We start from the raw sequence: 135,656 nt of genomic DNA on the forward strand, positions 1-135,656 counted from the left end.
GTTTCAGCTAGTGTTTTTTGTTTGTTTGTTTATGGGGGACGGAGGCTCACTCTTGTCCAGGCTGGAGTGCAGTGGTGTGATCTCGGCTCACTGCAACCTCTGCCTCCCAGGTTCAATATTCTCCTGCCTCAGCCTCCCAAATAGTTGGGATTACAGGCGCCCACCACCATGCCCAGCTAATTTTCATATTTTCTGTAGAGATGGAGTTACCTCATCTTGGCCGGGTTGGTTTTGAACTCCTGGCCTCAGGTGATCCACTGGCCTCGGCTTCCCAAAGTATGGGGATTACAGGCATGAGCCACCGTGCCTGGGCTGTTCCGGCTAGCCTTCAGTCTGGTCCAGGCTCTTAGCCCCATCTCAGGAGTCTAGTCCTGACTCCTACCTCAAAACAACTGGATGTGGCAGGGTTTGCGGTGGCTCACACCTGTAATCTCAGCACTTCGGGAGGCCGAGGCAAGCAGATCACCTGAGGTCAGGAGTTTGTGACCAGCCTGGCCAACATGGCGAACATGGTGAAACCCTATCGCTACTAAAAATACAAAAATTAGCTGGGCGTGGTGGCGGGTGTCTGTAATCTCAGCTACTTTGGAGACTGGGGCACGAGAATCACTTGAATCCAGGAGGCGGAGGTTGTAGTGAGCCGAGATCGCACCACTGCACTCCAGCCTAGATGACAGAGCAAGACTCTGTCTCAAAAAATAAAACAATCAAAAAAAAAAAAAAAAAAGAGTGGATGGTGGGTGATGATGCAGAGAGGTTTAGGAGGGCAGGTTTTAGGTGAGACCTCCCTCACTGACTCTTCTCACTGACTTCTTCATCAGACACCCTCTTTCCTGCCTTCCCACACACATACCGCTAAGACCATCTTCCCCAAGGTCACGATAGGATGCTGTGTCCCTGGATCTAATGCAGCCACCCACTTCTTATCTCACACAGCCTCCAGGCCAGCCCAGGACACTGGAGACTACTCCCACCTTCCCAAAGCCTTTGTTCCCTTGTTTGCTTGATTTCCTCCCTCTCTGGAAACTCAGAGCCTCCTCTTTCTCCTCCATTCCCTCCCAGGGCCACATTCTCAACCCCGTGTCTCACTTTCCATGGAGCTTCCATTTCTATCACTGGCACACCTATATTCCCAGTCTAGGTTTGTCTGTTTGTTTTGAGTCAGAGTCTCGCTCTGTCCCCCAGGCTGGAGTGCAATGGCGCAATCTCGGCTCACTGCAACCTCCGTCTCCCGGGTTCAAGTGATTCTCCTGCCTCAGCCTCCCGAGTAGCTGGGACTACAGGCACCCACCACCATGCCCAGCTCATTTTTTGTATTTTTAGTAGAGACGAGGTTTCACCATGTTAGCCAGGATGGTCTCAAACTCCTGACCTCAAGTGATCCGCCCACCTTGGTCTCTCAAAGTGCTGGGATTACAGGCGTGAGCCACGGCGCCCAGCCCACCATTATAGTATCATACAGAGTAGTTTCATTCCCCTAAACATCCTCTGTGTTCCACCTACTCATCCATCCTCCCTCTTAACCCTTAGTAACCACTGAACTTTACTATCTTCATAGTTTGGCCTTTTTCAGAATGTCATAGAGTTGGAGAAGCACACGATAAGCAGTCCTTTCAGATGGACTGTGTTTTCCATTTGGCCACATGCACCTAAGTTTCTTCGATGTCTTTTCACAGCTGTAGAGCTTTTTTTTTCTTGCTCTGTCACCCAGGCTGGAGTGCAGTGACATGATCTTGGCTCACAGCAACCTCTGCCTCCCAGGTTCAAGTGATTCTCGTGCCTCAGCCTCCCCAGTAGCTGGGATTACAGGCCTGTGCCACCAGGCCCGGTTAATTTTTTGTTTTTGTTTTTGAGGCGGAGTCTCGCTCTGTCGCCCAGGCTGGAGTGCAGTGGCGTGATCTCCACTCACTGCAAGCTCTGCCTCCCCTGTTCACGCCATTCTCCTGCCTCAGCCTCCTGAGTAGCTGGGACTACAGGCGCCCGCCACCACGCCCGGTTAATTTGTGTGTGTGTGTGTGTGTGTGTGTGTGTGTGTTTTGAGACGGAGTCTCGCTCTGTCGCCCAGGCTGGAGTGCAGTGGTGTGATCTCCACTCACTGCAAGCTCTGCTTCCCTGGTTCACGCCATTCTCCTGCCTCAGCCTCCCCAGTAGCTGGGACTACAGGCACCCGCCACCGTGCCCGGCTAATTTTTTTTTTTTTTTAGTAGAGACGGGGTTTCACCGTGTTAGCCAGGATGGTCTCCATCTCCTGACCTCCTGGTGATCAGACGGGCGGCTGTCTCGGCGTGTGTGTGTTTTTAATAGAGATGGGGTTTTACCATGTTGGCCAGAGTGGCCTTGAACTCCAGGCCTCAAGTGATCTGCCCGCCTTGGCCTCCCAAAGTCCTGGGATTACACGTGTGAGCCACCGCGCCCGGCCTTTTTTGTTTTTTGTTTTAAAGAGAGATAGGGTCTCGCTGTGTCACCCAGGCTGGAATGCGGTGGCGCGATCACAGCTCCCTCCTCTCACTGCTCTGGGGATCTTGTGGATTGGTGGAGGCACCTGGGCCAGCATTCATCACATGGTAAAGATGACACATTTCTGGCCTCCTTGATGGCCCTCTGGGATGTGAAACTCAACCCGACCAAGACGAAACTCATCTTCCCCACCCAGCCTGGCCCCTCATCTCCTGTCCCCATCTCAGCATGCAGCACCACCATCTACCTGCTTGCGAAAGGCACAGATCTGGGCATCTTCCAAGGCTCCACCCTCCCTCTCCTGGCCGCCTGTTCCCATCCACTACAAGCCCTGCCAATTCCATCTCCCAACACATTCTGCACCCGTGCGTGCTTCCTGGCCCCAAAGCCACACCCTGGGGCTGACCTCGTTAGCGGAGCCTCTGTGGTCTACCCGAAATTGTCTTAGAACCACCAGGTCCCCCAAAGGCCACCTGAAGCCCACAGATGTGCAAGTTCTCAGGTTTGATTTTGTCACCCGTATGTACGCGGTTTTCTTTTTCTTTCTTTCTTTTTCTTTTTCTTCTTTTTTTTTATTTTTTTTATTTTTTTTGAGATAGAGTCTTGCTGTGTCGCCCAGGCTGCAATGCAGTGGCACGATCTCGGCTCACCGCAACCTCCGCCTCCCAGGTTCAAGCGATTCTCCTGCCTCAGCCTCCCGAGTAGCTGGGATTATAGGTGTGCACCACCATGCCCAGCTTACTTCTTTTTTATATCCTTGGTAGAGATGGGGTTCACCATGTTGGCCAGGCTGGTCTCGAACTCTTGACCTCAAGTGATCCACCTGCTTCGGCCCCCCAAAGGGCTGGGATTACAGGAGTAAGCCACTGTGCCCAGCCTGTGCATGGTTTTCAAGGGGACAATGATTCAGCCTGCTGGGGGACGTTTGGCAATGCATGGAGCTGGAGAGGGCTGCTACTGGCATCTGGTAGGTAGAGACCAAGGGTGCTGCTAAACGTTATGCAATGCACAGGACGGCCCCTGCAGCAAAGAGTTATCCAAATATTCTACATTTTGATAGTGCCATGATCCAGAAACCCCATACTGGAACTACTCAAAGTGTGAACCGCAGCCTGCAGCTGGTCCCAAGCTGTTGATTTTCCATTTAGATGAGAGAGTCCAAAAAAAAAAAAAAAACTTTCAGAACTTTTATTTTTATTTATGTTTTTTGAGGTGGAGTCTCACTCTGCTTCTCAGGCTCGAGTGCTGTGGCACAATCTTGGCTCACTGCAACCTCCGCCTCCCAGGTTCAAGCGATTCTCCTGCCTCAACCTCCAGAATAGCTTGCTCCACCACGCCTGGCTAATCTTTATGTTTTTAATAGAGACAGGGTTTCAACATGTTGCCCATGCTGGTCGTCTCGAACTCCTGACCCCAGGTGATCTGCCTGCCTCGGCCTTCCAGAGTGCTGGGGTTACAGGCATGAGCCACTGTGCCCCGGCCAGCTTTTAGAATCTTTAAAGGCTGGGTACGGTGGCTCACGCCTGTGATCCCAGGACTTTGGGAGGCCGAGGCAGGAGGATCACTGGAGCCCAGGAGTTCTAGTGCAGCCTGGGCAACATAGCGAGACCCCAACTCTGCAAAATAAAAAATAAATTAGCCAGATGTGGTGGCACATGCTTGTGGTCCCAGCTACTTGGAAGGCTGAGGTGGGAGGATCGCTTGAGCCTGGGAGGTCCAGGCTGCAGTGAACCAGGATCACACCACTGCACTCCAGCCTGGGCGACAGAGTGAAACCCTATCTCAATCAATCAATAAATACATAGAATCATTATAGTGATTTGACATAGTAATTTTGTGACAGCTGGGCTCATGTTCTGCATGCCTTTTAAATTCCTTCCTGTATTAATAGACTTTTTTATTTTATTATTATTATTTTTTATTTTTTAATTTTCATTTTCTTTTTTCCTTTTTTTTTTTTTTTTTTTTTTTTTTTGAGACGGAGTTTCGCTCTTGTTGTCCAGGCTGGAGTGCAATGGGCGATCTCGGCTCACCGCAACCTCTGCCTCCCAGGTTCAAACAATTCTCCCGCCTCAGCCTCCCGAGTAGCTGGGATTACAGGCATGTGACAACATGCCCGGCTAACTTTGTATTTTTATTAGAGATGGGGTTTCTCCATGTTGGTCAGGCTGGTCTCAAACTCTCAACCTCAGGTGATCCGCCTGCCTTGGCCTCCCAAAGTGCTGGGATTACAGGCGTGAGCCACCGCACCTGGCCTTTTATTTTCATTTTCTTGGAGACAGGGTCTCACTCTGTTGCCCAGGATGGAGTTCAGTGGTGTGATCACAGCTCACTGCAGCCTCCAACTCCTGGGCTCAAGTGACCCTCTCACCTCAGTCTCCTGAGTGGCTGGGACTACAGGCTTGTGCCACCTTGCCCAGCTAATAGACTTTTTAAAGAGCAGTGTTAAATTTTCAGAAAAATCAAGTAGATGGTACAGAGAGTTCGAGTACACTCATTCTCCCCCAACACATACATGATATAATTTCCCCTTTTATTACCATCTTACACTGATATGGCACATTTGATACAATGAATGAAGCAATTTTTTTTTTTTTTTTTTTTTTTTTTTAGACAGAGTATCGCTCTGCTGCCCACACTGGAGTGGAGGGATGCAATCTCAGCTCACTGCAACGTCTGCCTCCCAGGAATGAACCAATATTGATACATTTTTAGTAACTAAAGTCTATTCTTCATTCAGTTTCTTCAGCGTTCCCTTAATGTCCTTTTTCTGTCCCAGGATCCTATGCAAGATTTCTTATTTATTTATTTATGACAGAGTCTCACTCTGTCACCCAGGCTGGAGTGCAATGGCATGATCTTGGCTCCCTGCAACCTCCGCCTCCCAGGTTCAAGCAATTCTCCAGCCTTAGCCTCTCAGTTCCTGAGAAACTGTCCCAGTTGAATGGAAGGAGATGATTAAATGTCATGTGAGGCTGGGCGCGGTGGCTCACGCCTGTAATCCCAGCACTTTGGGAGGCCGAGACAGGCAGATCACTTGAGGTCAGGAGTTCAAGACCAGCCTGGCCAACATGATGAAACCCCGTCTCTACTAAAAAGACAAAAATTAGCCAGGCGTGGTGGGGGACGCCTGTAATCCCAGCTACTCAGGAGGCTGAGGCAGGAGAATCACTTGAATCCAAGATGCGGAGGTTGCAGCGAGCCCAGATCTCGCCATAGCACTGCAGCCTGGGTTACAGAATGAGACTTTGTCTCAAAAAAAAAAAAAAAAAACAAAAAAAGAAAGAAAAAAAGAAATAGCCAGGTGTGGTGGCACCTGCCTGTAGTCCCACCTACTCAGGAGGCTGAGATGGGAGGATTGCTTGAGCCTAGGAGGTGGAGGCTGCGGTGAGCTGTGATCGCACCACTGCACTCCAGCCGTGGTGGGATTAAAAAAAAAAAAAAAAAGTACATACTAACAACACAGTTTCTGACTGTCAAGGTTGTCTTTGACCATCGGCTGGAGTAGTGTGTTAGGTTTCTCCACTGTATCCCTGTTTTTACTCTTTCCTCCTTCTATACTGTGCTCTTTGGAAGCAAGGCACCCTGTGTGGCTTACACCTAAGGACTGGAGAGTTACGTTCCACTCCTTGAGAGTGAATCTACATGAATTATTTGAAATTCTTCTGCAGGGGAAGAAGTCCCTCATCCCCTATTATGAAATTATGTGCTCTTTTTTTTTTTTTTTTTGAGACAGGGTCTTGCTCTGTTGCCCAGGCTGCAGTGCACTTATGCAAACACGGCTCACTGCAGCCCCAACCTTCCAGTCTCAAGCAGTCCTCCCACCTCAGCCTCCTGAATAGCTGAGATTACAGGTGTGCACTGCCACACCCAGCTAATTTCTTTAATTTGTTTTATTTGTAGTAGAGATGGGGTTTCGCTGTGTTGTCCAGGCTGGTCTGGAACTCCTGGCCTCAAGTGATCCTCCCGCCTCGGCCTCTCAAACTGCTGGGATTGCAGATGTGAGCCACCAGGCCTGGCCTGCTCATTTCTTGACATCAGTATGGACTCTCAAATATTCATTTTATACTTCGGATTCTGTACTTCGGTCATTTTTTGTTTTTTTGGACAGGGTCTCTGTCTGTCATCCAGGCTGGAGTACAATGGTGCAGTCATAGCTCACTGCAGTCTCAAACTCCTGGGCTCAAAGGATCCTCCTGCCTCAACCTCCCAAGCAGCTGGGACCACAGGCATGCACCACCATACCTGGCTAATTTTTAAACTTTTTATTTTTCAGCCTGGGCAATGTGAAACTCCATCTCTACTAAAAATACAAAAACTTAGCCGGGCGTGGTGGCGCACTCCTGCACTTCCAGCTACTCGGGAGGCTGAGGCACGAGAATCATGTGAACACGTGAGGCAGAGGTTACAATGAGTTGAAGTCTTGCCACCACACCCGCACATCAGGCTGGGTAACAGAGTGAGACTCCATCTCAAAAAAAAAAAAAAAAAAAAAATGGGACCGTGTGCGGTGGCTCACGCCTGTAATCCCAGCACTTTGGGAGACTGAGGTGGGCGGATCACCTAAGGTCAGGAGTTCAAGACCAGCCTGGCCAAAATGATGAAACCCCGTTTCTACTAAAACTACAAAAATTAGCCATGCATGGTGGCGTGCGCCTGCACTCCCAGCTACTCGGGAGGCTGAGGCACAAAAATTGCTTGAACGTGGGACGCGGAGGTTGCAGTGAGCTGAGATCGTGCCACTGCACTCTAGCCTGGGTGACAGAGTGAGACTCCATCTCAAAAAAAAAAAAAAAAAGAAGAAGAAGAAGTGGTCCTTCACCAGGGAGAGTTTGGACAGCAACAAAACACCCTCCAGCATCTCCTTGCATTGCTCCTGGCTGCATGCCAGGAATAGTGACCTTCCTTGAGTACCAGCTTGGTCCTTCCCCAGGGCCTCTGTCCTTACCATTTGCTCTGCCCGGAATGCTCTTCCCCCATCTGCTTCTTTTCATCGTCCCATTCCCTGCCCTACCTCTCCTTCCTCCTGGAAGAAGCTTGCCCCGACAACTGCCCTAGCAAAAGCAGCTCCCACCCTCACTATCGCTAGCCATTTTGCTAGACTGTGTGATTGTCCCAATATTTTATTCCTAGGTGAAATGATCCCTTCCTTCCTTCCTTCCTTCCTTCCTTCCTTCCTTCCTTCCTTCCTTCCTTCCTTCCTTCCTTCCTTCCTTCCTTCCTTCCTTCCTTCCTTCCTTCCTTCCTCTCTCTCTCTCTCTCTTTCTTTCTTAGACGGAGTCTCGCTCTTTCGCCCAGGCTGAGTCCAGCGGCATGAACTTGGCTCACTGCAACCTCCGCCTCCCAGGTTCAAGTGATTCTCTTGCCTCAGCTCCCGAGTAGCTGGGACTATAGGCACGCACCACCCCGCCTGGCTAATTTTTGTTTTTTGTTTGTGTGTGTGTGCGTGTGTGTGTGTGTGTGTGTGTGTGTGTGGAGACAGGATCCCACTGTGTTGCCCAGGTTGTTGTCAAACTCCTGGGCTCAAGCGATCCTCCCACCTCAGCCTCCCAAAATGCCGAGATTGCAGGCATGTGCCACCGTGCCCAGCCAATGTTGTTCTTAAAAATTATTTTGAGGCTGGGCACGGTGGCTGGGCACTGTGGCTCACACCTGTAATCCAGGCACTTTGGGAAGCCAAGGTGGAAGGATCGCTTGAGGCCACTTGTCTGAAATCAGCCTGGGTAACATAGCCAGATCCATCTCTACAAAATAGCTTTTAAATTAGTAGGGTGTGGTGGTGCACACCTGTAGTCCTAGCTACTCAGGAGGCTGAGACAGGAGGATCGCTTGAGCCTATGAGTTCCAGCCTACAGTGAGCTATGATTGCGCCACTGCACTCCTGCCTGGGCAACAGAGCGAGACCCTATTTCTACAAATATATATATATATAAAACATATATATACATATATAACACATATTTACATATATATAACATATTTACATATATATACACACACACATATATATATATAAATAATTCTTTTGAAATATTTTGGACACGTCTCCCTGAGGTACCTGGGGAGTGCTGATAATAAACACCATACCGGCCGGGCGCAGTGGCTCACACCTGTAATCCCAGCACTTTGGGAGGCCGAGGTGAGCAAAGCACTTTAGGTCAGGAGTTCGAGACCAACCTGGACAACATGATGAAACCCCATCTGTACTACAAAAACAAAAATTAGCCAGGCGAGTTGGCAGGTGCCTGTAATCCCAGCCACTCGGAAGGTGGCACAATCTCAGCTCACTGCAACCTCTGTCTACCGGGCTCAAATGATCCTCCTGCTTTAGCCTCCCAAGTAGCTGGGATTACAGGTGCCCGGCACCACACCCAGTTAATTTTTGTACTTTTAGTAGAGACGGGGTTTCGCCATGTTGCCCAGGCTGGTCTTGAACACCTGACCTCAAGTAATCCACCCACCTCGGCCTCCCAAAATACTGGGATTACAGGCATGAGCCACTGTGCCCATCCTGAAGGTCGCAGACGTTGAGAGAAGGGTGAACCAGCCTCGCAGTGGAAGGGCTGCAAAGTGGTTCAGCTGGTGGACCCTAGATTCGACTCAAAGCCTCCTTCCATTTGCCTTGGTGTATGACTCAGGTTTTCCATCTGTAAAATGGGTACAATCCTCATTATGCTGGTGTTGGCATGAGGATTAATGAGATGATGTCGGGCATATAGCACACTCAGAAATTGTCATCTATGAGTCCGATCCCTGAAATGCACACACAGGCAGAACTTTGCAGATGATTTTATGGGGTTTCATATACTCCCCCAAACCAAATCCTGAACTCCTGACTTATAAATCCTCTAAGTCATCCCCACCCCCAGCTTAATAACCAGGCTCTGTCTAATGAGTTAGGAGGCGTGAGAGCCCAAAGAGCTCCAGGTGTGGGAGGAGGCGGGAGGCTGGAGGGGGGCTCAGGGAGGGGCCGCCCCATGGGCACAGGGCAGCCAGTGTGTCTGAGGCTGCCTGGGCCATAGGAACAGGCCCCCAGGGGCAGGTGGGATCTCGATTCCAGCCGGCAGTGTGTGGGTGGGGCAGTCTAGACCAGCCAGGCTTTCCAGTCCGCCCAGTGTGGGGGTTGGGCCAGTGGAGGCCCCTGGAGGCAGGGGCAGGAGCACTCGACCTGTACCGACACCTCTGGACCTGGACGGTCCCCAACCCATCCTTCCTAAGCTGCAGCCCCCTCCCGGGATGGGAAGCTGAACCTGTGCGTCCACCCCACTTCTCCCCGGATTGTGTGTGAGCAAGTTGCATTTGCCGCCTTTGCTGGGTTTGTCCTTGGGGTCCACAGAGGTCCTGGGAACCATCCCAGGGAAAGCAGACCCGTGTGGGAGCCGGCAGGACACGCCAAGCTCATAGAGGGGTGGGGCATGGCGGGAGCACCCTTTCCTGCTGGAAATGCTTCCCCGGGTCGGGAGCCCCAGGTCTCCAGATGGGGAAACTGAGGTCCAGTGGGGAAAGGACCTTGTTTAGGTCCTTCGAGGGGACTGGGACAGGAGCGGGGGCATGTGTCATCCATACTAGCACCTGTGCTCACACACATAGACACTGGCCCCTTTATGCACCCACACCCACTCCTGCACGGGCATATCCAGACAGGAGCGCCCACGCCCCAGCTCCCCTCCCTTGGCACACCCACCCCCATGCCTGCTCACAGGCTCCGGACCTTGAGACCCACGCCCCAAACATACATGTGCAACGCAAGTCAGGGGGGCCCTGCAATTTCTCGGGCCACCATCTGGGGTCAGGGTCTTGGGGACCGGCATGCTACAGCATCTTTCCATTTCATAGCATTTTTTTTTTTTTTTTTGTTTTTGAGACAGAGTTTTGCTCTTGTTGCCCAGGCTGGAGTGCAATGGTGAGATCTTGGCTCACTGCAACCTCCACCTCCCAGGTTCAAGCAATTCTCCAGCCTCAGCCTCCTGAATAGCTGGGATTACAGGCATGTGCCACCACGTCCGGCTAATTTTGTGTTTTTAATGGAGATGGGGTTTCTCAATGTTGGTCAGGCTGGTCTGGAACTCCGGACCTCAGGTGATCCACTGGCCTTGGCCTCTCAAAGTGCTGGTTTTTTGTTTTTTTTTTTTTTTTTTTTTTTTTTTTGAGGCGGAGTCTCGCTCTGTCGCCCGGACTGGAGTGCAGTGGCCGGATCTCAGCTCACTGCAAGCTCCGCCTCCCGGGTTTACGCCATTCTCCTGCCTCAGCCTCCCGAGGAGCTGGGACTACAGGCGCCCGCCACCTCGCCCGGCTAGTTTTTGTATTTTTAGTAGAGACGAGGTTTCACCGTGTTAGCCAGGATGGTCTCGATCTCCTGACCTCGTGATCCGCCCGTCTCGGCCTCCCAAAGTGCTGGGATTACAGGCTTGAGCCACCGCGCCCGGCCTTTTGTTTTTTTTTTTAAGACGGAGTTTCGCTCTTGTTGCCCAGGCTGGAGTGCAGTGGTGCGATCTCAGCTCACCACAACCTCTGCCTCCTGGTTTCCACCAATTCTCCTGCCTCAGCCTCCCAAGTAGCTGGGATTACAGGCGCCCGCCACCACCTCTGGCTAATTTCTTTTTTTGTATTTTTGGTAGAGATGGCTTTCTCCATGTTGGTCAGGCTGGTCTTGAACTCCGGACCTCAGGTGATCTGCCCACATTGGCCTTTCAAAGTGCTGGGATTACAGACATGAGCCACTGGGTCCAGCCGTTTTTTGTTTTTTTTTTGTTTTTTTTTTTTTTTTGAGACGGAGTCTCGCTCTGTCGTCCAGGCTGGAGTGCAGTGGCCAGATCTCAGCTCACTGCAAGCTCCGCCTCCTGGGTTCACGCCATTCTCCTGCCTCAGCCTCCCGAGTAGCTGAGACTACAGGCGCCCGCCACCTCGCCCGGCTAGTTTTTTTGTATTTTTAGTAGAGACGGGGTTTCACCGGGTTAGCCAGGATGGTCTCGATCTCCTGACCTCGTGATCCTCCCGTCTCAGCCTCCCAAAGTGCTGGGATTACAGGCTTGAGCCACCGCGCCCGGCCTTTTTTTGTTTTTTGAGATGGAGTCCTGCTCTTCCACCCAGGCTGGAGTGCAGTGGCGCAATCTCAGCTCACTGCAACCTCTGCCTCCTGGGTTCAAGCAATTCTCTTGCCTCAGCTTGGATCACAGGCGCCCGCTACCACACCCAGGTATCTTTGTATTTTTAGTAGAGGTGGGGGGTTACACAATGTTGGCCAGGCTGGTCTCGAACTCCTGACCTCAGGTGATCCCCCTGCCTCGGCCTCACAAAGTGCTAAGGTTACAGGCATGAGCCACTGCGCCTGGCCTGTATGTTATCTTTTTACATATCACTTTCTGAGTGCATTTGTGTGCATGAAGCTGACATTTACATCTGTGTGAATTTGTGAATATTGTGTTAGTCTGTGAGCATTTTCTCTCATTCAAAAGGTGACAAGGTGCATGTGTGTGTGTGTGTGTGTGTGTGTGTTTTCTGAAAGTAACACACTTTTCTTTCCAGGCCTGGAAAGAACGAACTCACACAAACACTTGTGTGTTCACAATTACATGCAGCTAAGAGGAATGCAGGGGATATTTTGACAAAAATACAATAGAGGGCCAAGCACAGTGGTTCATGCCTGTAATCCCAGCACTTTGGGAGGCCAAAGCAGGAGGAGCTCTTGAGCCCAGGAGTTTGAGATCAGCCTGGGAGATATAAGGAGATCCCATCTCTACACAAAATAAAAAATTAGCCAGGCATGGTGGCTGCAGTGAGCCGTGCGTGATTGTGCCGCTGCACTCAAAAGCCTGGGGTTACAGAGTGAGATCCTATCCAAAACAGCAACAACAACAGCAGCAAACAATGGAACACAAAAGCAAATGTTAAAATATTAAAAACATCTGGCCGGGAGCGGTGGCTCACACCTGTAATCCCAGCACTTTCGGAGGCTGAGGCGGGCAGATCACCTGAGGTCAGGGGATCGAGACCATCCTGGCTAACACAATAAAACCCCATCTCTAATAAAAATTCAAAATATTAACCGGGCATGGCAGTGGGTGCCTGTAGTCCCAGGTACTTGGGAGGCTGAGGCAGGAGACTGGTGTGAACCGGGGAGACGGAGCTTGCAGTAAGCTGAGATCACGCCACTGTACTCCAGCCTGGGCGACAGAGCGAGACTCCGTCTCAAAAAAAGAAACAAACTCCACAAATCAGTGCTTAGACTTTACAAATAAACACACAATCGCACTTCTGTACAAACACTTGTACTCAACACGTTCACACACACCTCCATACTGACAGACACAATCAGATTCATACACAAAAATGCATTCGGTCACACAAATATGCAATTCCTAGATAAATATGCACATTTGAACTTTCACAAAAGCAGTCAGAAACGGGCATTCTTTATTTTTATTTATTTATTTTTTTATGTGACTGAGTCTTGCTCTGTCACCCATGTTAGGGTACAGTGGTGCAATCCTAGCTCACTGCAACCTCTGCCTCCTGGGTTCAAGCGATTCTCCTGCCTCAGCCTCCCAAGTAGCTGCAATTACAGGTGCAGGCAACTACTCCTGGCTAACTTTTGCATTTTTAGTAGAGACAGGGTTTCACCATGTTGGCCAGGCTGGTCTTGAACTCCTGACCTCAGGTGATCCACCCACCTCGGCCTCCCAAAGCACTGGGATTATAGGCGTGAGCCTCTGCACCCGGCAGAAACAGGCATTCTTGCACACTTATACCTGCTTTTATGGTTACACAATGTGTCACAGGCACCCACCATGTGTTCAAATCCACAAAGATACTCACATGTAAACATACATATATGCACAAAAATATAGTCAGGAACTGCTCATCATAGATCACACATCCATGTGCATACAGCCAGATTCACATACTCAAATACAAACCCACTTAGACACACATCCTCATCTCCACACAGAGCCTTCTCCCAGCACACACTGCCGATACCAGAAGAACACACGAAGACACTTGCAAATACACCCAGTACAGCTACGCGAGGACACTCATAGACACAAATAGCCACACCCTGCAGAAATATACGTACTTTTTTTTTTTTTTTTTTTTTTTTTTTTTTTGAGACAGAGTCTCACTCTGTTGCCCAAGCTGGAGTGCAGTGGCGCGATCTCACCCTCTGCTCCCTGGTTCAAGCGATTCTCCCGCCTCAGCCTCCCGAGTACTTGGGATTACCGGCATACACCACTATGCCCGGCTAAATTTTTCTTTTTTTTTTTTTTGAGACGGAGTCTCGCTGTGTCGCCCAGTCTGGAGTGCAGTGGCACAATCTCGGCTCACAGCAAGCTCCGCCTCCCGGGTTCACACCATTCTCCTGCCTCAGCCTCCCGAGTAGCTGGGGCTACAGGCGCCCACCCCCAGGCCCGGCTAATTTTTTGTATTTTTAGTAGAGACAGGGTTTCACTGCGTTAGCCCAGATGGTCTCGATATCCTGACCTCGTGATCTGCCCGCCTCAGCCTCCCAAAGTGCTGGGATTACAGGCGTGAGCCACCGCTTGGCCTGAAATACATACACTCTTAATGTCTCTCCATACTCCTGCATTGACAGAGACATCAATAACACCCTCATACAACACAGTACGTTTAGATGCAGAGACAGACATACTTACATGCACTCCAACAACAGACACACAATTGGGCGCGGTGACTCATGCCTGTAATCCCAGCACTTTGGGAGGCTGAGGTGGGTGGATCACCTGAGGTCAGGAGTTTGAGACCAGCCTGGCCAACATGGTGAAACCCCGTCTCTACTAAAAATACAAAAATTAGCCGGGAGTGGTGGCCCACACCCATAATCCCAGTTAATCGGGAGGCTGAGGCAGGAGAATCGCTTGAGTCCTGGAGGCAGAGGTTGCAGTGAGCCGAGATAGTGCCACTGCACTCCAGCCTGGGTGACAGAGTGAGACCTTGCCTCAAAATAATAATAATAATAATAATAATAATAATAACAATAAAACAGACACACACACACTCGTCACTTCCATCCTCAGGATACACACATCTATATAATACAGATCCTTGTACACACAACAAATTAAACACACACTTACACGTGCCCAGATACATACTCCAGAAACACACACCCCTAGACACCCCCCAGTACACTTGGTCACCACCCAAATGCATTCAGAGATACACGCACAGATACGAAGACACACATATTCTTGTGTCTTCACCAACATAATCAGTAACAGGTGCACCCAATCACACGCTGCCTGCGGGCCCGGCGTTTATTGCAAGCACGTGCAGGAGCTCCTATGCCTAAGGGTAGACACGGGCTGGCACACACAGAGGGTCCCTAATCCTTTCCAATGCGCCAGGCGCGAGCGCGCACACACACACACGCGCGCGCACACACACACACTCAGTCCTCTGCAAGCTCCCTCCACCATCGCCACAGTCCAGGCCCCCCCACCACCCACCCCTGCTGCTCCGTGCACCCTGCAGTGAGAGGTCCGGGCGGGGCGCAGGGGCGCGTCAGGGTCCGGGTCCGGGTTCGGGGGCGGGGCGCACCTGGGCTCCTCCCCGGGGCGGGCCCGACGCAGCGTCGCCAGCGCAAGCGGCCGCACCTGGCTCAGCAGCAGCAGCGGCGGCGGCGGCGACGGCGGCAGCGGCAGAGGCAGCAGCAGCGGGCCCGGCCGGGGGCGCGAGCGCGGCGCAGCCCAGCCCAGCCCAGTCCGAGCGCGGACCCGGCGCCCGCAGCCCCGGCGCCGCCATGGTGGAGGCGGCGCCCCCCGGGCCCGGGCCGCTGCGGAGGACCTTCCTGGTGCCCGAGATTAAGTCGCTGGACCAGTACGATTTCTCGCGGGCCAAGGCGGCGGCCAGCCTGGCGTGGGTGCTGCGGGCCGCGTTCGGGGGCGCAGGTACCGGGGCTCGGGCGACCGGGGTGGGGGGCGGCGGGCCGGGCGCGGCAGGTGCGGGGGGGGCGGGGCGCCGGGCCGGGAAGGCCGGGGGCCGTGGGAACAATAGCGCCGGCCGCCGGGGGTCCCCGAGCTCTGGCCCCTGCCGCGCCGGGGCCTCCGAGCTTCCTGCTCGGCCCGGGCGGTGGACTTTGCCCCGCCGGCTGCGGGAGCGCGGTGGGGGTGGGGCCGGCGGCCCAGCTCCGCGCGGGGGTCCCCGGCGTCCAAGCCTCCAGGTGAGCCAGGCGGGGTCTGCGGGCGAGCCGGGTAGGGTCTCCCCGTGCAGACCTCTCGTTCCCGCCTCCCGCACCCCCGGGGCCTTCCCTTGCACGCCTTCTTCTCTTTTACACAAATCACGCCCCTGCGAGGATCTCCGCCTCGGTCTCTCCCCCCTCCACACACCCTGGAGACCCAGACCCCGGCCTCGCTGGGCGGTCCCAAGTGCTCCGGTCTCCACCACTGCACGACCCCCAGGCCCGGACACACACCCCGCGTCGGCCCTGGCCGCGGTGCGGGCGGCGACCGTGGAGCTCTGGGAACCCCCTCTTTCGCCTCCATAGCCCCCTCCAGCGCCTGGCAGCTGTGACTTATGGCCCCATTTTACTGGGGAGGTTGGCGAGCCCAGCCGAAGGGAAATGGCTAGTCCAAGATCGCCCGGGGTGGGCCCCCCCCCCCCCGGCTGGGCTGCGGGGCCTTCTCCCATTAGAGCAGATCCTTCACTCCCTCCCCCAGGCCCGCTTGCCTGAGAACCCGAGCCACCCGAATGGGGAGGATGCTGTAATCCCGGGTCCCCGGGATTAGAGGCCCTGGACACACTCAGTCCCGGCTTTGGGCGGCTTCACAACCCCAGGCCAGAGCTGGGAGTCAGGGCCTGGCCTTGGAGAAGACAGGGGTTAATTAAGGTCTGGGCCTTCCAGCGGGGAGCCGTGGGGGGGACACCCTTTTCTCCCACTGGTTCTGCCCACTGGTGTTGGCACAGCCCATCCCCCCTCTCCCTGGCCTTCCCAGATCAACCTGTTCTGGGTGTGGGTCTCGGTGACAGCTGTCCGTCCGTCTCCTGGTTCCGCCCCAGCCTGTCCCTCTTTCTCCCAGACTCTCTCTCTGCCTGCTCTTTTCCATGCATGCATGGCCCACTCTGGGGTCTACCTGCCTGCAGATATTTGCTTGAGGAAGAAAGATTGGGGATTGGACAGCCAGGACAGCCCCAGCCCCAGCCCCAGCTCCTCACTCGCAAGGTTGGGAGGCTGTAGAGAACTCAACGTGGAGAGTCAGAATTGAATGTGAATCCCAGCTGCACCAGAATGCGAATTATTCCAATTATCTGAGCTTCTGTTTCCCCTTCTGTAAAAGAAGGCGTTCGTTGACTGATTTATCCATTCTGCAAGTGTTTGAGGAGCAGGGGCACTTACTATGTATAGAGCACTGCTCCGGTGATGGAGACCCCAGTTACCTGTTTGCAAGGTTGCTGGGAGGCTAAAAAGCCATAGTGACCACAGAATCCTTCACGTGGCATGGGGCGCGCGATACATGCGAAACAGATGCTCGCTGCTGGTATGATTGGTGTATTTTGATGAATAATATTAACGTTATCCATTATCCCCTGGCCAGGAATCAGAGTAGAAATTATCCCATTTTGAAGAAAACAAAGCGAACTTCTGATGAGGGGTGTTGGTGAGCTCCCAGTGCCCTGAGTCACCCAGTTCTGTTCTTGTTGACCCAGCTTCCTCTGCTGTGTGACACATGGCAGTGGCTGCCTCTACCCTGAGGGTCAAGTTCAATCTGTTCCCTGTTCAACTCCCCTAAAAAGAGGAGGGGGGCTGAAGGAAATGGGAGCAGAGTTCTACAAGATTCATGAGCTCTGGGGACTCTTGACGGTACCATGCCTATCAGGTGCCGGGCTGGGCGCTCAGGTTGTAGAGGAGATGGCAGGGGATGGATACGGGGCGGAGGGAGATGGGCAGGAAACCAGATCATAGGGAAGCTGGCCAGCAGGGCTTGGGGGAGGCAATTCTTGAAATCTTCCAGGGAGGGAAGAGATCCCACAGGAGGAAAGATTTGAGTCTGGAAGGATGCATGGAAGTTAGACACGGAGAAGAGACGTGTGGGCAAAGGCTTAGAGTGTGGACCGGCAGGGAGTTCTCAGAGAAGATGTAGGTCCCCGGGGTGGCAGTGGGAGATAAGGGAGGCTGGTGAGACTGAGGACGGCCCTTCAGGTCCCTGGTTGTGGATCCAAGGGTACTGGGGAGCCACAGACGGTGTAAGGAACTGACAAGTTCAGGTATGCAGTGGCCCTGTGAGAACAGTGATGGCTCAGAGGAAGGCATAGTTCTGGTAAATCCCAGGCACAGGTGTGAGAAGGCTGTGCAGAAATAAAAGTGGAACACAAGCTTGGAGATTAGATAAGAAAGAGTTCCAAGCTTGGCCAACATGGTGAAACCCTGTCTCTACTAAAAATACAAAAAATTAGCCAGATGTGATGGTGCACGCCTGTAGTCTCAGCTACTTGGGAGGCTGAGGCAGGAGAATCCTTGAACCTGGGAGGCGGAGGTTGCAGTGAGCTGAGATCACACCACTGCACTCCAGCCTGGGTGAAAGAGTGAGACTCTGTCTCAAAAAAAAAAAAAAAAAAAAAAGAAAAGAAAAAATGAAAAAAAGGGTTCCATGTTAAACACATTTGGGAAACACCACATGCAGTTCCTTATGCCTTCAGAACAGCTGTGTGATGTGTGAGGGAAACTTGAGTTCATGTTGGATGTTTTTATCCTGGACACGTTATCTCAACTCTCTAGGCCTTGGTTTTCTCATCTGTATAAGGGGTATAATAATAAGTGTTGTAAGGATTAAATGACTGGATGCAGGGAAGGTCATGGTATAAATAACTGGTTGGGTGTGGTGGCATGCGCTTGTAGTCCCAGCTAGTCAGGAGGCTGAGGCAGGAGGATCGCTTGAGCCCAGGAGTTCCAGGGTACAGTGAGCTATGATCATGCCACTGCACTCCAAGCTGGGCAACAGAGTGAGACCCTGTCTCAATCTTCCATCCACCCACCCACTCACTCACTCACTCATCCACCCACCCACTCACTCATCCACCCACCCACTCACTCATCCACCCACCCACTCACTCATCCACCCACCCACCCACCCACTCACTCATCCACCCACCTACCCATTCTCCCACCCACCCACCCACCCACCCATCCACCCAGCCATCCATCCATCCACCCACCCACCCAGCCACCTACCTCCCCATCCACCCACCTACCTCCCCATCCACCCATCCATCCATCACCAGCCATCCACCCACCTACCCACCCACCCATCCACCCACCTACCCACCCACCCATCTACCCACCTACCTCCCCATCCACCCACCTACCTCCCCATCCACCCATCCATCCATCACCAGCCATCCACCCACCTACCCACCCACCCACCCATCCACCCACCCACCCATCCACCCACCCATCCACCCACCTACCTCCCCATCCACCCACACATCCATCCATCCTAGCTATGTTGTAGACTTGTGCTATTCAGTATGGTGACCACCAGCCAGATGTGGCTTCTGAGTCACTTAAATGTGGTCAGTCTGAACCAAGATGCGCTGTAAATGTAAAATATACTCAGGGTTCCAAAGACTTGGTACAAAAACAAACAACAAAAACCAGTGTAAAATATCTTATTAATAATATTTTTATGTTGATTACATGTTAAAATAAGAATTGGATATGTCTTGGGTCAATATATTACTACATTCTTATTGTTTCTACATATGTAATGTGGCTACTAGAAAACTTGACGGCTTATGTGGGCTCACATTATATGCATTATATTTCTCTTTTTTTTCTTTTTGAGACAGTGTCTTGCTCTGTGGCCCAGGCTGGAGTGCAGTGGCACGATCTCGGTTCACCACAGCCACCACCTCCTGGGTTCAAGTGATTCTCATGCCTCAGCCTCCTGAGTAGCTGGGATTACAGGCATGCACCACCACGCCCCGCTAATTTTTGTATTTTTAGTAGAGATGGAGTTTCACCATGTTGGCCAGGCTGGGCACATTGTATTTCTGTCAGACAGCAGTGTTCTGCTGTAAATAATGCTCAGTAAACATTTTAGCCAGGTGTGGTAGCACATGCCTGTAGTCCCAGCTGCTCGGGAGGCTGAGGCGGGAGGGTCCCTTGAACTCAGGAGTTCAAGACCAGCCTGAGCAACATAGTGAGACACCCAGCTCTAAAATAAAATAAATGAATAAATAAAATAAAAAGAAAGTGGGGCCAGGTGTAGTGGCTCATGTCTGTAATCCCAGCACTTTGGGTGGGTCACTTGAGGTCAGGGTTCGAGACCAGCCTGGACAACATGGTGAAACCCCATCTCTACTAAAAAATAGGAAAATTAACTGGGCGTGGTGGCGCACACCTGTAGTCCCAGCTACTTGGGAGGCTGAAGCAGGAGAATCACTTGAACTTGGGAAGCAGAGGTCTCAGCGAGCTGAGATGGCACCGCTGCACTCCAGCCTGGGTGACAGAGCGAGACTGTCTCAAACAAAAAAAAAAGAAAAAGAAAAAGAAAATAAGTTTGTAGTATAAGGAAGTGGTTCTCAAATGGTGATGATTTTGACACTTAATTGACATTTGGCAGTGTCTGGCAATATTTTTGGTTGTCATTACTTGGGAGAAATGTACTGCTGATGTCTAGTAAGTAGAGACCAGAGATTTTGCTAAATGTCTTACAGTGTACGGTACAGGACAGTGTCCCCTGAATACAAAGAACTTTCCAGCCCCAAGTACCAGTGATACAAAGGTGGAAGAACATCTGTCTATAATAAGTGCCTGATAAATGTCAGTGTAGCCCTGGCTCAAGGTTTTGGTGTGTGTTTGTTTTTCATCTTAAAGGCCCTGAGAAGTCCTGTAGGAAACGAACACGTGTGATTTTGCTGGTGGGAGCAAGATGTGCCCAGGGCTGGGGCGGTAGAGAGGAGGGTTTGGATTTGGGAGATGTCAGGAGGTTGAAAGCCAAGGATGCATTAAATGTGGGGTGAGGGCGTAAAGAAAGGGAGGGAGGGTGATTTCTCACTGCTTTGGGGGCGGGGAGGAGGGGAGGTGTGGGTGAGATGTTGAGAGTTGTGGGAGATGCCCAGGGCACAGTGGGGGGCTCATGGTTGGGGCTGCCGCAGTTGCAGTCCTCAGGTGGCCCTGGAAGCTGTCGCGGGGTAGGGTGGCCTGGGGTGGGGGTGGGGCCCGTCCATTTACAAGGAGACGCCTGTGGGAGGAAGGGTTCTGGAAGAAGGAGGCGCTGGGCACAGAGCCCAGGCGAGATATGGGCCCACAGATACGCTTCGGAGGTCCCTGCTGGCCTTGGGGAGGCTGGAAGCCATGAGGGCAACACCAAGCTCAGGGAAATTGAGGGAGAGTTGGAGTGGGGCTGGGAGGGCAGGGAGGAAGTGAGCCTGAAATACCTCTTCTTTCAAGGAGCCAAGATAAGAGGGGCAAAAAGAAGACCCAAGTCTGTATGCAGGTGGCGCGTTAAGTGGGACGGTCCAGTGTGGTTTTAGAAGGTGGGAAGGGAGCCAGGACAAGGAGGGACGGAAGGCAGCCAAGAGTGCCTGGGTCCTCAACGGGTGGAGGAGTCACGTTCAAGTATGTTCTGAAGCACTAGAACCACCCCCCTTGCCCTCTTCCTTTATTTTCTTTCTTTCTTTCTTTTTTTTTTTTGAGAGTCTTGCTCTGTCACCCAGGCTGGAGTGCCTGGTGGCGTGATCTCGGCTGGCTGCAACCTCTGCCTCCCAGGTTTAAGTGATTCTCCTGCCTCAGCTTCTCGAGTAGCTGGGATTATAGGCATGTGCCACCACGCCCAGCTCATTTTTGTATTTTTAGTAGAGATGGGGTTTCACCATGTTGACAAGGCTGGTCTTGAACTCCCAACCTCAAAAGATCTGCCCACCTTGTTTTCCCAAAGTGATGGGATTACAGGCGTGAGCCACTGCACCTGGCCCCCACTCCGTTCTTTCAAACACACACACAGAACCCCAATATACAAAACAAGGCTGGGCACAGTGGCTGACCCCTACAATCCCAGCACTTTGGGAAGCCGAGGCAGGTGGATCACTTGAGGCCAGGAAATTCGAGACCAGCCTGAGCAACATCATGAGACTTCCATCTTTACAAAAAATTTAAAAATTGGCTGGGTGTGGTGGCGTGCGCCTGCGGTCCCAGCTACTCAGGAGGCTGAGGCAGGGAGGACCCCTTGAGCCTGGGAGTTCCAGGTTGTAGTGAGCCATGATCGTGCCACTGCACTCCAGCAAAAACTCAAACAAACAGAGAAAGCTGTGCAGGCTGGGCGTGGTGGCTTACGCCTGTAATCCCAGCACTTTGGCAGGCCGAGGTGAGCAGATCGCTTGAGGCCAGAAGTTCAAGACCAGTCTGGCCGAAATGGTGAAACCCTGTCTCTACAACATACAAAAATTAGCCCAGTATGGCAGCATCGCACCTGTAATCCCAGCTACTCGGGAGGCTGAGGCAGGAGAATCATTCAAACCCGGGAGGCAGAGGTTGCTGCGAGCCAAGATTGCGCCACTGCACTCCAGCCTGGGCGACAGAGAGACTCTTATCTCCAAAAAAACAACATAAAAGCTGTGCAGATTAGAACAAGAGCTGGACAGGTTTCCTGCTGTTGATTTCAGTCATCTCTTCCCTGACCCCTGCCAGGCCTTCCTGGCTTTCTCCTCACCACTCTTGGTCCTGTGTGGATTTCTGCCCCCAGGCCACCGTCCACTTGGGACTTCCTCACGCCTCTTCCCACTGTCCTATTTAGGGACCTTAGGCTGTCTCTATGATGTGACTTCACCGTCTCCCTAAGCCCCAGCCTTTCACATAATCTGCCTCAAGCATGTCCTCAAAGCCCCTCACATTCAATTTCACCCCTTCACCTCCCATTCCTCCTGCATCCCACCTCAGTCATTACCCCTCTGTTCCATCTTCCCCCTCAGACCCAGCAAGGCCCCGGCCACCTCCCTCTCTGTCCCTTGCCTCCTCCCTTCAATCACCAGGTTTACATCACTCAACTCTCTTGATGTGCCCACCTCCCCTGCTCACCCGTGTGCCGCCCCACTCATCCCACCCTACCTGCAAGCTGAGAGAGGGCGTCCAGTTTGCTGGGTCTAACCTCAGTCCTGGCGTTGAAGAGCTATTTGGCCTGGGGCAAGGGACTTTCCTTCTCTGTGCCTCTGTTTCCTCCTTTGTAACATGAGAGTTGCCAGTTGGGCCCTGGCTGCCTCCTAGCATTGACGTAAGGCTCAGTGAGTCTACACTGGCAAGTGCAGGAAGGCTCTTAGGATTGCGGATGTTATTGTCTTTCCTGGGACCTACAAGAGCCAGTCCAACTGGCCTGGGATTGGGGGTAGCCTCCCCTCCTTTCCACTCTAAGTGCCCATCAGCTCCCTGAGGCACCCTGTTCTCTCCCACCTCCTGGGCTTTGCATCTGCAGGCCCCTCTGCCTACAACACCATCACCCCTTCCTCCAGCAAACTCCTGCACATCTGTACTCTCCTTCCAGATCCCCTCTCTCCCTTCCCAATGCCTTCCCCCCGGTCCAGACCCACTCTTAATCCGGGCCATGTGGTCTGTGTGTGTGTGTGTATGTTGTATCTGGTGACCCTGACACCCGTGTTTCCTCTCTATGCCCCCACAGAGCACGTGCCCCCGGAGCTGTGGGAGCCCTTCTATACCGACCAGTATGCGCAGGAGCATGTGAAGCCCCCGGTGACACGGCTGCTGCTCTCAGCCGAGCTCTACTGCAGAGCCTGGCGCCAGGCGCTGCCACAGCTTGAAACACCCCCCAACCCCTCTGCATTGCTGGCGCTGCTGGCGCGGAGGGGCACAGTGCCTGCTTTGCCCGAGCGCCCGGTGCGCGAGGCCGACCTGAGGCACCAGCCCATTCTCATGGTAGGCCCCGCCACTGCCTGTTAGACGATGCCTACCATGCTCGTCTCCTTCCCCCAAGCTCCTCCCACTAGTACTGGCTCCTCCTTTCAAGCTTTGTCCATTAAGCCTAGTTCCTCCCATCAGGCTTGGCTCCTCCCCTCAAGCGCTATCTATTAAGCCTAGCTCCTCCTACCAGTCTTAGTGTCTTGCCTTAAGCTCTGTCAATCAAACCTAGCTCCTCCTATCACTCGGCGCCTTCCCTTAAGCTCTGTCCATCAAACCTAGCTCCTCCTACCAGTCCTGGCTCCTCCCCTCAAGCGCTGTTCATTAAGCCTAGCTCTTCCTCCCAGCCCTGGCTCCTCCTCTCAAGATCTTCCCATCAAGCCTGGCCCCTCCCATCAAACCCAGCTCCCCAAAAAGGCGCCACTCTGGCCCTTGAGGATTTGTGTACACAGTCCACCCTATCCTAAGGCCTAGCATCTGACCTCAAAGTCCCGCCCATTGTGCGTGGCTTCTCTAGGACCCCATTTCTAGTTCCTTACCTTAAGGCCCCACCCATGAACCACTGGCCCCGCCCCCTCAAGCCCCACCCCCCCCATCAAGTTCTTTCCATCTCTAGGTTCTTCCTTTTCCCAGGCCTTTGGGGGCCAAGGTGTGCCTCCTGCAGCTTTCGGGTCTCACCCTCTAGCCCTTGCCCCCACAGGGAGCCCACCTAGCTGTCATTGATGCCCTCATGGCTGCCTTTGCCTTCGAGTGGACAAAGACCCTGCCAGGTCCCTTGGCCCTGACCAGCTTGGAGCACAAGCTGCTTTTCTGGGTGGACACGGTAGGTGGGGTTGGGCCCGGGGTGGGTTCAGGGACCAGCATCGTCCAGTGGCCAGACCACTGACCACCCCCCTGCCCTCCAGACTGTCCGGCGGCTGCAGGAGAAGACAGAGCAGGAAGCGGCCCAGCGAGCCTCTCCAGCAGCCCCTGCAGACGGGGCGGCCCAGGCGCAGCCTTCGGTGAGGCCAGGGCATAGAACCATCGGAAGGATGGGGGACCGGAGATCTGGGAGGGCTGGGCGGGGCTGTGCTTCCCGGCCACTCCTGAAGTGGGGAGGGGGCTAGAGGTGACACACTCTCTCTTTCTTCTCCCTTCTCTCAATCTCTCGTGCCCCGCCCGTCCCCTGTGCCGGTACCCGCTGCCCTCCTCTCTGCCTCTCTGGCCTCAGTGCCCTACGCGCTGGTACTGGAAGCTGGTTCCTGTAAGTGGGGCTGTCTGTCCGCCCCGTCTGCCTGCCCTGCTTGTAGCTCTGTCTGTCTGTATGTCTGTTTCCGCCTGCCTGTCTGCACGCCCTCTCATACCTCCCCAAGCTGTGAGCAAAGGAAGTTGGACCCCAGTCCTGGGAGACAGAAACCCTCTGTGCACCAAGCGAAGGGTAGAATCTGGGCCATTAACTGAGAGGGCGGCCCCCTCCCCAGTGAACTGATGGGTGGGGACGAACTTCCCCTCCCATTATTCAGAAGGGCAAACACTCCCCGTTCCCATTAATGAAGAGGGTGGGACCCCCTGAACCTGTCCCCCTTAACCGAGGTGGGGAGACCGCAAAAATTTCTGAAGGGGGGACCTGCAGCCCATCACAAACGTGGATCCTGACCCTAGCAGGCAGGGCACCCTCTAGCCAAGAGGAAGACCCTCCAGTGCAGAAGATAGAATAACCTTCCTGAGATCCCCAGCTTCCCTAGAGAAAAATCCCAGCTTTGAGAAGGAGGAGGAGGCCCATCCCTGAAGCTAGAGGTTGAAATTTCTCTCTTCCCTGAATGAGCTGTGTGACCTTGCAGAAGTATCTAAACCTCTCTGTGCTTCATATAAATTACTCCCATAGTAGATAAACAAGGAGGAAGTGGGGGAGGTTTTGGGCTGGCTGACATCCCCACCTTTGCTCACTCCTTCCCCCAACCCTGGGGCCTGGGTTGGGAGGTTCCCTTCCTGCCTACCCGCTTCCTCCGCATCCTCTCCCCAAGCTGGGGGCCTGGGTCTTTTGTGGGAGGAGGATTCCCCGCATAAGAAGGGATCCCTACTCTGTGGGGTCCCTTGGGGCTGGGAGGAGCTGGGGTTTGCAAAGCCGGCCAGAGCAGTCAGGGAGCTGGACGGCCGGGGCTCAGGGCCAGGGCCAGGGCTACCCCCTCCCCCCCAAGGTGGGCTTGGGGGCCCAGCAGGTCAGCATCCCTCCGCCTTGCTGATGGCTGCTCCTCTCCCCCCAGCACGCAATTGCCTTCTGTTTGAAGGAGTCGGGGAGCAAACCCCCCATGGTAATGTATCCCCCGCCCCGGGGTCCCAGGAGTCCCTGTCCCCAGCCCCCGCTGCTGGCCTGGCTGCTCGAAGACATCTCCTCTGCCTCTTGCTGCTGCCCCTCCCCTGCTCCAGGCTGGCCCTCCAACTCTTGTCTCTGGGACCCCCAGCTTCCCGCCCCCTCATGGCGGAAACCCCAGGCCTCCCCGCCCAGCCTGCATGACCGCTGACCCGGGGGGCCAGCCTGGCCACTCACCTGACCTGGCTCCCATCTGCAGATCCGATACCGCAAGGACCGTGTGGTGGCGCGACGTGCCCCCTGCTTCCCGACGGTGACCAGCCTCCAGGACCTGGCCAGTGGGGCCGCACTGGCCGCCACCATCCACTGCTATTGTCCCCAGCTGCTTCGACTTGAGGGTGAGTAAATGGACGTGGACCAGATCTTGTGCGGGGAAGCTGGACATCCTAAGTCCCAGCCCCCAGGCCCTCCATCCCCAGGTCCGAGAGACCAGTAACGATGCAGTGGTCATGAGGGCAGCTTCCGGAATTGGCAGACCTGAGTTTGTGTCTCTCTCTTCCCCGATTAGTTGTGTGACCTCACGCAAGTGTATAAACCTCTCTGTGCTTCCACGAATTCATTCCTGCAGCAGATGAAACGTATGGAGTGTGGACTGTGTGCCAGACCTTGTTGTAGGCACTGGGGATCCAGCCAGAATAGAGACATACTCCCGACCTCATAGACGGCTCTAGCTGGGGGAGAAAGATACTAAGTTTATCCAGAAGTACTTTTTTTTTTTTGAGACTGAGTCTTGCTGTGTTGCCCAGGCTGGAGTGTAATGGCATGATCTTGGCTCACTGCAACCTCCACCTCCCAGGTTCAAGCCATTCTCCTGCCTCAGCCTCCCGAGTAGCTGGGACTACAACCACATGTCACCACGCCCAGCTAATTTTTGTATTTTTAGTAGAGACAGCTTTCACCATATTGGCCAGGCTGGTCTCGAATTCCTGACCTCAAGTGATCTGCTCGCCTTGGCCTCCCTAAGTGCTGGGATTACGAGCGTGGACCACTGCACCCGGCCCAGAAGTAGTTTTTGGATGTTGGGTACTCCTAAAAGCAATGGGTGGTCAGAAAAAGCTTTTTTTAAAAAAAAAAACAAACTTTTTTTCTTTTTATTAAAAAAAAAAATTATAGGGCTGGGTGTGGTGGCTCATGGCTGTAATCCCAGCAGTTTGGGAGGCTGAGGCAGGTGGATCACGAGGTCCCGAGTTCAAAACCAGCCTGGTCAGGATGGTGAAACCCTGTCTTTACTAAAAATACAAAAATTAGCCAGGCGCGGTGGCAGATGTCTGTAATCCCAGCTACTCAGGAGGCTGAGGCAGGAGAATCGCTTGAAAATAGGAAGTGGAGGTTGCAGTGAGCCAAGACCGCGCCATTACACTCCAGCCTGGGCGACAGAGCGAGACTCCATCTCAAAAAAAAAATTATGTAATAGAGATGGGGTCTTGCTATGTTGCCCACGCTGGTCTTGAACTCCTGGACTCAAACATCCTCCCGCCTCAGCATCCCAAAGTGCTACGATTACAGGCATGAGCCACCACACCTGGCCCGGAAAAGCTTTTTGATCTAGGGAGCCCTGAGCTTGTTCCTGCAACTAGACGGTCCCAGCTGGGGGTGATGGGAGACAGTGACAGATCATTAGGCATTCGATTCTCATAAGGAGGGTGCAGCCTAGATCCCTCGCATGCGGGGTTCCAATACTGTTCGCTCTCCTGTGAAAATCGGCCGCTGCTGATCTGATGGAGGCGGGGCTCAGATGGGCCTGCAAATAATGGGGAGCGGCTGTAAATACACTCACTGCGGCTCACCTGCTGTATGGTCCAGTTCCTAACAGGCCACGCCCCGGGGGTTAAGGACCCCTGGCCTAAGGATGGTCTATCATAGAATTCACCTCGGCCGGGCGCGGTGGCTCACACCTGTAATCCCAGCACTTTGGGAGGCCAAGACGGGCAGATCACGAGGTCAAGAGATTGAGACCATCCTGGCTAACACGGTGAAACCCCATCTCTACTAAAACTATAAAAAATTAGCCTGGTGTGGTGGCACACTCCTGCAATCCCAGCTACTCGGGAGGCTGAGGCAGGAGAATCACTTGAACATGAGAGGTGGAGGTTGCAGTGAGCCGGGATTGCGCCACTGCACTACAGCCTGGGTGACACAGCAAGACTCAGTCTCAAAAAAAAAAAAGCAAAAAAATTCACCTCTCAAATGGCACCTGGCAGAAGCTGGGCTCATAGGAGGTCTTCGTGTGGGGGCTGCTGGTCCCTGGCTTCCCTGGGGCCCCCGTCCTCCTCCTCATAGAGTCAGGGACCCACTCCTCCTGTCCCCACAGAGGTCTGCTTGAAGGACCCGATGTCTGTGGCGGACAGCCTGTACAACCTCCAGCTGGTGCAGGATTTCTGTGCCTCCCGCCTTCCTCGTGGCTGCCCCCTGTCCCTTGAGGACTTGCTGTACGTCCCACCACCGCTCAAGGTAAGGCCATCCTGGGGCCTCCTGGGCTGAGACAGGCATCTGGGGCCGGGGGTATCCCGTCTGCTGACCCAGCCTCCCACCTCCAGGTCAACTTGGTGGTGCTGCTGGCTGAGTTGTTCATGTGTTTTGAGGTGCTCAAGCCCGACTTCGTGCAAGTGAAGGACTTGCCCGAGGGTCACGGTGAGGCCCTGGGGGCCTGGGGGCCGGGTGGGGGGTGGGTGGGAGAGCCAAACCCCACCTGACCTTCTTCTGTGTACCACAGCTGCCTCCCCCCGGGGCACTGAGGCCTCCCCACCTCAGAACAACAGCGGCAGTAGGTACGGTCTTCACACCGGGCGAATCTCTGGCATGTGGGTGGGCGGCGCCATGTCTGCCCTGCTGGGCACTGGGACGCAGCTGGGCGACGCTGATGTCTACCCCCTGGGGAGAGGCGGAGGAGGAGGTGGGGGTCCTGAGGCTGAAATACGTCTCTCTGTACAGTTCTCCTGTCTTCAACTTCCGCCACCCGCTCCTGTCATCTGGTGGCCCCCAGTCCCCACTCCGAGGATCCACAGGTGAGGAGGGGGTAGGTGGCTTCTGTCCTGGGGGACCCCCCCATCCACAGACTGCTCCAGTGGGCCTCATGTTGTTTCCTCGTGAGCCTTCCAGTAGCCCCTCCATCAGGTGCCCCTTGGGCATCCCAAGGTGACCCCCAGAATCGCCTCCCCAGTGGCCCCACAGTACCCCGTAGTGACAGTAAATGGCCCCGGGTATCTGTTTCTGGAAACCTCTGGTTTCACTAGACCACATGATGAGCCATCAGTGACTCATCCAGTGACCTTGCAGAGGTTGTCCCCAGATGCTGGCTGACCCCACTCAGGGTCCCCATAGTAACCACTCATCGCCTACCCCAGGCTCCCTGAAGTCTTCCCCATCCATGTCCCATATGGAGGCCCTGGGCAAGGCCTGGAACCGGCAGCTCAGGTGAGTGCACCTCATGGGCCAGGGTAGGGGGTGGAGCAGGCTAGGGCGGGGTGGGGCCGAGGCTGGTCCCACGGGCTGACCCCTCCCTCCGGCCGCCCAGCCGTCCCCTCTCCCAGGCTGTGTCATTCAGCACCCCCTTTGGCCTGGACAGCGACGTGGATGTCGTCATGGGTGACCCTGTGCTTCTCCGCTCTGTGAGCTCGGACAGCCTGGGCCCCCCGCGTCCCGCGCCGGCCAGGACCCCCACCCAGCCACCCCCGGAGCCTGGTGACCTGCCCACCATCGAGGAGGCTCTGCAGATCATCCACAGTGCCGAGCCCCGGCTCCTCCCAGATGGGGCGGCCGACGGCAGCTTCTACCTCCACTCCCCTGAGGGGCCCTCCAAGCCATCCCTGGCCTCCCCCTACCTGCCCGAGGGGACCTCCAAACCACTCTCCGACAGGCCCACCAAAGCACCGGTGTACATGCCACACCCCGAGACCCCCTCAAAGCCATCTCCCTGTCTGGTGGGGGAGGCATCGAAACTGCCAGCCCCATCCGAGGGGTCCCCGAAGGCGGTGGCTTCGTCCCCAGCAGCCACCAACTCCGAGGTGAAAATGACCAGCTTTGCGGAACGCAAGAAACAGCTGGTGAAAGCAGAGGCTGAGGCCGGAGTGGGGTCCCCCATGTCCACTCAGGCCCCGCCGGAGGCCCTGAGCTCGGAGATGAGTGAGCTTGGCGCCCGGCTGGAGGAGAAACGCAGAGCCATTGAGGCTCAGAAGCGACGGATTGAGGCCATCTTTGCCAAGCACCGTCAGCGGCTGGGCAAAAGCGCCTTCTTGCAGGTGCAGCCGCGGGAGGCCTCCGGGGAGGCAGAGGTGGAGGCCGAGACAGGCCCAGTCCCTGGTGGGGAGCGGCCGGCGGGTGAGGGCCAGGGTGAGCCAACCTCACGGCCCAAGGCAGTGACCTTCTCGCCAGACCTGGGCCCGGTGCCCCCTGAGGGGCTGGGGGAATACAATCGAGCGGTCAGCAAGCTGAGTGCTGCCTTGAGCTCACTGCAGCGGGATATGCAGAGGCTCACGGACCAGCAGCAGCGGCTTCTGGCCCCGTCGGAGGCCCCCGGACCTGCCCCACCACCCGCTGCGTGGATCATACCTGGCCCCACAACAGGGCCCAAAGCTGCATCCCCTAGCCCCGCCCGGCGGGTCCCAGCCACCCGGCGCAGCCCTGGGCCTGGGCCCAGCCAGTCACCCCGCAGCCCGAAACACACGCGGCCGGCGGAGCTGCGGCTGGCACCCTTGACCAGGGTGCTCACGCCACCCCACGATGTAGACAGCCTCCCCCACCTGCGCAAGTTCTCGCCGAGCCAGGTGCCTGTACAGACGCGCTCTTCCATCCTCCTGGCAGAGGAGACGCCCCCCGAGGAGCCGACTGCCCGGCCAGGCCTCATCGAGATCCCTTTGGGCAGCCTGGCAGATCCCGCTGCCGAGGATGAGGGAGACGGGAGCCCCGCTGGTGCTGAGGATTCCTTGGAGGAGGAGGCGTCTTCAGAGGGGGAGCCCCGGGCGGGGCTGGGGTTCTTCTACAAGGTGAGTCCCCGAGCAGGTGGCTGGAGGGTCCTGGGCCTGGGGCAGGGGTGGGGGGGTGTGGACAGACGCATTGTTGGATGAATAGGGCTTTACTGGAGGATGGGTGGGTGGCTGGGGGATGGATGGGCAACCAGGTGTGAGTGGACAGAAGAGGTGTGAGTGGCTGGGTGAGGCCTCCATGGGTGTAGGGAGAGGGACATTTGCACGGTGGGGGCCAGGTGGGGTAACAGGGGCCTCAGATGGGATTTGCTCTTGTTTGTTGCGTAAGGACTTCCACAAGGGGCTGTAGGGGTGCAGTGGGGTGAGAGGTCCTCCCTCTGTGGCTTGAGTGAGGCCCTCAGGTATGTTTGGGGGTGAGGGGTTTCCAGTGGGGGCTGGCCCAGTCATATCCCTCCCAAACAAGGTATGGGTGGCAGAACAAGGGGGATAGATGGATGTGGGGAGTGGTGGAGAAACAGGGAGGAGTGATGGATAGACAGATGGATGAGTGGCTGGTTGCATGGGTGGGTGATGGACAGATGGATGGACAAGACCAGGATCTTCAGGGCATCTTCTTGCTCATCCTCTCTTTCACCCCCTCACCCCCAGCATGCTCCTTTCCTGGCCCTTCCCTATGTCCACTGTCTCTCCATTCCCATGGCTCTCCCAGCTGGGGCCACCACCGTGTCTCATCTGGACACCTAGGATCACCCTCCGACTGGCCTCTGCTGCCCACCTCCATCCCGGGCCATTTTCCACTGAGAAGTGGACTGCTCCCCTTACCCTTGCTTTTAGAATGAAAGTCCTCCCCAGGGCTTTAGGCTATGCTCATTTTTTTTTATTTTTTATTTTTTGTTTTTTGAGCCGCAATCTTGCTCTGCGGCCCAGGCTGGAGTGCAATGGCGTGATCATGGCTCAATCCAACCTCCACCTCCTGGGTTCAAGTGATTCTCCTGTCCCAGCCTCCTGAGTAGCTGAGACTACAAGACTATGCCACCACACCCAGCTAACTTTTGTATTTTTAGTAGGGACAGGGTTTTGCCATGTTGGCCAGGCTGGTCTCAAACTCGTGACCTCAGGTGATCCACCCGCCTTGGCCTCCCAAAGTGCTGGGATTACAGGTGTGAGCCACTGCACCTGGCCTGTGCTCACTTCTGACTTAGTCCTGCGCCACTGTCCTCAGCTCTGTATCCCAGCCACACTGGCCCCCCTGTACTTCCGTGCCCCCCAGTAGGTTTGTTCCAGCCTCAGGGCCTCGGCACTAGCTGTCGCCTCTGCCTGGAATGCGCTGCTCTGTACCCCTGTATGCCTGCCTAGTTAAGTTCTGATCATTCTACAGGGTAGTTCCTCTGGGAAGCCTTCCTGGGTGTCCAAAGGCCAGGCCAGGGTCCTCCCGCAGTGTAGAGTGTCTGCCCAACACGAGCTTTTGCTGGCACTCATTGCTGTTTGCTGCCTTTGTCTTCCCCGTTGGGTTAAGCACTGTGTATGTGAGCAGCACCCAGTGTACCCCATCCCTGTATGTGTCCCAGTACTTAGTGTGGCTGTGCATACAGTAGGCACCAACTAAGTGCATTTAGAACAGTGATGAAAACGAAAGCACAGGTGGGTGGCGGGCAGCCTGGGTGGATGGAAGATGGGCCTCCAGCCATGCTGGGGGAGGGGGTGGCTAGCTAGACTCGGCATCTGTCCCCAGGATGAAGACAAGCCTGAGGATGAGATGGCCCAAAAGCGGGCCAGCCTGCTGGAGCGGCAGCAGCGGCGAGTGGAGGAGGCGCGGCGGCGCAAGCAGTGGCAGGAGGCGGAGAAGGAACAGCGGAGGGAGGAGGCCGCGAGGTGAGACCGGACCTGCCCTGGACGGCCGCTCCTTGGCCTGTCTACCACTATGGACCCTGTGAGTGGTTCTGATGCCCATTCCCTGTGATCTGCAGGCTGGCCCAAGAGGAGGCCCCCGGCCCAGCCCCGCCTGTGTCCGCAGTCCCCGTAGCCCCGATGGCGACCCCAGCCCCTGCTGCCCGGGCAGCCGACGAGGAGGTGGGTCCCCGGAAGGGGGACTTCACGCGGCAGGAGTACGAGCGCCGGGCCCAGCTAAAGCTCATGGACGACCTCGATAAGGTGCTGCGGCCCCGGGCTGCGGGGTCCGGGGGCCCAGGTCGGGGCGGGCGGAGGGGCCCCCGGCCTCGCTCTGGCTGCTGTGACGACTCGGCCCTGGCACGAAGCCCAGCCCGCGGCCTGCTGGGTGAGGACCCTTGGGAGATGGGGCCTGCCCAGTGCCCTTTCTGGGGCCGACTGGGTGAGGCTCCCCGTGGGTAAGGGGGGAGGGGGAGGGAGATGTAAGCAGGGGTGCAGGGAGGGGATGGGTGTGTGGGGTGACAGGGGGCCTCTGGGTGTCTTTTGGGTAAAGACTTCCATCGGGGGCTGGGCGCAGTGGCTCACGCCTGTAATCCTAGCACTTTGGGAGGCTGAGGCGGGTGGATCACAAGTCAGGAGTTCAAGACCAGCCTGGCCAACATGGTGAAACCCCATCTCTATTAAAAATACAAAAATTAGCCGGGCATGGTGGCGCGCCTGTAGTCCCAGCTACTCGGGCGACAGAGGCAGGAGAATCGCTTGAGCCTGGGAGGCAGAGGTTGCGGTGAGCCAAGATTGCACCACTGCACTCCAGCCTGGGCAACAGAGCGAGATTCCGCCTCAAAAAAAAAAAAAAAAGACTTCCATAGGGATGTGGGGTACAGTGGGGTGAGGGGTCTGTCTTCTGTGGCTTAATGGATAAGAACCTTTGGGAATATGTTTGGGGTGAGGTGTTGCCAGTAGGGGCTGGCCCAGTGCTGCTCCCCACCAACTGCTGGACAGAGCATCCTCCCTCATAGGGGGGCCCTCCATAGGGGGGCTGCAGAGGGCCGACGGGTCTTGGGCAGGGCTGACTCCTCCTGTGCTCCCCCCACAGCCTGCTGGACCGCGTGTTGTGGAGGGCAGGGGGCTTCTGGTGGGCACTGACCTGCACTCTCTGTCCCCAGGCTCTCGGCTGAGCAAAATCTATTCCCAGTCCACCCTGTCACTGTCCACTGTGGCTAACGAGACCCACAATAACCTTGGGGTGAAGAGGCCCACGTCTCGGTGAGTTCAGCCTGCACGGGGGCGGAGGGGGGAGGTCATGTGCTGGGTGGCCTCGCAGCGCCTGGGAGGTGTGCAGGCATCTGAGTGAACCTAGAGGGCGGTATGGCTCCAGTGTATGGATATGCCATGAAGAGATGGAGGGACGCCTGTGGGCACGTGTGCATGGGGGATAGTCTGTACCTGGCAGACAGGACCCAAGCGTGTGCCTCGGTGCCCGAGTGCCAGGTGTTCCTGAGGGAGGAGGACAGGATGGGGCGCTGCATGGACTTGGGAGGGTATGCAGTGTATACCGCCTCCTCTGTGGTGTGTGGGGCCCACCTTTTCTTTTTCTTTTTGTTTTTTGTTTTTTTGAGAGGAAGCCTCACTCTGTTGCCCAGGCTGGAGTGCAGTGGCGCAATCTTGGCTCACTGCAACTTCTGCCTCCTGGGTGCAAGCGATTCTTGTGCCTCAGCCTCCCGAGTAGCTGGGGTTACCTGTGCCTGTAGAGATGGGGTTACACCTTGTTGGCCAGGCTGGCCTCGAACTCCTGACCTCAACTGATCTGCCCGCCTTGGCCTCCCAAAGTGCTGGGATTACAGGCGTGAGCCACCGCGCCCAGCCGTGGTCCTTCTTTTCCTTGGTCCCTCTGCACATCAGGAAGCTTCCCATCTCTGACCCCACCTCCATCCCATCCTTTCCCCACTGCAGGGCTCCCTCCCCGTCAGGTCTCATGTCCCCAAGCCGCCTGCCTGGAAGCCGTGAACGGGACTGGGAAAATGGCAGCAATGCCTCCTCCCCAGCGTCAGTGCCCGAGTACACAGGTAAGCGGGGGCGCTGGGTGATGTGGGGAGCAACAGGCACCCTCCTCCACGGCCCCTGCTCATTCCTCCTGTCCCCCGCCACCTCCCGCCCCGCCCCCTGCCTCACCCTCTAGGTCCACGGCTGTACAAGGAGCCCAGCGCCAAGTCTAACAAGTTCATCATCCACAACGCCCTGTCACACTGCTGCCTGGCGGGCAAGGTGAACGAACCGCAGAAGAACCGCATTCTGGAGGTGAGCCCGCCCACACGTGGGAGTTGGGGGCTGGTGGGTGGATAGGTGGCCTGGTGGTGGGTGGGTAGGTGGCCTGGCTTGGCCGGCTGACCATTTCCGGCACTCCTGCCCAGGAAATCGAGAAAAGCAAGGCCAACCACTTCCTGATCCTCTTTCGCGACTCGAGCTGCCAGTTCCGGGCACTCTACACGCTGTCGGGGGAGACAGAGGAGCTGTCGCGGCTGGCGGGTTACGGGCCCCGGACCGTCACGCCCGCCATGGTCGAAGGCATCTACAAGTACAACTCGGACCGCAAGCGCTTCACCCAGATCCCCGCCAAGACCATGTCCATGAGCGTCGATGCCTTCACCATCCAGGGACACCTCTGGCAGGGCAAGAAACCCACCACTCCCAAGAAGGGCGGCAGCACCCCCAAATAGCCCCACCCAGGCAGTCCACGGTCCGGGCCCTGTGTGCTGTGGCCGCCGCCCCCCCGGAGGACAGTCAGTCGGTATTCCTGGGTCCTGTCTGTCCCCAGCCGTGTCTGGGTGGGGCTGGAGTCTCCACCCTCTGACTTTGAGTCCAGTCCTGCTGTGGGGGCTGAGCTGGGAGGTTCAGGGACTCAGGGCTCAGCTCAGTCCCCTTGTCTGTCCTCCCCCACTTCTTGAATAAAATAATTTAAAGAGAAGTTGAGCCTTGTCCCCTCCGAGGCTGGCCAGGGTCCCACACTCCCTGGCTATGTTTTCAGTCTCCTGTTCTTTCTTGAACCCACTCGTGTCTTCAACCCCCATAATCCCCTAATGCAGCTTCAGCCAGGGTCTGAGGGCCCCGCCTTCCTGCCATCACCCCTAGCCCCCAAGCAGGGCTGTTTCGAAGCTGCCCTCTTAACTGATCTCTCGGGCTCCAGGCTTCCGACTGGCCCTGCAGCCTCGGCCACCCCCGCTTGCTGGATTTTCCTGTGTGGCTGTTGTTACTGGCCCTAACCAGTGTTTGGCCTGGGGCCAACTTCTAACTTGATCTTGTCTACTCTGGCCAGCCTGGTGTTTTCAGGCCGGGCATCTACCTCTGGGCCAGCGATTCCGGGTTTGAGAGCTGACAATCCGGTTGCCCCCTTGGCATTGCCTGGGTGTCTCAGATGCAAGGCCTGCCCTGCAACCCAGGCTGGCACTGGCTTCCCAGCTGCCGCCCAGTTCTACGCAGCTCGGCCCTCCCCTCCTGTCTGTCTTCTCTCCAGCCCTGTCACCTCCCCGCAAAGTCCAAGCCAATGGCCTGGGCCTCCCCATGTCCCCAGCTGCCTCCTGCCCACACAGCAGCCTGTGTAACCCGTTCAAAGCACAAATCTGATTATATCCCTTGATGCTTAAAACCCCTTAATAGCCTAGAGTCCACTAATGGCTTCCCAGGCTTAGGACTAAGGACCACGCCCTGGTCCTGGGCTGTGCACGAGGTCTGGCACCCAGCCCCCCTCCAGCCACAGAAGCGCCTTACTAATCAGTTCCCAGAGCTGGGCCAGAGCCTGCCTGACTCCAAGACTCGAGGGCAAGGGCCAGTCCCTGGTGGGGAGCAGACAGCGGGTGCCACCCCAGGGAGGGGGTAGTTGCCTGGGGCCACACAAGGGCTCTGAGAGGCAGGGGCTAGCAAGACCTGGGCAGTCGGGTCGGATTGCCCTTCCCAGGCTGCAGAGGCTCAAGGAAGTTTCCGGGCAGGACCCACTCCAAGGCCCCAGGCAGCGGAGGGACTGGCCTCTCGAGTCCAGAACTGGCTCTGCGGGGTGAGGCCGGGAGGTGTCTGGCCTAGGGCCCAGCAGCCGCCCCACCTCCCACAGCAGCCAATCCGCGCCCAGGGCCAGGCACTCCTGAGCTGCCCTCCCTCGGGCACCTGGGCGGCAGGAAGGAGGCTCAGACCACTATGTACAAACGTGGCTGTATTGGGGAGGGGATGGGGAGGGGATGGGGAGGGGATGGGGAGGGGAGAGGGGAGACGGGGGAGGGACGGGTCAGTCTTCCTTCAGGCTCCCAAACACGGCGGCTGGCACGCTCTGCTGCTCCAGCCGAACCTCTGTGGGGAAGGCGGGAGCCAGTCACCCTCCTGGCGGTGGCCTGTCCCCGGAGGCCCGCCCTGGCCCTGCCCCCATCCCCATCCCCGCCAGGCCCTCACCGTTGGGCTCCAGGTCCATCTCATCCTCGTCCTCGTCCTCGCCCAGTTGGATCTCCTCAGGGTTGACCTGCTGTGCCAGCTCCGCCAGCTCCTCCCGGGAGGCGTCACTCCTGGGGACAGGCCAAGCTGCCTCAGTTCCCCACCCTGGGCCCCCTCGGGACCTGTCCCACTCCTGTCCCATCCCAGGATCCGCCCTCACCTCACGAACAGGATCTTGCTCTGGGCACGCGGGGGCTGGTCACGCTCCGCCTCAGCCGCCAGCTGCTCTGCCCGCTGTTCCAGCAGCTTCATGTCGTCCATGCCGCTCTGCCCGGGAGCCAGGTCAGACACTAGGGGGCGGGAGCAGGGTGTCAGCACCACAGGGGCCCCTCCCACACATCAGATGCCGCACTGTCCCAGTCCCCCAGGTGATGGCCCAGCCCTCAAGGAGGTTCCCTTTAGGACCTGAGGCTCCAGACCCAGAAAGCCCAGGTCAGGCCGGGCTGAGATGCCCTGGATCAGGGACCCAGCCAGCCGGGGTGGCTCACCGGTGCCTGTGGCACTGCCCGAGACCTTGAGCATCTGCGAGGCCATGAAGTTGACCTGCGTGTTGTACGTGGCCTGCACGCTGCGCCGGATGCGCAGCATCTCCTTGATGGTGTCCTCGTTGCCATGCCGGACCTCGAAGTCCTTCCACGTCTGCCAGAATGCGCCGGTCGTCTGTGTGGGGGGCAGGGCAGGGCAGGGCAGGGCAGGGCAGGGGTGGGTGTGTGGACCCGTGAGGTGGCTGACTCTGCCGCACCCCCAACCCTGATGCCTGTCCCTCCCCAGCCCCCAGCCCTACCCGGGGGTCACAGATCTGGGAGCAGAAGCTGTAGATGGCCCTGGCACGGTCGATCTCCCCGAGCTTGCACTCCATGTCTGCAAACCGCAGGCACATCTCACGCGCATGCTCGTCCGACAGCACCTGGACACCGGGGTTGGGGAGGCCGGGAGTGAGGCCAGGGTAAGTCAGGGCTCCCAACACACCATGGGCATCCCTGTGCTTCCAGAAGGCTCCTCCCCAGCCCCTCCCACCTGCCTGGACCCCTTCCATCTGCTCAGGGACCTCCGGCCCTGGCCCGGACTCCCGCAGTGGGTACCTCAATGGCCTTCTGGTAGATGCCACGGGTGTGCGTGACCCCATAGATCTCGGCCGCCCGCTTGATGTAGATGTTGAACATGTCATACTGCTGGGCGGGCTCCACGGCCCTGGTGGCACGCTCGTACACGGCCATGGCATGCCGGGCCAGGCCCCACTCCTCCTCCAGCTGTGCGTACAGCAGGTATAAGGCTGGGCAGGGCAGAGGGGAGAGGGAAGCACAGTCAGCTAGGACCAGTCAGAAACCCAGCCTGCCTGCCCCCCCATGCCGTCTGCCCGCCTCACTCTTGGCATATTTTGGGGGACAGCCATCCAGAGCCTGTTCAAACAGGTCTCGCGCCCGCTCCAGCTTGCGGCCCCCATAGCGGGCAATGAATTTGGTCAGGTAGGTGCTCCAGATGTCGGACACGTTGGGCCACTTGAACAGCGAGATGCCGCGCTCGTACGCCTGTTACCAGAGGGACAGTCATACATAAGAGTCTGTAGGCAGAGACCACCAGGCACCCGGGATGTCCTTGGGTGACGTCTGTAGGGAGCCCGCTGGGGTCTCCCTCGGGGCCCTTCCCTGTCCCTAATGGCAGTTGTTGGGGTCTGTCCTCTGCACTGTCTCCCTCTGCAAGAACCCCAAGAACAGGGGTGCAATGGGACCTGCTAAGCAGTCTGACCCCATAGGAGGTGACGTGATGGGGGATGGGTGAAGGTAGGTGGCTCCCCAGTTCCGCTGATACTGGCTGCCCATCCCCAGGGAGAAGGCTACACACCGCCCCCCCCCCCAGGCAGAGGGGCAGGCAGCAGCACGCATGTGCATGTACGACCTTCCCATTTGTGTATCTGTATAATGCCCACACGATCCATAGAAACACACACAAACATGACTGCTCCGGCCGCGGGACAGGGCCTTGCCATGGAGACACGCAACACAGCCCATGGACCCCACAAGCCATCTCCTGAGCAGCGGGGCAGGTACAGCCCGCACACGCTGGCACCAACAGCCTCCCCACGAGTCACGGGTACACACGGAAGCAAAACTCCGTGCCTGCTGTGGAATGAACTGTGCCCCGCCACAACATTCGTATGCTGAAATCTTAACCCCCAGTACCTCAGAAGGTAGATTCGTTTGAAGATGAGATCATTAAGTTAAACTGAGGTCGTGAGGGGTTGCCTAATCCATTATGACTGATGTCCTTTTAAGAAGAGGAAATTTCGGCCAGGCGTGGTGGCTCAAGCCTGTAATCCCAGCACTTTGGGAGGCCGAGACGGGCGGATCACGAGGTCAGGAGATCGAGACCATCCTGGCTAACACGGTGAAACCCCGTCTCTACTAAAAAAAAAAAAAATACAAAAAACTAGCTGGGCGGCAAGGTGGCGGGCGCCTGTAGTCCCAGCTACTCGGGAGGCTGAGGCAGGAGAATGGTGTGAACCCGGGATACGCCCGGGATACGGAGCTTGCAGTGAGCTGAGATCTGGCCACTGCACTCCAGCCCGGGCGACAGAGCGAGACTCCGTCTCAAAAAAAAAAAAAAAAAAAAAAAAAAAAAAAAAAAGGAGGAAATTTCGAAAGTGACACACACAAAGAGAAGGCCACACAAAGACACAGGGAGAAGGTGGCTGTCTATAAGCTAAGGAGAGAGGCCTCGGGAGGGACCAGCCCTGCCCACGCCTCCATCCTGGACTTCCAGCCTCCAGGACAGGGAGAAGCTCAATCTCTGTTGTTTAAATCACCCAGTCTGTATACTGTGTCACACAAGCCCCAGTGGACTTGTAAGGTGCCGAGGCTCCCTGGGGCAGGGGACACCACCATCAGGGGCCTCCGGGTCTGCCCCAGGCCCTCACCTTGAAGCTCTCCTCAAAGTACTTGTGCTCCTCCAGGAACATGGCATAGTTGATGACAATCTGGGGTGTCGCGATGCGCAGGTCTAGGATGCGGTCATACACGGCTTTGGTGGACTATGGGGGCGGGGATGGGGACAGGTCAGAGCTGGTTCTGGAGCTGAATCCGGGGCCCCGTCCCTCCCCAGCCACAGGTGGCTCACCTGGAAGGTGCCGAGGCTCTCCTCCAGGTCGGCGAGCATGGACCAGACCTTCAGCGACTTGTACACGCGGTTCTGCACGGGCTCGGAGCCATCAAAGTACTCGGCCCGGCGGGCAGGCAGCGCCGTGGCCTTCTGCAGGGCCAGACAGCGGCCGAGGAGGCGCTCAGGGGCTGTCCCAGGCCCCGGCCGTATAACCTGCAGCCCCCACCCCACAACCTGGGCCTGTTCTTACTCGCAGCAGCCGCAAGGCCTCATCGTAGTTCTCGTGTCGGAGCTCCAACTCCCCGCACTGACACCACACGCTTGCCAGGTCATCCACCTGCTTGAAGTTCACCTTGGTGGCCTTCTCCAGGATGACACGGGCCTGCAAGGGCAGGCAGAGGCCAGGCTGAGACCCTGCCCGCCTGGACAGCCCCCATCATCAAGGGTCAGAAAGGCGACCATGCTCACAAACGTACAGGCACAAACATACACGCATACACACAGGCACACACATGCGTGCACACACATGCATGCACCCAAACATGCACACATGCACACATCCATGAACACACACGCACACATATATGAGCACACACATGCATGCACACATACATGAACACACAGGCACACACAGCAGGGTGCTCACATCGTCCAGCTGCCCGTTGTCCTCATAAAACTTGGCAAACGCCACCCACAGAGTGTGGGGCTTGCCTGTGGCCTTGAAGGGGTCCACTGTCTGCACAGCCTCTGTGTAGGTGTTGATGATCTGGAGACAGGAGAGAGGAGGTCATATGGGACTCAGGACCCTGCAGATGAGTGTCGGGGCAGAGCTGTGGTTCTGAGGGGGGAGCCTGGAGGGTGCTGTGGCCCCTGTCAGGAGAGGCCAGGAAGGAAATGTGGCCCCTGCCAAGGGTCGGGACCAAGAGAGAGCTGTGGTCCCCCAAGGGGCAGGGTCAGGAGAGCTGTGGCCCTAATGGGCAGGGCTGGGAGAGAGCAGTGGCGCTCCAAGGGGTGGGGCTAGGAGGGAGCTGTGGCTCTGAGGGGCGGGGCTAGAGCAGGACAAGAACCCCAAGAACATGGGTGGAATGGGACCTACTAAGCACAGTCAGGCCCCTAGGAGGTGACATTACGGGTGAAGGTGGGTGGCTCCCCAGTTCTGCAGGAAACTGGCCCTCGGGGGAGGACCAGGGCAGGCTTCACGCACCTCCCGGGGGCGGCCCTGGTGCAGGGCGACACGCTTGTGCCACTCGTGCACGTGGTGTGGGTTTTGGCGCAGCAAGACGCTGTTGAGCAGCAGGGGCCGTCGGCTGATGAGCTGCTCGAAGCGGGCCAGGCGCAGCTCCAGGTCCACATCATCTGGGAGCCGTGAGGGGAGTTCGTGAGGGACCGAGACCCAGGATGCAGGGCCCTGAATGCCGCCGCCTCTGCTCCCTGCCCTCACTCCGCTCCAGCCCCCAGCCAAGTGCTCTGGGCCCTAGACACTCAGCTTGGGTGTCCACCTGAGCCCCACCCCCAGCCCCAGGTACTGCAGATACCCCCTCCTACCCGCACGGTTCCCCTAGCCCTCCTGCCCTGCCAGGCTCTGGCCAAGGCCTGAGATATGTCCCCATTCCTGGCTCCTCCAGGACCCCCACACCCCCTGCATTCACCCAGCCTCCTTCCCTGCTGGCCCCCAGCTGAGCCTCCTGGGGCTGCCCCACCTGAGATATGCCCCGCCCCCACCCACTGATGTCCACTCAGCTCTCTCCCCACCAGCCAGGGGCCCCAGAGGCTCACCCTCCTCCTCGCGCCCCAGCTCTGAGGCGGTCTCCATCTTTGCAGCGATCATGCTCTCCTCGAACTGGGCATAGCTGTCAAACACCTGTGTGAAGTCCCGCACGGTCATCACCGTCCGGATGGCCTCCTCGTACACATCCCGAGCCTGTGGGGACCCAGGGAAGGGGAGGTGAAAGGAAAGTGACGCAGGGGACAGGCAGCAGCACTCTTAGCACCAGCCCCAATCTGGAACCCCTGGGGCCTTCCGGGGGCCCATCCAGCACCTCTGGGCAGTGATCCCAGGACAGAGTGTCAGTAGAGGCCTCTCACCCCCAACCTGCCCTGCACTGCCAGGGTGATCTTGGGAGCTTCAGGACCTCCTTAGTAAACCAGGTGACTGCTCTTTGTGCACAGTGACCTCAGGCTCAACTGACACACGTGTGTGAAGCACTTGGCACCCAATAGGTGGCCAAAACCCCCCAGCGCCTATGGGTCCACCCTGCAGGGACCCTGGCCTCAGCTCATCCTCCGAGGGCTCAGACTTTGCTCCAAAGTGCCCCTCTCACTTGCCTGACCCTCTTTCCCTGGCCTGCCTGTCCCCCACCTGGCTCACCCACCCCACCTCAGGCCCACTCTCTACCCAGCCCTGACGGGTCTCGCCCTGCTGCCTCCAGCAGCCTTGGCCTCCACGTGCCCCTAGAAGGGGCGCTGGGAAGCACATGCCGTCCACACCCCACTGGCAGCTCCCCTAGTCAGCAGCACGGCCAGCCCGTTTGGCTTTCGAGGCTCCCACCCTATCTTCCCCGGGTTCCTGTGCCTCCCTGCTCTCGGCTCCAGCCCCCTCTGTGCCCACCTGCCCCTAGACCGTCCCCTGAGCTTGCCACTCCACCGCCTACCAAGAGCCATAGTCACCTAACCCCCAAGGGAGTGGCCCTCACACCACGTACCTCCTCAGTGCTGTGCCTGCGTCACTGTGCTGATTGGTGACAGGCAGTAACTGTCACCCTGATTTTACAAATGAGGACACCCAGCCTTAGTGGGGCCAAGGCCACACAGCCAGGGGGTGTACCCTGAACGCAAGTGTGGCTGACTCCAAGTTTGGTGGGCTTGTGGGCAGGAGTGTCTCCCTCCCCTCACCAGGATGGCAATCGTGTGCAGGGACATGCATGTCTGTCACAAATGGCACTTTTTTTTTTTTTTTTTTTTTTGAGATGGAATCTCGCTCTGCCACCCAGGCTGGAGTGCAGTGGCGTGATCTCGGCTTACTGCAACCTCCACCTCCCAAGTTCAAGCGATTCTCCTGCCTCAGCCTCCCGAGTAGCTGAGATTATAGGTGCCTGCCACCATATGTGACCAATTTTTGTATTTTTAGTAGAGATGGGGTTTCGCCATATTGGCCAGGCTGGTCTTGAAGCACTGACCTCAAGTGATCCTACTGCCTTGGCCTCCCCAAGTGCTGGGATGACAGGCGTGAGCCACCGCGCCCAGCCATAAATGGCGCATGTTTTCTGCCTGTGCACGTGTCAACATGTATCCCCAAGTGTCGGAGGGAGACCCCGCCCCGATCCCAGAGCCCCGTGTGCCAGCGTGCACCTTCTCGAAGTGGCCGCTGCGGATGTAGTAGTCGGCGAGCGAACACCAGAGCTTGCCCAGCTGGTCGGTGAAGCGGGTGAGGCCCCCGCGGATGATGGCGTCCACATTGAGGGACTGTACCTTGTCCGGGTTCTGGGAGATGAGGTCGCACAGCTCGTGCCATAGCTGCAGGGCATGGGGCAGCGGGGGGAGAGTCTCAGGCTCAGTCACTGAGGGGGGTGGCCCTCCCACCCACTCGGCTCCCGGCAGGCCCACCTGGTAGTTGGACTTGCCGGCCTTAGACACAAAACGCTCGTCGTTCACCACAGTGGCCAGGCGCTGTGCGGCCTCATCCAGCCGGTCACTTGACTTGAGGTACTCAATGTACTCCTCTGCACTCTCGGGACTCAGCTGGGGACCGACCCACCCTTCAGGCAGTCAGTGGGGCGGCAGGGCTATACCCACCTCCCGATTCAGTGGCCTTGGGGTGCCCCCTACCCATTTACAACTGTCTTGGGCAAAAGCAAGCCCTGTCAAACCAGCCTCAGTCCCACTGGTCCAGCCCGGTTCCTACTGGTCTAGCCTTGGCCCCGCTGGGTTAGGCTCAACCCCCTATGGGTCCTGCCTGGGCTCCACTGGTCCAGCCTCAGTCCTGACTAGACCAGCCGCGGACCTTTTGGGTTAGCCTTGACCTGCAAGGGCACAGCCTTGACTGCAGTGGTCCAGTCTCAGCCCCAAAGGTCCAGCCTTGATCCTTTTGGGTTAGAATTGACCCCCAACCCACAATGGATCCAGCCTTGGCTCCACTGGTCCAGCCTCAGTCCTGACTGGTCTAGCCTTGGCCCCTTTGGGTCAGCCTTGATCCCATGGGTCCAGCCTTGACTACTACAGTGTCCAGCCTGGGCCCCATGGGTCTAGCCTCAGTCCTGACTGGTCCAGCTTATAATCCAAATGTCACAGAACAGATGCTGTAAGTTTGAGCAAACCATGCCCCACTCCCGCCCAGCTGATGCTTCCACTCTCCACCCTGCCTGCTTCTCCCCAGCTCCTATTCCTGGCCCTCATCATGGCTGTGGTTTTACTCTAGTTCATGCCATCAGCTCACATACATCCGTCTTCCTAGTTAGACTAAAAGCTCTGTGCAGGCAGAGAGTGTCTTAGCCACACTGTCTTCAGCACCCATCTCTATACCTAATATGAAACCAGTGTGGGCAAACTATTTGGAAAATAAAGACATGAATCACAGACAAGACATATGCATCTCCTGGTGCCTCTTCCCACACAGTCTGCTGGGTGACATCCCACACGGAGCTGGTGTCATACTGAGGCAGTTTCTGGAAACTAACCTGGGGAACCAGCATACCTGCTGGGCTCACCTTGAGGAAGCGCCGATAGCCTCGCACAGCTGTCTCCGGCAGTGGGTGTGAGCGCAGGAAGCGCAGATACAGGGGCCAAATTCGAGAGTGCTGCGTGATGGGCAGTGCCCGGAGGGCACGGTCGAAGGTGCGGCGGGTGTGTGTGACGCGCCCCTGGTCCATGAGGAACTGGCAGTAATCTAGCCACAGACGGGGCATCTGGGGGTGTGGGGAGAGGCGGCTGGGGCTAAGCCACGGACTCCATGGCCTAGCCACAGACACTCGATGTCCTGTGGCTGAGTCACACCTGGGGCCTCCACATAAATGCAGCAAGACCCAGAAACCCCCAGCTCCAGGACTGAGTCCAGCCCAACTTCCCATGCACAGAAGCAACAGGATTCCAAGTCCCCATCCTTAACATGCTGAGCCCAGCCCCTGTCCCTACCCGACTCACCACCATGGACTGAGCCCCACCTCCCGATTTATCCCCTCGCCTAGCCCCAAACCTTGTGCATGAACACAAAGGCCCTCTCGTGACAGTTGTTGACATCTTCGTAGGCGGGGTCGGTCACACAGCGATGCTTCACCTGTGCCCGACGTGCCTTCAGGTATCGGTACCAGAGTTTGTAGCTGGGGAACAGGAGGGGACAGATGCTGATCGGTCAGCTTTATGGACCCCCTCAGAACCATCTGCCCTGCCCCTGTTGGCAAATGTGGGTGTGGGAGGGGTGACATGTCTCAGCAATGACAGGGACAGACTGGGACATCAGAGGAGGTGTGCTGACCCATCAAGGGATGTACAGGTCAGTGATGGAACACGAAGCAATCACCTGGGACCTACTTGGCAGTTTTGTTATAACTGGACCAAGTGGGGTGGGGGCTGGTGAGCAGGGCAGCTGGAGCCATTCTCACCTGCAAGGTAGCAGCTTGAGTGCCCGCTCATATAGCTGATTGAGCCTGGGCTTTGGGGCGCCCTGTTTGAACTCGATGTAGCGAAGCCAGCATTTGACAGAGAACTGGTTCCGCATGATTTCCTCCTCATAGGGGAGGTCCTCTTCCTCCTGCCAGGGCCAGGGAATGGGAAGAAGAGGGGCCAACCCTCAGAGCCTCTGTGCAGCACCACCCCACTACTGGGGCTCAGGTCCAAACTCTGGACTTTTACCCAAATCCCACCACCCACCAAGGAAGTCAGGTCACCAGATGCCCAGACACCAAGACACTGGCCCAGAACTTTACCCCTCAGAATTCAACTACCCAAAATCAAACCCAAATCATCAGACTTCTCAGTCATTAGGGCTCTGGGCCAGGCATGAGTCCACATCACCACTCGCTTTCTGCCCCAGATGGTCAGACTCCTTAGCTACCAAGGCCCTGGCCCAGATGCCAGGCCTCTGTCCTGGACACCAGACCCCACTTCTTCAAAACATGCCTCTTCCTAGACACCAGGCCTTTGGGCCCTCAGGCTCCCACTGTCACCATCTGACCCATCTCCACTCCAGGCCCAGACGACCAGATCTTCACCCCAGCCACCAGGGCTCTCAGGTCCAGATTCCAAGCCACTGGCCCCACCCCCAGAATCCCACTAGCCAGCATCTAGCTCAACTCTGCCCCAGAAGTTAAAAGCTAGGCCTTTATCTCATAAGAGCAGTTATACACCAGAAGCCAAGCCTTTAACTCTGCACACCAAGAATCTGGTGAAGATGTCACGCCTCTACTTCAGACAATAAGCATTTCATTGGCCACTGCCTGACAAGCCTCACATCACCAGGGTTCTTCTAGCCTGGCCATCACCCCCAGAAACTGTCATGCCGCAGTCCAGGCCTAGAGACCGCTATACAGAAAACCAAGGCTTCATCCCAGAAACCGGAGCCCTGGCCTCATAATCACGCCTTTACTTCAGACACCTGTCTTCACCTCTCAAGTTTCAGTTACGCGATCTCCTTGCTCTCCCATTCCCTGCACGCCCCCATTTCCGCCCCTGGCTCGGGAGGCTAGATGCTTTCCTTCGACAGTAGTTTTCTACTCAGACCCTAAGACACAACACCGTATTTTTTACTCCTGGCCAGTTAGGGTGGACATCACGATCCGGTCTCTGGCCCGTTAGGGTCCCCAACCCTTGGCCTGGCAATTTTGGTCTAAATCCCCTTGGCGACCCGGCCCCGATCCCCTGCGGCGTCCAGGTCCCAATACCCCAACGCAGGCCACCCCTGGCTCCTCTGTGGACTCACGAAGACAAGGTCCGGCCGCTCGGGCCGCGAGAGTCGCGCCATCACCACCATTTTTCTGGATGCCCACGTACAGGCGAGAGTCGCGCTCTTATGACGTCTACCACTGACGGCCCGCCCCTCCGGGCCAGACCCGTTTTCTATTGGTTAAATCTTTTTGACGGACAGGCTCACGTTACTGACTTCGTTTCGAAGACGCCAGCGACCGGAAGCAAAATAGAGGCGCCCGAAGATACGTCATCAGGATACACATTGGCCAATCAGCTTCAGCAATGGAGGGTGCAAAACACCAATGAGCTTCTGTCTTGCTGGAGGGTCGGCTTTAGGCGGAAGTTGCTTTGTTGACCGGGAGAAACGAGATGGGGGTGAAGCTGGAGATATTTCGGGTCAGTGGACACAGGAGTGGATTGGGAGGCTGGGCAGGGGATCTTCCTGTATCTGAAGATGAGGCTGGAAATGGGGGGACTTAAAAGAAAGAGGGTGCTCCAAGGAGAAAGCTCTTAAGATTTGAGAGGGACCTTTCTGGTTGGAAATCCAGGAGAGGGGACGCTGGGTTGGGGGGTTCTCAGATTTGGGCATCTGGGTTTGGGGGCTGTGAGAGGGCTGGTCCGAGGAAAGACCTCACAGGGGGGATTAGCTGAGAAGGAGGCTCTAAAGAAGGAAGACTTAAGATCCTGGGGGAGCTCTCGGGCTTGTGGTGGGTGGGTGTCTATGATAGGGAGACTCCTAGACTTCGAGAAGTGGAGTTGAAGAGTGACGCCTCCTGGGTTTGGGTTTGGGGGTGCTCCCGGAATCTTAAGTGGAGATGAGTAATGAGGTCTCGAGGAGATGCTTTTGATTGTAGCTGGGGCCTCTGTATGTCTGTCTGTCTTTGAGAGGAAGACTCCAGCTAAGGGGGACTTTCAGGAATGAAGCCTCCTGAATTATAGGAGTTAGGTTTTAGGATGCGAGGTTTCTGTACCCTTGGTGGGAGTTCTGGGGTTCTTGGGTCCGCCCTAACGAGGCGCTTCTGGACTCTGCAGTAGGATGGGTCCCCCAGGCTCTGAGGAGCCTCTGCACATTGCTTGGGGGAAGGGGGGCGGTCACCTCACCCACCCTCTGCCATTCCAGATGATAATCTACCTCACTTTCCCTGTGGCTATGTTCTGGGTTTCCAATCAGGCCGAGTGGTTTGAGGACCACGTCATACAGCGCAAGGTGGGCATAAGAGGAGTGTATGAGGGTTCATTCCAGGGGTGGGAGACGGTGTGGGGCACCAATCTGCTGGGGACCAATGTCTGCCTCCCATGAGCTGACCCCACCCTGGTGTGGGGCTCTGGAGGCTCTTGGCTTGTGTCCCAGTTGTGACTTTTCCTTACAGAGGGAGCTGTGGCCACCTGAGAAGGTAAGTGATCTACTCTTCTTCCTGCCAGAGGGATGGAGGAGGCTGGATTCTTGTATCCGGGATGGGTTTCAGATGAAAATTTTAGGCCAGGTGCAGTGGCTCATGGCTGTAATCCCAGGGCATGGGAGGCCGAGGTGGGTGGATCACTTGAGGCCAGGAGTTCAAGACCAGCCTGGCCAACATGGCGAAACCCCATGTCTACAAAAATACAAAATTTAGCCGGGTGTAATGGCAGGCGCCTATAATTCCAGCTGCTCGGGAGACTGAGGCAGGAGAATCACCTGAACCCTAGAGGCAGAGGTTGCAGTGAGCCCAAGATCGCGCCACTGCACTCCAGCCTGGGCAATAGAGCGAGACTTCATCTCAAAAAGGAACGTTTTACTCTCAGTCATGAGTAAGGACCCAAGAGAAGAGGAGTAGATGGTTTCCTTATTGCCTTCTCCTGGAAGAGTGAAGCGGATCCCCCTTGGATCCCTTTGTCATTGGCGGGGAGCTTCCAATGAAGACACTGAAACCTGAAGCCGTGGTCTGGGGCAGGGTGGTGGGAGAGTGGTAGAGGGGTCCTGGCTCGGCGCTGAGGTGTGTGCCCCTCCCCACTTCCTGTCCCACCCACTTCTCCACCTGTAGCTTCAAGAGATAGAAGAATTCAAAGAGAGGATACGGAAGCGGCGGGAGGAGAAGCTTCTTCGCGACGCCCGGCAGAACTCCTGAGGCCTCCAAGTGGGAGTCCTGGCCCCTCCCCTGATGAAATATACGCATACTCAGTTCCTTGTTACTCATGGAAGTGTTTTATTCTTTTATCAGTTTTTGGGGGCCGAGTAAGGCCCAGGATGCCTCAGGCCCTCAGGGGGCTTGTGTCGGGGGCTGGGGGCTGCTGTTCCGACGGAAGCCGAGAGCGGTCGGGTCCTGAGGGGTGAGCAGGGGTTGGGGACTGAGGGTCCCAGCTCGTTTCTGCGCTCCGTCCTGTGGATGAAGAGGGGTCAGCCAGGGGGAGGGCTTAAGGGCAGTGCCGGCCAGAGGTGGTGAATGTTGGAGAGAGGGTGCGGGTGGGCACCATGTCCCACCTCATTCTGAGCACTGGTCTATGTTTACTTTCAATATCTGCCATTTAGGGTGGCATTTGAGCGTGAGGTGGCAGGTCTTGGGACCCTTGCTGGGGTCCTGATCAGAACCCAAGCTTTGTGTATGTGTGAAGTCAACACATGTGAGTATGCGAATGTGTATATATATATATATATCCTATGCGTGAGCTCACGTGCCCTCCTCCCTGAGGTATCTTCCTAGGAGGGGGTCCTGTTTTCTCCCTTTGGCCTCCCCAGAACCTTTAGACTTGGGGGCAGGAGCCACAAGTTCCAGCCATGGGTCTGACACTAGCATGGCCCCTATATAACCTTGGGCCCCTCTAGCCGCTGTCTGGGCCTTGGTCCTCCCATCTGAAGTCAGGGCAGCGGATGGACAGAGGTGGGGCAGGCCCTGTTCCCTCCCGGCTGGGGTGGAGGGCAGGATTGGAGAGCACACTGCCTGGCGGGTTTCTCCTCGGCATCGCCAGAACATCACCTACCTTGGGCCCCACGGGCTGGAAGCCGGGCAGGCTGCTGACTGTCACACGTTGGTCATCCATGCGGCGGCCCTGGGTACTGGCCAGCATGTCCATGAGGCTGTCCATCTCGGGGGTGGGGTCGCTCTCTGCATGGACGTTCACAGACTTGGGAGGACACAGCCAGACTGGGGGCCCCCAACCCTACCCCTTCACCCCCATGCAGATGCTTCAGGGTGCACAACCACCTCCCACAGCCCGTGCCCCCAGGCCCTCCAGATGACCACTTGCCCTGCACTCCCACCCTGTTCACACCCCATGGACAGCACCCCCATGCCCATGCTCACGGCTCTTGGTCTGGCCCGGCCCGGCCTGCAGTGAACAGCGCTGCCCCTCCATCCGGTCACCCTGCACGTGGCTCAGCAGATTGAAGAAGCCCTCCTGGTCTGGGGAGCCCGCCTGTGGACAGACCCGCTCAGTCCGGTTGGCCCTTCAGCTTGGGGGCCCTTCCCCAACCTTCCCAGCCAGCCCTGCTCACACCCGACCCCGGGGCCTGCTGTCCCCTCTTCCTCAGCTCTCACCATGGTCCCCGCCGATCCGCTCTGCAGAGCTGTTCTGAATGAGACATGAGTCTCCTTCCCAATCCCGGCCCCCGCCCCAGGGGCCCCAGCCGGCAGTGCCACTTCACGTGGTACCGTCTCAAGGGACAGGCTCCGATGCCAACGTCCTGCCGTCCTAGATTGGGGCCTGATGAGTGTGGCCTGGGAGCTGGGACACGAGTCAGGGAAACATGGCCCAGGAGCTACCCCCAGGTCCCAGCATCTCCCATCAATAGGGGTCTACACAGAGAGCCCTGCCCTCTGCCCTCAGGCCTGGCACTCAGACCCCCAAGCCCACCAGCCCCTTTCTACAGCCACAACTGGGTCAGGGGGTCCTAGGAGACTCATTCGCTAATTAGGTGCTCTACAAACTAATTAGTCTTGTCAATCATGGGCTCTGAGACCTTGAGCTGGGAGTGGGGTGGGGGCAGGGCCCTCTCACCTCGGCACAGAGGCCTGAGCCCTCCGTCTTCTCCTGATCCATCATGTCCCTGGACTCCGGTCACTTTCCTGCTGGCCTCTGCCCCGGCCCAGTGCCAGAGAGGGCCTTTTAAAGGTCCAGGACGTGGGGGTGTGGATTCCCCCCATCCCCAAATCCCCAGCTCATGCCCCATCTGCTCCCACCCAAGCTTAAGCCCCATAAAGATCATCCAGATAATTGTTTGCCCACAACGATGCTGGATCTGGCATGGGGGTAGGGGGCAGGGCGACCGGAGCTTGGCTCGCTGGGCCCAGGAGCAGTGACCGGACCCCAAGGACTCCTGGGTGATGTCACGAAAGGCCTGAGCAGCGTCCCCGCAGTTGGAGAATGGAAGCCAACAGTGTATGGTGGTAGCTGGCTTAGGCGAGGACTTGGCAGGTGTCCCCACCCAGCCACCCAGGTCCCTCCACTGGCTCCTGGAAGGGCAGCTGCCACCTGCAGTCAGTAGAGAAAGAAGAGATTGGAGTCAAAGGCCCCTTCCCTCCCTCCCTCCCTCTCTCTGCACCTGCCTCAGATGCCACCCTAGCACCAGCTCTGTCTCCTTGGCAGCAAGTCAAGGGGTGTCCCAGCCACCCTTCCCTTGACTCACTGTCCCTGGAGCCTGGTTGCCTGCTCCAGACCCCAAAACAAGAAAGTCTGGGGTCTCCTGTTCCCACACCACCCAAATGCCAGGTTGAGCTATCTCCTATCGATCACCCCAGCCCTAGGTGGGAACAGGAGGTGAGACCCCATGGGGACAGGCAGGCGGGGAGAGGACGTCCCTGCCTTCTTCCCAAAGCCACTGTGGCTTTCCCTCAATGCCCGAGAAGGGGATGCCACTGGGAAGTCCCCATCCCCTTCCCTGCGCTCCCCAAGATGCCTTTACAGAAACCAGTGGAAGTTTCATCTCAGAATGAACGGACTGCCCTTTCGTCACCTCTGCCCGAGTCTCCCCTGTTCCACAAAGGGCCAAGTTCACACTCTCTCCCTCTATGCCAACCAAGTGTCCCCCTCCTCAGCACAAGTATCCCTTTCCTAGGCCTGCCAGAACAAAGTGTCACAGACCAGATAGCTTAAAGCAACGTAAGTTGACTTTTATTATGTATTTTTATATAGAGATGAGGTCTCACTGTATTTGCCCAGGCTAGTCTCAAACTCCTGCGTTCATGTGTTCCTCCCGCCTGTGCCTCCCAAAGTGCTGGGATTACAGGCATGAGCCACCATGCTCAGCCTTTAAAATGTTTTTTAACAGAAATGTATTGAGCCAACGTTCCAGAGGCCAGAGCCTGAAATGAAGGTGTTGGCAGAGCTGTGCTCCCTCTGAAAACCAGGTCTCAGGAGCCCTCTTTGTCCCTCCCTGGCTTTTGGCAGTAGCCTGCCGTCCTTGGTGTCCTCGGCTTGTCACTGCAGCTCTTCACTCCCTGCCTCCATGGTCACATGGCATTCTCCCTCTGTGTCCTGGTCTTCATACACCCATTCCTCCACTCCCCAACCACCTACCCAGAATCAGGCAGCCGTATAACTATCTTACAAGGACACCAGTGATACTGCATTAGGAGCCCATCCTACTCCAACGTGACCTCATGCTCACTGCTAATATCTGTAATGACCCCATTTCAAATAAGGTCCTATTATGGGGTATTGGGGATTCGTACTTCCTATCTTGTGGGGGTTAGGGGTGGAGGGATTGGCCCTGTCAGCTCTCCCTCCCCTCCAGAGGTCAAGCTGAGAAGCAGGAGGCGGTCCTGTCTTTGGTCCTCCCCCTCAGGATCTGAAGGGTTCCCTGCCTTCCCCTGCTCAAAGCTCTTCCCTTGGGTTTTATCTTCTCAAGACCAAACCCAAACACCTTGGGGTCGTGGAAATGTTCTGAAGTGGATTGTGGTAATGGACACACAACTCCAAAAACACTAAAAGCCATTGACTTACGCACTTTAGGTCAGCAAGTTGTATGGTATGTGAATTATATCTCAGTAAAGCTGTTAAAAAAGGAGGAAGGGGCAGGGTGTGGTGGCTCATACCTAAAATCCTAACACTTTGGGAGGCCAGGGCAGGAGGATCCCTTGAGCCCAGGAGTTTGATACCAGCCTGGGCAACATAGGGAGACCCTGTCTCTTAACAACGACAACAACAACAAAATCATCTGGGCAAGGTGGTCCCAGCTACTTAGGAGGCTGAGGTGGAAGAATCCCTTGAGCTCAGGAAGCAACAGAGTGAGACCCTGTCTCTTTACACAACAAAAACAAAAACAAAAACGGGGAGGAGGGAGAAAAAGGAAGAAAGGAAGGGAAAAGGAGAGAAAAGGAAGAAATAGCTCAAACTCCTACCTACGGTCACCAGCCGTCCTGGTTTGCCTGTGACTGTCCTATTTTTAGCACTGAAAGTCCTGCATCCTGGCACTGGGATGGGTCAGTCTGACCTTGTCCTACAGAAGTCTGGCCCCTGCTGCCCCCACCCTCCAGCCTTCTTAAGCTCAGGGCCCCTCCCTTCTCTACCTGGACATGCTGTGTAGATGCTTCTAGAATTCATTCAGGGATAAGGTCAAAAGGCTGCTTCTTCAGAGAGGTCCTCGGGGGTCACCCTCAATAAAGTCCCCTCCCACCCCTACCTTTCATGGCACTTGCTGTCACACCAGTTTGTTTCCTGTAGGGCAGCATGGATCCTTTCCTATCTCCACCAGACCTGCAGGTCTGATTCACTCGCTGTGTCCCGTGTAAGTGGCAGGGGGCTTGGTACCTTCATCAACACAGCTGAGCGAAGGAACCAGCTCAGACCAGTAAGAGTCTGTTTACACACATACCTCGCACCTTAAATCGGAGACCTCATTTTGTATGGGTGCTGCCGGGGCTGTGCCTTCCAAGTAACAGGACACACAGCAGAAGCAGCTCCTGAGATTCCAAGTTGAGTGTGTGTGTGTGTGTGTGTGTGTGTGTGTTTGCAAGCATTTGAGGGCGTCACTCACCCCATGGGTGTATCAGCATGTTAATTCGATTGTTGGTCCACAATGGTAAGTGTGGCGCCTTCCGGAAGAGGGTAAGGCTGTGACAAGTGCTCCCCAGGGACAGGCTCCTGGCTGGAATCCCAGCAGGCTCACTCGTCGTGGCCTTGGATTAGGGATCCCGCTAAGCCTCGGTTTCCTCATCGGCACCGCAGTCCAGGTCGGGGCATCGGGCAGGACTGATGAAAATTATGTCCAGGTGCCGGCACACAGGAGGTCTCCAGGCCTCCTGAATCCATCAAAAGTTATCCAAGACCGCTGCTGCTGCTGCTGCCTCTACACCCTGAAGTACAGAAGACAAGTGGGTCAAGATTCCAGGCCCAGACGGTGGCGGCCCGGTGGCATCGAGTGGGCGCGTGTATCTTGCAGTCACCGAACCTCCCGGGGAAGATGGAGGGATTATTGCCCTGCGATCCCGCTTCGCACGCAAGCCAGGAAGTGTGTGTCTGAACTCCCGTCTGTGAGCGTGTCATCGAGGTGTGCCCCTCCAGCGACTTCGTGCTCGGCAGCGCAGACGCACCTGCCTGTCCTCCCAGCCAGGGACTCAACTTCCTGGGCCTGGGCGAGAACCGACGGCGGGGAGGGGCCAGGTGCGCAGGGGGCGGGATCAGGGCCCGCGGGGCGGGGTCCACGTGGGTGACGCGCGGGGCCACGCCCCCACCTTGGGACACACCCGGAAGCGGCGGCGGCGCCCCTCGGGGAAGATGGCGCCCTCGGGGCTGAAGGCGGTGGTGGGGGAAAGTGAGTGTGTCTCCGGGGCCGGGCTCTGGCGTCCCGTGGGGGATGGGGGTCGGGGGCGCACGGGCTCTGGGACCCTGCGTTCGTGGCGGCTAGGAGTTGGGAGCCGGGCTGGGCGTCCGAGCACCTGACCCTCGAGGGGGCGGGCGGGGACGGGTTCCCAGCTGGACGCCCCGGCTCGCCGGTACCAGAGCAGAACAAAATTGGGGGTCCGGACTCCGGGGACCCAAAGGGGACGGGTAGAGGGTGGCGTAGGCTGGGGCGCGGACTCCTGGGCCTCTTAGGGTGCCTACCGGGGGAGGAGGGCACAGCTGGATGCCCACACTCTAGGATCTCTTAAGCTGGGCAAAGTTCAGGGGCTGGACTCTTGGGACCTCCTGGGGCTCTGGTCAGCGACCCCAGGTGCTGTGAGCGCTCAGGGGACGTGTCCAGGCCCCACAGGGGTGGTGTAGGGGGTGCCTTCCTCCTTGCCCCATTCCCAGGACCGCCTTGCAGCTGGAGGACCCAGACATCCAGGCCTCACCGGCCCCCGTTCTTGGGGGAAGGGTGGAGGGCGCCTCTTCCTCCACCCCGGGGAGTTCCGGCCTCAGCTGCTCCTTCCGCCCTGGCCTCCTTGATAACAGTGGACATGACAGTGGACGTGGCTGGGCGGGGCCACCCCGTTACTTCTCTCCACTCTCTCCTCTAGGCAGGGCAGTTTGTAGCTCAAAACCCTTTAATTGGGGGGAGATTAGAAAAACAGTGATTCCATTTTACAGATGAGGAAACTGAGGCCGGAGGTCGGTGGGCTAGCCTCAGCTAGGCATGCCTCAGAGCTGGGAACCAGGGGTCCTACATTTTAGACCAGGGTGGGGGGACTGGCTGAAACCCATACAGCAGGAATACTTGAGGTAGCAGGTGGGGAATCCGAGAGCCTGGCTCTAGAAAGAGATAGAGCTGTGGATGATCCCGGCTCTCCACTTTTCATTCATCTAAAATATGTTTATCGAGTGACACCTTTTGCCCCGGCACTCTGCCACTTAAACACTCAGAATGCTTAGGTGAGTTGCATGTTGCCTAAGAATCTGTTTCCCTGTCTGTAAATTGGGGGTGTCCCCAGAAGCCACCTCGCAGAACTGGGAGGTAAAAATAAATGGTTCCCGTGTAGTGTCTCATGCCTGTAATCCCAGCACTTTGGGAGGCCGAGGCAGGAGGATTGCTTGAGGCCAAAAGTTTGAGACCAGTGTGGGCAACATAGCGAGACCCCATCTATACCGAAATAAAAATAAATTAGCTGTGGGTGGTACACATACCTGTAGTCCCAGCTACTTGGGAGGCGGAGGTGAGAGGATCGCTGGCGCCCAGGAGTTGGAGGCTGCAGTCCGTTATAATCACACCACTGCACTTTAGCTTAGGTGACAGAGAGACCCTTCTCTCTTAGAAAGAGTAAATGGGAATTAAGATGAGGGTTCAGCCCCAAGGCTGAGAAGGCTTGGGGCAGTGGTGGGACCAGAGAACCAGCATTCTGACCCCTCCCCTCCCTTCCCTGCAGAAATTCTGAGTGGAGTTATTCGGAGTGTCAAGAAGGATGGGGAGTGGAAGGTAGGGGCAAGGCAGATGGCTGGGTACCCAGAGGAAGCCCCTCATCAAGCCCATGGGGAAGACCCTGAATGTGGGACCCCCAAGAACTGCCTGTCCACATGGGTGGAGTTGGGTGAATGGGTCCTGGGTCCTCCCGCCCAGCCAGCCCTTGAAACTGCCCCTCCCACTGCCTTGGCCCCTCCTGGGGCCAGCTGTGGCCTCTTCCGCCTGCTCCTCCGTCCATCTGTCCATCCATCTGGACAGGTGCTTATCATGGATCACCCGAGCATGCGCATCTTGTCTTCCTGCTGCAAAATGTCAGACATCCTGGCTGAAGGCATCACCAGTGAGTGAACGCGTCCCCAGTGAGATGGGACCTGAGTGTGGGAACCCCTGACTGTGCCCCGCTCCCAGGGTTCAGCCCTTGAGTGTAGGATCCCTCAAATCGTCCAGAACTCCCAAGTACGCAGCTCCCTGCAGGGACAGCCTTGATCATGTGACCAAGTCAATTTCCTAAACTTTGCAAGCTGACCGCGGGAGCCCATGGATTGCAGACCTCCCCTGCAGGACTCCCTGGCTGCAGCCTCTTCCTAACCGTGCAGCCCCCGCGTGGAGCCCTGTGTGGGACTCCCAGGGTGGACTCTGGATGTGAGGCCCCAAGAATGCAGAGGCTTCCAGGAGGTGCCCCAGTCACTTTGCCATTGAGGGACAGGTGCTGAGGGAGCCTGTCCTCTCAGAACCTCAGTTTCCCTGTCTGTAAATTGGGGAACCCAGTTTGGAACCCAGTTGGCTGCACAGCCCCCAAGTGTGCAGAACCCTGCCGTGTGACTCTTAGCTGGGTGACCCCTAGGTATGTTTCTCCTGCAGTCCCTCCTAAGCATCCACACCCCCTCCCCAAGCCTCCAACTCCCCACACCTGAGACTCCCCACGTGGCCCTGCCTGGATGCCACCCACCTGTGTCCCTTCCGATGTTCCTACTAGTTGTTGAAGACATCAACAAACGGCGAGAACCCATTCCCAGCCTGGAGGCCATTTATTTGCTGAGCCCAACGGAGAAGGTGCCTACATGAATGAGCGTGTGTATGCGTGTGCATGTGTGTACATGTGCCTGTGTGCATGTGCATGTGTATGTGTGCATGCATGTGTGTGCGTGCATGTGTGAATGCGTGTGTGTATGTGTGCATGTGTGTATGCGTGTGCACGTGTATGCATGTGTGTGTGCGTGTGTGTGTGTCTGCATGTGTATGTGTGTCTGTGTCTGTGTGTGCATGTGTGTGCGCGCATGTGTCTGTGTATGTGTGTGCGTGCGTGTGTGCGTGTGTTTGTGTATGTGTGTGTGCACGTGCGCCCATGTGGATGGGACACTAGTGTGCATGTGCACATATGCATGACCCTGTCCATCCATGTTTGCATATGGTGGCAGCTAGGAGGTGGCTGGGAGGCCTGGGCAGACAGTGAGCCTGGGTGTGCAAGCTCAGGCCCAGAGAGTGACCCACCTTCCCCAGTCGGTTCAGGCCCTGATCGCAGACTTCCGGGGGACCCCGACCTTCACCTACAAAGCGGCCCATATCTTCTTCACCGACAGTGAGTGAGGAGAGCCCAGGGTGTTGGCGGGTGGGGCGAGGAGGTGTAGGGGCTGCTCTGGCCTGATACCCCACTCCTGCCTCACCCCAGCCTGCCCCGAGCCCCTGTTCAGTGAGCTGGGCCGCTCTCGTCTGGCAAAGGTGGTGAAGACGTTGAAGGAGATTCACATTGCCTTCCTCCCGTACGAGGCCCAGGTACGGCCCAGGCTCATCCTGGGCAGGGGGTGGGGATTTGTGACCAAATGTCCCCTGTTCTCTCAGAAACAGACACTGAGGCTGGGCGCAGTGGCTCACACCTGTAATCCCAGCACTGTGGGAGGCCAGGGCAGGAGGATCACTTGGGGCCAGGAGCTGGAGATCAGCCTGGGTACAGAGCAAGACCCCGTCTCTTTTTTTTTTTTTTTTTTTTTTTTTTTTGAGGCGGAGTCTCGCTCTGTCGCCCGGACTGGAGTGCAGTGGCCAGATCTCAGCTCACTGCAAGCTCCGCCTCCCGGGTTTACGCCATTCTCCTGCCTCAGCCTCCCGAGTAGCTGGGACTACAGGCGCCCGCCACCTCACCCAGCTAGTTTTTGTATTTTTAGTAGAGACGGGGTTTCACCGTGTTAGCCAGGATGGTCTCGATCTCCTGACCTCGTGATCCGCCCGTCTTGGCCTCCCAAAGTGCTGGGATTACAGGCTTGAGCCACCGCGCCCGGCCTCCCGTCTCTTAAAAAAAAAAAAAAAAAAAAAAATAGAAATTAGCCTGGCGTGGTGGCGTGCACCTGTAGTCCTAGCTACTCAGGGGGCTGGGGTGGGAGGGTCGCTTGAGCCTGGGAGGTCGAGGCTGCAGTGAGCTATGATTGCACCGCTGCCCTCCAGCCTGGGCGACAGAGCGAGATCCTGTCTCAAAAACAGATACATAAAGTAAAATTTTAAAAAGGGGAGGAACCCGGAGTCCAAGGAGCTCTTGCCTTGATTTCTATCCCACTGGGCCCCTGCAGGGGGCAGCACAGAGCGCACCTCAGGGTTGTCCAGCCAGCCTAAAGGACAGGGACTGCGGTATTTATCCACTGACTCCTCCAGGCATGGGTTTAGGGTTGACCTGGGCCTGCCTCCAAGTCGGCAAAGCAGGCTTCAGGGACCAGAGACGGCTCCCAGGAGGTGCAGGTGGCGGCCGTGGGAAGCGGGGCAGGTGTGCACCTGCAGCGGCAACCCTGGTGCTTCTGTCCCCCTCCTCGCCCAGGTGTTCTCCCTCGATGCTCCCCATAGCACCTACAATCTCTACTGCCCCTTCCGGGCAGGGGAGCGCGTGAGGCAGCTCGAGGTGCTGGCCCAGCAGATTGCCACACTGTGCGCCACGCTGCAGGAGTACCCGGCCATCCGCTACCGCAAGTGGGAACCCCACCCAGCCCTACCCCGATGCCGCCCCCTCCCCCTTAACCACGAGCAGCACCTAACCTTTAACCTCTCTTGTGACCCCAGCCCCGGCCCTCACCCTGGTCCCTGTCTCCTACCTTCAAACCCATCCTTGACCCCATCCCCTGTTGATGTCCCCCATGTCTGGCCTCCCCACCAGGGGCCCAGAGGACACAGCCCAGTTGGCCCATGCCGTCCTGGCCAAGCTGAACGCCTTGAAGGCAGACACTCCCAGTCTGGGCGAGGTAAGGGGGCGTGCTTGGGAGGTGAGGGGCAGCCCCAGGCAGCTCAGGGTCAGTGCCTCATTCCTGCCCTGAACCCCACCCCAGGGCCCAGAGAAAACCCGCTCCCAGCTGCTGATCATGGACCGGGCGGCGGACCCCGTGTCCCCACTACTGCATGAGCTCACGTTCCAGGCCATGGCCTATGATCTGCTGGACATAGAGCAGGACACATACAGGTCTGCAGACTTGGAAGCCGCCCCCATCCTTGCCACCGACCTGGTTCCCCAGTCCTCAGCTCCCCTGACCCCCAGGCTCCCTCCTTCCTCCCCAGATATGAGACCACCGGGCTGAGCGAGGCGCGGGAGAAGGCCGTCCTGCTGGACGAAGACGATGACCTGTGGGTGGAGCTTCGCCACATGCACATCGCAGACGTGTCCAAGTGCGTGCCCATGGCAGCCGGATCCCCCTTCCCCTCCCCCACTGTGGGCCTGGTAGTGGCCCTGGGATCCCTGGCTGCTGCCAGGTCTTTGGCCCTCATGAGCACCCCTCAGTGTGACTCCAGATTGGCCTCCAATTTCAACCCACCTCCCTTTGTGCCCCCTGAGTGGGCTTACCTGTGGCCGGGTGCAGGGACACATGACTTCTGGCTCCTCTCCCCTCAATCTCACCCCTGCCCACCCTCATGGCCAGGAAGGTCACGGAGCTCCTGAGGACCTTCTGTGAGAGCAAGAGGCTGACCACGGACAAGGTAGGGGCAGACCCAGGTCACCAAAGGCGCTGGTGGAAGGAAGCCCCTCCCCATGGGGGCAGGGTCACAGCCTAGATTTCGAGCCTGGAGTGAGGCCCAGGTGGGCATTGCCTGGCCTCACCCCTCACTTCCTACCCTCTTCCCCCTACTTCCCCAGGCCAACATCAAAGACCTGTCCCAGATCCTGAAAAAGATGCCGCAGTACCAGAAGGAGCTGAATAAGGTGCGCTTGGGTGGGCAGGGAGTGGGGACACCTTGGCCCCCAACCCCATGCTCTGTCTGCATTCTGCCTTGACTCAGCCTTTGTTAGCCCGTAACTCCCACCCTGCACCCCACAGTATTCTACGCACTTGCATCTAGCAGATGATTGCATGAAGCACTTCAAGGGCTCGGTGGAGAAGCTGTGTAGTGTGGAGCAGGTGGGGCGGGGCCTGCGGGGGGCGAGGGCGATGGTCCTGCCAGGGCGGTGTATTGGGGAGGGGCTGAACTGTAGAGATGGGGGGGTCTGGGGGAGGGGCAGGGTTTGTGGAGAGGTGGAGGGGCCTTGGAGAGAGGTGGGACCTGGTGGGAAAGGAGGGGGTCTTGTGGAGAAATGGTCCTAGGATGAGGGTGTGGCCTGTGCCTAGGTGGATGGGGCCCTGGAGAGGTGGGACCTGGGTGAGGGGCAGAGCCTTGCACAGGTGGTCCCAGGACAGGGGTGTGGCCTGTACATAGGTGGGTGGGACCTTGGAGAGGTTGGCAGAGTCTTGGAGAGGTGGGACCTGGGAGAGGGGCAGAGCCTTGGAGAGGTGGGACCTAGGAGAGGGGCGGAGCCTTGGAGAGGTGGGACCTGGGTGAAGGGCGGAGCCTTGGAGAGGTGGGACCTGGGTGAGGGGTGGAACCTTGGAGAGGTGGGACCTGGGTAAGGGGCGAAGCCTTGGAGAGGTGGGACCTGGGAGGGGGTGAAGCCTTAGAGAGGTGGGACCTGGGAGAGGGGCGGAGCCTTGGAGAGGTGGGACCTGAGTAAGTGGTGGGGCCTTGGAGAGGTAGGACCTGGGAGAGGGGTAGAGCCGTGGAGAGGTGGGACCTGGGTGAGGGGTGGAACCTTGGAGAGCTGGGACCTGGATGAGGGGTGGAAACTTGGAGAGATAGGACCTGGGTGAGGGGTGGAGCTTCGGAGAGATGGTCTCAGGATGGGGTGTGGCCTGTGCATAAGTGGGCAGGGCCTTGGAAAGGTGGGACCTGGGTGAGAAGCAGGGCCTGTGGAGAGACTGTCCCTGGACAGGGGTGGGACCTTGAGACCTGGTGCTGAGATGAGGTAGGACCCAAATGTCTTCTTGCCAAGGATCCTGGGGATGTCCCTGGCCTGCCTACCCCTGGGGATGTCCCTGGCCTGCCTCTCCCATCCCCTTCCCTGACACATAGTGGCCGGTGGACGGCTGACCCCATGCCCGCAGGACCTGGCCATGGGCTCCGACGCGGAGGGGGAGAAGATCAAGGACTCCATGAAGCTGATCGTGCCGGTGCTGCTGGACGCGGCGGTGCCTGCCTACGACAAGATCCGGGTCCTGCTGCTCTACATCCTCCTTCGCAATGGTGGGTGGGGGCTGTGGGGAGTCGGAATGCCCCCATTTGCCAGGGTCTCCCACAATCCTGGGAACTGCTGAACCCCACAGCTCTCCTTCGGTCATTTCCACTCACCGGGCTCACCAACCCCCACAGCTACCCCTCTGGACCCGGGAACCCTCCTCCATTGGCTTGGGGATTCCTCCATTGAGGTGAGGGCTCCCTGCTGACGTGGAAACCCTCACATCTGTGATTCCTATAGATGTGGGGCTCCCTCAGCTCATCTGGAGGAGCCCCTGATCTACCCCCTCCAGGTTCCCCACTCTTGCTCACACTAGCCTAGGGTCCTGAGGCCCTCCCCACTGCAAGATTCTTCCATCAGAGTCCTGGGAGCACCTCAGCCCACCCCAAATTCCCCTAAACCTGGGAGCCCACCTGGCCACCACCTCCACCCCGCCCATCCCTGTCCCCCAGGTGTGAGTGAGGAGAACCTGGCCAAGCTGATCCAGCATGCCAATGTACAGGCGCACAGCAGCCTCATCCGCAACCTGGAGCAGCTGGGAGGCACTGTCACCAACTCCGGGGTATGCCAGGAGCGGGCGTGGGGGGACTCTGGGAGAGGGCAGGGCCCTGCAAGGCAGAGGGCCGGTGGTGCACAGGCATGGTGTGGTTCCTGACGTGGTGTGGTTGCTGGGAGGCCAAAAGCAGTGTTTCAGGTCTGGTCTGGGGCCCAGAGGATGCTGGGGCCTCCCCCAGTCCCAGCTCACACAATAGGCAGGGGGAGAGAATGGGCGCTGCTAGGCTGGTCCTGGCAGTGGTGCAGTTGGGGGCAGGTGGTCTGAGTGCTAGAGGCAGGGAGTAGGGTCTACTCCCTAGTGTGGGGGCTACAACACACTGTCTATCTGGGTTCCCAGGGTTCTCTGAGGGTCCCCCACATCCATCTAGCACCCGCACACAGCCATGTGTGTGCTTTACTCTTGGGTGAACCTCTCCTGTCTCTCTCTGGCCCTGTGCGTCCCCCTCCACAGTGCCCTCACGCTGTCCCCATCTCTCCCCCATCCCTCATCCATCTCGCTGTGCACTGTTTCTCCGTGTCTATCTCTCTGTCTCTTACCTTTCTCTCTGCCTTCCCCTTTCTCTCTGTTCTGTCTCATTCCCCTCCCCTCTCTGTGCCCCTTCTGTCCCCGTCTTCCTCTCTGTTTCCCGCTTCATCTCTTGTCTCTCTCTTTGCCTTCATACTTTGTCTCACTGCCTCTTATCTCTTTGCCTATCTCTGCCTCTGTCTCTCTGTCTCTCTCTGGCTTGCTCGCTCTCCCTTTGGCTCTCTCTGTCTCTCTCTGGCTCACTGTTTCTCTCGCTGTCTCTCGCTCTCTCGCTCTCGCTCTCTCTCACTCTCTTGCTCTCTGTTCCACTTCCCTATCTTTGCCTGCCATCCCCCACCCCACCAGCCACACCAGGCCCAGCCCCTCTGCAGGGCTCGGGGACCTCCAGCCTCCTTCCCCTCAATCCTCCTGCGGCCCTCCCTGCCCCACCTGTAGGGCTCGGGGACCTCCAGCCGGCTGGAGCCGAGAGAGCGCATGGAGCCCACCTATCAGCTGTCCCGCTGGACCCCGGTCATCAAGGACGTAATGGAGGTACTGGGTGGGCAGGTCAGGGTGGGGGCCAGCCCTCCGCATCAGCTGGCAGCTCAGCCTCCCTCCTGCCGAGGCGCTAAGCCTCAGGGCTTAGGGGAAAATGCTCATTGCTGGCATTCCCTTGGCACCGATCTGCTCTGCCGAGGGGGGCACACCAAGCCTGCAGCTGAGGAATTGGGGCGACAGCGGGGTCTGTGCTGGGGAGCCTCACTTCCTCCCTACCTGCTGGCTGCCTCCTCTATATCTCTGTAGTCTGTTCCCCTGCCCTCCCAGGACACCCCTGAGCCCCAGCCCTGGCCTTTCCCAGGATCCCGGGGCAGCACCATCCAATGGTAATGGACCCGGGCGGCTTCCTGCTTCCTCCTTGTGCCTCTAAGAGCCCCAGCCCCTCCTTCTGCCTGGGGGCCAGAGACCTGGGCCTCCTCATCCCCATGGACCTCGAATATCTGGACTTCTGGGGCTCCGAGGGGCTGAGAGTCCAGACTCTGGGTTCCCCTAAGGGCTGGGGGTATTGACTGATGGTCCCCAAGGGCCTGGAGGCCTGGGTCCCCAAGGAGTTGCGGAATTAGATTCGTGGGTTCCCAGTGAGTTATGGGTCCAGATTTCTAGGTCCCCAGTGGCCAGAGGCCTAGAGTCCCCAGAGGCAGCTAGCTGGTGGAGATGCTGGTTCCTGTCTGCCAGGATCTTGGCCCCTGAATACCCTGTGGGGGGCATGCCTGACCCTGGGCCCATGCCTGGGGTTCCTCCCCTAACCCCTGTCTCGGCCACCAGGACGCCGTGGAGGACCGGCTGGACAGGAACGTGTGGCCCTTTGTATCCGCCCCCGCCCCCACGGCCAGCTCCCAGGCCGCCGTCAGGTGAGGCCCCGGGGCCGCCCCCACCCACGCCTGGGTCTGTGTTAGCGGGCGGCCTGGCGGCGGTGAGGACCTCCTGCCTGGACTTTGTGCCCCTGCCCTGCAGTGCCCGCTTCGGTCACTGGCACAAGAACAAGGCCGGCGTAGAGGCCCGGGCGGGCCCCCGACTCATCGTGTACGTCATGGGCGGTGTGGCCATGTCAGAGATGAGGGCCGCCTATGAGGTGACCAGGGCCACCGAGGGCAAGTGGGAGGTGCTCATTGGTAAGTCACCAGGACTGGGACTCTGGGGCTCCGGGGCTTGGCTTCCCGGGGGCTGGACTTGGACTTTCTAGGTTCCTAGACTCCAGAGTCCTCCGAGTCAGGGACCTGGTTTGCCGAGGGACAGGGACAGCCCCACACCAGCTGGGACCCTGGCGGGAGCCTGTCAAAGACGAAGGCAGTGTCCCCCAACATCGTCTCCAAACCTCTGCTCCTGCACAGGCTCTTCACACATCCTCACCCCGACCCGCTTCCTGGATGACCTGAAGACGCTGGACCAGAAGCTGGAGGACATTGCCCTGCCCTGACCCCTGGACCTGCCCCCTACCCCTCCCTTTCCAGAGAAATAAACTATTCCTGTCTCTCTGCCAGCCAGTGCCCACCTCATTTTCTTTCTAAGGGATCCCCTGGGAGTTGTGCTGAGCCAGGCCTGTGCCCCAGGCCCCACCAACCCCTATTATCCTCTCAGAAGGAGAATCAGCCTCTCCCTGCCCCCCAGGTCATCTCAAGCCCTTGTGGAGGTTAAGAACTTGGACTTTTGGCAGGGCGCGGTGGCTCACGCCTGTAATCCCAGCACTTTGGGAGGCCAAGGCGGGAGGATCACTTAAGGTCAGGACTTCAAGACTAGCCTCACCAACATGGTGAAAACCCATCTCTACTAAAAATACAAAACAACTAGCCAGATGTGGTGGTGTGCATCTGTAGTCCCAGCTACTTGGGAGGCTGAGGCAGGAGAATCGCTTGAACCCACAAGGTGGAGGCCGCAGTGAGCTGGGATCACGCCTCTGCACTTCAGCCTGGGTGACAGCGAGATTCTCCGTCTCAAAAAAAAAAAAAAAAAAACTCTCGTTTGAATATCGGCTCTAAGATTTTCCAGCAGTGAGGCCCTGGCCAACTTACGGGGTTCCCAGTCTAAAAACAGGGAGCCCAAAATAGCAGCTGCTTTGCAGAGGAGAGAACAGAGATAGTGCGGGAAGGCTGGTGGCATGCAAACGTGACAGCTGCTGCTACCTCATTTTCACTGGAACCATTTTGGCTTCTCCATTCATATTGTTATTAAGCAGAATGGACCCTGGAACTCCAACCCCCCTAGAACTGTTCCAAGGGGTCCTGTAGGCACACGATGCCAGAAGTTGTGTTCAGCTTCTGGTGTATTCATGTGAGGCACACAACAAACTCTGCTTTCTCCTCCCAGCCCCATGGGGTTCACAGAGGCTCCTGACTGCAGGACTTATCAGGACCTTCAGTGGGTATATCTGTTTGCTAGGGCGTCGTAACAAGGTACCACAGACTAGGTGACTTAACAGAAATTGTCAGGCGCCATGGCTCATGCCCGTAGTCACACTTTGGGAGGCCACGGCAGGTAGATCGCTTGAGGCCAGTAGTTCAAGACTAGCCTGGGCAACATAGTGAGATCCTGTCTACAAAAAAAAAAAAAGTAGAATTAGTTAAGTGTGGTGGTGTGCACTGTGGTCTCAGCTGCTCAGGAGGCTGAGATGGGAGGATCATTTGAGCCTGGGAGGCAGAGGTTGCAGTGAGCCAAGATCATGCCAGTGCACTCCAGCCTTGGGTGACAGAGCGAGACCTCCGTTTCAAAAACAAAACTATAATCCCAGCACTTTGGGAGGCCGAGGTGGGTGGATCACCTGAGGTCAGGAGTTCGAGACCAGCCTGGCCAACATGGTGAAACCTTGTCTCTACTAGAAATACAAAAAATTAGCCAGGTGTGGTGGTACACGCCTGTGGTCCCAGCTACTTGGGAGGCTGAGGCAGGAGAATCGCTTGAATTCAGGAGGTGGAGGTTGTAGAGAGCCGAGATCGTGCCTCCGCACTCCAGCCTGTGCAACAGAGCAAGACTCTGTCTCAAAACAAACAAACCAATTTATAGTCTTATGTTTCTAGAGACTGGAAGTCCAAGATGAAGATGTCCACAGGGGTGACTCCTTATGAGGTTCCTCTCCTTTCCTTGTAGACAGCTGTCTTTTCCCGGTGTGCTCACACAGTCTCCTCCCCCCGCCCCCATGCATGTCTGTGTCCTAATCTGCTCTTCTTACAAGGAAATTGATCATGTTGGATTAGGGCCCATGCATATGACCTCATTTTTACTTATTTCTTTAAAGATCCTATCTCCAAGTATAGTCACTTTCTGAGGCAGTTGCGGGGCAGGACTTTAGCATAGACATTTTTGGAGAGGACACAGTTCAGCCCATAGCACTCACAGCGCCAATAGAGCAGGAGAGGCCAGGCGAAGTAGCTTAAACACCTGTCATCTCAGTGCTTTGGGAGGCCCAGGTGGGAGGATCACTGGGGCCCAGGAGTTCGAGACTAGCCTGGGCAGCATAACAAGATTCTGTCTCTACAAAAACATTTTTTAAATTAGCTGGGCACGGTGTCTTGCACCTGGGGTCCAATTTACTCAGGAGGCTGAGGTGGGAGATCGCTTGAGGCCAGGAGTTTAAGACCAGCCTGGGCAACACAGCAAGACCCTATCTCTACAAAAAATAAGAAAAATTAGTCAGGCACCTGGTGGCATGCGCCTGCCTGTAGTCCCAGCTGCTCAGGACGCTCAGGTGGAAGAATTGCTTGAGCCCAGGAGGTTGAGACTGCAATGAGCTATGATCATGCCACTGCACTCCAGCCTGGGTGGCAAAGTGAGACCCTATCTCAAAAAAAAAAAAAAGAAAAGAAAAGAAAGGAAAAGAAACCTTTCTGGGGCACAGATATACAGCCAGCCATGTGAGTAATCTGAGGCAAAAGGGGCCGTGGGAGCCCATATCACATCTAATCCACCCAGTCTGGGGGCAATCTTGGAAGGCTTCCTAAAGGAGGCAGCATTTGCATAGAGAATGAAAATGAAGAGGGCGAAGGGAAGGGAGGGGAGGCAGAGCAGAAGCCAAGGCCAGAGAATGCCAGAGGCCCCTGAGGAGCCGAAGGGGAGGGTACTGACCTGCAACCCAATCTGAGAACCACGTGGAGCCACACAGGTCATGGTGAGGATTTTTGTCCCTGCTGAGGCCATAGGACATCATAGGGTCTGAGTTGGGACAGGTAGGGACCCATGTCTCATGTCGGCGGTGAAATTCTCGCTGCTGGAGTGGGTGCCTGGGGAGGGGGCAGCGGGTGGGGAAGCAGCCTCTTCAGAGGTAGAGCCTCTCTCACTGCCTGGGCTCAAGCAATCCTCCCACCTCAGCTTCCTGAATAGCTGGGGCCATGAGTGCGTGTCAACAAGCCCAGTTAATCTTTTATTTTTTTGTAGAGACTGGGTCTGCCTATGTTGCCCAGGCTGGTTTCCTGGGCCCACGCAATCTGCCCACTTTGGCCTCTCAAAGTACTGGGATGACAGGCGTGAGCCACCGCGCCCGGCATCTCTCCTGATTTTGAGGTCACAGATGCTTTTGAGAATTCAGGGAAATTTAAGGACACTCGTCCCAGAAAAACTGCACACACAATTTGCAGGTGGGGACTGAGGAAAATGCAGCCCCCTCTGATTCAGCAGTTCCACGATTAGGATTTATCCGAATCTCCCACCGGGGCAGGGAGATGGATGAGCAGAGTTGTGAAGGGTATGAGGTGTGGGGAAGAAAGTGGGTCGGCTGTGGACCCCTGGGGTCTGCCCGCCCTGGATATGCCTTTGCAAGGTCTCAGCAGGGACGCATTTTAAGTTACAGGAGGTGCAGGGAGTGGGAGGGAGGTGATTTTATTTTATTTTATTTTTTTATTATACTTTAAGTTCTAGGGTACATGTGCATAACGTGCAGGTTTGTTACATATGTATACCTGTGCCATGTTGGTGTGCTGCACCCATCAACTGGTCAGCACCCATCAATTCATCATTTATATCATGTATAACTCCCGAATGCAATCCCTCCCCCCTCCCCCCTCCCCCCTCCCCCCTCCCCCCTCCCCATGATAGGCCCCAGTGTGTGATGTTCCCCTTCCCGAGTCCAAGTGATCTCATTGTTCAGTTCCCACCTATGAGTGAGAACATGCAGTGTTTGGTTTTCTGTTCTTGTGATAGTTTGCTAAGAATGATGGTTTCCAGCTGCATCCATGCGTTGTACCATCAGAGTGAACAGGCAACCTACAGAATGGGAGAAAATTTTTGCAATCTACTCATCTGACAAAGGGCTAATATCCAGAATCTACAAAGAACTCAAACAAATATACAAGAAAAAAACAAACAACCCCATCAAAAAATGGGCAAAGGATATGAACAGACATTTCTCAAAAGAAGACATTCATACAGCCAACAGACACATGAAAAAATGCTCATCATCACTTGCCATCAGAGAAATGCAAATCAAAACCACAATGAGATACCATCTCACACCAGTTAGAACGGCAATCATTAAAAAGTCAGGAAACAACAGGTGTTGGAGAGGATGTGGAGAAATAGGAACACTTTTACACTGTTGGTGGGATTGTAAACTAGTTCAACCATTGTGAAAAACAGTATGGCAATTCCTCAAGGATCTAGAACTAGATGTACCATATGACCCAGCCATCCCACTACTGGGTATATACCCAAAGGATTATAAATTATTCTACTACAAAGACACATGCACACGTATGTTTATTGCGGCACTATTCACAATAGCAAAGACTTGGAATCAACCCAAATGCCCATCTGTGACAGACTGGATTAAGAAAATGTGGCACATATACACCATGGAATACTATGCAGTCATAAAAAAGGGAGGTGGTTTTAATGTTTAAAACTTAAGCTCAAGGTCGGGCACAGTGGCTCACGTCTGCAATCTCAGCACTTTGGGAGGGTGAGGTGGGAGGATTGCTTGAGGTCAGGAGTTTGAGGCCAGCGTGGGCAACAAAGTGAAATCCTAAACATATGTATTTTTGAGACAGTCTCACTCTGTCGCCCAGGCTGGAGTGCAGTGGTGCGATCTCTACTCACTGTAACCTCTGCCTCTCGGGTTCAAGTGATTCTCCTGCCTCAGCCTCCCCAAAAGCTGGGATCACAGGCTGCGACACCATGCCCAGCTAATTTTTATACTTTTAGTAGAGATGGGGTTTTGCCATGTTGACCAGGCTGGTCTCAAACTCCTGGGCTCAAGTGATCCTCTGCCTCGGCCTCCCAAAGTGCTGGAATTACAGGCGTGAGCCACTGCGCCCAGCCAATGTCTACAATACTCTTTTTATATTTTATTTTATATTTTATTTTTGAGACGGAGTCTCCCTCTGTCGCCAGTCTGGAGTGCAGTGGTACGATCTTGGCTCACTGCAACATGCGCCTCCTGGGTTCAAGTGATTCTCCTGCCTCAGTCTCCTGAGTAGCTGGGACTACAGGCGCGCGCCACCACGCCCAGCTAATTTTTGTGTTTTTAGTAGAGACGGGGTTTCACCATGTTGGCCAGAATGGTGTCGATTTCCTGACCTCGTGATCCACCTGCTTTGGCCTCCCAAAATGTTGGGATTACAGGCGTGAGCCACCGCGCCCGGCCAGTACTCATTTTAATAAAAAATAAAAATTTATCCATGCCTAACTGGGTAGTTACTTGACACAATAAATGATCTTTTCTAGGTTAAGAAAAAATAAAAAGGAAAACATTTAAACTCAACTTCCTGGGAAGCCGCAGCTTCGCTCCGGGACTGGCTTGTGTAAGCACGTGCTGCGAGCGCCAGGGAGCGCAGCTGAGCAATTTCCCGGTTTCTTTGATCTTCCGCGTCTGCAACTGGAGATGAGGTGACCCTAATTAGAGACGACGGGGAAGTAGGTCAGGGGTTATTTCGTGGTTCTCAGCGGAGACAAAAGTCTGTTGCTTAAGCCGCCTCTGCCTCTGCCCCTTACTTACACCCAAATGATGCAATGTCTTCACACTAAAGGCAAATGTTGAGTCTACAAATATTTATGTACCCCTGTGGGCGGTAGCAGCTGACGATATCAGGTCCTAACGAGCACGAAATCAAGTTCCCTCTGCACGCGTTATGCAGATCCTCCAAACCCTCCTGTGAGGATCGCTGGAGACCAGGAGTCTGAGGCTGCAGTGAGCTATGATCGTGCCTCTGCACTCCAACCTGGGTGACAAAGGAGACGTTGTGTTAAAACAAAACAAAACAAAACAAAACAAAACAAAACAAAACAAACAAACAAACAAACAAAAAAAACGGTTGGGGACCGGGCGCGGTGGCTCACCCCTGTAATCCCAGCACTTTGGGACGCCAAGGCGGGCGGATCATGAGGTCAGGAGTTCAAGACCAGTCTAGCCGGCCAGGCACGGTAGCTCAAGCCTGTAATCCAAGCACTTTGGGAGGCCGAGAAGGGCGGATCACGAGGTCAGGAGATCGAGACCATCCTGGCTAGCACGGCGAAACCCCGTCTCTACTAAAAAATACAAAAGGCCGGGCGCGGTGGCTCAAGCCTGTAATCCCAGCACTTTGGGAGGCCGAGACGGGCGGATCATGAGGTCAGGAGATCGAGACCATCCTGGCTAATACGGTGAAACCCCGTCTCTACTAAAAAATACAAAAAACTAGCCGGGCGACGAGGCGGGCGCCTGTAGTCCCAGCTACTCGGGAGGCTGAGACAGGAGAATGGCGTGAACCCGGGAGGCGGAGCTTGCAGTGAGCTGAGAGCCGGCCACTGCACTCCAGCCTGGGCGGCAGAGCAAGACTCCGTCTCAAAAAAAAAATAAAAATAAAAATAAAAAAATAAAAAATAAAAAATAAAAAAAACTAGCTGGGCGCGGAGGCGGGAGCCTGTAGTCCCAGCTACTCGGGAGGCTGAGGCAGGAGAATGGCGTGAATCCGGGAGGCGGAACTTGCAGTGAGCTGAGATCCGGCCGCTGCACTCCAGCCCGAGAGACAGAGTGAGACTCCGTCTCAAAAAAAAAAAAAAAAAAAAGACCAGTCTATCCAACATGGTGAAACCCCGTCTCTACTAAAAATACAAAAATTAGCCAGACGTGGTGGCAGGCGACTGTAATCCCAGCTACACGGGAGGCTGAGGCAGGAGAATGGCTTGAAACCGGAAGGTGGAAGTTGCAGTGAGCCATCATGCCACTGCACTGCAGCCTGGGCAACAAGAGTGAAACCCTGTCTCAAAAAAAAAAAAAAAAAATTATCCTATGAGATCCTTCCCCCAAGTCCATTTCCCACCATGACCTGGCTGCTGTTCTCAAACACACCACACTGTCCCTGCCCCAGAACCTTTGCACCTGCTGTTCCCATCACCTGCAATGCTGTGCCTTGCAAGCTATTGTACTCCTTCCTTCTTCCCTTCCCCAGCTCAGAGAGGCCCCTGCTTTACTTCCTTGTGGTATCCCTACTTAGGGTGCTTTCTTTCTGGTTCTTTTCTGGTACTGAGGAATGATTCTCATTCTAGATTTGGCAGGTTGCTTCCTCTCTCCCCATCCCTGCCCCGATGTTTACCCTATAAATGGGTTAGAGCCACATGCTCTATTGGAATAAGGGTCAGTTGTAGCCAGAATAATATCGTGCTGGTGGGGCCAGGTACTTCCTGGTACATCCCATCAGGTGGTCCATAATGTCATGTCACTACAACTGATAGGTGGGTTTGGGGAACGTCCCGGGTCTCCAGTAACTGCCCACATAAAGATGTTAGCAGGAGCCAGGACCAGTGGCTCACGCCTGTAGTTCCCAGCACTTTGGGAGGCCAAGGCAGGAGGATTACTTAGGCCCAGGAGTTTGAGACCAGCCTGGGCAACATAGCAAAACCCTGTCTCCACTAAAAATAAAATAAAGGCCGGTCACGGTGGCTCATACCTGCAATCCCAGCACTTTGGGAGGCTGAGATGGGCAGATGACTTGAGGTCAGGAGTTCAAGACCAGCCTGGTCAACATGGTGAAACTCCGTCTCTACTAAAAATACAAAAATTAACCAGGTGTGGTGGCACACACCTATAATCCCAGCTACTCAGGAAGCTGAGGCAGGAGAATCACTTGAACCCAGGAGGCAGAGGTTGCAGTGAGCTGAGATCATGCCATTGCATTCCAGCCTGGGCAACAGAGTAAGACTTTGTCTCAATAAATACAATACAATACAATAAAATAATTAACCAGTTGTGGCAGCAATTGCTCGTAGTCCCAGCTACTTGGGAGGCTGAGGTGGGAGGATTGCTTGAATCCAGGAGGTTGAGGCTGCAATGAGTTATGATCTCGGCACTGCACTCCAGCCTGGGCAATAGAGTGAGACCCTGTCTCATAAACGAAAAAGAAAAGAAAAGAAAAGAAAGTTGTTAGCAGCCATCAATTTTTGTTGTTGTTTTTTGTTTTTGAGATGGAGTTTCACTCTTGTTGCCCGGAATACTAAGTAATCGGCTTATTTAAATTTTATAAAAACTCTTCTTAAGGAAGGAGGGGTTAAAGTTTCTACTGAAAAGTTAATTGAATTATTTGAGGTTGTAGATCTTCTTCGCCCTTGGTTTCCGACTGAGGGAACTTTGGAACTTAAAGATTGGGACAAGATTGGCCAACCATTCAAAATTGCCCATGAAGGGGGACATTTTGTTCCACCCACTGTTTGGTCAATCTGGACTTCGGTTCACTCTGTCTTAGATTCCTTACAGACTCAGGTGGACAAAATGGAGACTGATTCCTCTTTCCTCTCCTCTGACGAAGTTGAGGAAGTGCTCAGTTCTCTTTCCCCTGAGGATACTACACAAATTGAAACCATAATTTCACAGGCAGACTTCCAGTCTGACATGCCACCGCCACCGCCATCTATGCCAGAGGCTACCGCAACCCCGTTGTTGCTTTATGATGATATTTTAACTGACCTGAATGAGCTTATTTCCCCCAACCAGCAAAACTCAGCTGAAACATATCAACAGCCATTGTGGCCAGACCCTCCTGCCTCTCCTCAACCTCTCAATGCTGCCGCTATGGAGACAGCGGATGAGATCAGGCAGCCCAAAAATGAGGCTATAAATTATGTTTCCATGCAGCCCAATACAGAGGCTCCGATATCTGAACAGTCCGGAGAGGAGGCTTTCCATTCTCGGCCCGGTAACGAGACTTTCAACCCTATCCCTCCACAGCCTGGTTCCTTTCTTACTACTCAGACTCGGCTAGAGTCACAGGCTCCCTTGAAGCCTGGTCCACAGTTGTCGTGGCAGCCTGGCTTTCAGGCCCATAAAAGACCTGCTCAGCAGGTAATCTGGTCTCATCCTGGCTTTCAGGTTCTCAACTCTCCCTCTATTCAAAATTCCCACCTTTTTTCTGCTCCTGGTTCGGTCGTTACTACTGTTATCGACACTACCATTGTCACTCATAGGCAACAAGTTACATACATCCCTGAAAATGATACTCCACTTATGAGGGCTATAGCTCAGGCAAGGGAATATGGGGATCCCAAAGCCTGGCAATTTCCTGTAATTTTACAACCTCCAGTACCTGCCACCTCAGCAGCACAAAATCACTCACAGCCTGTTGTTGATCCTGCTCAGCAGGCAGCTGACCCCGCAACTCTTCAAGATCAAGAGGCTGATAATCACGCCCCTCAGCCCGACAATCAGGCTGCTCAGGGAAATAATCAGGCTCCACAATTGCCTGCCACTGGGACACAGCCAGTACCTCCAGTACCTGGCATTCCAGCTGTTCAGGCGGTAGTTCAACCCAACCCCATACATCCAGGTCAGGTTCAGATACGCCCTGCTACTTGGTAAAGTTTTTCTTTTAAATTCCTCAAAGATTTCAAGGAATCAGTAAAACAATATGGCACCAACTATCCTTTTGTCCGTTCTACATAACAGAGGATAAACGTTTGGTGCCCCGCCCTATGACTGGGAAATTTTAGCAAAGTCAGTCTTGTCTAAATCTCAATATTTATAATTCAGGACTTGGTGGGCTGATGCTGTCCAGGAACGCATTCGTCTTCATCAGGGCTCCAATCCTCCTGTTAACATTATGGCTGACCAATTACTGGGAATGGGTCAGTGGACTGCAATTCGATACCAAACTATACTAAATGATGAGGTTATTAAACAACTGTGAAAATGTTGCTTAGATACTTGGACAAGATTCAGGATGATGGTAAACTATGCCCATCTTTCACTGCTGTCAGACAGGGGCAACACAAACCCTACCCAGACTTTATTGCTCGTCTCCAAGACGCGGCAGAAAAGGCTATCCAGGATAACCACGGCCAATGACTTATTGTAGAACTCACGGCTTATGAACAAGCAAATCCAGATTGTCAGGCGGCTATTTGCCCTGTCAAAGGCAAAATTCCACCGGGTGGTGATATACTCACCTCCTACATTAAAGACTGTGAAGGGGTGGGAGGAACTCTGCATACAGCAATGATTATGGCACAAGCTATGGCCTCTATTCGAATGCCTGGGCAATTCTCTGGTCAATGCTTTATATGCGGCCAGAAAGGACATATAAAAAGAGATTGCCCCCAGTGTACAGGTCGCTATTCTATACAACAACAACAAATTTTTCAGCAACCAAAAGCCCCACCTTCTACTTTATGTCCACGATGCCGAAAGGGAATTCACTGGGCTGCTCACTGCCATTCAAGATTTGATATTGATGGTAATCCTTCATGGCCTTTTAAGAGGGCATGATAAAAAATGGGGCATTCCCCAACTAAACAATGGGGCATTCCCCAACTCCCAGCCCCCGACGTCCGGCCAGACGGGAGTTTTCACAGTCCAATTCATTCAACCTCCACTCCAATTCCCACTTCAGCAATTTGTGCCACAGGATCTAATGGTTCAACATCCTGTACACCTGGCTCTGCCTTTTAAATAACAGTAGCAAATTAGTGAAAGTACTAAAAGTCTCTGATATGCAGAAATAATGGCGTAAGCCGTCTCTCTCTCCCTCCTCTCTTTCTCTCTGCCTCGGCTGCCAGGCAGGGAAGGGCCCCCTTTCCAGTGGTCATGTGACCCAGGTGATCTTACCTATCATTGGAGATGGCTCACACTCCTTACCCTGCCCCTTTATCTTGCATCCAATAAATATCAACGCAGCCTGGCATTCGGGGCCACTACCAGTCTCCGTGTCTTGGTGGTAGAGGTCCCCCAGGACCAGCTATCTTTTCTTTTATCTTTTTGTCTTGTGTCTTTATTCCTACAATCTCTTATCTCCACATACCGGGAGAAAAACCCACCGACCTTGTGGGGCTGGACCCTACACACCCAGGAACGATTGCCATAATAATTATTATCTAATCTATTAGATATAGTAAAAATAAACTTATTACTAATTATTATCATTAATGATTCTGATTACTGGGTGAGAACAGTGGTGATCGCATGTATTTGTGTGCATTACAGGGTAAAAGTTCTCCTTCCTGTGGTGTGCAGGAGATTCTAGAATAGAAACTCATTGAAATAGTGAAAATATTTGTGGTCTTGAACCTGTTCCACTTAAAAATACATGAGGGAGGCCAGGTGCGGTGGCTCATGCCTATAATCCCAGCGTTTTGGGAGGCCAAGGGGCGGGTGGATGGATCACCTGAGGTCAGGAGTTCGAGACCAGCCTGGCCAACATGGTGAAACCTCGTCACTACTAAAAATAAATTAGCTGGGCATGGTGGCACACGCCTGTAATCCCAGCTACTCGGGAGGCTGAGGCAGGAGAATCACTTGAACCCGGCGGGGGGTGAAGATTGCAGTGGGCCGAGATCATGCCACTGCACTCCAGCCTGGGTGATACAGCAAGACTGCGTCTCAAAATAAGTAAATTAATTAATTAATTAATAAAAATACATGAGAGGACTGGTGCAGTGGCTCATGCTGGTAATATCAGCACTCTGGGAGGCTGAGGTGAAAGGATCATCTAAAGCTGGGAGTTTGAGACCAGCCTGGGCAATATAGCAAGACCCCTGCCTCTACAAAAAATGTAGCTGCACCTGGTGGTGCACACTCAGCTGCTCGAGAGGCTGAGGCAGGAGGATCACTTGAGTCTGGGAGGTGGAGGCTGCAATGAGGTGTGATTGCACCACTGCACTCCAGCCTGGGTGACAGAGCAAGACCTCACCTCCAAAAAAACACAACAAAAACATGAGATCCAAGGAAATTAAAGCTGCAGGCTGGGCCAGCAGCAGTGGTGGTGGGATGGTAAAGCCAGCGGCCCTGACAGAGAAATTGGGGACAAAGGAAGCAGTGCTGGAGACCTGCAGAGGAGGGTCCTGGCCCCAGACAGGAAAAGGAGGTGATGTAAGTCAATAAGGCAAGGAAATCTCGTGGAAATGAGTAAGGTATCAAAAAGAGGCCACCCAGAGGGAGACCCAGACATTGAGGGGAGCTTCCCTTTTTTTTTTTTTTCTGTAAAGTTGCTCAAAAACCTTAAAACACAGTTGACCAACAGCTGCTGCCAAGAACATTGTGAAAAGGTTTCTGGGTAAGGAAATGGCCCTGAGAATGGGAAGGTTCCGCTCTGGTGTGATCAGAGATGAGGTCTCCCGGGCTGGATAACAAAGTCCTGGCATATGGAGGCTCCATTTTGGGTGTCCTGCATTCTCTTCTTTTTTTTTTTCTTCTTCTTCTTCTTCTTCTTTTTTTTTTTTTTCTTTTGAGACGGAGTCTTGCTCTGTTGCCTAGGTTGGAGTGCAGTGGCACGACCTTGGCTCACTGCAGGCTCCGCCTCCCGGGTTCATGCCATTCTCCTGCCTCAGCCTCCCAAGTAGCTGGAATTACAGGCGTGCGCCACCACGCCCAGCTAATTTACAGGTGCCCGCCACGACGCCTGGCAAATGTTTTGTATTTTTAGTAGAGACGGGGTTTCACCATGTTAGTCAGGATGGTCTCGATCTCCTGACCTCATGATCCGCCCATCTCGGCCTCCCAAAGTGCTGGGATTACAGGCATGAGTCACCGCGCCCGGGCTTTTCTTTTTTTTTTTGAGGCAGAGTCTCGCCCTGTTGCCCAGGTTGGAGTGCAGTGGCACGATCTCGGCTGACTGCAGCCTCTGCCTTCTGAGTTCAAGTGATTCTACTGCCTCAGCCTCCCAAGCAGCTGGCATTACAGGCGTGCACCACCACGCCCAGCTCATTTTTGTATTTGTAGCAGAGACAGGCTTTTGCCATGTTGCCTAGGCGAATCTCGAACTCCTAATCAAGTAGTCCACCCACCGTCAACCTCCTTCATCCCCTTCTGAGATGACTCAGTTTCTGTCTCTGTTGGCAGCTGGGAAAGTTCTGAAAAGAGAATGAAGAGCAGGCCAGGCGCGGTGGCTCTCAACTCTAATCCGAGTACTTTGGGAGGCCGAGGTGGGCAGATCACCTGAGCTCGGGAGTTGGAGACCAGCCTGACCAAAAAGGTGAAACCTCACCTCTACTAAAAGTACAAAAATTAGCTGGGAATGGTGGCGGATGTCTGTAATCCCAGCTACTCAGGAGGCTGAGGCAGGAGAATCGCTTGAACCTGCGAGGCAGAGGTTGCGGTGAGCTGAGACTGTCCCACTGCCCTGCAGCCTGAGTGACAGAGTGAGACACTGTCTCAAAAAAAAAAAAAAGACAAAGAAAAAGTAAAGACAATGGCATTAGACAAATTCTGGCTCTGAAATCTAGACTAGCTAGGTGACTTCTGTGTTTTTTTCATAGAGATGGGGTCTTGCTATGTTGCCCAGGCTGTTTTTGAATTTCTGGCCTCAAGCGATCCTCCTGCCTCAGCTTCCTAAAGTGCTGGGATTATAGGTGTGAGCCACCAATGCGCCCCACTTTTTTTTTTTTTTTTTTTTTGAGACAGAGTCTCACTCTGTCGCCCAGGCTGGAGTGCAGTGGCGCAATCTCGGCTCACTGCAACCTCCACCTCCCAGATTCAAGCGATTCTCCCACCTCAGCCTCTTGAGTAGCTGGGATTATAGGTGCCCGCCATCACGCCCAGCTAAGTTTTGTATTTTTAGTAGAGACGGGGGTTCACCATATTGGCCAAGTTGGTCTCGAACTCCTGACGTCAGGTGATCTGCCCGCCTTGGCCTCCCAAATTGCTGGGATTACAGACATGAGCCACCATGCCCTGACTTTTTTTTTTTTTTTTTTTTTTTTTTGAGAGTCTCTGTCTGTCACTTAGGCTGGAGTGCAGTGGTGCAATCATAGCTCACTACAGCCACAAACTCCCGGGCTGAAGCAATAGATCCTCCCCTTTCAGCCTCCTAAGTAGTGGCTGGGATTACATGGACATGCCACCACACTCAACTAATTTTTTTAAAAGTTTTTGTAAAGACGGGGATTTTTCTGTGTTGCCCAGGTTGAACTCGAACTCTTGAGCTCAGTGGATCCTCCCACCTTGACCTCCCAAGGAGCTGGAATTATAAGCATGAGCCACTGTGCCAGGCCCTGGTGACCTTTTGACCGTGGCTCCGCCTTCCCTAGCGTGGGTTTTCCCTTTAATGTTGCGTAGGGCTTTGCGATCACAGGGGGAGGTGGAGCATGAGTACTCCTGGGGTACATGCCGGAGGCTGGGGGTTTGTGGAGGTGGGTGGCTCAATTTTATTCCAGGAAACCGTGGCCAGATGGCCGGTCAGCACCTTCCTTTTCATCTAGAGTTCCTCAATTAGCGGGGGTGTGAGTTGTTTCATAAGCCACTCCCCCTTATGTCTTGCAGGAAAGTAATGCAAAGAAACTTTTTTCCACATCTATATTCTTTGTAACCTTTTAAACTAAGATACTTGGCCTGGCGTCTGTAATCCCAGCATTTTGGGAGGCTGAGGCAGGCAGATCACTTGAGCTCAGGAGTTCGAGACCAGCTTGGCCAACAGGGTGAAACCGCGTCCCTACTAAAAATACAAAAACTAGCTGGGCACGGTGGCGCACACCTGTAATCCCAGCTACTCGGGAGGCTGAGGCATGAGAATCGCTTGAACGCGGGAGGTGGAGGTTGCGGTGAGCCAGAGGAAGAAAAAACTTAGGGTGTTTAGCCCTGGAAATCTCTTTTGATGTTTACTGCCTCAAGGTTCTTGCTATCTCTTGCTTCAAGTCACAGCCTGGCCCCAGCAGGTCAGGCCAGAGCCCCCAGCCTGTCCTCTGCCAAGTGGTGGTCCTGGCAGCCGCCTACACTCCCACTCCAAAGCTGGATCATTTGTAGATGGAAAGTGTTTGCATACATGGGGCCAGGGAGTGCTCTCTAGCTCTTTGGTAAAGAAGCCTGACAGCTGCCAAGGCTTTTACTTTTATTTCCCATCCTTCACCCAGGAGGGGAAGCAAGTGTGGTTGTTTTCTGATTTGGCAGAGCCACCTGTCATTGCAAATTGTCACCAGGGCAACAAGTTACCATGTTTGTAAGGCAACCAATGAGAAGCATGGATTTCCTCTGGTGGTCTTTTCACAGAACGGCAACAGTTTCTAGGCATCGGAGTGATACAAGAACTCTTTGTTCAAATAAGGCTTCAAGGACAGATGTATAGTGACAGAGAGGAGAACAAGCTGGTAGCAGTTATGGATTTTCACAAGGAAAACTAGTTGTGGGGCAGGGCAGAAAAATCCTCTCTGTGGCTTCAGGGAACAAAGAGGTCATTTCCTTTGGGTCTTTAGGAAACCCCTTTTTTCCAACTATGATTTATTTTATTATTATTTTTTGAGATGGAGTTTCACTCTTGTTGCCCAGGCTGGAGTGCAATCGTGCGATCTTGGCTCACTGCAACCTCTGCCTCCTGGGTTCAAGCGATTGTACTGTCTCGGCTCCTGATTAGCTGGGATTACAGGCATCCGCCACAATGTCCGGCTAATTTATATATATATATATATATATATATATATATATATATTTTTTTTTTTTTTTTTTTTTTTTTTTTTTTTAATTTCTTTTGAGACGGAGTCTCGTTCTGTCACCCAGGCTGGAGTGCAGTGGCCAGATCTCAGCTCACTGCAAGCTCCGCCTCCCGGGTTCACGCCATTCACCTGCCTCAGACTCCCGAGCAGCTGGGACTACAGGCGCCTGCCACCTTGCCCGGCTAGTTTTTTGTATGTTTTAGTAGAGACAGGGTTTCACCGTGTTAGCCAGGATGGTCTTGATCTCCTGACCTCGTGATCCACCCGTCTCGGCCTCCCAAAGTGCTGGGATTACAGGCTTGAGCCACTGCGCCCGGCCATTTTTATATATTTAATTAAGACGGGGTTTCACCATGTTGGCCAGGCTGGTCTGGAACTCCTGACCTCAGGTGAACTTCCCCCCTTGGCATCCCAAAGTGCTAGGTTACAGGAGTGAGCCACCACGCCCAGCCTAACTATAATTTAAATTACAAATATTTGGCCCGGCATTAGTGGTGTATGCCTGTAATCTCTGCACTTTGGGAGGTCAAAAAGCAAGGATCCTGGCAACCTATGAGACTCTGTCTCTACAAACAGGAATCAATTTTTTGAATTAACTGGGGGTGGCGGTGGGTGCCTGTAGTCCCAGCTACTCAGGAGGCTGAGGCAGGAGGATCGCTTGAGCCCAGGAGTTGGAGGATGCAGCAAGCTCCGATGGTACCGCTGCACTCCAGCGTGGGAGATGGAGACAGAGTGAGACAGCATCTCTAAAAAATAACAAGAAATAAATAAATACGTATTTGGTGGTGATGGTTACAAGACTGTGTGCAGAATTTTAGTGCCTATAAATGCCACCTTAATCAAACCTGATTTTTAGAAAACAATTCTTGGGAAAAACAAAACGTGCAGCAGGCAGGTAGACACACATTTGTCAAAATGCATCAAACTCAGTGACAGCAGACCAAAGACTTCCTGTTCTCACTTATAAGTGGGATCTAAACTTCAGGTACTCATGGACATAAAGGCAGCAATAATGGACACTGGGGATTACCAGGGAGGGGTGAGAAAAGGGGGCATGAGGGTTGAAAAACTAACTGTTAAATACTGAGCTCACCATCTGGGTGACAGAATCGCTCATACCACAAACCTCAGCATCATGCAATATACTCAGGTAGGAAACTGGCACAGGTATCCCTGAATCTAAAATAAAAGTTGCTTAAGAGGGTCCCGGGCGCAGCGGCTCTCACCTGTAATCCTAGCACTTTGGGAGGCCAAGGCGGACAGATTGCTTTGAGGCCAGGAGTTTGAGATCAGCCTGGGCAACACGGTGAAACCCTGTCTCTACTAAAATTGCAAAGATTAGCTGGGTGTGGTGGCCGGCACCTGTAATCCCAGCTACTTGGGAGGCTGAGGCATGAGAATCGCTTGAACTCGGGAGATGGAGGTTGCAGTGAGCCAAGATCACACCTCTGCACTCCAGCCTGGGCAACAGAGAGAGACTCTGTCTTGAAAAATAAAAATAATAATAATAAAAAATAAAAGTTGATAAAGAGGGCTGGGCATGGTGGCTCATGCCTGTAATTCCAGCACTTTGGGAGGCTGAGGCAGGCGGATCACTTGAGGCCAGGAACTTGAGACCAACCTGGGCAACATGATGAAACCCCATCTCTATGAAAAATACAAAACTTAGTTGGGCGTGGTGGTGTGTGCCTGTGGTTCCAGCACTTTGGGAGGCCGAAGTGGGTAGATTACTTGAGATGGAGAGTTCGAGACCAGCCTGGTCAACATGACGAAATCCTGTCTCTACTAAAAATACAAAAATTAGCTGGGTGTAGTGGCACATGCCTGTGGTCCCAGAGACTCAGGGGGATGAGGCAAGAGAATCGCTTGAACCCGGGAGGTGAAGGTTGCAGTGAACGGAGATTGTGTCACTTCACGCCAGCCTGGGCAACAGAGTGAGACGCTGTCTCAAAAAAAATTTTTTAAGGTTGAAAAAGAAAAACAATGCATCGAACCAAACACATAAGATAGGCACATTCTACTGTATGTACATTACACATCAACAAAACGGATTTTTCAAAAATCACTGTTCCTGGGATTTTATTAGATGGCATTAGGTACAAAATTGAGGTCAGTAGAGCTCAGTTTTACTGGTAGAAATCAGAGGAGGTTAAAGGATTTTATGTTTTAGAAGAGAATTAAGGGACAGATTGCCTTTTCCTGCTACAGAACCAAGAATTTTCAAACTGGGTTCCTAGGGAACCCTAGGGGTTCCACGCCTACCCTGCTTTCTGCTTTCTCCTCAATCTGTAATCACAGCTGCCCAAAAGGTTTTACCCGAAGAGTTCTGAGACCAAAGGAGTTGAAAATCAGAGCTCTCAAAAAATGATTTTTCTTTTTCTTTTTTTTTTTTGAGATGGGATCTTGCTTTGTTGCCCAGGCTGGAGTGCAGTGATGCCATCATAGCTTACTGCAGTCTCAGCCTTTCTGGGCTCAAGTGATCCTCACACCCCAGCCTCTTCAGTAGCTGGGACTACCAGCATGGACCACCACACCCAGCTAATTTTTTTCCCCCAATGTTTATTTATTTATTTATTTAGACCGAGGCTCACCCTGTCACCCAGGCTGGAGTGCAGTGGTACAATCTCAGCTCGCTGAAACCTCCACCTCCCGGGTTCAAGCAATTTTCCTGTCTCAGTCTCCCGAGTAGCTGGGATTACAGGCATGTGCCACCACGCCCATCTAATTTTTGTATTTTTAGTAGAGACGGGGTTTCGCCATGTTGGCCAGGCCGGTCTTGAACTTCTGACCTCAGGTGATCTGCCCATCTTGGCCTCCCAAACTGCTGGGATTATGGGCGTGAACCACTGAGTCTGGCTTTTTTTCCTTTTATCTTTGTAGAGATGGGGTCTTGTTATGTTGTCCAGGCTGGTCTCGAGCTCCTGGCCTCAAGCGATCCTCCTGTCTCAACCTCCTAAAGCACAAGGATGACAGGCATGAGCCACTGCACCTGGCAATAACATGGTTTCTCTCTCTTTCCAAGCTACCCTTTGTCCAGGGTGTGTCAAAGAGTAGCTCAAGAAGAGATAGAAGTCATGTCTTCAAGGAAGAGCTGGGACTTGAGCTTGGGGAAATATCAGGACAAAAATGGACTTGAAAGTTCTTGCTAGGACCAGAAGAGACAGGCAGCCTGTGGAATTCGCTTTTCCCCTCCAGATTCCCCATCCCACAAATTTGCTTTCAGTTCCTCTAAATGCACACACTCCATTCTGCCTCGGGGCCTTGGAACACACAGTCCTCTCCCTCCACCCAGAAGGCCCTCCCTAATTGCCTCTCCTGTTTAACCCTTGTGCATCCTCCACCCTCCCCTCAGACATCTTTTCCTCCCCCCAAAATACTTTCTGGATTCCCCTATGTGGGGCTGATTGTTAGGTCCGAGGTTCTCATGGAAATGGGTTCCTCTCCTTGGGAGATGGAGTGGTCCTTGAGGCTGATGGCTGATCGAGCATTCTATTGGTGTTTGGCCTTGTTTTTTTGTTTTTTGGTTTTTTTTAGAGATGGGGTCTTGCTCTGTTGTCCAGGCTGGAATGCAGTGGTGCAATCATAGCTCACTGCAGCCTCCAACTCCTGGACTCAAGTGGTCCTTCTGCCTCAGCCTCCTGAGTAGCTGGTACTACAGAAAGGCACCACCATGCCTGCCTGATGTTTTCTTATGTTTTGTACAGAAGGGGGTCTCACTGTGTTGGCCAGGCTGGTCTTGAACTCCTGGGCTCAAGCAATCCACCCACCTCGGTCTTCTAAAGCACTGGGATTACAGGTGTGAGCCACAGTGCCTGGACTTTTTTTTTTTTTTTTTTTTTTGAGATGGAGTTTTGTTTTTGTTGCCCAGGCTGGAAAGCAATGGCGTGACCTTGGCTCACCACAATCTCCGCCTCCCGGATTCAAGCAATTCTCCTGCCTCAGCATCCCGAGTAACTGGGATTACAGCTACCCACCTGGTGTGCCACCACTCCTGGCTAATTTTGTATTTTTAGTAGAAAAGGGGTTTCTCCATGTTGGTTAGGCTGGTCTTGAACTCCCCACCTTAGGTGATCCGCCTGCCTCAGCCTCCCAAAGGGCTGGGATTACAGGTGTGAGCCACCGTGCCCGGCCTAGCGCCCGGCCTTTTTATTGCTGTTCTGTTGGTGTCTGCCTTCCCCTGACTGTCAAGGGCCAACTCATCCCAGGGAAGGGCAGCATCCCTCTGCTTCCTACTGTATGCATGGTGTTTAACACAGTATGTGGAACATAGTAGTTGCTCAATAAATATTGCCCGCACTTTGAACCTGTGTGCACCCTTGTATTTACACAGGGATTTAATACACATGCATCATGTTGACTGATATATAAATACATAGAGAAAATTGTGCAAATGAGAGTTACAGCTCAACATTTTTACAAAACTCCCCCCTCACCAGGGGCCTTCCTGGTACTCTTTTATCACCACTATCTCTGATTCCCCAGACACTTCCATCCTCATTTCCAACAGCATAAGTTAGTTTGGTTCATATTTCATTTATTATTATTGTTATTGTTATTATTATTATTTTGAGACGGAGTCTCTCTCTGTTGCCCAGCCTGGAGTGCAGTAGCATGATTTTGGCTCACTGCAACCTCCACCTCTTGGTTTAAGCAATGCTCCTCCCTCAGCATCCCGAGTAGCTGGGATTACAGGCACTTGCTGCTACACCTGGCTAATTTTTGTATTTTTAATTTTTTTTTTTTTTTTTTTTTTTTGAGACAGAGTCTCGCTCTTTTGCTCAGGGCTGAAGTGCGGTAGCACGATGTCAGCTCACTGCAACCTCCGCCTGCTGGGTTCAAGCAAGCAGGTCTGGCTAATTTTTGCATTCTTAGTAGAGAAGGGGTTTCGCCATGTCAGCCAGGCTGGTCTTGAGCTCCTGACCTCAAGTGATCCACCTGTCTCAGCCTCCCAAAGTGCTGGAACTAGGCATGAGCCACTGCACCTGGCCTAATTTTTGTATTTTTAGTACAGACAGGGTTTCACCCTGTTGGCAGGCTGATCTTAAACTCCTGACTTCAAGTGATCCGCCCTCTTCGGCCTCCCAACGTGCTGGGATTACAGGCATGAACCACCACGCCCAGCCTATTGTTACTATTATTATTTTGAGACAGGGTCTTGGTCTGTCACCTAGGCTGGAGTCCAGTGGCACAATCATAGCTCACTGCAGCCTCAACCTCCCAGGCTCAAGTCATCCTCCAGCCTCAGCCTCCTGAGTAGCTGGGACCACAGATGCACAATATGATGCCTGGCTAAATTTTGTAATTTTTTCGTAGAGATGGGTTTCACCATGTTGCCCATGCTGCCATCCTTGTTTTTTTTTTTTTTTTTTTTTTTTTTGAGACGGAGTCTCGCTCTGTCGCCCAGGCTGGAGTGCAGTGGCGCGATCTCGGCTCACGGCAAGTTCTGCCTCCCGGGTTCACGCCATTCTCCTGACTCAGCCTCCCAAGGAGCTGGGACTACTGGCGCCCACCGCCACGCCCGGCTAATTTTTTTTGTATTTTTTTTTTTTTTTTTTTTTTTTAAGTAGAGACGGGGTTTCACAGTGTTAGCCAGGATGGTCCCGATCTCCTGACCTCGTGATCCGCCTGTCTCGGCCTCCCAAAGTGCTGGGATTACAGGCGTGAGCCACTGCGCCCGACCCAGATTTTGTCTTTAAAAAAAAAACAAAACTTTTTTTTTTTCCTATGGTTTAAAAATGTGAAAATTGGCAGTGCCTCAAAAAGTTAAACATAGAATTACCATATGATCAGGCAGTACTACTCCTGGGCATATGCCCAGAAGAATTGAAAGCAGGAACTGCAAACAGATATTTGCACATCTATGTTCATAGCAGCATTATTCACAATAGCCAAAAGGCAGAAGCAGGCCAGGCACACTGGCTCAAGCATGTAATCCCAGGACTTTGGGAGGCCGAGGCAGGCAGATCACCTGAGGTCAGGAGTTTGAGACCAGCCTGGCCAACATGGCGAAACCCCATCTCTACTGAAAAAAAAAAAAAGAAAAAGAAAAAATTATCCAGGTGTGGTGGTGGGTGCCTGTAATCCCAGCTACTCAGGAGGCTGAGGCAGGAGAATCGCTTGAACCTGGGAGTCGGAGGTTGCAGTGAGCCAAGATCGTGCCACTTGTACTCCAGCCTGGGTGACGAGAGCGCAACTCCGTCTCAAAAAAAACAAAAAACAAAAGAAAACCCCAAAACATTTTCGATCCGCTGTCTGCAGTGGAGCCGCCACCAAAATGCAGATTTTTCCTGAAAACCCTTACAGGAAAGACCATCACCCTCGAGGCTGAACCCTCGGATACGGTAGAAGATGGAAAAGCCAAGATCCGGGGTAAGGAAGGAATTCCTCCTAATCAGCAAAGACTGATCTTTGTTGGCAAGCAACTGGAAGATGGATGTACTTTGTCTGACTACAACATTCAAAAGGAGTCTCCTTTTGTGTTGAGAATTCGTGGTGGTGCTGAGGAAAGGAAGAAGAAGTCCTTTTTTTTCTTTTACAGAGTCTCGCTCTGTAGCTCAGGCTGGAGTGCAGTGGTGCCATCTTGGCTCACTACAACCTCTGCCTTCCAGGTCCCGGTTCAAACAATTCTCCTGCCTCAGCCTCCCGAGTAGCTGGGATTACAGGCACATGCTACCATGCCCAGCTAATTTTTGTATTTTTAGTAGAGATGGAGTTTCACTATGTTGGCCAGACTGGTCTTGAACTCCTGACCTCGTGATCCACCTGCCTCGGTCTCCCAAAGAGCTGGGATTACAGGCGTGAGCCACTGCGCCCAGCCAGAAGAAGAAGTCTTACATGCAAGAAGAATAAGCATAAGAGAAAGAAGGTGAAGCTGGCTGTCCTGAAATATTATAAGGTGGATGAGAATGGCAAAATTAGTCACCTTTGTCCAGGTTGCCCTTCTGATGAATGTGGTGCTGGAGTGTTTATGGCAAGCCACTTTGACAGACATGATTGTGGCAAATGTTGTCTGACTTACTGCTTCAACAAACCACAAGACAAGTACTGTATGAATTAACAAAAGATATGAACAAACAAACAAACAAAAAACGAAACAAAAGCCGGAAAGCAACCCGTGTTCATTGATGGGTGAATGGATGAACACAACGTGGTTCATCCACACAAGGGAATATGATGCAGCCGTGAAAAGGAAAACAGTTCTGACTCAGGCTGCAGCATGGATGAACCTTGGGGATATTATGCTCAGTGAAATAAGCAGATACAAAAGGACAAACACTATGTGATTCCACTCCTAGGAGGTCCCTAGAGTCGTCAGATCCATAGAGACAGAAAGAAGGACGGAGGGAGCCAGGGGCTGGGGAACGGGATAGGGAGTGAGTGTTTCATGGGGACCGAGTTTCAGTTTGGAAAGAGGAGAAAGTTCTGGAGATGGATGGCGGTGGTGGCTACCCAACAACATGAATGTGGTTATTGCCACAGAATTGTGCACTGAAAAATGGTTAAAATAGGCCAGGCATGGTGGCTCACACCTGTAATCCCGGCACTTTGGGAGTCTGAGGCGGGCAGATCACTTGAGGTCAGGAGTTTGAGACCAGCCTGGCCAACATGGTGAAACCCCATCTTTACTAAAAATACAAAAAATTAGCTGGGTGTGGTGGTGCACGCCTGTAATTCCAGCTACTTGGGAGGCTGAGGCAGGAGAACTATTTGAACCCAGGTGGTGGAGGTTGCAGTGAGCCAAGATCGAGCCACTGTACTCCAGCCTGGACAACAGAGTGAGACTCTGAAACAAATAAACAAACAAAAGCAAGGGTTAAAATGGAACAAGATGGTGCATACCTGTAGCCTCAGCTACTGGGGAGTCCAAGGTGGGAGGATTACTTGAAGCCAGGAGTCTGAGACTAGCTTGGTCAACAAAGCAAGACCCCGTTTCAAAAATAAAAAAAGGCCGGGCATGGTGGCTCAAGCCTGTAATCCTAGCACTTTGAGAGGCTGAGGTGGATGGATCACAAGGTCAGGAGATCGAGACCATCCTGGCTAACACAGTGAAACCCCATCTCTACTAAAAAAAAATACAAAAAATTAGCTGGGTGTGGTGGCGGGCTCTTGGAGTCCCAGCTACTGGGGAGGCTAAGGCAGGAGAATGGCATGAACCCAGGAGGCGGAGCTTGCAGTGAGCCAAGATCGCGCCACTGCACTCCAGCCTGGGCGACGGAGCGAGACTCCATCTCAAGAAAAAAAAAAAAAACTTATAACGATAAATTGTACGTTATGTGTATTTTACCACAAAAAAATCCCATTGTATTGGAGACAAAGAACTAACAAAAATGTAATAACCGTTCCTAGCTCATGGGTGGTTCAAGAAGAAACATGAGCTGGACCTGGGCCCACAGGCAATGGCTTTCCAACTTCTGTTGTAGGTGATGCCATTGATGGAATAAACTATGATTTTTTTTTTTTTTTTGAGACGGAGTCTCGCTGTGTCGCCCAGGCTGGAGTGCAGTGGCGCAATCTCTGCTCACTGCAAGCTCCGCCTCCCAGGTTCACGCCATTCTCCTGCCTCAGCCTCCTGAGGAGCTGGGACTACAGGTGCCCGCCACCACCCCCGGCTAATTTTTTGTATTTTTAGTAGAGACAGGGCTTCACCGTGTTAGCCAAGATGGTCTCGATCTCCTGACCTTGTGATCCGCCCGCCTCGGCCTCCCAAAGTGCTGGGATTACAGGCGTGAGCCACCGCGCCCGGCCGAACCGTGATTTTTCTTTCTTTGTTTTTGAGATGGTGTCTTGCTATGTTGCCCAAGCTAGTCATCCAGGATGGAGCGCAGGGGTGTGATCTCGGCTCGCTGCAACCTCTGCCTCCCGGTTCAAGTGATTCTCCTCCCTCAGTCTCCCAAGTAGCTGGGATTACAGGCACACACCACCATGCCCAGTTAATTTTTGTATGTCTAATGGAGACAGGATTCCATCATGTTGGCCAGGTTGGTCTCAAACTCCAGACCTCAAGTGATCTGCCTGCCTTGGCCTCCCAAAGTGCTGGGATTACAGACATGAGCCACCGGCCATAAACCATGATTTTATTTACCAGTTCTATTGCTAATAGGCATTTGGGTATGAATGTGGTATGTCATTCTCACCCAGGGACATAATTATTATTACTATTTTAGAGAAGTGGTCTTGCTCTGTTGCCCAGGCTGGAGTGCAGTGGTGTGATCATAGCTCACTGTAGCTTCGAACTCCTAGGCTCAAGCAATTCTCTCACCTCAGCCTCTTGAGTAGCTGGGAATACAAGTGCTTGTCCCCACCATGCCCAGCAAGAGACATTATTTTTGTCATGTTTGCATCAGCCACCTTGCATGCAAAACTGCTTCTCTAGTTGTTCCTCAGACCACAGCCCCTGGCGTTATCCCTGGGGCACCACCTCCTGACCAGTCTCTGGACATGAAGAGGGAGGCCCTATTGGAAGTGGAGAGGCTCCCTCCCTCCTCCAGCCCTTATGGTCTGCTCAGGGGCTTCCTCTTGGTCCCGGATGTGGGACCGGAGGGTTGGGGGCCCTGGGACTTATTAGCCAAGACAGGAAGCCCCACCCCCAGAGGCCTCAAAGAAAGAGCTGCGGTGCAAGAATTCGTGTGCCAGATTTGGTTAGCTGAGTCCACCGAGAGGGTAAGTGACAGCTGCTCCTGGCCTTGCCATGGCACCAGCGGGGAGGCTGCGGTCAAAGCTGAGCCTCCATCCCCAACCCCAAGGTGGGGGACAGGGGTCTGGGGACGGGGTCCAGATCCCACTCCCTCCAGGGGCCAGATCCTCCCCACGTGGGCAGGGCTGAGCCAGCTGTGGGTCTCTTGGTTCCTTCTTTCAGCGCCTGCAGGATGAAAGCTCTCTGTCTCCTCCTCTTCCCTGTCCTGGGGCTGCTGGTGTCTAGCAAGACCCTGTGCTCCATGGAAGAAGCCATCAGTGAGAAGATTCAGGAGAGCGCCAGCTCCCTAGGTGAGGACCCCCAGAGGCAAGCTCCCCAAGGTTCTCAGAGACCTCACCGATTCCTGGCACAGACCTGACTCCAACCCAGCCCCAGCGCTCACCAAATCTCATCCTCAAATCCAACCAGATCACAAATTCAACCCCAGCTCCACTCCTAACCCCTCCGACTGTTCTCACCTTATCTACAGCTCCAAACCCAATCCCCGCTCTCACCCTAAACCTTCCCTTACTCCAAAACACCCAACTCAAGACAGGGTCCTGGAAGCCAGTGAGCTCCTATGCCGGTATCTAGCTCCAAACGAACAGGAGGAAAGTAGCGGGAGGATGGGGGAGGGGCCGTTTGGCCTCACAGCCCCTCCTCTCTCCTTCCCTCCTGCCCCCCAGTATTTAGGGCAATAAGGAGCATTGGCCTGGAGTGCCAGAGCGTCACCTCCAGGGGGGACCTGGCTACTTGCCCCCGAGGTGAGTGCAGAAGCCTGTTGTCCAGGCGCCCATCTCTGTTCCAAGTCCCCTGGGAATGCCGCCTCCCCACCACGTTCCCCATGTCTAGCCTCTACTCCCCTAGGATCCTCGTCCTGACTCCCAGCCTTCTCTGCCCACCATCTGGACACTGGTGTCCACCCTCACTCCCTGCCTCCAGTGCCCACTCCGTGATTGGAGCCTCCAGCCGTCCGCATCCCCAGCCCCCCGCTCCCACCCTCAGCCTCCCAGCTCAGAGTCCAAGCTCCTCTGCTCCGGGCTGCAGGTTTCGCCGTCACCGGTTGCACTTGTGGCTCCGCCTGTGGCTCGTGGGATGTGCGCGCCGAGACCACATGTCACTGCCAGTGCGCGGGCATGGACTGGACCGGAGCGCGCTGCTGTCGTCTGCAGCCCTGAGGTCGCGCGCAGCGCGTGCACAGCGCAGGCGGAGGTGGTTACAGGTCCGGACGGATTGGGGGGAAGCTGGAAATAAACCTGGAGATGATGATGATGGAGCGGATCTGAGCCCTGCGTGGTTTCTTTAGTAGGTCCGGAGGGACTGATCTAGCGTCTCCAAGAAGAGTGGGGCGCGCAGTTACTGGAGGGGGCGGGGAGACCGCGACTTTCTACCGCCCCATCCCCCTTCCTCCTATGGGGTCTCCAACTTCTTCTTCCGAAAATAGGGCCTGAGCTTCTTCTAGTGACGTCCCCACCCACCCAAGGCTCATGGCCGCCTTCAAGAGGGGACTTCTCACCTTTGAGGCTACCTTGAAGCTCACTCTGGGGTCTCCGACCTCCCCAGGAAGTGGCTGGGTCATTTTCCCCCTGTCCTCATAATGAGGCTTCATCTAGGACCTGTGTCAGTCTGGGCAGTGGACGGGACCCTCCAGGGCCCCAAGACTCCAGGAGTCCCAGGTCAGGGTAGGCCCCTGAATCATGTCTCAGCCCAGAGCTGGAACATGTACCCCTCACTACCTACCTGCAAGGAGGAACCCCCAAGGCACAGGCAAAGTTGAGTTACCTGATGTCACGTGTCATCACAAGTTCACGTTTTCACACAGGCAAGTGCAGTTGTGAGTAGTTAGTTACAACCAGAGACACACAGGGTGCTTACCCCCTCCTGGACACTAGATTATGAAAACACAGAGCAGGGGACTTGTCTGCTCCTAGATCTCCCCAGGGTTTCGTTTCTCCCCTTCCCTTCCTCTCCCCTCCCCTCCCCTCCCTTTCCCTCCCTTTCCCTCTCCTCCCCTCCCTTTCCCTCCCTTTCCCTCTCCTCCCCTCCCTTTCCCTCTCCTCCTCTTCCCTCCCCTCCCTTCCTCCTCCTCCTCTTCCTCCCCTCCCCTCCCTTTCCCCTCCCCTCCCCTCCCTTTCCCCTCCCCTCCCCTCCCTTTCCCTTCCTTTCCCTCTACTCCTCTTCTCTCCCCTCTCATCCTCCTCCTCCTCTCCCTCCCCTCCCCTCCCCTTCTCTTCCCTTTCTTTTCCTTCTTTTTGAGACAGGGTCTCGCTCTGTCACCCAGGCTGGATTGCAGTGGTGCGATCTCGGCTCACCACAACCTCTGCCTCCTGAGTTCAAGCGATTCTCCTGCCTCAGCCTCCCAAATAGCTGGGACTACAGGTGCTCGTCACCATGCCTGGCTAATTTTTGTATTTTTAGTAGAGAAGGAGTTTTACCATGTTGGCTAGGTTGGTCTTGAACTCCTGGCCTCAAGTAATTCACCTGCCTCAGCCTCCCAAAGTGCTGAGATTACAGGCATGAGCCACTGCGCCCGGCCTATTTTTTAATTTTTATTTTTGAGACAGGGTCTTCTTACTCTGGCACCCAGGCTGGAGTGCAGTGGCACAATCTCGGCTCACTGCAACCTCTGCCTCCCAGGTTCAAGCGATTTTCCTGCCTCAGCCTCCCAAGTAGCTGGGATTACAGGTGCCTGCCACCACACCCGGCTAATTTTTGTATTTTTAGTAGAGAGTGGGTTTCACCATGTTGGCCAGGCTGGTCTCGAACTTTGTTCTCCTGCAGCTAGACAGTCCCATCTGGGGGTGATGGGAGACAGTGACAGATCATCAGGCATTCGATTCTCATAAGGAGTGAGAAAGATCCCTCATATGCGCAGGTTGCAATGGGATTCTTGCTCCTACGAGAATCTAATGCTGCTGCTGGTCTGACAGGAGGTGGAGCTCAGGCGGTAATCTGAGCGATGGGGCGTGGCTGTAAATACAGATGAAGCTTCTCTCGCGCGCCCACCACTCACCTCCTGCTGTTTGGCACAGTTCCCAATGCCTGGTGATTGAGGACCCCTGTTCTAAAGGACAAAACCTCCAACATCCCCTGCCCCAGCTCCCTGAGGGCACAAATTCGGGTGATTCAGGGTCCAGTTCTACAGGAAGCCTGACCCAGGAGTCTTGCCATCCAGTCCCTGATTTGCCACCACAGGCTTCAGAATTCCTAGCACCTAGTCTTGAAAGCGACCCCAGACTCAAAAATCACAGCTGGACAATAGATGATAGAGGGAGGTTCTGGTTTTCAGGATGTTTTGGAGTCTCCTCCCACTGCCACCCACCCCCTGTGATGGTCCAGCCTCCTGTCTGATGCTGATGGCTATGAGCAGAGATTACAGCCACTTCTGGTGCCAGGGACCCCACCCAGACTCCAGCCCAGGGATTCTCTCCTGACTCCACTGTGGTCATGGGGGTAGGGCGGGACCACTGAGTCAGAAGTGTGGTCAGGGCCAGAGAGGGTGAGTCTAGTGCCTTGTGTGTGTTCCTGCTCCTCACTGCTTTGTGTGTGTGTTACGGGTGGGGATAGTCCATTGTCCCCAGAACTATTTGTCTCAAATCCCCATCCAATAGTCCTGTATCTGGATCCTAAGAGGGATCTCTTCAGGTTCCTCAATTCCAACATAGACATCATAGACATTCTCCTGCCCCAGACTGCAGACTTGGAGGTCATACCTGCCCAGGTGATGTGGACAGGCAAGCGCCCTATTAGAGCCTCCATTTCCTCAATAGCTAATGCCTAGACCCCCTGTGGTAGGCAAGGTGATCCTCTTCCTCCTCCTCCTCCTTCCTCTTCCTCCTCTTCTTCTCCTTCTCCTTCTTCCTTTTTGAGATGGAGTCTCATTCTGTTGTCCAGGCTGGAGTACTGTGGCATGATCTCAGCTCACTGCAACCTCCACCTCCAAGTTCAAGTGATTCTCCTGCCGCAGCCTCCTGAGTAGTCGGGATTGCAGGTGCCCGCCACCACTCCTGGCTAATTTTTGTATTTTTAGTATACACGGGCATTTTGCCATTTTGGCCAGGCTGGTCTCAAATTCCTGACCTCAAGTGATCCGCCTGCCTCGGCCTTCCAAAGTGCTGGTATTACAGGCGTGAGCCACAGAGCCCAGCCAATGCGAGATTCCTCTGCTTGCAAGTACAACAGACCCTACTTCAGACTAGTTTGGGCAAAACTAAAAGGAAGTTTCTTGTTTGTGTAACTGACAAACCCAGGGTTAGAACAACAGGTTCAGGTATGGCTTGGAACCAGGGTCTCAAATGATGTCTCCAGGACCCAGACTTCCTCTAGGGTCTGATTTTCTCAGCACTGCCTTCACTTTCAAGTAGATTCTTCCCTGTCACAGCTCCCATTACATCCTCCCATTGTGGTAGCCCTAGTGAGCGCTGGGAAAAAAAAGAGAATGCTTTCTTCCCGCTGGTTAAACCAATAAAAGCCCCAGATCAGAGTTTCATTGGCTGGGTCTTGCTCAAATGCCCGCCTCTCTGCCCAATCTTAGACTCTGATTGGCTGGGTCTAGATCATTTGTCCACTGTAAACCAATCCCTAGTTTATGGCTGGTTGGACCTAGGACACATTTTCTTTCTTAAAAGAAAATTGAGAATATTCCCTATGAAAGGGATAGGTGCTGGTCAGGCAGCTTTACAGATGTTTCTCACAAGACATGATTGCTTGTGGGCCTCTGGTTTAGCGTGGCCTTTTTCTCAAAGGAAGTCCAGAGCCTAGAACCCGGTCTCAGCCCCACCCAAGCCCGGGAAATGTGCAACGCTGTGGCTCCACCCCCTGCACCTGTCCATCAAGGCAGAGCTCACATCCAATTGGTCCGTCTACTCCATTAGAAGGCGGTCCTATAGCTCAGTAACTGGCTTCTTTCTAAGATCAAATAGAGGAGCTGGCATGAAGTCATTATTAAATTGATCTTTCTTGGAGACACAGGATTTGGCAATACTGTAGGAAACAGAAAATTTTCCTCACCAGATCTCGACGCTCATTTCTCAACATTCAAGTTGTCTCAAATTTCACCACATATTTTAAAACAAAGCATCATCACTTTCTGCACATAAGACAGAGAGTCTTATACTTGTTTTTTCTTTTCTTTCTTTCCTTTTTTTTTTTTTTTTTTTTGAGACAGAGTTTTGCTCTTGTTGCCCAGGCTGGAGTGCAGTGGTGCGATCTCAGCTCACTGCAACCTCCACCTCCTGGGTTCAAGTGATTCTCCTGTCTCAGCCTCCCGAGTGACTAGGATTACAGGCGCCTGCCACCACACCCAGTTAATTTTTGCATTTTTAGTAGAGACGGGGTTTCATCATATTGGTCAGGCTGGTCTCGAACTCCTGACCTTAGGTGATCCCCTCGCCTCAGACTCCCAAAGTGTTGGGATTACAGGCGTGAGTCATGGCCCCCAGCCATTTTTTTTTTTTAACCTAAAAGGGAGAAAACTAAAATTCTCAAGACCTGCATCGTCCATCAGCAACCTTGAGCACTCGAAAGGTAGCTAGTCTAAATTGAGGTGCTCAGTCTATACACATTTGATTTCGAAGGCTTTGTGCCAAAAAAGGAATGCAAATTAGCTCATTAATCATTTAAAAATATTACCTACATGCTGAAATGATCATAGTTTGGGTATATTATGTTAATAAAAATAGTATTAGCATTTTTTTCAAATATTGACATTCTTTTAGTTGATCTCTTTTTAGCCTTTTAATGTGGCTGCTAGAAATTTTATTTTCACTTATTTATTTTAGACAGAGTCTCCCTCTGTCGCCCAGGCTGGAGTGCAATGGCGTGATCTCAGCTCACTGCAACCTCTGCCTCCCAGGTTCAAGAGACTCTCGTGCCTCAGCCTCGGGAGCAGCTGGGATTACAGGTGCCCATCACTACACCCAGCTAATTTTTTTTTGTGTGTGTGTATTTTTAGTAGAGACAGGTTTCACCATGTTGGCCAGGCTGGTCTCGAACTCCCGACCTCAAGTGATCCACCCACCTCGACCTCCCAAACTGCTGAGAGTACAGGCATGAGCCACCGCACCCGGCCAGAAAAAAATAAAAATAAAAATGCATGCCTGTAATCCCTGCACTTTGGGAGACCAAGGCTGGAGGATCAGTTGAACTCAGGAGATCAAGACCAGCCTGGACAACATAGTGAGACCCTCATCTCTTCAAAAAATAAGAAAAATTAGACCGGGCACGGTGGCTCATGCCTGTAATCCTAGCACTTTGGGAGGCCGAGACGGGTGGATCACGTGAGGTCAGGAGTTCGAGACCAGCCTGACCAACATGGTGAAACCCCGTCTCTACTGAAAACACAAAATTAGCCGGGCGTGGTGGTGCATGCCTGTAATCCCAGCTACTTTGGAGGCTGAGGCAGGAGAATGACTTGAACCTGGGAGGCGGAGGTTGCAGTGAGCTGAGATGGCGCCATTGCACTCCAGCTTGGGTGACAAGAGCAAAACTCTGTCTCAAAGAAGGAGAAAAATTAGCCAGGTGGAGTAGTGCCCACCTCTAATTTGAGCTACTTGGGAAGCTGAGGCAGAAGGATTACTTGAACCAGGGAGGTCAAAGCTGCAGTGAGCCATGATTGTGCTGCTGCACCCCAGCCTGGGCAACAGAGCGAAACCTTGTCTCAAAAAAAAATTATTAAAAAAACTTTTTTTTTTTTTTTTTTTTTAAGAGACAGGGTCTTGCTATGTTGCTCACGCTGGTCTCAAACTCCTGACTTCAAATGATCCTCCAACCTCAGCCTCCTGGGTAGCTGGGACTATAGAGTGAGCCACCATACCCAGCTACTTTGTGCCTTTTGTAATCCCAGTTTTCAAGATCAGGTAAACACAAAGTGAACTAAGACACTTTCTAGATAGAGTTGTGGGCATGTGAACACATGCCTGTGTCTATTTTTCTGAGTATCACAATGCGAATAGTATGCAAATGAGTTTGCGATGTGTGTCCGTGTGCAGACCTGTGTGTGTGTGTGTGTGTGTGTGAGACAGAGAGAGAGAGAAAGAGAGAGAGATAGAGAGATAATCTGGGTAGATGAGCAGATGGATGGATGAGAATGAGAAACCTGGAGTTTCCAGGTGCAAAGGAAACTGTTCCTCCAGGTTTTTTATTTTTTTATTTTTTTTGAGACAGAGTTTTGCTCTTGTCACCGAGGCTGGAGTCCAATGGTGTGATCTCGGCTCACTGCAGGCTCTGCCTCCTGGGTTCAAGTGATTCTTCTGCCTCAGCCTCCTGAGTAGCTGGGATTACAGGTGCCCACCATCACGCCCAGCTAATTTTTGTATTTTTAGTAGAGACGGGATTTCACCATGTTGGCCAGGCTGGATTCGAACTCCTGACCTCAGGTGATCCACCCACCTCAGCCTCCCAAAGTGCTGGGATTACAGGCGTGAGCCACCGCGCCTGGCCTCCTCCAGGATTGTATAAAAGCAGGGGATTTGGGGAGGGAGGGAAGGATGTGGGTCTGTCCTCAGTCCCAGATGTGGCTGTGGTGTTCCAGTGGTTAGGTCCTGCTGCCTCACATCTGTGCTTTTCCTCCACGGGGACTTGTAGAAGTAGAACTTCTTGGGGGTGGAGCTGAGGATGGGGGAGGAAGGTATGGGGGGACCCAGGGGTCCTGTCTCCAAGCCTGGTTGCTCTTACCCGAAAAGTGGGGACACTGAGGTGTCACAGCTTCTCTTTTGAGACAGAGAGGAAGTAGGAGGGTGAGGCCCATCCAGGTAGACACAGACACACACAGAGACACACAGCTTCCTGTAACATTTCCGAGTGTCGAATTCCATCTCCCGGTCTAGAGGTTTTTCTTCTTGGTCTTTCCTGAGACTTCTAGGCTCCCAAGACCCTTTTGATCAGGGCAGGGATGAGGGTGCCCCAGGGTGGGAGAGTCGTGGATCCCTGAAAAGAGGAGGCTGCTCCCTCTCTTCCCTCCCCCCACCTCCAGATTTCCTCATCTGCCTTGACACCTTCCGGTGGGTGGGGACGTGTATGGACAAATTTGTGGGCTGGGGACCATGGAAGTGGAGGAAATCTACAAGCACCAGGAAGTCAAGATGCAAGCACCAGCCTTCAAGGACAAGAAACGGAGGATCTCAGCCAAGAATCAAGGTTAGGGACCTTGAGGTGGAAGGGAGGGGTTAAGAAGGAGAGGTGTGGGGGCCGGGGGCCGTTGCTCACGTCTGTAATCCCAGCACTTTGGGAGGCTGAGGCCGGAGGATTGCGTGAGCCCAGTCGGTGGAGACTGGACTGGGCAACATAGGGAGACTCTGTGTGTAAAAAAATAAAAATAAAAAAAGAAGAAGAGGTTCAGATGGGAGAGGTAAGGGGTTAAAGGTGGGGGCCGGGGGCTCCTTCCCTTCCAAGGTGTGTGTGTGTGTGTGTGTGTGTGTGTGTGTGTGTGTGTGTGTGTGTGTGTTTATGTGTGCTGTAATCACTCAAACCCTCACACACCCGCTCTGCTTAACCAAAAAGCAGATTTTAGCTTCTCACTCCTTATCTTTCACCCCCTACAATTTATTGAGTGCAAAGGGTTAGGTAAAACAAGATCCCGGGTCCCCTCTCTACACCACAGAGCTCTGAGCAGGTCTCCAAACCCTCCCACTGCCCTCCACACAGGTGCCCATGACCCAGACTATGAGAATATCACCTTGTCCTTCAGAAACCAGGACCATGCGAAGGGTGGTCATTCACAACCCACGAGTCAAGGTGAGCAGACACTCACCTGCTCACATCCCATCACCTTGGGAAGGGGCAGGTGGGCAGGCAACTGCAGGGCCCCCGGGGCTGCATGGACGGGAGGAGGCGATGGGGAAGGAAGAGGTGACAGCTGTTGATGTGATAATGAGGTCTGTTGATGATGACAATGTTGGGGAATGCTGGTGAGGGGGTCTGTGATGGTGACAGTGTTAGATCGCTGAGGGTGGCTGCTGGCGGCAGTGTTGTTGACAATGACGGCAAGCTGCATGACCACAGCTGCTGACCGTTTCGGGAGGAGCGAGGTACCCATGGTGTTAGAGACAGTGAGGATGGTTTGAGTGGTGGTGCTGACCCCTCAAGATCATTTCGCTGCCTCTCTGCTCCAGTCCCAGCCCAGGGCAGGCCACCCTCAGACTCCACCCAGGTCCCCCGCTGGTTGTACAGAGCCATCCTGAGCCTGTACATCCTCCTGGCCCTGGCCTTTGTCCTCTGCATCATCCTGTCGGCCTTCATCATGATGAAGAGTGAGTACTTATTGGGAGAAGGGTGCTGGGGGGCCCTAGACTTTCTCCCTTGTCCCTCTCTCTCTTTCTCCCTGGGTGCTTCAAGGATTTTCCTGCCCTTCCTGAACAGATGCTGAGATGTCCAAGCAGCTGCTGGGCTTTAAAACGGAGCTTTGGAATGGTGAGCAGAGGGTCTGAGGGAGACCCATGGGGTCACGGTGGCGGTCTGGAGAGGGATGGATGCACAGACACCCCTGTTTCATGCCCTCAGTCTCAAACTCCATGCAAGCCTGCGAAGAGAGACAGAACGAAGTCTGGGAGTCTGTTCAGAGCAGCATCATCATGGTCAGGAGCAAGGTGGAGAAATTAGAGACGCAATTAGCAGGTGCCTGTGCAGTCTCGCCTTCTGTGGGGGAAATTTGTCACCAATGCCTGGCACTGAGCTGGGGGCAGGGAATTCAGGGCAGGAGATAGCCGGGGTCTTACCCTCCCAAAGCTCAAGTTGTGGAGGGGCAATGGGTGTTACCCTCTGGGTCGCTCTGTAGGTATTTAAAGGCTCCTGGGAACCCCAAATCCACGGGCTCTCTTGTACCCCAGGGTGGGTGTGGGGCAGGGAGGGGGCTTCCAAGGAAGGTGGGGGCTTTGTTTGAGGCTCCACCGCAGCTTGATGTATCTGTTCCCACCCAACCCTTCCCCCCCCCAGGCATAGGAAAAGTTGACATAAAGGTACAGAAAATCTTGGAGTTGTTGCAGACAAAGCCACGTAAGTTGACACCCCAAGGAGAGGTGGAGGAGGGTGGGTGGGACTTTGGATTTAGCCCCAGTTCCTCTCCCAGGGGCGGAATCTGCCTCACTGTAGGTCTCTCCCCATTCCCAGAGTCCTCACCTCAATAAATGAGAGAACATTGTGGCAGCCAAAGCTAAAGCTTGGAAGACAGGGCTGCATCTGCTAATGAAGACGGGAAATGACCCTCCTCCAGCCTAATGTGAACCTGCCCCTCATCCCACATATAGAAAACCTCGAGTCACGGTGAATGAGTGTCTCAGAGCTGCTCGTGTGTGTGTACACCTGCGTGCATGTGTGTGCGCGTGTGTGTGTGTGCGTGTGTGCATTTGGCAAAGGGTGGACATTTCAGTGTATCCCCCAGAAAGGTGATGAATGAATAGAACTGAGAGTCACAGTGAGTGTGGCGTGCATGTCTGTGTCACGTGACATACGTGAGTCTCGGCATGTCACGGTGGATGGCTGTGTCTGAGGACCTCCAGCAGGTGTCACTCTGAGTGTGGGTGCTGGTGACATGCATTGCACGGGCCTGTCTCCCTGTTTGTGTAAACATACCCGAGTGTACTGCGGCGTGTTTTGTGTCTACACATGTCATAGTGGGGGAGATGTATCTCTGTACATGTAGGTGTCTCCATGTGTGCCCTGTCACTATCTGTGCCTGGGTGAATGGCTGTGTCATTATGAGTGTGCCAAGTTATGCCACCCTGTGTGCTCAGGGCACATGCACACAGACAGTCATTTATCTCTGCACTCACATTTTGTGACTCATGAAGATAAATAAAGTCAAGGGAAAACAGCATCGCTATGGGACCTGTTATTGAGGCAACTGGAGGGGCTTTGGGACCTGGGGAGAGGGAGAGTCCGCACGTGACAATGATCCCGGGGCACAAGGGTGGGCAAGACTGGGTGCCCTGCGTGAGTACCTGTGTGCCTGTGAATGAGTAACTCATTCCCTGTGTCCCAGAGTGGGTGACCCTGAGCGTACAACATCTCCCTGAGTGTACCTGGGCCCACGGATATATACAAACCCCAAGCGTGTACCCATGTGTGTAATCGTGCCCGTGAGTGTATCTATGCCACTGAGCATGCATCCATGAGTGTACATGACTCTAATGTACTATGTCCACTGCTCATGCATGCACTTTATTTTTTGTTTTGTTTTGTTTTTTGAGACAGGGTCTTCCTCTGTCACCCATGCTGGAGGGCAGTGGTACGATCATGACTCATTGCAGCCTCGACCTCCTGGGCTCAGGTGATCCTCCTGCCTCAGCCTCCTGAGTAGCTGGGATTACAGGTTCACACCACCACACCTGGCTAATTTTTTTTTAAAGAGGTGGGGGTCTCACTGTGTTGACCAGGTTGGTCTCAAACTCCTGGCCCTCAGTGATTCTCCCACCTCCGTCTCCGAAAATGCTGGGGTTACAGGCGGGAGCCACCGCGCCCGGCCACACGGATGCACTTAAGGCGATTGAACCCATGCCCAAGGGCATAGGAGTGTCTGGAAACGTGAACAGGTGTGTCCATGTGCAAGGGTATACATGGGCCCATTGTCATACGCGTGCCCTGAGCGGATGACTAGGCCTGCAAGCGTCCCCTCCAGCGTGGGCCACCCAGAGTCAGCGAGACCCTGACCACGCGCGGAGCAGCGATCACAGCCGCGGGCCAAGTCCCGGGGTCCAGCTCCACGGACTCGCGCGCCCCCGTGCGGCTGCTCTCGTCGGCGCGCCTGCGCACGCACTCCTGGCCTGTCGCGCGCCTGCGCACGCAGCGCCTTTTACGGCGCCGTAAAGCAGCTCTGCCCAGCCGAAGGCTGCGGTTCCTGGTGAGACCCTGTCTGCCCCCCTTGCCCGCGCCGGGCCTTGTGCGCTCCCGACCCCTTCCCCGCGGGTCTGTGGGTACTGGGCTGGGGTCTCGGCGTCCACGATCCCGGGTCCGCTCGCTTCTGCCCCCTTCAGGAAACTGCGAGGAGGGTGGGTTTCTCCCCATTGTAGAGGTACGGGGCGAGAGTCGCGGGGCCGAGTCCCTGCGGCGGTTCAGCTCACTTCAGCCCGCATCGCAGCCCGGTGGTGGGGTCTTAACCATCCCCCTCTCATCTCGCGCGCCCACGGCCCTCGCCACGGACGGATCTGCATGCTGAGGCTGGGGCGACCCGGAGCCCCTGGGACCTCCCTCCCCTCGCCGCTAGTTCTCCCACCTCCCACGCAGACCTCGTTGGGGTCGGCTCAGCATCCACAGACCTCCCCATGCATGGTGGGGGCGGGTTCTCAGCTGCGTCTCCAAACCCGTCTCGGCGCCCGCCCCCTACCCCATTTCTCTCCAGGAGCCCCCTGCCCCATCTCCCTCTCCCTGCACCGACAGCTGATGGGAGGACCACAGTTGCTCAGCATCCAGCTTCCTCTCTGGAGAGCACGGGGGTGGGAGGCTCCCAACACCTCTGGGCCCCTTCTCCCAGCCTTCAGAACCCAGGCCCATCCGCGTCTCAAAGGACGAAGGGTTCCATGCGTGACACATCGGAGCTGCCTGAGGGCTTGGGGTTGGGGATTCCCCGCTCCTTCTCCCTGGCCCCACGGATCTCACCTGTTCAAGCCCCCAACCCTCCTGGCCTTTGGTCTTGACATGCTCCTATCCCACTCCCACCCTCCACCCCCTTTACTCTGCCTTTCCGCAGGAAGCAGGCAGGAAAGTTCCCGAGGGTCGTCTGTGCTGAAGCGCATGACGGGGCAGGGGTGACTGCCCATATCCCCTTGTGGTAACTCATCTCTGTCACCTCCCTGCCCTAGATCTGACGCCCCTCCCCCCATACACTAGTTTTCTAGTTACTCCCGTAGGTGGTGGAGCGGACAGGAAGGCGCTTTTCGCAATTGAACAGTCTGCGTGCCCGAGAGTTAGGTGGTTTCCGGCGCCCTCTTCTGTTCCCCCTCGTGTCTCTCCTCCCACCTTGTCCCTACTCCTGCTGGCTCGCTGCCTGCCGAGGGTGTAAGCCTCCCCACTTCCCTGATTTATCAGGTTACATGTAATCGAGGCGTGTTTTACGCGCATCTCTTTGCACGTGGGAAGTCGGCACCGGAACACACAACGGTGGCGTGGGGTGAGGGTGTCCCAGGGCCCCTCGTGGTTCTCCCTTCTTCCCTCCCCGCCTGGTCCCCTTCCCAGTTGCCCCTGACACCCGCGCTTCTTAGTCTCCCAGCAGGGCGGCGGCGGCATGGAGGCGCGCTTCACGCGCGGGAAGTCGGTGCTGCTGGAGCGCGCGCTAGCGCGGCCGCGCACGGAGGTGAGCCTGAGCGCCTTCGCACTGCTGTTCTCTGAGCTGGTGCAGCACTGCCAGAGCCGCGTCTTCTCCGTGGCCGAGCTGCAGGCGCGCCTGGCGGCGCTGGGCCGCCAGGTGGGCGCACGCGTGCTGGATGCGCTGGTGGCGCGCGAAAAGGGTGCCCGGCGTGAGACCAAGGTGCTGGGCGCGTTGCTCTTCGTCAAAGGTGCCGTGTGGAAGGCGCTCTTCGGCAAGGAGGCGGACAAGCTAGAGCAGGCCAACGATGACGCGCGTACCTTCTACATCATCGAGCGCGAGCCGCTCATCAACACCTACATCTCCGTGCCCAAGGAGAACAGCACGCTCAACTGCGCCAGCTTCACGGCGGGCATCGTGGAGGCGGTGCTCACACACAGCGGTTTCCCTGCCAAGGTCACGGCGCACTGGCACAAGGGCACCACGCTCATGATCAAGTTCGAGGAGGCGGTCATCGCTCGAGACCGGGCCCTGGAGGGCCGCTGACGCTGCCGGAGATAAAGGATACAGAGAGCCCCTCCCCAAGTGTGTCTTGTGTCTTGTGTGGGGGCCTCAGATCCACTCAGTACCTTGAGCCACAGCCCTGCCCCAGGCTGGGGAGGGAGACCAGGTCCAAATGTGTTTACAATAGAGTGGGGGTGGTGGGGGCAGGTCTGGCCATAGGGTTGGGGGGTTGAGTGAGGCCAGGGGTGGTGGGAAGAAACAAACTGGACAGAAGGATTTGGTGGGAAATGCTGGCAGGTTCTGGAATCACGGTTGGAGAATATCTGCAGGCTTTAGGGGGCATGGGGTTCTGGGAGACCATCAGGCCGAGACAGACTCCTTTAGACTTGTAGTGGGCGAAGTGCCAGATGGGCAATATTTTATGCCATTAGTCTTTATTTTTTATTATTTTTTATTTGTTGAGATAGAGTCTTGCTGTCACCCAGGCTGGAGTGCAGTGGCACCATCTCACCTCACTGCAACCTCCAACTCTGGGGTTCACACGATTCTCCTGCCTCAGCTTCCCAAGTAGCTGGGATTACACCTGGCTAATCTTTGTAGTTTTAGTAGAGATGGGGTTTCACCATGTTGGTCAGGCTGGTCTTGAACTCCTGACCTCAGGTGATCTGCCCACTTAAGTCTCCCAAAGTGCTGGGATTACAGGCGTGAACCACTGTGCTCGGCCGCCATGTGGTCTTGTCCCATTACTCTGCCTACGTATTGAAAGCAACCACAGACAACATGGAAAGGAGTGGGTGTCACCATGTACCTAGAAAACAGGCTGAGGGGAATTGTTTGCCTTTCTCCCTCATTTATTTTATTTTTCAGAGACAGGGTATCGTTCTGTCGCCCAGGCTAGAGTACAGTGGCACAGTCATAGCTCACTGCAGCCATGAACTCCTGGGCTCAAGCGATCCACCTGCCCCAGCCTCCCAAGTAGCTGGGACCACAGGTGCACACCACCGCGGCCAGCTAATTTTTAAAAAATTTTTGTAGAGATGGGGGTCTCACTAGGTTGCCCTAGGCTGGTCTCGAACTCTTGGCCTCAAGCGATCTTCCCGCCTCGGCCTCCCTAAGTGCTGGGGTTACAGGTGTGAGCCAAATCGAAGTGTGTTCTGAAGATCAGCAGTAGCAGCATCAACGGGGAGTTGATCCATAATGCAGTCTCAGGCCCACCCCAAAGCTGCTGAATCTGAGGCTGCATTTTAGCCAGGCCTCCAGGGTATTCCTAGGGACCTTAGATTGAGATGCAGGCTTTAGGGTATCAGAATTGCCAGGAGGGGCTGGGTGCGATGGCTCATGCCTATAATCCCAACACTTTGGGAGGCTGAGGCGGGTGGATCACGTAAAGTCAGGAGTTCAAGACCAGCCTGGCTAACATGATGAAACCCCTTCTCTACTAAAAATACGAAACATTAGCTGGGTGTGGTGGCACTTGCCTGTAATCTCAGCTACTTGGGAGGCTGAGGCAGGAGAATCGCTCAAACCCAGGAGGTGGAGGTTGCAGTGAGCCGAGATTGCGCCATTGCACTCCAGCCTGGGCAACAAGAGTGAAACTCCAACTAAAAAAAAAAAAGGGCGCGGTGGCTCATGCCTGTAATCCCAGCACTTTGGGAGGCTGAGGCAGGTGGATCATGAGGTCTAGGAGGATCACGAGGAGTTTGAGACCAGATCGGCTAATATGGTGGAACCTTGTCTGTACTAAAAATACAAAAATTAGCTGGGCATGGAGGTGCATGCCTGTAATCCCAGCTACTTGGGAGGCTGAGACAGGAGAATCGCTTGAATCTGGGAGGCGGAGGTTGTAGTAAGCCGAGATCACACCACTGCCCTCCAGCCTAGACGGCAGAGTGAGACTCCATCTCAAAAAAAAAAAAAAAAAAAGAATGGCCAGGAGGGCTTGTTGCAACCCAGGTAGCAGGGCTGTACCCTCAGACTTCCAGATTCTGAAGCTTTGAGGTGTGCCTGAGAATGTGCAGTTCTAACAAGTTCCCAGGAGCCACTGATGCCCCTGGGACTACCCTTTGAGAACTGTGGCTCTGGAGACCTCCCTGTCAAAGTCCAGAACTGTCTGGAGGCTAATTTTATATATATATAATTATATATATTATATATAAATAATATATATTGTATTTATATGTAAATATATATAAATATATAAAATATAATACATATTATAAATAATATATACAATATATATTATATATATTATATATATTTGATATATATATTATTATTATTATATATATTTAAATATATATATTTAAAACATATATATATTTGAGATGGAGTCTTGCTGTGACGCCCAGGCTGGAGCGCAGTGGCGCAGTCTTGGCTCACTGCAACCTCTGCCTCCCAGGTTCAAGCCATTCTCCTACCTCAGTCTCCTGAGTAGCTGGGATTACAGGCGTCCATCACCACACCTGGCTAATTTTTGTATTTTTAGTAGAGACGTGGTTTCACCGTGTTGGCCAGTCTGGTCAATACTTTAAAGTTAATCTTAAAGTTCAGGATGATACAAACACATTTTCCTTGTTAAAAAAAAAAATAAGTGGGATGCAATGGTGCACACCTGGAGTCCCAGCTATTCAGGAGGCTGAGGCAGGAGAATCGCTTGAGGGCAGGGATTGGAGTCCAGCCTGGGCAACATAGTGAAACCTTGTCTGAAAAGATTTGAAATAAGGCCGGGCGTGGCAGCTTATGTCTGTAATCACAGCACTTTGGGAGGCCGAGGTGAGCAGATCACTTGAGGCTGGAAGTTCGAGACCAACCTGGTCAATATGGCAAAACCCATCTTTACTAAAAATACAAAAATTAGCTGGGTGTGGGGGTGGGCACCTGGAATCCCAGCTACTCGGGAGGCTAAGGCGGGAGGATCACTTGAACCTGGGAAGCGGAGGTTGAAATGAGCCAAGATCGCGCCACTGGCACTCCAGCCTCGGTGACAGAGTGAGACCTTGTCTTAGAAAAAAACAAAAAAATGTATTACACCTCAGGCAATTTTCCTTTCTCTTTTTGTTCACCACACTTAGTTCCTGATCGCTTCTCCTCCCCAAGAAAAGTCCTTCCAGATTTTTGTGTGTGTGTGTTTTTTTTTTTTTTTTTTTTTTTTTGAGACGGAGTCTCGCTCTGTTGCCCAGGCTGGAGTGCAGTGGCCGGATCTCAGCTCACTGCAAGCTCTGCCTCCCGGGTTCATGCCATTCTCCTGCCTCAGCCTCCCTAGTAGCTGGGACTACAGGCGCCCGCCAGGTCGCCCGGCTAGTTTTTTGTATTTTTAGTAGAGACGGGGTTTCACCATGTTAGCCAGGATGGTCTTGATCTCCTGACCTCGTGATCCACCCGTCTCGGCCTCCCAAAGTGCTGGGATTACAGGCTTGAGCCACCGCGCCCGGCCGTTTTTTTTTTTTTTTTTTGAGACGGAGTCTCGCTCTGTCCCCCAGGCTGGAGTGCAGTGGCACGATCTCGGCTCACTGCAAGCTCCGCCTCCTGGGTTCCCGCCATTCTCCTGCCTCAGCCTTCCAAGTAGCGGGGACTACAGGTGCCCACCACCTCGTCCGGCTAATTTTTTGTATTATTTAGTAGAGACGGGGCTTCACCGTGTTAGCCAGGATGGTCTCGATCTCCTGACCTCGTGATCCGCCCGTCTCGGCCTCCCAAATTGCTGAAATTACAGGCTTGAGCCACCTTCCAGATTTTTGAGGGGATCTGTGATCCAATCTTCCCTGCTTCCTTTCCCCCGCCCCCCAGGATGTGAACAGACAGATCTGTTGAGGAAAGGAACTGCAGGGACTGTCAGCTGAGCTCCCCTCACTGGTTATGAGAAAGACCAAAGGGGTCGGTGTCTAGATTTGTTGGGGATGCTCCATTGGACTGCCTGGTGGACTAGGGCTGAGGGCTTGGTCAGGGCAGTCGCAGTCATCCCAGCAAGAGGTGTTGAGCTGGGTGGGCTTCAGCACACTGGGGAGAAAGTGGTGCATCTAGGATGAATGAAACCATGGAGCAACCACCACGCATAGCCCAGGGCTGATCCTGGAATAGCTGTTGGCTGGTGGAGGTGGCGCTGGGAGAGGGCTTGGGCAGGGTGATGGCCTGAATCTGGAATGATGGGGAGGCGTCTAGGGGGCCAGCAGATGCACAGGTCTTGGGGTTTGGGGTCTGGAGTTTTGGAGGGAGGTCTGGGCATCAGCACAGACACAGAAACCACAGTCCTGGATGGGGGACAGAGGGAGGGAAACATGGTGTCTGAGAAGCTGGATTTCAGAGCAAAATGCAGGACGCTTTGGGCTAAGCAGCCCCAGGCAGGTCCTCTGAGACCCTGGTGAGAGGGGCTTCCCGGGTCCAGAGGCCAGGCTGTGAAGGATGTCAGAGAAATCAGGAGGGAGGAAAGGAAGAGGGGCTGCGGGAATTTGTAAGCTGGGAGTGCAGGGCCCAGGGTCTGTTCCCATGCGCCGTCCTCACCCAGCCACCGCCGTCCTTACCTGGCCACCGAGGCTGAGTTAGGGGGCTTGAGAAGGGAGAAGGTTTGAACAAGCTGTAGGGTTATGAGGCTGGGCCTGGGGTTGGGGCAAGGGAGGCTGATGAGAAAAAAGAGGAGCCTGTGATCCGGCAGCTTCTGATCACAGCAGCTCTAACTTAGAGTGCTTTGAGCTGCAAAGAAGATCTCCCCTGGACCCTCCACGTGGGTGGGTGAGAAGAGGAGGAACCGGGCACCAGCCCTTGGTGAGCTGGGCAAGCAGCATCACCTCATTTCACAGGCAGGTTCCAAAAGAAGTCATGTACCCATGGTCACACAGATTAATTATTATTTTTTGAGATGGAGTCTCACTCTGTCGCCCAGGCTGGAGTGCAGTGATGCGATCTCAGCCTCCCAGGTTCAAGCAATTCTCCTGCCTCAGCCTCCCAAATAGTTGGGACTACAGGTGGCCACCACCACGCCCACTTATTTTTTTTTATTTTTAGTAGAGACGGGTGGGGGTTCACCATGTTGACCAGGCTGGTCTCAAACTCCTGATCTCAGGTCACCGCCCACCTCAGCCTCCCAAAATGCTGGGATTACAGATGTGAGCCACCATGCCCAGCCCAGATTTATTAATTTGACAGGTATTTTGTCAAGCGCCTACTGTGTGCCAGGCCCCAGGGACACAGCTGGGAACAAAACAAAGGCAGTGGCCTCCTAAAGCTCATTCTACCTGGGGTGACCAGCAGCACACAAATGAGAAGATGGCAAGTTTTGTTGAAAGGAGGGCTGTGGTGAGAATGTGCAGCGAGGAGTGGGGAATGAGGGCTGGGGAGTCAGGGTGTAATTGAAGTGTGGGCAGGGATGGGAAGGCACTCAGGACAGGCTCCACGGAGAGGAGAGGCTTGGAAGACGGAAGGAGCAGAGAGAAGGACAGGTGCAAAGACCCAGTGACAGGAGCGAGCTGGCGTGTTCAAGGAACGGTGGGGAGGGGCTCTGTGGTCATCAGGGGGAACCTATAGGATGTTGGCTCGTTTTCTCAATTTTTTTGTTTGTCTGTTTGAAACGGAGTCTTGCTCTGTTGCCCAGGCTGTAGTGGCAGTGGCGTGATGTCGACTTACTGCGACTTCCACCTCCCGGGTTCAAGCAATTCTCCTGCCTCAGCCTCCCTAGTTGCTGGGATTACAGGTGTTTGCTACCACGCCCAGCTAATTTTTGTATTTTTTTTCTTTTTCTTTTTTTTTTTTTTTTTGAGACGGAGTCTCGCTCTGTCGCCCAGGCTGGAGTACAGTGGCCGGATCTCAGCTCACTGCAAGCTCCGCCTCCCAGGTTTACGCCATTCTCCTGCCTCAGCCTCCCGAGTAGCTAGGACTACAGGCGCCTGCCACCTCGCCCGGCTAGTTTTTTGTATTTTTTAGTAGAGACGGGGTTTCACCGTGTTAGCCAGGATGGTCTCGATCTCCTGACCTCGTGATCCGCCCGTCTCGGCCTCCCAAAGTGCTGGGATTACAGGCTTGAGCCACTGCGCCCGGCCTAATTTTTGTATTTTTAGTAGAGACGGGGTTTCACCATGTTGGCCAGGCTGTTCTTGAACTCCTGACCTCAAGTGATCTGCCCACCTTGGCCTCCCAAAATGTTGGGATTACAGGCGTGAGCCACTGCGCTGGGCTTGCTTTGGCTTTCTCGCTGCTGCTGCTTCTTCTTCTTCTTCTTCTTCTTCTTCTTCTTCTTCTTCTTCTTCTTCTCGTCATTCTTCTATAGTACTATTAATATCCTCCTAACTTCCTCCTCCCCTTAACTCCTCCACTGCCTCCTCCCCTTACATCCTTCCCCTTCCCCTTCCCTTCCCTCCTCCTTCTCCTCCTTTTTCTTCCTCCTCCTCCTTCTTCCTTCTTTCTTCCTTCTTCTTCCTTCTTCTTCCTTCTTCTTCCTTCTTCTTTCTCCTTCTTCTCCTTCTTCTCCTTTCTTCTTCTCTTCTTTTCTTCTTCTTCTTCTTTTTTTTTTTTTTGAGACAGGTTCTCACGGGCGACCAGGCTGAGTGCAGAGGCACAATCCTCCCACCTCAGCCTCCCAAGCAGCTGGGACTAAGGCGCCCACCACTACGCCTGGCTGATTTTTGTGTACTGGACCTCAGTATGTTGCCCAGGCTGGCCTCAAACTCCTGGACTCGAGCAGTCCTCCCACCTCAGCCTCCCAAAGTGCTGGGATGACAGGCATGAGCCACTGCACCCAGCTGGCTTTGGCCTTTTCTCTGAGCTGGAGGAAACTTTTGGAAAGGGGGCAGTGAAGAGAGAGCCCCGAGTGGAGGCAACTGCTCCAGTCGGGGCAGTGGCAGGAGGGGTGAGCAGTGAGTGATTGTGGACGCTGTTTGACAGCAGAGCCCACAGACTTTTCTTATGGACTTGGACTTGGAGGTGGTATCAGGGGAAAGGGAAGAGGCGCAATGATCCCAGTGCTGGCCTGAGCCACTGGGAGAGGAGTGTGGAGAAGGACCCTGTTCTCCTGGCCTCCCTTCATGGCCTCGGGCATGGGCTGACCTTGGCTGAGCCTGAGGCTGGTGCCACCTCAGCCTCCCAGACCCTGAATAGGGTTAACACCTCCAGACCTGAAATGGCCTCCGGTTGAACAGGCCAACTCCCCATCAGCTTGTCCAGCCAGCCAGCACTTACTGAGCGCCTTCTGTGTACCAAGCCCTGTTCTGGGTACTTCCATGAGTCAACTCACGCCCTCCCCGCCTCAGGATGATCCACTGCCTTCCCTACAATATTCCAAGGCGCCATTGGACTTCAGAGTCTTCATGTCCTGCACCTTCTCCTTGTAACAAAGGAGGAAAAAACAAAAACGGGGGATAGAATTCTACTTCAGTTGCTCCTCAATTTGTTTCTTTCTTTTTTCTTCTTCTCTCTTTTTTTTTTTTTTTTTTTTTTGAGACGGAGTCTCTCTCTATCGCCCAGTCTGGAGTGCAGTGGCCAGATCTCAGCTCACTGCAAGCTCCGCCTCTTGGGTTTACGCCATTCTCCTGCCTCAGCCTCCCGAGTAGCTGGGACGACTACAGGCGCCTGCCACCTCGCCCGGCTAGTTTTTTGTATTTTTTAGTAGAGACGGGGTTTCACCATGTTAGCCAGGATGGTCTCGATCTCCTGACCTCGTGATCCGCCCACCTCGGCCTCCCAAAGTGCTGGGATTACAGGCTTGAGCCACCGCGCCCGGCCTTTTTTATTTTTTTGAGACGGAGTCTCACTCTGTTGCCCAGGCTGGAGTGCAGTGGCACGATCCTGGCTCACTGCAACCTTTGCCTGGGAGACCTCTGGCTCCCAGGTTCAAGCAATTCTCCTGCCTAACCTTCCAAGTAACTGGGATTATAGGCACATGCCACCATGCCTGGTTAATTTTTGTATTTTTTTAAGTAGAGACGGGGTTTCACTATGTTGGCCAGGCTGGTCTCGAACTCCTGGTCTCAAGTGATCAGCCCACTTCAGCCTCCCAAAGTGCTGAGATTACAGGCATGAGCCACCATGTCTGCTTGCTCCCAATTTTCTTTTTTTTCTTTTTCTTTTTTTTTTAGTTGGGGGCTCACTCTGTTGCCCAGGCTGGAGTGCAGTGGCACAAGCTGGGATCACTGCAACCTCCGCCTCCCAGTTTCAAGCACTTCTCCTGCCTCAGCCTCCTGAGTAGCTAGGATTACAGGTATGTGCCACCACGCCCAGTGTATTTTGTATTTTTTTGTTTTTTTGTTTTTTGAGGTGGAGTCTTGCTCTGTCACCCAGGCTGGAGTGCAGTGGCACAATCTCCGCTCACTACAAGCTCCGCCTCCTGGGTTCACGCCATTCTTCTGCCTCAGCCTCCCCAGCAGCTGGGACTACAGGCGCCTGCCACCACGCCCGGGCTAGTTTTTTGTATTTTTAGTAGAGACGGGGTTTCACCGTGTTAGCCAGGATGACCTCGATCTCCTGACCTTGTGATCTGCCCGCCTCAGCCTCCCAAAGTGCTGGGATTACAGGCATGAGCCACTGCGCCCGGCCGAATTTTTGTGTTTTTAATAGAGCTGGAGTTTTGCCATGTTGGCCAGGCTGGTCTCGAACTCCTGACCTCAGATGATTTGCCTGCCTTGGCCTCCCAAAGTGCTGGAATTACAGGCATGAGCCACCACGCCCGGACAAAGATCTGATGTCCCAACCTTCAAAGGTGGTCTCAGGCATCAGACTCTGGAATTCCCAGCTGCCACGTGCCATAGCCAGAGACCAGACCCAGCCAGGCCTCCAAGAAGGAGACAAATGTGGGGGGCCATCATTGCCCCATTTTATTGATGCAGGCTGGACAGGAGGACTCGCCACCTGAGCTGGGGTACTGAGGTCCTGGGGTGCTGAGGACATGGGGCTGCATCTGGAGAGGGTGGTGTTTGGGGGCACTCCCATGTGGAGAGGAAGCTGTTGGGGGACATTCCTGGGAAGGCAGGGGCCACAGAGGAGCCAGAGATGTATCAGCTGCCTCTGTTTGGGTGGCAGAAAATGTCACGGGGATCTTTCAGCCACAAAGAGGGGTTTAGGCTGTGGTTGGAGGTCTTCAGGGTCTCACTCTAGGCCTGGCTGTATCCATGCTCAAGAGTGGAGAGGGGCAGAAGGGGCGGGCAGGCGGCCGTCAGGGCTGGATCTTGATTCGGGTCCCAGGGACTCTGTGGAACCTTCACTGGCTGGCGGCGCACACGTGGCCAGCCGGTCGCACACCCAGGCGCCCAGCTTACGGTCGCAGAAGGCGTTGTTCCAGTGGCTGGAGCCCCGCATCATCACGCAGTCCTTGCCCTGGCTCTGGCTGGTGGGCTCCCCTGGAGCCCAGTTGCTGGAGCAAAAGGCTTTGGGGTCAGGGAATGGGGCAGGGAGAAGGGGCCCAGTTCCTCACAGCCTGGACACAGCCCTGAGTCTGCACCCACCCTTCTCACCCCAGGTTCCCCCATCCTGAGTCTGTGCCTGGGGACCTGTACTTCATTTTGGTGCCCCATACCCTGTAGCCCAAGACTCACCCTTATTTTATTTATTTATTTTTGTTGTTGTTGTTTAGACAGAATCGCTCTGTCGCCCAGGCTGGAGTGCAGTGCGTGATCTCGGCTCACTGCAACCTCCACCTCCTGGGTTCAAGTGATTCTCCTGCCTCAGCTTCCCAAATAGCTGGGATTACAGGCGCCCACCACCATGTCTGGCTAATTTTTGTATTTTTAGTAGAGAGGGTTTTTGCCATGTTGACCAGGCTGGTCTTGAACTCCTGGCAGGTGATCCACCCACCTCGGCCTCCCATAGTGCTGGGATGACAGGCAAGAGCCACCCTGCCTGGCCAAGACTCACCCTTCTAATCTTTGCCCCTTCCTCTATATCTCCTCCTCCAGGTCAGAGAAGCCTTGGCCAGGTGCCCCCACCCCCACTGGCATCGTCCTCCTCCCCTGCACCCCTACCGACCCTTCTCTCTGAGCCCTCACCCGTTTCCCGGTGCAGTTTATTCAGGGAGCTCCTCCCGCCACCGTATTTCCGCCTCCTCCCCTGGATCCCAGAGGCCCCCTCCTCACCTGTAGTCCATGGGGCTCCCATCCACCCAGATAAACTCCCCCTTCAGGTTCAAGTTCCGAAGGCCAATCCAGGAGCCGGTGTGGCTGGCATGCTTGGTCAGGAAGTCCTGGGGGGCAGGACGGGGCTGGAGGACTGAAGACATGTGCCCGGGGCCTTCCAGCCCACTTCGAGAGGTTGGGTAGAGTTGGGGGGGGGTCCCCACCTTCACCGTGCTGCCCACCACCTCTGCAGAGCCCGGGCCCACCTGCTCCTCCGGGCTGTGGATGCTGACCAGCTGCCCTTCCATGTCCTCACAGGCGTACCGGGCGTGGAGCCACTGCTTGGTGCCCTTGCCGAAGTAGTAGCACTTCCGTTGGAAATTGATCCACTTTTCAGGGCACATGTTGCACACAAAGCCTGGGGTGGAGAAGAGGCTCAGGCGTGGTGCCAAGGGAGGTGCCATGGGCACCCTGGGCGGAGTAGGTGGCGGTGCCTCTCCTAGGGCCACTCCTGGGGTTCCGGCTAAAAGCAGACGCACCGCAGGGCCTAACAGATGGCCTCCTGGGTTCTGTTCTTTGCTGGAGCTGTGATGCCGACCAGTTCCATAGCAGAAGCACCTCAGCCACCATGGCCACAAACACCTTCACGGTTAGCAGAGCACGGTGTCGACCATCAACACCTCAACCACCGTCAGCATCTCCACAAACACCTCATGGCCAGAAGCAACACAAGCACCAACACTGTCACCACACATTCAGGTCCAACATGGTCAACACCATGCCACAAACACACTCTCGTCCAACAACACTTCAACCACTGTCATCACCACAGACACCTCCCAGCTAGAGGTTCCTCAACCACCAGCACCATCACCACAAACGCATTCATGTCCAGCAACACTTCAACCACCGTTATCAGCACAGACACCTCACAGCTAGAGGCCCCTCACCATCAACACCATGGCCACAAACACACTCATGTCCAGTAATATTTCTTTTTCTTTCTTTTTTTTTTTTTTTGAGACAGAGTCTCGCTCTGTTGCCCAGGCTAGAGTGCAGAGGCGTGATCTTGGCTCACTGCAAGCTCTGCCTCCCGGGTTCAAGCGGTTCTCCTGCCTCAGTATCCTGAGTAGCTGGGATTACAGGTGCCCATCACCATGCCCTGCTAATTTTTGTATTTTTGGTAGAGGCGGGGTTTCACGATGTTGGTCAGGCTGGTCTCGAACTCCTGACCTCAGGTGATCTGCCTGCCTCAGCCTCCCAAAGTGTTGGGATTACAGGCGTCAGCCACCGCACCTGGCCCAATAATATTTCAACCACCGTCATCACCACAGACACCTCACAGCTAGAAATCCTTGAACCATCAACACCATGACCACAGACACATTCATATCCAACAATACTTCAACCACTGTCATCACCACAGACACCTCACAGCTAGAAACCCCTCAACCATCAACACCATGACCGGAAACGCATTCATATCCAACAACACTTAAACCACCATCGCCACAAGCACCACCATGGCCAGCAGCCCTTCAATTGTCATTCTCATCACCTTAAATCCACCATGGCTTGGGAACTCTTCAATCACCAACGCCATGACCACATCACCAGCTCCACAGCCAGTAGCACCTCGGCCACAAATCCCATCACCACAAATGCTTCACAGTGAGCAGAGCAGCAATCGCTAACACCATCGCCATCAACACCCTAGTTAGAAGTGCCTCAACTGCCACCAGCATCACCATCAATCCATCCATGGTGAGCAACACTTCAATCCCCAACATTACCACCACATCCCAGTTCCACAGCCAGCAGCACCTCAGCCACAAGCACCATTGCCAACAGCACTTTGACCACCCTCATCACCTCAAACGCCTCATGCCAGGAGCACTTCAACCACCAACACCAGCACCACAAATAGCACATGGCCAAAAATGCCACCAACACCATCATCACAAATGCCTCACAGCCAGCTGAACATCAGTCACCAACATCATCACCATAAATACACCCATAGCCAGCAACACCCCAATCACCAACACCATGACCACATCACCAGTTCCACAGCCAGTAACACTGCAACCGCAAACACTGTCACCACAAATACCTCACAACTAGAAGCACCTCAACCACCAGCACTATCACCACAAATGCATTCACGTCCATCAACACATCAACTACCAACACCATCACCATAAACACATTCACGTCCATCAACACATCAGCTACCAACACCATCGCCACAAACACATTCACATCCGTCAACACATCAACTACCAACACCATCGCCACAAACACATTCACGTCCGTCAGCACATCAACTACCAACACCATCGCCACGAACACATTCACGTCCATCAGCACATCAGCTACCAACACCAGCGCCACGAACACATTCATGTCCGTCAGCACATCAACTACCAACACCAGCGCCACGAACACATTCATGTCCATCAACACATCAACTACCAACACAAGCACCACGAACATATTCACATCCATCAACACATCAACTGCCAACATCATCATCGCAAACACATTCATGTCCATCAACACATCAACTACCAACACCATCGCCACAAACACATTCATGTCCAACAACACATCAACTACCAACATCATTGCCATGAATGCATTCATATCCAACAACACATAAACCACTAACACTGTCACCACAAACGCCTTACAGCCAGCAGCACGCCAATCACAAACACTATCGCCATCAACACCTCATGGTTAGCAACACCTCAGCTGATGCCAAAGTCACCACAAACACTTCATGGCCAGAAGCAGTTCAACCACCAACACCATCATTATAAATATACTCTTGACCATCAGTGCTTCAAGTGCTGACACCATTACCATCAGTACATCCATGGCCAGCAGTACTTCAATCACCAGCACCATGGTCAGCAGCAAGTCAGCCACCATCACTGTCACCACAAACACATTCATATCCAACAACACTTCAACCACCATCATCAGCACAAACACCTCATGGCCAACAGTGCCTCAGCCACCAACCACATCATGACAGACACCTCATGGCCAGCAGCACTTCAACCACCAACAGACGCCTCCAAGGTCAGCAACACCTTAATCACTGATATCATTACCAGAGGCACCCACCACCAGCAGTGACTTATCTCCACCACCCACACCACAGCCAACACCATCTTTACCAACCACACCAACCATGTCTTCATCACCAGCACTAACAGCAAAACCAGTGCTGTGGCCAAGTCCACCAGCGATTACTTTCCCAAAGCACCATCCCCACCAACAGCCCTGGTCATCATCCCTGGCAGTACCCCCCAAATCAGCACTCTTAGTCAATGTCTGGGAAATTGAAATGATTTTCTTCCAGTGGGAGGCTTTGGTCAGAAAAGCCAATGGGATTGTAAGACGAGGTCCCACAATCCTTCAATATGGTCTCTTTCTCCCCTTCCCTCCACCCCAAGGAGACTCCCAGACATTGTTGCTATCACCTCCCAGGTGGGAGGTCAAACCCACTCTTACTGGATCAAATCTTTCTTGCTTCAAAATAGATTTTCAGCAGTGGTGGGCACCTGTAATCCTAGCTACTTGGGAGGCTGAGGCAGGAGGATCGCTTGAGCCCAGGAGTTTGAGACTAGCCTGGGCAACATAGCAAAAACCTGCTTTAAGAAAGTCGGTTTTCCTACAGTGATATGTAGGGAGGGTTCCACTACACGTGGTCAGATGTTTTTTGTTTTTTGTTTTGTTTTGTTTTCAGACAGAGTCTTGCTCTGTCTCCCAGGCTGGAATGCAGTGGTGCTATCTCGGCTCACTGCAACCTCCACCTCCTGGGTTCAAGCGATTCTCCTGCCTCAGCCTCCCGAGTAGTTGGGACTACAGGCGTCCACCACCACGCTCGGCTAATGTTTGTATTTTTAGTAGAGACGGGGTTTCACCATGTTGGTCACGCTGGTCTCGAACTCCTGACCTCAGGTGATCTACCTGCCTCAGCCTCCCAAAGTGCTGGGATTACAGGCGTGAGCCACTGTGCCCACCCTCACGTGGTCAGATTCTTCTAAGGGGCTTAGGGTCTGCAGTAGCTTGAGTCGGATTGCTTCTCACCCATGCAATGGTAACCAGTACTCAGTCCTCTGGAGGTACAGCGTTAAAACAGGAAGAGGTGGCCAGGGGCAGAGGCTCGTACTTGTAATCCCAGTGATTTGGGAGGCCAAGACGAGAGGATCACTGGACCCCAGGAGTTTGAGGCCATAGTGAGCCATGATTGTGCCACTGCACTCCAGCCTTGGTGACAGAACCAGGCCCTGAATCTAAACAACAACAAAAACAACAAAAACCCAAACCCCCAAAACCAGGAAGAGGACATTTCTGAGCCCTTAAAGAAAACTTCGGGGGGAGGTGTCTTGGTTGGTTGTTACACAGTCACCCAGAGACAACCTCAGCCGGGCTCAGATCCCAGGCTGTGGGGCTGGATTTGGGGGAGACTTCAGGGACTGCGGAAGAATTAGGAGGTGAGCTGTCAGAAGTAGTCGTGGTCCAGAGTACTCTTCCCCTGCGCCTCTCCCTGAGGGACCACACTGAGGTTTCTGGCTGGGATTCCCAAAGCCAGCTCACATCCCGGAGGACGGGACTCCAGCTCACATCCCGGGGGACGGGACTCCGGCTCACATCCCGGGGGACGGGACTCCGGCTCACATCCCGGGGGACGGGACTCCGGCTCACATCCCGGGGGACGGGACTCCGTCACACCAAGCGCAGAAACTTCCTCTTCTCTGCCCCAGTTAGGACAGCTGGGGCTTCCCAGAGGTCAAAGACCAAAAATCAAGGGTGGGGGCATTGGCTGGGGGAATGGTAGGGCTGTAAAACCCCGGTTCCCACCCCGCATTAACATTTTTTTTTTCTTTAGAGGCAAGGTCCTACTCTGTTGCCCAGGCTGGAGTGCAGGGGCTCAATCCTAGCTCACCGCAGCCTCAAACTCCTGGGCTCAAGTGATCCTCCCACCTCAGCCTCCCGAGTAGATGAGACTACAGGTACACATCACCACATCTGGCTAAGTTTTTCATGTTTTTGTTGAGGCAGGATTTGGCTGTGTTGCCTAGGCTGGTCTTAAACTCCTGGACTCAAGTGCTCCTCCTGCCTCGGCCTCCCAAAGTGCTGGGATTACAGGCGTGAGCCAGTGCACCTGGTCCCTACCCCACCTTAAGGGTACAGTGACTGAATGTCTGCTCTCTCTGCAGCCTGCTAGCCTCCTGGGGTCAACACTGCCTCCATTACTGCCACCCCTGGGAAAGAGGCCACCATCTCCATTATCTCATCACGGCAGACGGTACCCCTGTCCAGCTCCCTGACCTGGTCAATCTACCAGGAGGGCCGTGTGCGTGGGAATCCTACTAATGACTCCTCACTGGGGTACATCAGGCAGAGGACAACAGCAGGGAGATCCCAGCTAGGGTCAACACTGGACTGCTTTAACCCAGAAGAGAAAAAAAATTGTAGGAGCCTCCAAATCTGTGAAAGGACTCAGTTGGAATCAGAAAGGGCATTCCTGCCAGGCAAGATGGCTCATGCCTGTAATCTCAGCATTTTGGGAGGTGGAGGCAAGAGGATTGCTGGAGCCCAGGAGTTCAGGAACAGCCTGGGCAACATAGCAAGATCCTGTTGCTACAAAAAATAAAAAAATTAGCTAGGGCCAGGTGCAATGACTCATGCCTGTAATCCCAGCACTTTGGGAGACTGAGGCAGAAGGATCGCTGGAGTCCAGGAGTTCAAGACCAACCTGGGTAACATAGGGAGACCCCATGGCTACAGGAAAATAAAAAAATTAGCCTGGTGTGGTGGCACACACTTGTAGTCTCAGCTACTCTGGAAGCTGAGGTGGGAGGATCGCTTGAGCCCAGGAGTTGGAGGTTGCAGTAAACTATGATTGCACCACTGCATTTCAGCCCGGGCAAAAGAGCAAGACTCCACCTCTTTTTTTTTTTTTTGAGACAGAGTCTTGTTTTGTTGCCGAGGCTGGAGTGCAGTGGTGCAAAGAAAGCATGATCTCGGCTCACTGCAACCTCTGCCTCCCGGGTTCAAGCAATTCTTGTGCCTCAGCCTCCCAAGTAGCTGGGATTATGAATGTCCGCCACCACGCCTGGCTAATTTTTTTTTAATTTTTATTGAGATGGAGTCTCGCTCTGTTGCCATCCTGCAGTGCAGTGGCGCGATCTCGGCTCACTGCAATCTCCACCTCCCGGGTTCAAGCAATTCTCCCTGTCTCAGCCTCCTGAGTACCTGGGACTACAGGAGCGTGCCACTACACCCAGCTAATTTTTGTAGTTTTATTAGAGATGGGGGTTTTATCATGTTGGTCAGACTGGTCTCGAACTCCTGACCTCAAATAATCCACCTGCCTTGACCTCCCAAAGTGCTGGGATCCCAGGCGTGAGCCACCGCGCCCAGCTTATTTTTGTATTGTTGTTATTGTTGTTGTTGTTTGTTTTTTTTTTGAGACGGAGTCTCGCTCTGTTGCCCAGGCTGGAGTGCAGTGGCACAATCTCGGCTCACTGCAAGCTCCACCTCCCGGGTCCACGCCATTCTTCTGCCTCAGCCTCCCAAGCAGCTGGGACTACAGGCGCCCGCCACTAAGCCCGGCTATTTTTTTTTTTTTTTTTTTTTTTTGTATTTTTAGTAGAGATGGGGTTTCACCATGTTAGCCTGACCTCCTGACCTCGTGATCCACCCGCCTCAACCTCCCAAAGTACTGGGATTACAGGCGTGAGCCACCACGCCGGCTTAATTTTTGTATTTTTAGTAGAGACGGGGTTTCACCACATTGGTCAGGCTGGTCTCGAGCTCCTGAACTCACATGATCCACCCACCTCGGCCTCTCAAAATGCTGAGATTACAGGTGCGAGCCACCGTGCCCAGCTAAGAACCCTTCTCTTAAAAAATAAAATAAGGGTGTTTTATGTATGCCCCATGTGTCCTGCCCCATCGGAAACCTAGTCCTATTTCTGTCGTCACGCACACTTCTGCCTTGCATCCAAGCACACTCCCTACCCCGTGCTTTGTGTCCCCCTGATGACACTTGGGTCACACAAATGTATAGACATGCTGCCTCACGTCACATACGCGTGCTGTCATTCACGTTTGCCAACACACCCGAGCCCCTGGTGCGGTCACGCGCCATCCTGAGCCGAGACTCACACACTCACCATTGGACACCTGCAGCTCCATCCGTAGCTTCATCACCTCCTCCCGGAGTCTTTCCAGCAAATCTGAAGCTGCGTTCCTCTCGTTCAATTCTTGGGGATTCGACAGGGGGTGGTGCTCAGAGACCGACTGGCAGGCCCCCTCCTTGTCCGTTCCCTCTCCCACTGCCCCATCCCCTCCCCCACTGCCCCATCCCCTCCCCCACTGCCCCATCCCCTCCCAAGCCTCACCCTGGGACTTGAAGCTGCTCAGATCTGCTTGAAGCCCGTTCAGGTTCCAGGACAGCTCCGAGTCTGTTGTGTGTAGGAGCACAGGGCTGGTCTCAGGGAGGATGTGTACAGGCCAAGGGCACCCGCCAAGCCTGGTCCCCCAGCCTCACGGTTCCCCAGAGCTCCGAGACACTCCCTCCTTCCCACTCAATCTGGCTCCATACCCCCGATCCCAGTCTCTCACCCTGAGATTTCAATCTCTGCTGTTCAGCTCGAAGTTCCTCCAGGTCCTGCCAAATCTGCGTGGCTGTTTGCAGGGGAGGGGGCTTTGTGGTCAGCAGGTCCTCACTGTCTCCCCCATGTACCCCTACCCATCCCCTGGCCTCTGCCTGGGTTCTTAAAGCCACCTGCTCAGTTTGCAGTTCCCGGGTGTTGGGGGTGGGGTACAATGAGTCTTAATGCTCTGGGTCCAGGAAGTCATCCAAGACCCCCTCGCCTTTCCCCCCTGCAACCCCCACTGCAGGGGTCACTCACACTGGGATTTTTGCGCCATCTGGTCACCGTGGTGTCTTTCCAAGTTCTTGGAAACTTGAGAGACTGGAGCGGCGGGAGAGAAGAGATATCCCAGGAACCTCAAAGGCAGGTCCTTGGACCCCGCCCATGCCCCAGGCTCAGGGACCCTCTCACATAGTCACAACAGCTGCTGTTGCTGTTTGTTCATTTACTGGGGCAGCAGGAGTGTACTCAGGAAGGTATATGCAAGAATATAATGAACCTCTGTACCTTTCCCTCACCCAGGATTAACTATAAAAGCAGTAGGCAACTATCAGAACACTTCACAAATCTTAGAGCTTGTTTCTGTCTCATGGCACTAAAATTATGCCCATTTTACAGATGAGGAAATGGAGGCACAAAGCAGTTACAAACTCCTTATGCTACAGATGCTTAAGGCTGCCCGACTTACAATGGCTCAACTTACAATAGCTCGAGTTACAATGGCTCGACTTTACAATGGTCTGAAACCAATATGCATTTAGTGGAAACCTTACTTCTCTTGCAATTCTGGGCAGTGGTAGGGAGCCAAAGCCTTTAGCCAGCCACACAGTTTTAACTTACACTATTTTTAACGTACTATGGGCTTACGGGGACATAACCCCATTGCAAGCAGAAGAGCATCTGTATTAAGATGCTATCAGGCACTTTTCCAAGCTTCCCTGGGTCCCCGCCTTCCCTAGGACAGGGATCAACTTAGGCTGACCTTCAGTTCCTTAGCGAGGGGACACTGAGGCTCAGAGAGGAGCGGGATGAGAGCTGGGCGTCCTAACCCTCACCGCCCCCTCCCACCTCCACCTTGACCCCTTCCTACCGTTCCGGGCAGCCCTCTCTTCCAGCTGTTTTACAGTCTGTGTGGTGTCCCAGTCTGGGGAGGGGGAGAGAAGAGGAGTAGAGAGTGGGGATTGTCAGTACCCCCACCTGCCTGCACCCTATCTCCCAGCTGGGGATGGAGGTCTTGGGTATAAGCCATGGAGGTGCTGAAAGGATGGAGGACAGGGATGCTGGGTTGGGGGTGACGGGCTCTGGGGAGTGGGGCATGGGAAAGGGCTGGCAGTGCCAAGGTGGAAGGAAGGATGGGAGAATTGGGCTTTCAAAGGTGCGTTGGGCTCCCCAGGCTCTGAGATGGGGATGTGGGAGGGAACACAGAAGAGCCCCATGAGTTGCGGGGACCATATGGGGCTGGGGATGTCCTCACGCCACAGGAGAAGGAGAGTCAGCAGCCCGGCCCACAGAGCAGCGGTCACCAGCCCCAGCAGCACGATCTGAGTTCCGCGCCTGCAACACCGCTTCCTGGGAAGCTCCTCGATCTCTGCCAGGGGTGGAGGGACTGACTATGGGTGCAGGGCGAAACTGGACACTGGCCCTGTCCGTCTCCCCATTACCCAGAGCCCCCAACAACCTGGGAGCCTGTCCAGAGCCCACACTGAAGCAGGGGGTCTCAGTGGACCCCTAGCTCCATTTGCACAGCTTCCTTACCTGACTTAGATCTGGGTCACTGTCCACAGAGACAGATCTGGGACCAAGAGCTAAGACTCCCTCAGTCCCCACAACCAATGCCAGACCCCCAGCCTTACTTCCAGAAGACCAGTTCCTGCTTTTTCCTTCCCCTCTGACCCCCAGCGCCCACCCTTATACCTCTGCACCTGTCCCCAACCCAGAGTCCCTTCCCTAAAACCAGGACACTGAGTCCCAGTTCTTCCCCAACATCGGAGCCACTCCCCAGCCGCTTTCCCAGGTGTCATCCAACATCCAGACCTCCAAAGCTCTCCCAGACCCCACCCAAAGGTCTATCTGGATGTCCCACCCCAAGCCCCTGGCCCTCTGCACTCACCCTGGCTTGGAGGATTCATTATGCTAAATTCTGCTTGTTCCAAGTTCCTGTTCTACTTGGCCTCTGACTCTATTGGGCTCCCAGCTTCCTAGCTGGAGCCGTTTGGTTTTTTTCTCTTTCTTTTTCTTTTTTTGTTAGGAGGGTGTTGAGTCAAAAAAAGGAGGGGCCCTCAATTTTCCACTCCTTCCTGGCTCTGCACCGGGAAAGTCAGTCCGGCCTCACCTCCTTACTCATACCAGTCACTTTCTCAGAAATTCACCTCTTTTCCAGAGAGGGACTGGGGAGCCCCCCTTCTCTCCTGGGTGAAAGGCAGTAGGTAAGGGTCATTGCTTCTGCCAGTGTTAGAACCAGAGAGTCCTCCTACCTGAATATTGACCTTCCTCCATGGCGGTCCTCCTTGGATTCTCCCGAAGATGGGGCACTTACTCCCTGACAACGCAGTCCACTCAGCGGGCACAATCACAGCTCCGGCCGGGATCTGGGTTTTAATGATGGTTAGGGTGAGGCGTCAAACCTTAGTTGCCAGCGCAGGGTAGCATCTGGGACTTAGGGGGACTCAGTGACTATCTGCTGATTTTGGTTAGTCTACAATCTGGACTCACTAGCGTAGTTAACGGGGAGACACAGCTGGTGTGGAGAGAGAGCAGCCTGACATCAGAAGTGGGGCACCCCCAGAGTCCATCACACTTGAGCTACACAGCAGGTGCACCCATGAGATCTTGACAAATGGCTTAATTAACCTGGAAACTTCTTTCCTCATTCGTAAAATGATGATACTGAGAACACCTATACTGTGGGTTGGTGATCTGTGCTAAAAATATCACCACCTTTTATTATAATTGCCTTGCCTGTGCACCCTCAGCCGAGGATTCAGCCTCAGTTTTCCCCTCTGTAAAATGAGCTGATGACAGCACCCAACTCATGAGGCCAAGATAGGATCCAATGAGATCACAGCATACCTGAGGCTTTTGGTGCGGGGCTGTGCGCAGTGGGTCTTCAGATTCTAAACGTTTATGAAGCATCTACTCTTAGCCACGTCCCACTGGGAAATGCTAAGAGCCCATAACCCAGGCCTCAGCCTTCTCCTCTGCCAGTGTCCCCAGGGCATCTGTAAAGTGCTCTGACTTTATTTATTTATTTGTTTATTTATGTATTTTTTGAAATGGAGTCTCACTCTCTTGCCCAGGCTGGAGTGCAGGGGCACAATCTCAGCTCACTGCAACCTCCGCCTCCTGGGTTTGAACGATTCTCCTGCCTCAGCCTCCCTAGTAGCTGGGACTACAGGTGCATGCCACCACACCAGGCTAATTTTTGTATTTTTAGTAGAGACGGGGTTTCACTATGTTGGCCAGGCTGGTCTCAAACTCCTGACCTCGTGATCCACCCACCTCAGGCTCCCAAAGTGCAGGAATTACAGGCGTGAGCCACTGTGCATGGCATATTTTTTTAATTTTTTGAGATGGAGTCTTACTCTGTTGCCCAGGCTGGAGTGCAGTGGCACCATCTTGGCTTACTGCAACCTGTACCTCCCGGGTTCAAGCAGCTAGCCTCCCAAGCAGCTAGGATTACAGACGCCCACCACCACACCTGGCTAATTTTTGTATTTTGGTAGAGACAGGGGTTTGCCATATGGATCAGGCTGGTCTCGAATTCCTGACCTCAGGTGATCTGCCCGCTTCAGCCTCCCAAAGTGCTGGGATTACAGGCTTAAGCCATTGCACCTGACCAAGTCCTCTGACTTTAAAGCATCTAGTATGTGCTGAGGAGCATGGAACTTGGGGTCTTTTAGGTCTGGAGGTCACTGGCTACCTTCTTTCGCTGCCTGACTGTAGGCAAGTCCCTTCTCTCGGAGCCTCAGGGAGGTGGGGTGTGGGGCGGCCAGGCTCTGATTAGCTGCAGCTCAAGCTGGCCCTTTTGACATTGTGAGAGGAACCCAGAGGTGTCACCATTCTGGGACTGGGAGTGTCCACGGAGGCAGCCAGACAGACCTGAGCCTGAGTCCCGGCTTCTCCCTGGACGAGCAGCTCAGTTTGCTCATCTGTTAATTGGGACTATTCAAAGCAACAGCACACAGTAGGTGCTCAGTAAATCTACTAGCAGGATGCTGGGGGAGTGTCCTCATTCTGTGGGGCCTCTCTCAATGGAACACAGGTACCAAGAGGGTAAGTGATTTATCCCCATCACGCAATGGTGGGACTAAGACTCAAACCCGGGACACTTGACCTGGGAGCCTATTTGCTCAATCATCCGCAGACAGAATCTCATAGTGGGGTATCTACGGGTGAGTGCCGGTTGGCAGGATCCCAACTCCAGACCGTCCTTCTAACCCAAAAGCTCCTGCCCCTGCCTAGCGCCTTCCATGGCTCCCCAGGGCCCTCTATGATCGGCCCAGCACACTCACCAAGCTCATCTCAGACCAGATGGCCTGTTTTCACTTCCCCAAATCAGGGACCCGAATGCCTCGAGATTCTGTCCACAATGCGGCCCCCACCCCCACTCCCACCGCCTACCACCTCCCTTCTCTGGCTGTGACCTCCTCCTGCTCATCCCTTGAGGCTCAGCCAAAGGTCATTTTTTTCCAAGGGCGCTTCGATCGCCACTTCCCATGGCCAACCCCCGAAACACACAGATACGTACTCACTTAGTGGAGTTTGGAGCCTGTGTCTGTCCTCCTAGTGTGTTGGGGTCGACCAGAGAGATTGGCAGGGACCGTCAGGGACAGAGGTTTAAGCAGGAAGAAAGACACTTTCTTCTGAAAGTAGAGCCACTGACAGCTTCTATTTTCATAGACCTAAATATAAGCTTGCCGTCCGGATAACATTACACGCATGGCCTCTCCTGGTGCTCCCCACACCCCGGTGAAGTCCGTGTTATTATTATCTCCATTTCTCAGGTAAGAGAATCGGGTGAAAACCAGAGCTGTTAAGCAGCAAGTTCCCACAGGGCTGAAGGAGGTGAGCGGTAGCATCAAGATTTGAACCAGGGTTATTGCACACGGAATCATTATACCACTATGGCCGATCACAGAGGACCCTGGGGAGTCATGGAAGGCTCTAGGCAGAGGCAGGACCTCTTGGGTTAGAAGGACGGCCTGGAGTTTGGATCCTGGCAGCCAACACTTACCAGCAGACACCCCACTATGAGATTATGTCTCTTGATGATTGAGCAAATAGGCTCCCAGGTCAAATGTCCCAAGTTTGAGTCCCAGTAAGAAAAAAGGGAAGAGGAGAGACAGGCAGAGGAAGGGAAGAAAAAGACAGAAGGAAGGAGAAGGAGAAGGAGGAGCAGGAGGGAAGGAGAGAAGGGGGAAAAAGAAAGATACATGAGATAATATTCAGGTCAAATATGGACAATTTTGGCTGGGCATGGTGGCTCACATCTGTAATCCCAGCACTTTGGGAGGCTGAGGCGGGAGGATCACTTGAACCCAGGAGGCGGAGGTTGCAGTGAGCCGAGATCGTGCCATTGCATTCCAGCCTGGGCAACAAGAACGAAACTCCGTCTCAAAAAAAAAAAAAAAAAAAAGGCCGGGCGCGGTGGCTCAAGCCTGTAATCCCAGCACTTTGGGAGGCCGAGACGGGCGGATCACGAGGTCAGGAGATCGAGACCATCCTGGCTAACATGTTAAAAGCCCGTCTCTACTAAAAAAAAGTACAAAAAACTAGCTGGACGAGGTGGCGGGCGCCTGTAGTCCCAGCTCCTCGGGAGGCTGAGGCAGGAGAATCACTTGAACCTGGGAGGCGGAGCTTGCAGTGAGCTGAGATCCGGCCGCTGCACTCCAGCCTGGGCGACACAGCCAGACTCCGTCTCAAAAAAAAAGAAAAAAGAAAGAAAAACAGAAAAGAAACACCAGACTCCATTCCAGCCCCATCCTGGAAATAGACTTTATCCCGTGTCCTCACAACATGGCCCAGCTGGACTTATTCCCAAGCTTCCTCCTCCTCCTCCTCCTCCTCCTCCTCCTCCTCCTCCTGTGTCCCCATTGCTGGGACCGTCCGTCCATCCACCCAGAGACCCCGGCCCAGGCCTTGTCCAAGCACTTCCCAGTCCTCCACCCCGCCACTCACCCAGCACCAGGGCCTGGCTCTTCTCAAAAAAATAACCTGCTTCTCCCTATCTCCATAGCTGCTGCCTCTGACCACTCCCTCTTCCCCCTGGGCCAGGTGACATCCCCTCTTAGGGTTCCCCCTGCCTGGTTTGCCTTGTCCCTGGAACACCTCCTCCATGGCCTCCCCACTCCCATCCTGCCCCCATGACAGCCCTCCTTGGGGCTCCACCTCCTGTCTTCTCCCCCAAAACAGACCCTCCAGGGCCCTCACTCCCACCTGGCCACCACGGCAGACCCCCTTAGGGTCCCCAACACTACCTGCTCCCATGACAAATCCCCCAGGGACCCCACCCTGGCTTGGCCTCAAATGCTGTCCCTAATGTCCACCCAGCAGCCCCCAGCGACCTCTCCAATGCTCACCGGCCAACTCTTTCCCTTCCTTTTTTTGAGACAGAGTCTTGCTGTGTCATCCAGGCTGGAATGCAGTGGCATGATCTCAAGTCACTGTAACCTCTGCCTCCCAGATTCAAGTGATTCTCCTGCCTCAGCCTCCCAAGTACCTGGGGTTACAGGTGCGCACCACCACACCCGGCTAAGTTTTTGTATTTGTAGTAGAGATGGGGTTTCACCAAGTTGACCAGGCTGGTCTTGAACTCCTGGTCTCAAGTGATCTGCCCACCTCGGCCTCCCAAAGTGTTGGGATTACAGGCGTGAGCCACCGCACCCAGCCCCTCCCTCCCTTCTTTACCATCTCCGTCCTTGGCCATTACCCCAGATCAAGGTGGAGGGGACATTTTGGTACCCAAAGTGAACAGCTTCAGACCACCAGAGCCAGTCACTCACTCAACAAGCATGCACCAAGGGCCACTTGGTCAGACAAGGCAGCATGGTCCCAGCTGTTCTGGAATGCAGGGTCCAGGGAACATTCCAGCCAGGCCCCTCCCTGACATAGTGGAGACATCCAGCCCTAGTGGATGACCCAGCCCAGCCCCGTCCTGGTTGGGAGGTGGGTTGTAGGGGCACAGGTGAGCGTCTTCTGGAGTGAGAGACATGGGAGGCGGACCACTCAGAAGTGGAGATTTGAAGTTTTCCCAGTTCAAATGGGGAAGGGGTTAAGGATCAGGGGACACATTTTGGGAAGGATGAGGAGGGTAGGCAAAGTGCCAAGGGGTCTTAGCACACAGAAGGTTAGGTGGCATAGTGACTAGGGCTGCAGATGCCTGAACCACGCTACCTGGGTTCAAATTCCTGGCTCTGCCGTTGAAGTGCTGTGTGACCTTTGGCAAGTCACTTAACCTCTCTGTGCTTCACATAAGGCAGCCATGATCACCAAAGCATCAAATTCCTAAGATGGTGGTGAAAATTAGATGTGTTAATACGCACACAAGACACTAAGAACTGTGTCCGGCCGGGCGTGTCACGCCTATCATCTCAGCACTTTGAGAGGCTGAGGTCAGTGGATCACCTGAGGTCAGGAGTTTGAGACCAGCCTGGCCAACATGGTGAAACCCCGTCTCTACCAAAAAGTACAAAAATTGGCCAGAAGTGGTGGTGGGTGCCTGTAATCCCAGTTACTCAGGAGGCTGAGGCAGGAGAATCGCTTGAGTCTGGGAGGCGAAGGTTGCAGTGAGCTGAGATTGTGCCATTGCACTCCAGCCTGGGCCATCCCAGAAAACAAACAAAAAAACTCCTGTGCCCAGCACCCGTTGCTACTAAATAAAGGTACACAACAAAAGTGTCCATATTTTTTTTAGAGACGGGATCTCACTCTGTCTCTCAGGCTGGAGTGCTGTGATGCAATCACGGCTCACTGCAGCCTCCACCTCCTGAGGTTCAAGAGATCCTCCTACTTTCTTTTCTTGAGTAGCTGGGACCACAGGCACACACGACCACACCTGGTTCGTTTTTTACATTTTTGGTAGCAATGGGGTCTCACTATATTGCCCAGGCTGGTCGTGAACTCCTGGGCTCAAGTGATTCTCCTACCTCAGCCTCCCAAAGTGCTGGGATTACAGGCATGAGCCACTGTGTCCAGTTGGAATTTGGTGTCTCTGAGTTCTACAAGCCCAGCTGCCCCAGATCAACCCCACTGGCTCCACCGTGTCCTTCCCGGGGGCGAAAGCCTCCTGCCTGCTGGGTCCCTGCCAAGACTCAGCTCAAACACTAGGATGCTTTGGGGCCCCAGGGACCCAGTCACGGGACTGCCCCACCCGCTTCCCCTCTGCGGTGTTAACATGCCTCTTGCTCACTTCGGGAGAAAAACAGAAAGCTGTACGGATGTGGGCCCCAGATCTGTGGGTGTGGGTTCTTCTTTCAGATTTGGGATCCTCTGTGTGTTGGGGGAGGCCGTGTCTCGCTCCTCATTTGACCTACATCAGAATTCAACAGGAAGGAGTTTAGCGTGTCCAGCAACAAGGACCCTAAACCATCTCCAGCTGAGCTCTCATCCCAGCCCTGGTCCTGACCGTAACCCCAGCTCAACTGCAACTCGATCCCCTCACCCCACGACACTCTGATCCCAGCCCTAACCTCTGCTCTGCACAAGACGGAGGCACGTCGCGGCTCTAATCACAGAACCCCCACACCTGGGACAGGGTCTGGCGCTGTGTCCCAACGGGATGGAGCCTGGCGACCCTGACCCTAACCCCATCCCAACACAGCCCTGGGCTCCCCTACCTGTTTAACCTCTCCTGGGGTTACGAAGGGGAGAAGGAAAGGGTGCAGGGGTGGGGAGGAAGGGCGGTAGGTGTGTCAAATCCAGGGGGGCTTCCAGGAGGAGGTGTGTTCAAAGCTGGGTTTCTCCCGCACTGCACTGTTGAATTTGGGGCTGATGATCCCTCGTTGGGATGCTGTCCTGTGCATTGTTGGATGTCTAGAAGCGTCTCTGGCCACCAGTCGCCTATAGAGTCACCGTGGTTGAGAAGCGCTGCTTTGAAAACATGATTCCTAGATCACGCTTTGTTTTGTTTTCATTGTGGCAAAATATATATAAGATAAAAGTTACCTTCGTAGCCATTTTTAAGTGCACCATTCAGCAGCATGAAACACATGAACACTGTTGTGCAACCATTACCACCATCCATCTCTGGAACTTTCTCATCTTCCCAAACTGAAACTGTGTCCCCAAGAGACACTCACTCCCTATTTACCCAATTCCAGCCCCCACGACAGCTCCCCTTAGGGTCTTCACACCCATCAGACCCTCATGACAGCCTCCTTTAGGGTCTCCCTGAAACCCCTCCTCTGTGTCTTCCCTGAATGGCAACCACCTGCCCATGTCTTCTCTCTGCCTACAACCATCCATGGCTCCCTTCTGCCCATGGCCCAAAACTCCAGCTCCCCCATGCCCTGGAGTTCAAGGGTCCTGCCTGCTCAGGTCTGGCAGCTGGTCTCTCCAGCCACACCCATGCCTCTTCCTCCGAGACTCCACAGAGTGCCTGAACCTCACACAATTCTGAAACACCAGGCTCTCTCCAAGCCTTCACACGGGCAGCTCCCTGCCTAAAGTGCTGGGCCAACCCACAGCACCAGTTTGCATGGAAGCCTCCCTGACACCCATCCCAGACCCGCCCATAGTCCTATGGCCCCCTCTTTTCCCAGCCTTGAGCTCTTGCACTGGATGGGCCCCTCCTGAGACTGGGGGCTCCCCAGAGGCAGGACCTATGCCCCACTCCTAGAAGGGCCAGGAGGGCGGCCCTGAGTCACGGTCACATGCACCCCTCTCCCTCTGCTTCCTGACATCCACTCAGGCAGAGAGCCAGTCAACAGGAAGAGGAAAGGGGTGTGGGGGATGAGAAGAGCCTGGATTGCACTTTCGTCTTCCGGGAACCTCGGGATCCGGAGCCCAAACCCAGGCTGCTTTTTTTTTGGTGTGGATTGCGGCAGTGGAGCAGGGAGAGCTTGGGGGGACTGGTATGTGTGGCTGGGAGTCCTCAGGCTAAGAGGGGACACAGAGATGGGCTTGTCCACACCCTTCCCTCCAGAGGGCCCCCCAGAACTCCAGGAGGGGGTCCTGGACCACTCACTGCCTCCCTGCCCCCTCCCCTCAAGGCCCCAGGATGCTTCCGGGAACCAGAGAGCTGAGCCAGCAGGTCCTGAGGCTTCCGAGAGCAGCCCAGGCCCAGCCTGGGAGATTTGGGGATTTCTCTCCAAGAACGCCCTCAGAGACCCTGAAATCCTGGACTCCAGGCTCCACCCTCACAGACCCAGGCCTTCACCTTCCTGGAGACCCAGGAAGCCAGGCCCCCAGACCCCACCCTCAGGGACCCAGGCCCCCTAGACCCTTAGGGATTCAGGAAGCCAAGTCCCCGGACTCCACTCTCAGGGACCCAGGCTTAGTCTCTTAAGGACCCAGGAAGCCAGGCCCCCAGACCCCACCCTCAGGGATCCAGGCTTAGTCCCTTAAAGACCCAGGAAGCCAGGTCCCCAGACCCCATTCTCAGGGACTTAGGCGCCCCAGCCCCTTAGGGATTGCCTCAGGAAGTCAGGCCCTCACTCTCAGGGACTGAGACCCAGCTACTTAGGGGCCCAGGAAACCAGATCCCCAAGCCCCACCCTCAGAGACTCAGGCCCCCTAGCCCCTTAGAGATTCAGGAAACCAAGCCCCCAGACCCCACCCTCAGGGACTCAGGCTAAGCTCCCTAAGGATCAGGAAGACAGGCCCCCAAACCCCATCTTCAGGAACCCAAATCCCCAGCCCTTCAGGAACCCGGGAGGTTAGGACTCCAACCTCTCAATTCCTGAGACACCCAGGCCTCCAGCCCCGTAGGGACTTAGGAAGCCAGGCCCCCAGACCCCACCCTCAGAGACCCAGGCTTAGTCTTTTTTTTTTTTTTTGAGACGGAGTCTCGCTCTGTCACCCAGGCTGGAGTGCAATGGCGCAATCTCGACTCACTGCAACCTCCACCTCCCAGGTTCAAGTGATTCTCCTGCCTTAGCCTCCTGAGTAGCTGGGATTACAGGCACCTGCCACCACACCCAGCTAAGTTTTGTATTGTTAGTAGAAATGGGGTTTCACCAAGTTGGCCAGGCTGGTCTTGAACTCCTGACCTCAGTTGAGCCACCCACCTCGACCTCCCAAAGTGCTGGGATTACAGGTTTGAGTGAGGCTTAGTCTCTTAAAGACCCAGGAAGTGGCCGGGCCAGGTGGCTCATGCCTGTAATCCCAGGACTTTGGGAGGCCGAAGCGGGCGGATCACAAGGTCAGGAGATCGAGACCACAGTGAAACCCCGTCTCTACTAAACATACAAAAAATTAGCCAGGTGCTGTGGCGGGCGCCTGTAGTCCCAGCTACTTGGGAAGCTGAGGCAGGAGAGCAGCGTGAACCCGGGAGGTGGAGCTTGCAGAGAGCCGAGATCGCGCCACTGCACTCCAGCCTGGGGGACAGAGCGAGACTCTGTCTCAAAAAAAAAAAAAAAACAAAAACAAAGACCCAGGAAGCCAGGCCCCCAGACCCCTAGGGACTTCGGTGTGGGATCGTGTATTTTTCTCCTCCGTCCCTGCTGTTCTCATGCTGGTTTCTGGGTCTGCCAAGACAGTGGCGGGTGCTGCCTCTTTGCTGGACGCACCTGGTCACTGCCCCCACTGTGTAACCCCTGATGTGGGTGATTAAAGGCCATGGGTTCCCAGCCCAGCTGTACCCCTTTACCTGCTGTGTGACTTAATCCTCTCTGGGCCCCAGTTTTCTCATCTGTAAAGTGGGGATAACCACAGTTCTCTCACATAGGTTGCTGTGTGCATAAAGCCTTCGGCCCAATGCCAGATATCGGGAGGCTCTAAAAATGGGAGCATTTTTAGTGCAATTTCCTGAAATCATCTCTCCTATAATTAAGAAGCTCCCAACCTGGCAGCCAGCAAGGTCCTGTGTGGCTGACACCTTCTGCTCTCCATTGTCCTCTCTGTATGCCCCTCCAGTGACAATGACCCGCCTTTCTGTTTTATTTTTGGAGAGGTGGTCTCGCTCTGTTGCCCAGGCTGGAGTGCAGTGGTATGATCACGGCTCACTGCATCCTTGACCTCCTGGACTCAGGCGATCCTCCCACCTCAGTCTCCCAAGTAGCTTAGACCACAGGCACATGCCACCTGCCCAGCTAATTTTAAAATTATTTTGTAGGTCGGGCACAGTGGCTCATACCTGTAATCCCAGCACTTTGGGAGGCCGAGGTGGGCGGATCATGAGGTCAGGAGATCAAGACAATCCTGGCCAACATGGTGAAACCCCATCTCTACTAACACTACAAAAATTAGCTGGGCGTGGTGGTGACATGTGCCTGTAATCCCAGCTACTCGGGAGGCTGAGGCAGGAGAATCACTTGAACCCAGGAGGTGGAGCTAGCAGTGAGCCGAGATCACGCCACTGCACTCCTGGCAACAGAACAAGATCTCTGTCTCAATAAAAAAATAAAATAAATAAAATAAATTTTATAGAAACGAGGGTCTCACCATGTTGCCCAGGCTGGTCCCCAGCTACTGGCCTTAAAGCAATCCTCCTGCCTCGGCTTCCCAAAGCATTGGGATTACAGGCATGAGCCACCATGTCCCGCTCTTCCATCCTCTTCACAGCCAGAAGCACAGCCTCTTTCAGTCTCTCTCTGACTCTCATCCTCCTGCCTCCTCTTGTAAGGACTCTGTGATGACATTGGGCCACCTGGATAATCCGGGGTGATCTCCCATCTCAAGACCCTTGCGGTAATTCCATCTGCAGAGCCCCGTTTGCCATATAAGGTGACCTACTCACCGGTTCCAGGGATTAGAGTGTGACTATCTTTGGGCAGCTGTCATTCAGCTGACCACTATACCCTAGGAGACAGATGTTGTTGTTGTTGTTATTATTATTATTATTATTTATTTTTGAGGGGAGTCTCGCTCTATTGCCCAGGCTGGAGTGCAGTGGCGTGATCTCGGCTCACTGCAGCCTCCGTGTCCCAGGTTCAAGCGATTCTCGTGCCTCAGCCTTCGCAGTAGCTGGGACTACAGGTGTGCACCACCATGCCCAGCTAATTTTTGCATATTTTTTGGTAGAGATGGGGTTTCCCTATGTTGGTCAGGCTGGTCTCGAACTCCTGGTGTCAAATAATCCATCCACTTCGGCCTCCCAAAATGCTGGGGTTACAGGAGTGAGCCACCGCACCCAGCCCAAACTCTGGGCTTTCTGTTGGCGTCTGCTACATTCATCCTTTTGAGCTGTGTCTGGCTCGGCACACAGGAAAGGTAAGAATCCTCACGGGGGTTTGGGGGACAGGCCTGACAGGGAGACTCTGTCTGCCCCCCGCCTCTTTGGAGAGCCCCCTGGGGACTTCCCCACACTCCCCAGCCTTCCTAGGAAGAAGCCCTCGGGATCTGAGGGGGTTTCCTGGGATCAGGGGGAGAGGCGTGTGAGGTTGATAAGAACAGACTTCTCTGTCTCAAAGTCACGTCTTTGGAAAGTGGGATCACATAGGGCTGCTCTGTCCAGGAAACCCTAACTGGACTCCAAGCTCGGCAGCAATTTGCTGACTGAGAGAGTTGCCCTGTGGTCACTCAGGGGGCTATTGGTGGGGACACCCCCTAAAAAGAATCAGGGAGTGGCTGGAAGGTGCACTTTTCTGCCACCATGCCCTGCTTTCCAGCACAAACCCCCTTTGGTCTCTCCAGGGCAGACCCTACTTTCTCTCCCTGTACCCCACTCCCCAGGCTGGAAATGCAACGGAGGGGACATTGCTTTTCCAAAATTGTTCACGTCAAACCTCACCATGTGGGCACACCCTCTGTGTCTGTTCTCACCACCTCTTCCTCTCTGCCAGACTGTGGGCCCCAGGAGGGCAGCAACCATGACCCAAACCCCAACATTTCACTATGACAATTTTCTTTTCCTTCCCTTCCTTCCTTTCTTTTCTTTCTTTCTCTCTCTTTCCCTGCCTCCTTTCTTTCCTCCCTCCCTCCCTCCTTCCTCATTACCTTCCTGCCATAACTTCCTTCATTACTTACTTCCTTCCTTCACGTCATTCATTCCTTCCTTTCTTTCTTTTCTTTCTTTCTTCTTCTTTCTTTCTTTCTTTTCTTTTTCTTTCTTTCTTTATTCTTTCTTGCTTTATTTTTCTTGCTTTCTTCTTCTCTTTTCTTCTTTCTTTTCTTTTTCTTTTCTTTTCTTTTTTCTTTCTTTCTTTTCTTTCTTCTTTTCTTTCTTCTGTTTTTTCTCCTTTCTTTCTTTTCCTTCTTCCTTCCTTCCTTC

The 135,656-nt window shown here is 54.5% G+C and overlaps 9 protein-coding genes and 1 pseudogene across 16 annotated transcripts; 7 read left to right on the top strand and 3 right to left on the bottom strand.

The window, feature by feature from the left end:
• Positions 1-15,070: 15,070 nt before the first annotated feature.
• CAMSAP3 (calmodulin regulated spectrin associated protein family member 3) lies at positions 15,071-35,446 on the top strand. Of its 3 annotated transcripts, none has more exons than XM_030937215.1 (18): positions 15,096-15,362; positions 23,082-23,335; positions 24,018-24,140; positions 24,223-24,318; positions 25,561-25,608; positions 25,867-26,005; positions 27,979-28,118; positions 28,205-28,298; positions 28,381-28,435; positions 28,599-28,672; positions 29,012-29,081; positions 29,182-30,649; positions 32,322-32,461; positions 32,557-32,864; positions 33,643-33,742; positions 34,430-34,542; positions 34,656-34,774; positions 34,888-35,446. In XM_030937215.1, the coding sequence occupies exons 1-18, from the start codon at positions 15,215-15,217 to the stop codon at positions 35,191-35,193; spliced, it is 3,795 nt and encodes a 1,264-aa protein (XP_030793075.1). In that variant the 5' UTR covers positions 15,096-15,214; the 3' UTR covers positions 35,194-35,446. The 3 variants fall into 3 exon arrangements, with proteins under 3 accessions (XP_030793076.1, XP_030793075.1, XP_030793077.1); XM_030937217.1 differs by having other exon boundaries at positions 29,233-30,649; XM_030937216.1 differs by lacking the exon at positions 25,561-25,608 and having other exon boundaries at positions 15,071-15,362; positions 34,888-35,441.
• A 1,215-nt stretch (positions 35,447-36,661) lies between these two features.
• Positions 36,662-47,038, bottom strand: XAB2 (XPA binding protein 2). The gene is made up of 19 exons (XM_010385075.2): positions 46,956-47,038; positions 45,640-45,788; positions 45,234-45,357; positions 44,749-44,946; positions 43,649-43,783; positions 43,394-43,558; positions 41,822-41,966; positions 41,250-41,401; positions 40,692-40,811; positions 40,296-40,427; positions 40,064-40,195; positions 39,864-39,977; positions 38,316-38,478; positions 38,032-38,222; positions 37,734-37,856; positions 37,438-37,609; positions 37,110-37,239; positions 36,911-37,020; positions 36,662-36,811 (listed from the first exon to the last, which is right to left on the bottom strand). Exons 1-19 carry the CDS (start codon positions 47,004-47,006, stop codon positions 36,750-36,752), a joined length of 2,568 nt encoding a protein of 855 aa, XP_010383377.1. The 5' UTR covers positions 47,007-47,038; the 3' UTR covers positions 36,662-36,749.
• A 176-nt stretch (positions 47,039-47,214) lies between these two features.
• LOC104679482 (protein PET100 homolog, mitochondrial) lies at positions 47,215-49,115 on the top strand. The gene is made up of 4 exons (XM_010385073.1): positions 47,215-47,338; positions 48,063-48,149; positions 48,313-48,336; positions 48,964-49,115. The coding sequence occupies exons 1-4, from the start codon at positions 47,312-47,314 to the stop codon at positions 49,045-49,047; spliced, it is 222 nt and encodes a 73-aa protein (XP_010383375.1). The 5' UTR covers positions 47,215-47,311; the 3' UTR covers positions 49,048-49,115.
• On the bottom strand, positions 49,106-54,491 carry PCP2 (Purkinje cell protein 2). 3 transcript variants are annotated; one of them, XM_010385074.2, is made up of 5 exons: positions 53,892-54,491; positions 50,915-51,388; positions 50,221-50,332; positions 49,898-50,022; positions 49,106-49,299 (listed from the first exon to the last, which is right to left on the bottom strand). In XM_010385074.2, exons 2-5 carry the CDS (start codon positions 50,957-50,959, stop codon positions 49,180-49,182), a joined length of 402 nt encoding a protein of 133 aa, XP_010383376.1. In that variant the 5' UTR covers positions 50,960-51,388; positions 53,892-54,491; the 3' UTR covers positions 49,106-49,179. The 3 variants fall into 3 exon arrangements, with proteins under 3 accessions (XP_010383376.1, XP_030791704.1, XP_030791703.1); XM_030935844.1 differs by having other exon boundaries at positions 50,455-51,388; XM_030935843.1 differs by lacking the exon at positions 53,892-54,491 and adding an exon at positions 53,730-53,850.
• Positions 54,492-54,583: 92 nt separating this feature from the next.
• On the top strand, positions 54,584-64,841 carry STXBP2 (syntaxin binding protein 2). 3 transcript variants are annotated; one of them, XR_004058765.1, is made up of 19 exons: positions 54,584-54,668; positions 56,197-56,246; positions 56,490-56,571; positions 57,208-57,284; positions 57,732-57,810; positions 57,901-58,004; positions 59,032-59,180; positions 59,365-59,449; positions 59,534-59,664; positions 59,760-59,867; positions 60,119-60,176; positions 60,334-60,399; positions 60,515-60,595; positions 61,613-61,751; positions 62,196-62,305; positions 63,170-63,355; positions 64,127-64,212; positions 64,316-64,473; positions 64,693-64,801. XR_004058765.1 is itself a non-coding variant. In XM_010385072.2 (19 exons), the coding sequence occupies exons 1-19, from the start codon at positions 54,632-54,634 to the stop codon at positions 64,776-64,778; spliced, it is 1,782 nt and encodes a 593-aa protein (XP_010383374.2). In that variant the 5' UTR covers positions 54,584-54,631; the 3' UTR covers positions 64,779-64,841. The 3 variants fall into 3 exon arrangements, 2 of the variants coding, with proteins under 2 accessions (XP_010383374.2, XP_030791705.1); XM_010385072.2 differs by having other exon boundaries at positions 63,260-63,355; positions 64,693-64,841; XM_030935845.1 differs by lacking the exon at positions 60,515-60,595 and having other exon boundaries at positions 63,260-63,355; positions 64,693-64,841.
• A 5,572-nt stretch (positions 64,842-70,413) lies between these two features.
• On the top strand, positions 70,414-87,224 carry LOC115899206 (annotated as a pseudogene).
• Positions 87,225-89,672: 2,448 nt separating this feature from the next.
• Positions 89,673-91,116, top strand: RETN (resistin). The gene is made up of 4 exons (XM_030936387.1): positions 89,673-89,827; positions 90,024-90,151; positions 90,527-90,604; positions 90,888-91,116. The coding sequence occupies exons 2-4, from the start codon at positions 90,034-90,036 to the stop codon at positions 91,016-91,018; spliced, it is 327 nt and encodes a 108-aa protein (XP_030792247.1). The 5' UTR covers positions 89,673-89,827; positions 90,024-90,033; the 3' UTR covers positions 91,019-91,116.
• A 6,323-nt stretch (positions 91,117-97,439) lies between these two features.
• On the top strand, positions 97,440-100,652 carry MCEMP1 (mast cell expressed membrane protein 1). Its single transcript, XM_010385069.2, has 7 exons — positions 97,440-97,976; positions 98,484-98,573; positions 98,951-99,088; positions 99,198-99,248; positions 99,339-99,452; positions 99,771-99,830; positions 99,945-100,652. The coding sequence occupies exons 1-7, from the start codon at positions 97,883-97,885 to the stop codon at positions 99,959-99,961; spliced, it is 564 nt and encodes a 187-aa protein (XP_010383371.1). The 5' UTR covers positions 97,440-97,882; the 3' UTR covers positions 99,962-100,652.
• Positions 100,653-101,599: 947 nt separating this feature from the next.
• Positions 101,600-103,656, top strand: TRAPPC5 (trafficking protein particle complex 5). The gene is made up of 2 exons (XM_010385067.2): positions 101,600-101,673; positions 103,031-103,656. The coding sequence occupies exon 2, from the start codon at positions 103,054-103,056 to the stop codon at positions 103,618-103,620; it is 567 nt and encodes a 188-aa protein (XP_010383369.1). The 5' UTR covers positions 101,600-101,673; positions 103,031-103,053; the 3' UTR covers positions 103,621-103,656.
• Positions 103,657-112,133: 8,477 nt separating this feature from the next.
• FCER2 (Fc fragment of IgE receptor II) lies at positions 112,134-126,161 on the bottom strand. 2 transcript variants are annotated; one of them, XM_030936586.1, is made up of 11 exons: positions 126,036-126,161; positions 123,763-123,876; positions 122,763-122,876; positions 122,379-122,432; positions 121,547-121,609; positions 121,257-121,319; positions 121,034-121,096; positions 120,806-120,895; positions 113,873-114,024; positions 113,628-113,734; positions 112,134-112,909 (listed from the first exon to the last, which is right to left on the bottom strand). In XM_030936586.1, the coding sequence occupies exons 2-11, from the start codon at positions 123,782-123,784 to the stop codon at positions 112,672-112,674; spliced, it is 966 nt and encodes a 321-aa protein (XP_030792446.1). In that variant the 5' UTR covers positions 123,785-123,876; positions 126,036-126,161; the 3' UTR covers positions 112,134-112,671. The 2 variants fall into 2 exon arrangements, with proteins under 2 accessions (XP_030792446.1, XP_010383367.1); XM_010385065.2 differs by having other exon boundaries at positions 112,567-112,909; positions 126,040-126,161.
• Positions 126,162-135,656: the final 9,495 nt, after the last annotated feature.

Source organism: Rhinopithecus roxellana, chromosome 8 (assembly GCF_007565055.1).
Source record: "Rhinopithecus roxellana isolate Shanxi Qingling chromosome 8, ASM756505v1, whole genome shotgun sequence".
Classification (NCBI taxonomy): Eukaryota; Metazoa; Chordata; class Mammalia; order Primates; family Cercopithecidae; genus Rhinopithecus; species Rhinopithecus roxellana.

Bases quoted from the DNA above. Each gene is read 5' to 3' on its own strand.
- CAMSAP3 (XM_030937215.1), top strand. From the start codon at position 15,215: ATGGTGGAGGCGGCGCCCCCCGGGCCCGGGCCGCTGCGGAGGACCTTC. The intron at 15,363-23,081 runs GTACCGGGGCTC...ATGCCCCCACAG, and splicing joins GGCCGCGTTCGGGGGCGCAG to AGCACGTGCCCCCGGAGCTG. The intron at 28,299-28,380 runs GTGAGGCCCTGG...TGTGTACCACAG, and splicing joins GGACTTGCCCGAGGGTCACG to CTGCCTCCCCCCGGGGCACT.
- XAB2 (XM_010385075.2), bottom strand. From the start codon at position 47,006: ATGGTGGTGATGGCGCGACTCTCGCGGCCCGAGCGGCCGGACCTTGTC. The intron at 40,196-40,295 runs GTAAGAACAGGC...CTGGCCCTGCAG, and splicing joins AGGCCTTGCGGCTGCTGCGA to AAGGCCACGGCGCTGCCTGC. The intron at 37,240-37,437 runs GTGAGCCACCCC...CCCGCCCCCTAG, and splicing joins GGGCAGTGCCACAGGCACCG to TGTCTGACCTGGCTCCCGGG.
- LOC104679482 (XM_010385073.1), top strand. From the start codon at position 47,312: ATGGGGGTGAAGCTGGAGATATTTCGG. The intron at 47,339-48,062 runs GTCAGTGGACAC...CTGCCATTCCAG, and splicing joins TGAAGCTGGAGATATTTCGG to ATGATAATCTACCTCACTTT. The intron at 48,150-48,312 runs GTGGGCATAAGA...TTTTCCTTACAG, and splicing joins ACCACGTCATACAGCGCAAG to AGGGAGCTGTGGCCACCTGA.
- PCP2 (XM_010385074.2), bottom strand. From the start codon at position 50,959: ATGATGGATCAGGAGAAGACGGAGGGCTCAGGCCTCTGTGCCGAG. The intron at 50,023-50,220 runs GTGAGCATGGGC...ACGTCCATGCAG, and splicing joins GCCGGGCCAGACCAAGAGCC to AGAGCGACCCCACCCCCGAG. The intron at 49,300-49,897 runs GTAGGTGATGTT...CTTCATCCACAG, and splicing joins TCCAGCCCGTGGGGCCCAAG to GACGGAGCGCAGAAACGAGC.
- STXBP2 (XM_010385072.2), top strand. From the start codon at position 54,632: ATGGCGCCCTCGGGGCTGAAGGCGGTGGTGGGGGAAA. The intron at 59,181-59,364 runs GTGGGAACCCCA...CCTCCCCACCAG, and splicing joins CCGGCCATCCGCTACCGCAA to GGGCCCAGAGGACACAGCCC. The intron at 63,356-64,126 runs GTACTGGGTGGG...CTCGGCCACCAG, and splicing joins TCATCAAGGACGTAATGGAG to GACGCCGTGGAGGACCGGCT.
- RETN (XM_030936387.1), top strand. From the start codon at position 90,034: ATGAAAGCTCTCTGTCTCCTCCTCTTCCCTGTCCTGGGGCTGCTGGTG. The intron at 90,152-90,526 runs GTGAGGACCCCC...CCTGCCCCCCAG, and splicing joins GGAGAGCGCCAGCTCCCTAG to TATTTAGGGCAATAAGGAGC. The intron at 90,605-90,887 runs GTGAGTGCAGAA...TCCGGGCTGCAG, and splicing joins CCTGGCTACTTGCCCCCGAG to GTTTCGCCGTCACCGGTTGC.
- MCEMP1 (XM_010385069.2), top strand. From the start codon at position 97,883: ATGGAAGTGGAGGAAATCTACAAGCACCAGGAAGTCAAGATGCAAGCA. The intron at 99,089-99,197 runs GTGAGTACTTAT...CTTCCTGAACAG, and splicing joins GGCCTTCATCATGATGAAGA to ATGCTGAGATGTCCAAGCAG. The intron at 99,249-99,338 runs GTGAGCAGAGGG...TCATGCCCTCAG, and splicing joins TAAAACGGAGCTTTGGAATG to TCTCAAACTCCATGCAAGCC.
- TRAPPC5 (XM_010385067.2), top strand. From the start codon at position 103,054: ATGGAGGCGCGCTTCACGCGCGGGAAGTCGGTGCTGCTGGAGCGCGCG.
- FCER2 (XM_030936586.1), bottom strand. From the start codon at position 123,784: ATGGAGGAAGGTCAATATTCAG. The intron at 121,610-122,378 runs GTAGGAAGGGGT...CCGCCGCTCCAG, and splicing joins AGAGAGGGCTGCCCGGAACG to TCTCTCAAGTTTCCAAGAAC. The intron at 114,025-120,805 runs GTGAGTGTGTGA...TCTCCACCCCAG, and splicing joins GGAGCTGCAGGTGTCCAATG to GCTTTGTGTGCAACATGTGC.